This window comes from Perca flavescens, chromosome 1 (assembly GCF_004354835.1).
Source record: "Perca flavescens isolate YP-PL-M2 chromosome 1, PFLA_1.0, whole genome shotgun sequence".
Lineage (NCBI taxonomy): Eukaryota > Metazoa > Chordata > Actinopteri > Perciformes > Percidae > Perca > Perca flavescens.
Window position 1 is genome coordinate 5,518,361 of NC_041331.1, and position 131,640 is coordinate 5,650,000.

Genomic DNA, 131,640 nt, shown 5'->3' on the forward strand with positions numbered 1-131,640 from the left:
TCTGAACAGATAGTTTTAGGGTGACCTTGTAGCCCCTATCTCTAGTTTTCCCATGCCAGTTTGAGATGTAACTGGGGGGTGAAAGTCGTACAGGGAGGAGGAGGCGAAATGGCTCCGAGATGTCTCTTGTGTTTTTCGATTGTCTTCATGTGTGTCAGATTGCATGTAAAAACTGTAGCGTCATAATAAGCCAAGTGCGTGTGTGCTGTCACTCTGAAGATGCATATGAGCCTAGTGTTCTGTTCACTCATTTGAGGGACTGACTCCACATGGGGCTGCTGTGCCTTTTGTGAAATCATGTTGCTCCTATATTTGCAAATATATTTTTAATAAAATACAAAAACCTAAACTTGGTTTAGTTTCAACTGTCTTATTTGTTTCAAACTTTACCCCTGCTGCAAAGGAAACTTCCACTACATCATCATATCATATCAACTGTCAACATAAACACATTGCGATATGTCGCAGCCTTTCGCCGCTCAGAGACACTTAGAGAGATTTCTTTTATCAGCAGAAAACTGCACTTTAAAATGTAACTGTCATTCTGTTTTTAGTGCTGCCTTTTATATTCAATTCAGTGTTCAATTTGATCAATGAAGGAACGTTGGAAAAATTCATCAAGCAATTTGTTTTATTTTAACAGAATTCTGAAAGCAGAAGAAGTGAGTACACGTCAATATCTGTTTCCATGCAATATCGTTATCGCGATTTTCCACGAAGAAATTGTTATTATTATCGCGTTGCATATTTTCCTCATATCGCAGCCTTGATTTGCAAGCATGTTTGACAAAGTGAAACAACAAACTGAAATCAACAAACCGAAGTCAACAAACGACAACAAACTAAAATCACATTGAGTCATCTCTTTTTGTAGTCAAGCATAATGTCGACATGTTTAAAGGTATTGTAGTTTTTTTGTTTTTTTATTAAAAGGAAGAAAAAAGAAGGTCTTTGGGGGAATATTAGAAATGCTCCTTTTCGTCTCAATGTCCCCCTACCTAAACCTGACCCAAAGCTTATCCCTACCATTACTATGGATGGGGGCGCTACGCATTTCAACAGGAGGGAAACACCATTTGATGGGGGAGCAGACTTCGACACAACACCGGTGTTGCACTATAAGGAAAGAGAGACTGAGTAAAGCTGTCTTTAAACCTTGTGTTGTCTTGCCGTCGATCATGCAATGTTTGTTTTTTCTGGGTCTATAATTTAAAACTATTTGGCCGTCTTTTTCGACACTTTTGTCGCTTTGCCTGAAGTTTTTGACACTTTTTTTGACGTTTTTGTGTTTTTTTTTTTTTCTTCAAAATTGTTTTGTCACCTTTTTCGATGTTTTTGTTGATTTGGTTTTTTTCTGCGCTTTTTATTGTTTTTTTTTCCCCAACATTTTTGTCATTTTCTTCAACGTTGTTTCAGTTATTTTTTTTCAAATGCTTTAAAATTGAATTAAACACCCACATTCAATGAAAGTAGTGAACTGATCATTTATTTTACTTGTAAAGGGCGTTGTATGGAACCATCCATGTTATTTATTTTTCTGACAATGAGCTTGAAAGAAACCCAAATTTCGGACTTTTTGAAAACAGGTCAAGTATTACCCGAAGACAACAGGAGGGTTAAATGGGGTTGAATTTGTAGTGTTCACGAGAATAGTTTATATGAATGCCCCCCTCTTGCGGTATTCACGACCTTCAAAGTATAGACATTTTCAGAATTTTTCCCGAGTTGTGACGTGTTTGCTGATGTTTTCAGAAATGGCAGAGCATGACAAATTAATATATTGTGCTTTTAGTTATAGAGTTTTTCTTTGTGATTGAGGAAAATGTTGATGCATCCAACAGCCTCATCTTTTTGCTTGCATTTCCTGCATGCTATACCCACTGGGTCAGATTTCTTTGAAATGAAGTCAGTTACTGAAAGCAAATTAATAACATAATCTATTGGGTTACAAAGAAAATGTAATCTAATCTCAATACTTCTGAATTACTTTTGAATAACATCAAAATAAAACGTTGAAAATATTGCATTTTATAATAAAAAATGGGACAAGTCAAGACCCCCTAAACCGAGACCAAGTCATCACCAAGACCAAAAAAGTATAGAGACCAAGACAGGACCGAGACTTTGGGGGGTTGAGACTGAGTCAAGACCAAAACCAAGGCAGGGCAAGACCGAGTCAAGACCAGACCAGTGCCGGCAGACCGAACATCTTCTTCTGATTCCGAGACTCACTTTCTTGGGAGTGTGCATGTTAAGGGGCCGGGGACAGGGGGCTTAACAGTAACACATTTCAAATTAGAAATGAGTCGTGTTATGAACCTTTTTTCAAAGCAGACATTTTAGACTTGTCATAGTAGGAAAAGCACAGCTGAAATTGATAACCTTAACGATGGCTCAATTCCATCAAGTGTCCCAGTAAGTAAGTGGAATGCAGCCGTCATTAATGGTTTTGAATACACCTGTGCTTTTCCTACTATGACATGTCAACATGTCTGCCGTGAAAAAGGTCTATTGTAAAGTCAAGTCAAGTGGGTTTTATTGTCATTTCAACCATATACACTGTGTATATAGTGAGACGAACCAACATTTCACCAAGATCAAGTGGTGCTACATTTAAAATATATAAAAACAACATTTGAACTGGCTACATTTAGTGCACACACATTAAAGATATATAAAGTGCATTTACTACAACAAAAGACAGGGCATAAGTAGACTTCTATCAGAGCACTGATTGTTCACAGTGAGGTGGATGTAGAATATATAGAATTTTTAGCAGCAGAAAAAAGTGCAGGAGTGCATTTTCAGTTCATTGTGAAAAATGTTAGAAAAAAAACTTGAGGGATGAAAATCTTCCCATATTGGTTGCATTTGAAGCAGGAAGTTCTACATCCAATTACAGTAATGATGTTAACAACGCAGAGGCAATTTAGTGAGATCTCTGCAGTTGTGGTCTTGACCGGTCTTGAAATAAAATCCAGAGTCCTCTTCATCAGAGACCGAGACCGAGGCCGAGTAAAAATGTGGTCGATTCCGAGACCAAGACCTTCATTAATTGGTCTCAAGACCAAGTCTCGAGTACTACAATAGGCCTACTGTTTGACGCAGCCAGAAAAATTTGAGTTCCACAAATATTCTTCTTTTCTCTTTAAAACATCTCAAAACATTTCCAATGCAGATAAAATGCATTTTGCATATTCAGCATTTACATTTGTCAAATCAAACTACCCTTACAAAAACAGTTCTGGCACAGACTGCAGGTGCACTGTATGTTGTCTACAACCGTAGTAAGGGTACTTTGAAGGACTGCAGGGGGTAACGTGACATTTTTTGCTAAATGTTTTTCAGTTACAAGGTTGTAGTTACTTCTACTGTCTTTTAAGTTTTTTTTTCTGCTTTTTTAAAAGTTTTTGTCACTTTTTTTCAAAGTTTGTCGCTTATTTGAATTTCACTTTTGTCGCCCTAGTGTTGCCTTCCTTCTTTCTACTGTGCTTTTTTTTCCTTCGAAGTTTGTATTACTATTTTTGACCTATTCTTGCCTTACTTCCTCCTTTCTACCGTATTTTTCCAAGTTTTTGTCGCCTTTTTTTTCATCAGCATTTAAATGTTTTCCAGGTACAAGGCTGTTTAGTAAATCTGACATCGTTGTATTGTTCCTATATATTGTAATATAGAATTTCTTTTTTTCTACCAAAAATAATTTGTGCTGGTTAGGGGATACATGGCTTTAAAAAAAAAAAACTGTTCAAAGGTGGTACATTATTGAAAAAAGCTTGAGAACCAGACTGGTCTACAACATGCGGGATGCCGTTTCCTTTTTGTAGCTGCTGTCTTTTAATCAAAGAACTTTGGAAGACTTTGATTTTGTAAAGCAAGAGGAGCACTCACTCAAAATGTTTGTCTTCCATTTCAATGTGAATAGAAACTCAGTCATCCATAAATCATCATTAAAAATCTAAACATATTATTTAAATCACCATTAACAAAACTGGTAACCTGTGAGGAGTAACTTCTTTTGATATACAGTAGAACATATTCAGCATTTAGAATTGGTATGAAACAAAGAATTTGTCATATTTAGAAGTCGTAATCAAAAATGTAATCTTGTCATCCTAGAAAATGTACAGTACCTATGATCTAACACATTTTTTCAAAAGTAATCTGGGTTCATTTTTTTTGGTAATCCCGTTATGTAACTATGTTATTATATTACTACCCAACACTTCCCACTCGCTATTTGTTAGCCTCTGTGGCTTCTCCATATGTACTGTTAACGTTAAAGCTACAGTTGGTTACTTCTATAAAAAATAACTTGTTGTCATTATTGCTCAAACTGTCACTGAACCTGGAGTAGGCTTGTGTTGTCTCTTTTTGTTGTCGTTGCCTAGCAGCGGTGTTCTCAGGACTTAAACGTTAAGCATTTACAGGACTTTCCAAGCTGCATGTTTAAAGGAACACGCCACCGTTTGTTGAAATAGGGCTTATCACGGTCTCCCCTGGCTGTAGATAGGTGGGACAACGCATTTTTTGTCTCAGTGCAAGTAATTAGGTTGTTTTTTTGTCTTTTGTTGGCTGACTTTTACTGATAACATGCTAACCGGCAACATAGGATTCCATTCACCAAGCTAAGCTAACTAGCGGCGGCGCTGCCGGTGTTGCACCGGACTAAAACAATGCATGCACAAAAAATGCGTTGGCCCACCTATCTACAGGGGAGACCGTGATAAGCCCTATTTCAGCAAACGGTGGCGTATCCCTTTAAGTCATTGTTGCTAGCATTAGGGTTGCAATATTCTGGGAATATTTAAAGCAACACTAGGGAACTTTTCCCGCTTCGGTCCCCCTACATGTTTGAAAAGGAATCTACAGATCCGCTACCCGATCTGGCAAACTTGCATAGTGCGGTTATAGCGAATGCAGAAGTGCCGTTCACCCTGTTACGAGTTGATGAACCACTGAAACAATTTTGGAAACATTATTTTAAGGTACAAAAAGTTCTCTAGTGTTGCTTTAAGGTAGTAACTTTCCATGTGAAATAACTGGAATAAAATGGAAATCTATGGGTTATTTGCGCAGGTTCCTACTGTATTAACCATGTCATGTGCAGATAGACAGAAAACTTTTACCATATCATAAGCACAAGCAGACATAATCTATTAATTTGCCAAATAAATCCATTCAATTGTCAAATACATACAATGTGAAATTTGCCATGTGGCAAGTTAGCTAGCTAGTAAATTAACTAATGGGGAAAGGTACACTCGAGCTGACAATGTGGGCTGTGTGCAAACTTAGGTTTTAAAGTGAACAACAAATTTAGGAAATACATGTTTTACAATAAAGACTGAATGGAAATAGATGAATTAAAACATCTCATTTATCAGGCTCAAACAAGCTACATCCCACAACATACCTGCCAAGCAAACGCTCCCGGTTCTCTCACGTTTCTCCTGTGTTTTAAGGCTGTCCCCCAGCACTGTCTCGTTTTGTTGTTTCTCCCAGGAAACTTGCCTGGCCCTCAAACTTGAATATGAATAATCGTCAAACATGGATACAGGGTGCGATTTGCCGGGTGGGGTTGCGTGGGATTTCCCTCTTTCTGGTCTACATATCCCTGCCTCTGCTGAATTATTTTTTATCCCCTGTGGAGACAAAATGTACTCCCCCTCGAAGTTATCATCTACTTCACCAATAGACTTTATATACCTAAAATATAAGTATTATTAAACTAAGTAAAGCGCTGTAACGTGAACAGTCTATCGTTCCATAGAACAATAAAATCAGAGTGACATTTGGTATACGCGTTTAGCCGCTACAGAGCTGGTAGCCGGGACGCCGACTACCAGCGGCAGTTGTTTAGCCGCCAATAGGTGACTGTGAACCGGGTACAGGCACCGCCAGATGACGATCCTTTCAGGGGCCGCCTGTAGTAGTGGAGTTTAGCCAGAAAGAGTGAGGGTCATGCGGACCTGACCGTTAAGTTCAGGCGCCAAAACGAGATGATGGTTTGGATCAAAACACTCCAGAGGAACAAATGAGCGCTTCCTGGGTGAAAGTGTTTTTGTTTTCGGGATTTCGCCTCCATCTTGAAAGCACTGTATTTTGTGTTTTATGTTGACACCACGTTGAGTTATTTCATTTTTCTGATTATTTTCCATTGAATGTTGAAGTTCATAAATAAGTGTTTTGACATGGCTGGCCGAGTGGTACTATATCCATGGTATTGGAAGGGGGATTTGATTCTTGCATGTTTTGTTTTGTTCTGCATGATCAAAAAACATCCCCAACCCCTCTGCTTTCTTCACAAATGGCACCCTGCACAGATCTATAAGTTTTGGATGTTTTCCTGACGTCAGCCATGTTGCCAGATCGTCTATGAAACACAATCTACACACACAACCCACACACTAGGTACAGTTTTAACCCAGCTGTCACTGCACAGACTCAAGGGACGTGTGCTCAGCCGCCCTCTGCGCAGCCAGACGGGCCAGCTAACTGATTTAACGTAGCTGTTAGCTCAGTTGCTGTCAAAATGGCAGGGTAGGACGCAGAATTACGAATCCGACTATGGCCACGCCAAGACTCGCCCTACGAAGTAGCTCGATTGGTTGGGGTTAGGCATTTAACCTTGAGTGGTTAAGGTTAGGATAGCCGATTGGTCAGGGGATAGGACCTGTACAAATGGAGTTACGTTACCTTGCATTCTAATGGACGCCTGGCCAATAAATGCTATTGAAGGGCGGGTCTTGGCGTGGCCATAGTGGGATTCGTAATATCGCGGGCAGGACGGCGTCTGCCTAAAAGTTTTTTAATACACCTGCAAATTAAAGCAGAGTCGGACTAAACAGTTTCCATTAATGTTTTACAAGTCACCAGGATAGTGACCGAAATAGCATGAAACAACAAGCCTACAACACAAATAGTGAATCAAAATCAAACATCTAACATTACGCACTTAACGTTAATAATATGCATTTGTTCTGTATCACAGTGTTAAACTGCAGTGTTTCTGTGATAAGGTTATGTTTTGTCATATTTCAAATGAAATAAATAAAAAATTCTGGTCATTTCCTTGTTTATACTCTTCTTTAAAGGTTACATTCAGTAAATGTGATGAGAACCTGGAAAACAGGAGCGTCGCCGCTGGAAGGCCCACCAGCTCAGAGAAAAGGGTTGCGACTATCATATTCTCCCTGAAAAATGAAATCGGTGGTCTTGTCAAAGCACTCAGGCTTTTCCAGGTAGGAGTTTTACAGTATATCCAGTTTTAAAAGCATGCTCTGTCATCTTTAAATTCAAATTGCTGAATCTTTTCTGTTGAAATGTACTGTAAATGTACTGTATGTGTGGTTGTACTGCTGCCTGCCTTGGCCAGGACACTCTTGAAAAAGAGATTTTTAATCTCAATGAGTTTCTTCCTGGTTAAATAAAGGTTAAAAGAAAAAAAAAAAAAGAAAAAAAGAAATGATCATCTCCGGAAGAGTTTGATCCGGATTGGATTTTTCCCACGTTTTGTTCATCTTGTCTGTTATGTATGTATGTATGTGCAGGAAAAACACGTCAACCTTGTTCATATTGAGTCCCGCAAGTCCCAACGAAGGAATTCAGACTTTGAGATCTTTGTGGATTGTGACACTGACCATGAACAGCTCAAGGAGCTGACTCAGCTGCTGAGGAAGCATACTGATATTGTTGAGATTACTCCATGTGAGGACTCCACTTTACCTGATGATGGTAGGCCATATAACTTTTGACTGAACTGATTTACAATAAGAGTATTTATCTATTCATGCCTAAAACGTATATTGCACCAACATTAATAGTGTATAGGGCTGGGCCATACACTGCCATACACTGGGTATAGCCAATTCAATACCTTTTTAGGCACCGCATAGTCTATATCGACGACCTCCCACTTCCGGGATTGCTCCGGTGCTGCCGGAAATTCCGTCGGATGTTCGCCACCTTCCGCTTCCTTTGTGTTGGCATTCTAAATTCTAATTCTAATGGTAATTCTAAGGACTATGGTTAACTGCTCCTCAGATCTCTGCAGGGTAAATCCAGACAGATAGCTAGACTATCTGTCCATTCTCAGTTTTCTCTTGCACGATTAAAGCAACTTTTGAACGTCCACCAAAACAAGTTCCTTCCCGAGGCTATTTTGCAGCGGCACCGTTGCTCCGTTCGGCGCTTCGCTTGGTTTAAAGAAATACCAATAAACCAGAGCACGTTTTTCTCCCATCCCGGAATGCTGTGTGGACTAGCCAGGCCCTCCTCCACAGCGCTGTGGAGAAAGGTCTGGCAATACTTTTGAAGCGCCGACCGAATTGTCTCCTTAGTATCGAGTATTGAAAAAAATGCCTCGTCATTCAATACCCAATTTCAATACCTAAGTAGTAAATCTCATCAGCGTCAGTGAACCAATAAGCATGCAGCATGCTTCTACCAAGATCTAATGTCTGTGATTGTCTGTCTAACATTATATGTCGTAGAGACACGCAGGAAAAAACTCTACGTTACGCACAGACACGGGGCTCACATAGTAAGAGCTGAAAAATAAACAAAAGATTTGTGCCGTAATGTTATTTCTTTCTGTTTTATAAAATTGATTTCCAAAAAAAGTATTGTTTTGGAACCGGTATGGTATCTATGTCACAGTATTGGTATCAGTACCGGTATCATTAATTTTTGAATGATACCCAGCCCTAATAGTGTATAGTTCAAATGTAATTCACAGGGCATGGCTACACACCCGAGCAGAAACAGTTTTCTAATTGAGCTGAAATTGAATTGTTTAGCAGCTCGGCTTCTATGGGACTATAAAGCGTGAGCACCTTATCCCTAGTTTTTGCCTCGCTCCACTGGCTTCCTATCCGCTTCAGGATTGATTTTAAGATTTTATTGATTGTTTTTAAGATTTTAAATGCTTTGTCGCCTTCCTGTTTAGCTGAGCTTTTACACTTGTTCACACTCCTGCCAAAGCATTGATGTTGTCCAATCAGACGCTCCCCCATGTTCCCAGATCCAGGTTAAAAAATAAAGTTTCAGTTTCAATTTTATTTGTAAGGGACAATGTGCAATTAAAACATAAATGTGACCATTTGATGCATTGCACCAGAGTTAGCCTTAGGCTAATTTTCATCTGCAGTCCCAAGGTGGCCGAGGTCTTTTCGGTTGCGGCTCCAAATCTTTAGAATAGTTTACTGATTCAAATATAAGAATCGCTTGGACCGCTGAAACTCTCCAGTCCTTGCTTAACCCTCGTGTTATCCTCGGGTCAAAATTGAACAATGCATTTAAAAAAAAAAAATCTTTATCAGAAAAGTGGGTTTCTTTCAACCAAATTTTCTGAAAAATAATGCAGATTGTTCCACACAATGCTCTTCACAAGTAAAATAAATGATCAGCCCGCTACTTTCTTTAAATTTGGATGTTTTATTAAATTTTATAGTCTTCAAAAACGTGAACAAAAAATGTCTGCAAAAGCTTTAAAAATGTTGGAGGCAAAAAACACAAAAACGTCAAAAGGCTCAGAAAGAAATTGACAAAAAAGGGGGGGGAAAGACGACCAAAACGTTGACTTTTTTTTTGTTGAAATTTTGACCCAGGAAAAACTAAAAGTTGCACAATCGACAGGAAGACAACACAAGGGCTAAGACCCACTTCTATTTGTTGGCTTTCAATTCCTGTTGAGTTTTGACACCTTGACCTTTTCTACTGTTGATTATTTGATATATTTGTTTGTGTATTTTATCCTCTTTTTTTTGTTAAGCATTTTCATGTTTTTTAAATGTGCTATATAATTAAATTTGAACTTGAACTGAATTGTATTTCAGATATGGCCGGTGTACCCTGGTTCCCAAAGAAGATCTCTGATTTGGATCTGTCTGCCAACAGGGTTCTGATGTACGGCTCTGCATTAGATGCCGATCATCCGGTATGTACAGTATGTTACAGAGTACCTCTGATACTTTCTTTACTTTTATAATAAGGAAATTGTGAAAACGTAAACTGAGATTGTGAGTGTGTTTTTGCAGGGATTTCAAGACAACATTTACCGTAAAAGAAGAAAATATTTTGCTGATTTGGCTATGAGCTACAAAATGTAAGTTCCATTGTTTCTCGGACTGCAAATGCAAATGATTTAATTTCTGCTTTGATGCATGAAATTGGTTTTGGTGACATTTCCATAATGTAAGGATAAACCCCTTTTGATGTGCAATCTCATCTTGGGGTCATGGACAATAACAATCAATAAAGGCAACATATAAAATATCAAAACACACTTAAGCAAACAGGTTCCCCTACAACCCCAAACCACGTACATCTCTATTATATATGCATCATCTACACAAAACAAAATGAATTAGGAACTGCCAGTGAAAAAAAAATATTTTAATAGTATTGGGAAATGGAACCTATAAGCTATTAAAAGGAAGAGAGAAAAATCAGGATAACAAAGCATAAAGATCCTATTTTGAAATATTTGGGTAAACAAGCAAATAAGTATTGAAGTAACAGTTTTGTGTGATTTTTGAAAGTTATTCCCATTTGAAGCGACTTTTCATTTAAAGGCTTGTCCTTAGAAATCATACTCAACAAAGAAAGGATGTTGAGTGTGTATGGAATGAAATTAAGTTTTAAATATAAAGAATAGTTGCATAAATGTATTTCAAAACAAAAAGTAACCCATGAAAATGTCTCAGAGTAACATTAAAGTCTAGTCTGGATCAACGAAAGTAGGCCTACATTTCCAGGATAATGCCGGCCATCCGGCGCCTGCCATCCGGCGCCTGCCATCCGGCGCCTGCCATCCGGTGCCGGATTTAAAGAAATACAAACAAAGCAGAACATTAATTTTTTTTAATAACAATGTTTTTATTCATTTTCATTCAAATACAATTTGAATGAAATTCATATCGGTCAAATGGCCTCCAGATTTTCTCATTCACCCCCAATTTGCCTCACAATACAATATATATGTCAGTCTCTCCATGGACATACATTGCGCCATATTCTCGATCCAAGCACCAATTGGGCGCCTCCATTTTCTTCCAAATGAGAGCTATAGTCCTTTTTGCCTGCTGATAGCAAAATCCATAAGTTTATATTCTCGGGGTTTCAGATTTAGATTTTTTGGATACAGGTGCAACAAAATCATCTTAGAGTCAAGTGGAATGTTCACAGATAAGATGAACATAGTTTTATTATCACCTCCCTCATTGTGTCAAGGTCCGGTATATCACTGTTGTATTTATTAAATTTATCAGGAGTTGTGCATCAGCCAATTATTTTGGAGTAGCTTTAAATTAGATTGCTGTTTTTAAAGCCGAACATTATTAGCCCCTATATCAGAATGTTACCTCATGTAGCCAAACCATGATACTCCAGTGCTGTGGAGATCTGGCAATGCGTGACTTACAGTAAGGGCTAAAGAGTGCTGGACCTAAGTTAAAAGGTTACCCTGGCTATGGCCCTGATTGTAAACTACATTTAAAGGATGAAGATGTGTTTTAGAGATGCTTACCTATATTACTGTAATCGACGATTTGAGACAATGCGTTTTTTGACAATGCGTGTGTTCAGGGGAAAGGCAGCTCGCAGATAGTGAGAAGATGTTTGCTATATGTGACAAAAAATGTTGTAGCCTAAAAAATGCGTGACATCGCTTAGAGCACCTTTTAATCTAACCCGCTTCAACTAAAGAAACACTTTGTTGACAGTTATGAAGTTAAGAGTTAAACCAAAGTAATGCTTGTTGGAATACACCAATACCGTACTACAAAATGACACCGTATTTATTCATTCGCGACATTGCTACATTGTTTCCCCTATGTTTTTATTTGATCTCTCAAAGTTGTATAACATATTGTTATCTTGACGTCAATGAGCTAACTAACTCTTTGTCTGTCAGTGGCGATCCTATTCTCCGTATCGACTTCACAACCGAGGAGGTGCGTACCTGGGGCGTGGTGTTCAGGGAGCTCAACAAGCTGTACCCCAGCCACGCCTGCAGGGAGTATCTGAACAACCTCCCTCTGCTGACCAAACACTGTAACTACAGCCAGGACAACATCCCCCAGCTGGAGGACGTCTCACACTTCCTCAAGGGTAAAGCATGATTTATGCTCCTGAGTTAAATTGACGCAGTGGCTACGTACGTAGGTACATGGAGATACCGACCCTACGCCGTAGCCTGACGTGCACCTGTCGAAAAATGTAACTAAACGTCGCGGCGACGCACGCCGCTCGGCCGTGGCTTGGTAGCGTTGCATTTCCCCCGACTCATTTCCTGGTTCTCCTTCTCCATAAACAACAAGAAATCAAGGAGAGGGTTAACTTTCCCTGCTACAGATTTCCCACCGTGGTGAGAAAGAACAGGGGAGACACTTTGTTTCTCTCACTATGAGACTCTAGAGGTGGTACTCGCTCCGGAGCTAATCGCCGTCACTCTCTCACTCGCTCACTCGCTCACAAACACACTCCCTACTCGTATGTTGTGTTCCGGGCAACCCGTAACTCGTGTTTTCACAACCTTCTACTCGTACCAGATCATTGTACTCCCATTTACAGTTTTTGACGTCAGACAAACATAAACAACAATGGCGACCCCTGTTGATGCTGTACAGATGCCAGTGATTAACGGTGAGAAATAGAAACAAATAGACAATAAATAGGCAACGGAAAGTAATTCCCCACATTGTAATCAAAACAATACACATACGATTGTGTACTACTACAGGTTATGTTTATTAAATGAAGCCCAAAAAATTTTGCCGACTAGAAATCTCTAGTGTCAGCTAGCGCTAGCTAACGTCAACGTTAGGTAGCCGCTAGTTAACGTTAACATTAGGTAGCTTAACCTGAACCCTGCCAACGGCACAATGTTTAGCTAGCCAATCACCGAATCACCCATCCTCAGCCAGTTGTTATTTTGCTGGGAAATTGCATGAAGTTGGGGCTTTTTCTTGTGAATGTTTTTTTAATTTGAGGCGTTCAAGGCGCTCTGACAAAAAAAGAAAATGCTGCTTAGCAAAATGCTTCACTACTCACATCAAAAATAATTTTAAAAAAGCTGCCCCAGTCTGATCGGGGCCTAAAGTTACCTTTTGTGACAAAAACGGGAAACAACAAAGTCAAAGAAGTATCAAAAGGCCTGTGTGTGTGTGTGTGTGTGTGTGTGTGTGTGTGTGTGTGTGTGTGTGTGTGTGTGTGTGTGTGTGTGTGTGTGTGTGTGTGTGCGTGTGTGTGCGCAGAGCACTCAGGCTTCATCATTCGGCCAGTAGCAGGGTACCTTTCCCCTAGAGACTTTCTAGCGGGTCTGGCCTTCAGAGTATTCCACTGCACTCAGTATGTCCGCCACAGCTCCGAGCCTTTGTATACACCTGAACCGTGAGTACACACACACACACACAGACTTTCACTTAATACTACCATTTTTTTTTATTTTCAGTTTTTCAGTGAAGCAATATACCTGCGTTTTCCTTCTGAAATGTGTGTTTGATGCAGAGACACATGCCATGAGCTGCTGGGACACGTTCCTCTGCTTGCTGAGCCCAGCTTCGCCCAGTTCTCTCAAGAAATTGGTTTAGCATCGCTGGGAGCTTCAGATGATGCTGTACAGAAACTGGCCACAGTGAGAAAAACACACACACACACACACACACACACACACACACGCTCAAAACCAAAGAGAAGACCAAAACTTAAAAGGGTGAATATTTTTATTGGCACCGTTATTTTTGTGGAACTTCTGTGTTCAGATTTGGTGTTGTAACAATTAGACACAGTGTAGTGTTAAAAAGAACAACATACATTTTATTGAGACCAGTTCATGTTCATATTGACTGCTTGTGTGTCTCCTAGGTGTCTTTTTAGCCCCACATCCCTTCTTTGTAATCCTAAATTAACATTAACATTACAAGCAAAAAAAAGATATTCTGCTAAATTTCGCAGATTTTCATTCTGGGTCAGCGCTGAAACCTAAAAAGGAATCTGCAGATTCCTTTTGGGTCTGCTTAAAAGATACAGATTTGTTTGTCAAAGTTCACCAAAGTTGACCTTCAGGTGAAAAATGAATGTTGATTTACTTTGACCACTCTAGTGAATCCACTGATTACTTCGGTCCAGTGAAATGTTGCCATTTAAAATGTTGATGTGACCAGGCCTGAAAGGTATAATATGCAGTCTTTTCCACAAAAGAAACATTGTATAGACTACTGTATAATATAAAAGTAATGCCTCTCAATTGTCACTTATGACCACTGGAAGTGTGTGGTGGGCTGCACAGCGTGCAGCCCACTCTCATTTCCAACCGCCGCAGCTAACCCAGTACTACACACACTCTATGTTTTCAATAAGTATATTTGTAGAATTCGTTTAGATAGAAATCACTTATTTTGCTTTACCTGGACTTTAAGGTTTTGAGTGTGCATTGTCAGTGTGGGAGCTATTCCTTGTTTTGTTATATTTAATAGTTACATATTTATTTATTTAACTTATGTTTTGCCTGAATCATACAGCTACATAAGCTTGTTGATATCATTAGTATTTTATTTTGGTTATTTTAAGTATCTGTTAGTGCTTTTGTTTTGAAAGTACCAAGCAGCCTTAGCCACAGGTGAAGTCTACATGTATAGGTGTTCCACTTCAAGGTGCCCTGAAGTTGATTTTTGTTAATGGACTTTGTGGAAGATTTGGATTGCTAACGAGGAAAAGACAACTATTGGAGTATCATGGAGAGTCAGCGGCCTACGGACAACGCTTAAAGCCACGCAGCAGCATTGGTATGTGAAAAGATTAACCCAGGATGCTGTATTGGAAAAGGGCTTTACTATTGGAGTACTTGAGTCACTGTTTCACTGCATATTGATGAACACTGGGACTTTAAAGAAAGGAAAGTTGTACTTTGGATGATGCACACAGCCAGATTGCGCAATACCGCAACGGAGCCGCATGCATTCATAAAATCTCCGACGTGGAGGCATGTCATGAAATGAAAAATGTTTCCCTCTATTATCTGAAATACTGCAAATGAAGTGTGGACATTAAACGAGTCTTAAAGGTCCAAGTTAAGGAGATAATGTCCGACACTGCATCAAAGATCGTGAGTGAAACAGCGTCTGCATGCTCTGAAAAGCGGATTGTCAAGCTCACAGTGAAAGGCTTGGCATTTTATGTGAAAACGTGTAAAGAAAAGAGGTCTTTAAAATGCAAACAAGCCAAGAGGTACATGAAACAAGTGCATGATTTGATGGAATCCCCTGACAATGTGAAATGTGTGCAATCTCAGCTGGTTAAATTCATCAAATGTCACTAGGAAGCTAATGACACGCATGAATCCATCTTAAATCTGAATTTACCAGAGGATGAAGTTGAAAGACAAAAGAAATATTTTCATGAAAAAAGAACCATGTTTTATGACTTCACTGAAGAGGTGAAGAGTTGGTGTGCTGATGCTGGCCACCCAGATGTGGAATTAAAGGACAATGATGTTGAACCTCCTGATAACCAAAGTGTTGCTTCTGATGATATTAAACCTGAGGACAGTCCGACTGTGCTTCAACCATTTCATGTGTGACAGAGATTCATTCCAGGCCACTCTCGGTTATCCAGATTATCGTCCACCTCATCTGCAAGAATGCGCAGTGGCTGCATTAAACAAGAAACATTCATTGGAAGCCAAAGAGGAAGAACTGGCTCTGGAAACAAAACTGGCTGCAGCCAATGCAAAACTTCATGTGCTGGAAATGAACTCAAAGTCTGGTTCTAAAGTGTCTGACGGAATCAACTCGTATTTTGAAAAGAGCAGTGCCCAAAGAACAAGTGGATTAAATCCTGATGCTGATTATTTTGTACCAGAAAGGGTTGATAAAAGTAATGTCAAAAGCCAATCTCACCCTGGGACACAAACAGTGACTGTGAGGCCTAAACAAGCTGCAGTAACACAAACTGACATGAGACCAGTTACAAGAAATACCCAAGCACAAATGACGCAAGTGGTTTATGATGCTCAACATACAGAACATGGACCTGATGTGAACCAAGCAAGCAATAATAACCGACAGAATGACATCACTGCACTTTTGGTTCAGCAAAATTTGGCAACTTGCCTGCCAGGCAGAAATATTCCTATGTTTGATGGTGACCCTCTTGAGTTTCAATCCTTTATTTGAGCTTTTGAAAATGGTGTGGAAGGAAAAGTCAGCAACTTTAGTGACTGTTTGCACTACCTGGAGCAGTACACTAGGGGTCAGCCAAGAGACCTCGTAAAGAGTTGTCAGCATTTACCCTCTGGTCAGGGATACCAAAGAGCTAAATCCCTTCTTGCTGAACATTTTGGGAATGAACACAAAGTTGCTTGTGCTTACATGGACAAAATCCTTCAATGGTCCCCCATTAAAGCAGAGGATGTTAATGCACTGCAGTCGTTTTCTCGTTTTCTTTGAGGTTGCTTCAACTTGACACAGCAAATCAGCTACATGAACAAGTTGAACATGCCATCTAACCTCAGAAACACTGTAATGGAATTTCCTTATTAGTTAAAGGTCCAATGTGTAGGAATTTCACCCGTCTAGCGTTGAGGTCGTATATTGCAATCAACTCTCTCGCACCACACAGTTCAAATTATTACAGCTACGGTAGCCTTCACGCTTCAAAAAGCCGGTCTCTTGTGCTTTTCAATCTCCTTTTTCTGTTTCTGGGCGAAGAAGAAGAAGACTCCTGTTCCTTTGATTGATTTTGAATACGTGCATGAGGCGGAGTGACAATCGGGAGAGTCAGGAATTTTCCCGCTGGGCCGGTAGTGTTTCGAGGCTGCTCCGGCTGCTGCCGCTCCGGCTGCTGCCCATTGGTCAAGTTAACCTTTACGGTGGGCCAGGGGGCGTAGCACAAAATTCTGGGCCCTATAGAAAGGCATTTTATATGGGCCCCTCCCCACATCCAAAGCTACTCATTCTAGCATATTTTTGGGCCCTCCTCACATAAGGGCCCTGGTACTCAGTCCCCTTTTTCCCCCCTTTTGTTTTTTTTAATTAGAATATGCTTGAAAATAGACATTACCATGAATCCAACATATTATTAGCAAAGATAAATCGGCCTGTTCCTAAAAAAACAAAAAAACAAAAATTTAATTTACACAATATTGATGATTCCCTCTAGTTAAAGTTAAGGATGCACTGTGCCTTTCACATGTATGTTTCACATTAAAACGTGATGTATAAATATAAATACTGATCCATCCATTTTCATCTATCCAGCCCAGTTTAATATGCAACTAAATCTTTATACAACATAAGTAGGAGGGGGTCCCTGCTCTGTCTCTCTTTCACTTATGGGGCCTAGAAAATGTTGAAGACCCCTGGTTTAGTTACTTACATTCTAAGACTGTGTATGACTAGGATGATGTCAAAATGACAACCTGTTTTTGTTCTAGTGTTATTTCTTCACGGTGGAGTTTGGTCTGTGTAAGCAGGATGGCAGGCTCAGGGCCTATGGAGCTGGACTCCTCTCCTCCATCAGTGAACTCCAGGTAACACGTCACCTGTTGTCTAACTTTAAACAGGTTTGTCTGCTGCACTTTCTCTATACTGTGAATTTCCATATGAGTAACTGCTTAGTAGTCAAAGAAAGTTTGCTGAAGATGTGGCCTTTTGGATCATAACTTCTGGACCGAGAAACCTTTTCTTTTCATATTATAGTTCCTTTGTTACCACAACGCCATTGATTGTAAATATAGCAACAGTATTTGAACATTTGATTTATTTTTTCCTAATGATAATAATTTAAATGAATGAACTAATACTGACCTAACCAATCAAATCCATATTACATCAGCTAATCTAAAGCAATAGGTGTTCAGAGGAAACGCTTAGCGAGCTTTTACTACCAGCCAAGTGAATTTTGAGTGGAAAGTGTAAGGAATTATGTCTAAAATAAGGCCCTAAGGCCTGTCAAATCTGACTCCCAATTTATTAATTCCCGCGTCTTCTTTCATCGGACTTAAGTTTGCCAGAACACAAGGATTAATCTGAGACGAAGAGTTCAGTTAAGCAAGTTTACTGAAAGTCCAGCATTTAGGTTTACAAAACACAATTGTGGTTTCACAAAATGACAAAGTTTCAAAGTCTCTATCAAATGATGAACCCCGTCTAGCCCAAAATCCATCTCTTATCCTCTTGGCTGGAAGGCGTTCCTCTCCTCACTCCGGGCAGATGTTTCCAGCTCTTTAGACACACACCCTCCGCATGCTCAATAGCTCATACATGCTTAAAAGGAAGAAAAACCTGACATCCTTGGATTCATACATGTAAACAAAATGATATGGTACACACAGAGGCACACATACCTTATAGCCACAAGCACCCACAGTTCTGTTTTACTAACAGTGTGGCCAATGATCTAACCATTCCTTATAAGGCCTGTCTATTGCAACTTATTCTGAGCTGCAGGATGAGAACACACACACACACAAAAGTCTTCCCCAAGTCTATACATGGTGCAAGGAATACATCTTTAGTACTGAAATAAGTTGGACGGAGCCCCAAGTAGATGCTAGTTTCAAATCTTGCTAGCTTAACAACATTACCAACCCTGCCTTTTAAGAAGGGCATTGGAAGGTTGGCAGAGGCGGAGGCACAAAAACAGAGATGGCCCAGGTTGCAGTCCAGATGTATTTATTTACAGAATGGTAACACCGAGCTCGTGCAACCATAGTTTCAAGTGCAACCCCGCGGCCCCAAGAAAATAAAATTAATTTAAAAAAAAAACACATTTACAAATTGAAAAATATGGAATAACTAAATGAAAAACTGTGAACAAAAATAAACCCCATACACAGGCTTGATTTAATTATAAAGTGGCTATGCAGCATTATCTCAGTAAATGTCTACAATATGTCTCTCTCTTCTATTAGCATGCTTTGTCTGGCAAGGCCAATATCCTTCCGTTTGACCCCGTGGTGACCTGTAACCAGGAGTGCAAAATAACTACGTTCCAAGACGTTTACTTTGTTTCCGAGAGCTTTGAGGAAGCCAAGAACAAAATGAGGTCAGTAGAAATAAGTGCATTGCCCAAAAAGAAAAGTGAACCATTTCTTTACCAACAGCAAAAAGTTTTTTTAGTCTCCATGTTGTGACAGTTAACATACCCAAGCATCAAGGAGGTAACTCACAGTGTGATTTTATGTTCATGTATTTAGTTCAATTAAAATTCAGTGTATTTCAAAGTCCTCCCTTTGTTGGGGATTTACACTGTAGCGAAGGATCCTGGAATTTCTCTTGTCATTTTGAGATAATATTTTTGAATTGTTTTGAAATGACTACACACAAAACGCTGGTTGGATGATTTTCTAGCTACAATGCTACAGCGATGTAGAAGGTTGAACTAGGCTGTGGCTATAACTGACTTTGCTGTGTCTGCAGGGAGTTTGCAAAGACCATTTGGCGTCCATTCACGGTACGCTACGACCCATACACCCAGAGCGTGGACGTCCTGAAGGACACCAACAGCATCAATGACATGGTGAAAGACATCCGGCATGAGCTGGACATTGTAGAAGACGCCCTGAACCGACTCAACAAAGACCTGAGAGTCTGAGGGTCAGAAGAGGCTAGCTGGGGTTGAAAGGTTTGGGTGGGGACCAGTGGGTTGGGCTGGGTATACATAACTAGGTGGGAGATTAGATGGGGATGGGGGGTTGGTGAGAATGGGTTTCACGAAACTAGGATACTGACCTTAATCCAAGTAAATAGTTGGACTAAGCTGTAGTGATTTGATTATCTTTAGTAAAGTTATAATCATACAGCTCTCAGTGCCTCCTTCATGGGACAGGCCTGTAAGCTGCAGAGAGCACTTGGCCTCAAGTTAGGCTTACGCTCTGTCTCAAATCGCGTTTTTCTGTACTTACACTTGCTATTTTGAGTACATAGTGTGTTTACGCTGACGAAGTATGGCCAAATGCAGCGCACTATAAGTAACCGATTGCGGCACTCGAAACGGTGAAAACATTCAGTGTGGAACGCTGGACACTAGGGCTGCTGGAACGAATACCGAAATTTAAATATAATTCGAATAGTAAAAAAAACCGATACTATTCGAATGCTGAAATTACTATTTGAATGTGACTTTTTTTTTATAAATATGTCCGCTAACTTTAGCTAATCTCCCTCTTCTCACCTTGGCCTACCCGCATGTGTCACTCATGTCACGTCTTATGAAAAATAACTTAGCGGAAGTGAGAAACACAATGCATTGTGAGGTCTAAGCTAAGTACAACATTGCAGAGCTAACTTTACGTACCGAGTAACATTAGTACAGGGGGAGTGACAGGCTGCGGCTGGAAATCGTAACGAAGGACGGGAAATAGTTTTAACATGACTTTAAAATCGACTTCCACCGGCCAAAGTGCTTATGTTAACATTAGTTAGCTCGTTCTTGTTTTCTAACTGCGTCGCGAGGTTTAGTAAGGTTAGCTTAGCTGGGAGCTTCATGAGAAAGCTAAAGTTTATGTTAGCTGTCCTACAGCTGTCAACTTCATAGATTACCGTCTAATAGCTGTATTCTCAGTAATGTGACAATCTGCAAGAAACAGGTTGCTTATAAATAAATAAAACTACTAAAATAGTAGTGACAGCACCGTTTGGCTTGGTTATTAATGCAGTTAGCATCGTTTGTTACTTACTTGTTTATGACAAATCGTTTCAGCTGTGCGTTCTAACATGATGTCATTGTGCAAACCACCGTTAGCTTTAACAACAGAGCCGCTTCACTACACTTGTTAGATAATGTTTCATTACAGAGTTCTCTGTTGATTTGTGTTTGTCGCTGGAAAATGAATGTAAACAAAGTTGCGTGCAGGTCCCCTCAAGGCCAGGCTAATGTTAGAAATCCCTCTAGTGGACAGAACGTGTAACAACAACCACATGCTTGTAGTGGCATTGACAATGCATAAGCCTGAGTAGTGTATTACATATTACTTAACAGGCTGCAATTTAGCATTAAATATTTGAATATTATTAGAATATAAAAAAATATCAAATGGAATTGATTGTATTAAATGTATTATAGAGGAAGATTGACAGCTCTACTGGACGCTACTCTCGATCACCGGTCTATGTAGCAACAGCTACGGGATCACCAATGTATTTTCAATCTGTGACAGGCGAGGAAGGTGCAGCGGTTGTGATTTGAAATGGAGAAAACCGAACTTTACAAAGTTTTATCATTGATTTTTATTTTATTTTTTATTGCAACGTCATCATTTTACAACTCAAATCTATACACAATACAGGTTGCAAAAAAACATTTTGATTCATCCTATCCCTCTACCCTTATCCCTTACACTACCCCCATCCCTCCCTCCACCTTCTTCCTTATGCCCCCAGCTCCCCTCCTTCCTTCCACCAACCACCATAATAATAATATCCACTCAAGGATATCATTCGTATCTAGTTAGAAGATCTTTTAACTTAGATATCAAATCTGTCAACATTGAAATCGTATTTGGTTGTGCATCATTGACTTGTGCTGAAGATAGTTCCAGGTAAGAAATGTCCAAACAACTCCAAGTCAGTGAGTACTTGAAATATCATATGAGGAGGTTTCCAACGTTGGAATATAATCTTCTTGGCTGCAGTCAAGCCTGTTAGCCAGAGTTTGTGAGTTTTTTATACAAATGTAATTTATACATTGTTGTGTGCCAATGAGGCAGTAATGCTCCACCTGGCTGCAAATTACCATTAAAAAAGAATGTGGAGAATAATTTCCAGTAAGTAATAACGGCCGTGTTGAGACACCACTACCCTGTCAAATGTTACTCACTACAAGTCAGTACATAGTAATCACAGTGTACTGCATGTAAATGTACTCACGGAAGTATCCAAATTGAGACACACTTTGGTGTGGCAGGAAGGTTGGGACGTTATTTGGGTGGAGCTGTGTGCTAAAACCTTGATAAAGTCACCAATCTCCACGTGTTTATGGAATAATGACTGGGAAACTTTTGTGAAAGCTCCAATATAACTGAAAACCTAAAAAAAAAAAAAAAAAAAAATTCGACAAAGTCCATCATTTAAGGGAATTACGGCAGGTCAATCCATAGTGTAAGTGTAACAAGTAATGTGAGTGCATAATTCTGTGATTGATTTCTATGGTCAAATATGACCATAACAATGCAGGAAATGTGGAGTGATAATGTCTTGCCTAAATGGGTAACTACAGTAGTTACTGTTTTAATTTATGTGATAGAATTTGAATAAATGTATAATAAAGTTAAAAATAATACATTTTTAAAATATAAATATAACATCAAAATCCTAACTTTGTTGCCACAATGTAAAGGTTAATGTCTAATGCTAAGCCAATTGACACTGTAAAGATGGATCCTGGTATTAAATGTTTCTGCTGACCGCTGCTGATTTGTTTGTCTTCTCTCTATTAATGGAGCACTATGGGGTGTTGCTGACCGCAATGGATTACAATGCCTTTGTTAAATATAATATAGATATGGACTAGGCTTTATGTAGTGGATACCAATCCAATAAAAAATAGAAGAAAAGAAAGTTGTGCTGGGAAGCAACCCACGCGTTGCGGCACAAATAGTCTGCTGTGTACCCTGAAGAAGGCCATTTGTGCCGCTATGTGTGGGTTGCTGCCCAGTTCTATTTTTAATGTGCTAAGATTCCAATATGAAATAAATTTAAATTTTTTGCAAGAAGAGCGCCTTGGACCAATAAAAACAGAGCTGCAAGTGGCCTCTGTGAAAAAGGCTGCCTTTGTCCCTTTCTCCCAAGGCCCTACGCCCTAAATTAAGTGTTTTGTGTCTGCTTGATTCTTAATTTCAGTGTCATGTTTTAGTTTATTTGATAAATTATCATTGGATGTGTATATAATTACATAGGCCTGTCCATATATAGTATACAGTATACACAGGTCTGGGTCCACATAGCATTTGGGGATTGGGAGGAAAACGTGCGAGAGAAAACTCAGATTGAACAGATAGTCTAGCTGTCTTGATTTACCCTGCAGAGATCTGAGGAGCATTTAACAATAGTCTTTAAAATTCCAACACAAAGAAAGCGGAAGGAATCGGAAAATACATGCATCCGGCGGAATTTCCTGTGGCACCGGAGCAAACCCCAATAGTACAAATATGACACTGAAAATCATCAGTGTCATATTTCAACAAGTCAACTCACATCAACAAGTCACGAGGGAGGTTGTGGTTGAGAAGAGAAACACACATTACCTTTGCATTACCTGCAGGAATATCAATATATATATATATAATAATATCCGTATATCAATTTGGCTTCACAATACATTTTGGCCCGCCTAGTTGTGCGCCAAACCAAAAACACAGGAAAGTGTTTTTTAAACTGCAATTACCTGACATTCAGAGCAGAATATGGCAGATTTGCCGACTCTGAGAATCAGAAATTACCGCAGAAGAAGAGTATTCATATTCAGGCTGTTAAACAGGTTGTTGTTAAAAAAATGTGTAATTGTTTTTCTTGATTTGCTAAATTTTATGATGGCTAAGGAACTCTTTTTATGACTTTTTGTAGGGCTTCATATCAACAAAAATGCGTCAAAAAGCGTACGAAAATGTCAGAAAAAGTGAAGTACAAAAAATGTGACAAATCACAGTGACAGTCTGAGAAAGCCACAAAAACATTGGAACAAAGACAAAACAACAATGAGGGAAAAAGCTACCAAAATGTTAAATAAAAGTGACATGCAGTAACAAAAGCACTTCAATAAACTCTACATGTGTGGCCCTTGGTGTGATTCTCTTTTTCCCTGGTCTAGAGACACAACAGGAAGTTGGGGGAGAGCAATCGAAAGATGTCGACTGTGGTTTCTTTCAGGCCCCTCTTGTCATTTCTCACTTTGTACATCCTCGATTCCTTTCTTCACCTCCTCTCCTCCTCTCCTCGCGTCTTAGTCTCTCCCACTTGACATGTTGAGCGGAGGAGGCGAGGAAGTGACACAAGGAGAGAGGCAACAAGCATTTAACAAAATGAGACATCCGTGCTTCGCAGCGTCACTTAATCATCGATTAAATATGACGTGTCGCACAGCTGCCATGGTTTGTATATTCCCGGCTCTTCCACACGTCATGCCGAAAAGACTTCTGAAAAGGATACACCGGTGTAGCCTCGTTCACAGCTACTTTGGCGAGCCTCCTCATCTCCTTGAGATGCATTTTAGGAATTGAGACATCCTTCAAGATGGCGCGCTTAGAACGATTTCCAGGTAACAGGCAGAAGGACGGAGGAGATAAGGAAATGAGGAGGCACAAATGAGAGGAAAGAGAAGAACCCTTGGGTTCTGAAGTTACTGGTCCAAATACATATAGTCCAGTCCCAAAACTTTAATGTCAAACAAGCAGCTTGACAGGGTGTACAGAAAAACACATTTGTTATAAAATATTACAAATATAATATACATATTTGTGAATGTGTGTCTATGTGTGTGGTTTCTGAAAAGGGAGACACAAAACATAATAAAAAAATAAAAAAGGGTCAATGTAAAGGAATAACTTGGTTGACTGGATTGATTTACTGCTATACGTGGCGCTGCCACCAGGTGAAGCCATCGGACCACAATGAAGCCAGCTACCCACCCTAAATGATCCCACTTCAGTACAGCTGACAGCTAAGAGCAAAGCAACCACTCATTTATCAAAGTAGGCAGCAATTGACAAAGTTATGTGCTCACAAATACATGCCAATGACTGTAAATACAACAACTATTAAATTATAGGCACTGCTTGTACTCAAAACTTACAAACCAGGGTATATACAGACATCCTGGAGGTAAATTGAATACCTTTTAATACCTTCTCAATATTTTTTAAAACCAACACACCAGATTGAGTTGCAGGTTTATACGGCAACACGTTTCTAACCATTAAACGGAGTTTGAGATGTATAAAACTACATTATCTTGGCCAATAGAACAACGCAGATAGGGAAAGTCAACAGAATAGATTGAGACTCACTGATTTTGGAAACATCTTGCATTTATTCCACCTTTAGAATAAAATTTATACATGAAATAAAATGATAAAGGTACCTAACCCCAACCAATTGGGCTTCTTCGTAGGGCGGGACTTGGCGTGGCCATAGTGGGATTCGTAAATTTACTTGCGGTGATGGATATAATATCACACAAACTTTACAAGATCAACTTAAATAGACATAATAAAACAAATGAACAACTCATAGTTTGCAAAAACAAATTCTAAAAATTAATACCTCATAAAATGGCGATTAATACCTTTTAATGGCCTTCATTTTTACTAATTTGATTTACTAACTTTTAATACTTTTTAAAACCCCGCGGACACCCAGACAAACTGAATGTGAATGCAACATGCTTTCAAATGGACAATGATGGTATAAAGGCCCATTAGGTCTTAGCAAACTATAGACCTATATCTAACCTTCCCTTTCTCTCCAAGATCCTTGAGAAGGTAGTTGCTAATCAGTTATGTGATTTTCTCCATAGCAAAAGTTTATTTGAAGACTTTCAATCAGGATTTAGAAAGCATCATAGCACAGAGACAGCACTGGTGAAAATTACTAACGACGTTCTAACTGCTGCAGACAAAGGACTTGTCTCCATACTTATTTTACTAGATCTTAGTGCTGCATTTGACACTATTGACCATACAATCCTGTTACAGAGATTGGAACACTTAGTCGGAATTAAAGGAATCGCACTAAGCTGGTTTAAGTCTTATTTCTCTGATCAATCTCAATTTGTTAATGTTAACGATAAATCCTCTAAGTATGCAAAAGTTAACCATGGTGTTCCAAAAGGCTCAGTGCTGGGACCAATTCTATTCTCCTTATATATGCTTCCTCTTGGTAATATTATTAGGAAACACTCAATTAACTATCACTGCTATGCGGACAACACCCAATTATACTTATCAATCAAACCAGACGAAACCAGTCAGTTAGCTAAACTTCAAGCATGTATTAAAGATATAAAATCCTCGATGACCTATAATTTTCTGCTGTTAAACTCTAACAAAACTAAAGTAATTGTGCTGGGCCCTAAACACCTCCAAACTTCATTATCTAAAGATTTAGCTACTCTGGATGGTATTGCCCTGGCCTCCTGCACTACTGTCAGAAATCTAGGAGTTATTTTTGATCAGGATGTATCCTTTAACGGCCACCTAAAACAAACCTCAAGAACAGCCTTTTTTCATCTTCGTAACATTGCAAAAATTTGGAATATCCTGTCTCAAAACGATGCTGAAAAACTAGTCCATGCGTTCGTAAATTCCAGGCTGGACTATTGTAATTCCCTACTGTCAGGTTGCTCAAATAAGTCCCTTAAGACTCTCCAGCTGATCCTGAATGCTGCAGCACGTGTTCTGACAAGAACTAAGAAAATAGATCATATATCTCCTGTATTAGCTTCTCTGCATTGGCTTCCTGTAAAATTCAGGATTGACTTTAAAATCCTTCTCCTGACCTACAAAGCCCTAAATGGTCAAGCACCATCCTATCTAGAACAGCTCTTAGTACCTTATTGTCCCACTAGAGCACTGCGCTCCCAGAATGCAGAGTTACTGGTGGTACCTAGAGTCTCTAAAAGTAGAATGGGAGCAAAAGCCTTCAGCTACCAGGCTCCTTTCCTGTGGAAGCAGCTCCCAGTCTGGGTTCGGGGGGCAGACACCGTCACCACATTTAAGAGTAAACTGAAAACTCTCCTCTTTGATAAAGCTTATAGTTAGGGGTGTCAGACACCACCTAACAAGAGTCTGGGTCTGCCGAGGTTTCTTCCTAAAAGGGAGTTTTTCCTCGGCACTGGCGCAATAGCCACTGCTAATGCTTGCTCTTGAGGGAATTTTTTGTAATTGTTGGGGCTTTGGAAATTATAGAGTGTGGTCTAGACCTACTCTATCTGTAAAGTGTCTCGAGATAACTCTGTTATGATTTGATACTATAAATAAAATTGAATTGAATTGAATTAAATGTGATGAAGATTGAGCACAGGCTTTGCACATGGTGGAAACCAACACCGCAGCTACTCAGTTGCTAAGTGGTGCTAATTGGAATGGCCTGCAGTAGCATGCAACATAAACATGAATCAAAGCAAGACTTATCTTTAAAAGGGATGAATATACACACAACTATATTAACATGTTACTTAAAGTACTTAAAGTTCAATGGATGCACACAACATCCACTACTGTAACACTACTAGAACTCTAGAAAAAAAACCTCTCCTGAACAGCTTCTTCATGAACTACACTAACACTAGAGAGATGGAACATACCATTGTGGGGGGGCGGAATAGTCCAAACTGTGCTGGCCTTCTCAACAGAGGTCCTGTTCTGAGCTTGTGTCTAGAAAAGATACAGCTACGGCCTGAAGTTATGCAAATTTATACAAAATCTATATAGTTTCATATTATAATTTTAATGTGGTTTTTCCTCGGGAGAGTTTGATCCAAAACACAATCTTTTTCTTTAACTTAACTATTGGTGCCTAAACTTAACGGTTCCCGTCTAGCTACAACCCTGTTCTGACCTGGTTTTAACATCTGTCCTGAGTGATCTGATCACAAGTGGAAGTACAGATGTTTACATCTGGCCTTAGAATGTCTCTCCACATGTGTCTAAAGTGACCACTTGTGATTGGATCTCACTTTCCTGCTCTTTATACAACTAAACACATCCATCATTTCTGTTTGTATGTACGAAAAATAGACATTTGAATGAAAACTCTTTTTTACATTGTGTATGTTGGGCGTGTGCACATACATTCCTGTTGTTACTCTCACATAAATCATACATTATTACAGAAATGTGCGATGAATAATGAAAACACGCTCCCTACAGTCTGTGTGTGCGTGTGACTTCGGGACTGTCTAGATTTAGCTGATGCGTTCATCCAAAAGCGACTTCCAATAAGTACATTCTACCATGAAGGTACAAAATCAGAACAGCAAGAATCACATTGAAGTACATTAACATCAAACTACAAAGTGGCACATTTAAGTGTGTTTTTTCTAAAAATAGATAGTGTGGAGAAAAAAAAGTTCTCTTATAGGTCCAATTTAGTGGCTGGTTCAGATTAGTTTAATTCACTGTGTAGCGGAGACAGAAGTTCACAAGAAGCTGTACAATTCTCTCTAACCAGAATGAGTTCTGGCCAGGGTTTTTATAGGAAACAACCGCCTCTGCTGGTCGCTGGCAGCCGAGATCATTTGGGAGTTGAGACCACTCTTATTACTTTCCAACAGTTTAAATCTACCATCATGGAAAATGCACGGTTTCATCTCACAATCATAACTCTTGAGAAGGCTGATTAAGTGTTCATGCAATTGAGATTATAACTTCATGACTGGTATAAAAATGTTTTGCCTTGTAGGTTGATCATTTGTATAAATATGCATTCATATTCTTACAATCATTTAGAACTATTTCCTTATTATGTGCTGTCTGTTAGAATGGCCACGGAGCGGTTGGACATTCACAGCAGGAGACTTGAGGCAGAAGTACGGAGCAGACCAAACAGGTGTTTATTTCACCAACAATTAACACAAAATGGAAGACATGAGCGCCACAAAACAAACTGAGGACCACAGGCAGCAGGTGGTCCTGACAGCCGCAGCTGTCAGATGGGAACTGGCAGCCTTTTATAGCCTGCCACTGACATTACCTCGACCCTACCACAGCACAAGGGAAATCTGAAAATGACTTAACCTAAACAATTATACAAACTACAACAAACACATAAAATACATGTCTACTTCCCTACGGTTATTAATCTCAATTTACTTTGCATTGGGTTACCTTGTATAATCAAACATAGTTAGGCTGAACAACTAATCAAAGTTCGTAGGCCTACCAAGGCGTACGAAATCCGAAACTAAAAATAGAGTGGAATCTGAATCCTAAAGTAGTATAGAAAGTAACACTAGTTTAAAAAGGGAAAGTAAAATACCCTTGAGCCAGCAGAGGTTTGTTCCCAGCCAGAATCGCCCATGTGGGTACCATATGTTAGTTTTGGGCTGCTCTCTGGGCCATTTTGCCCTGATATCCCACATATTGAATCCTACTCAACATTTTTGAGCTTGTATCATTATAATGAGGAGGAAATAAATTCCATGTAGAAATCTATTTGCAACCCAAATTCTAAAATAAGTAAAGATAAACCAGCTGTGAATTTGGTGACCAGCATAAGTGGCTTTACAATAAACTGAGCCCTTGTTCAACGGTAAACCAATGCAATAAGACACACACACAACCATTATATTTACTGCAGCGCGGTGGGAACAGGCTTCTATACAAATCAGACAGACAGAAGTCTTTTTCAAGTGGGAGATTCTAAATTTTGAGAGAAAAAACATTTAACAAACAGAAGCAAAACAGACCCCTCCCAAAATGTCGAAGCGTGGTAAATCAATGTTTTATTTTGAAGGCGTTGAACGGAAGTCTACTGTGTTGGCACTGGATTATGTGTGTGTGTGTGTGTGTGTGTGTGTGTGTGTGTGTGTGTGTGTGTGTGTGTGTGTGTGTGTGTGTGCGTGTGTGTGTATGTTGGGGGGGTCCTACAGACCGTGAGGGAGGGAGGAGTTGGGTGTTGCCTCTGTCTCCAAACTGAACTAGTCAGGATTCCCAGTCGAGACTTATACCCGCCGCGACACCTGGCCTGCTGCCGCCGTCCTGTGAACTCTGCACCGAATACATTTGACTAACCTTAAACGACCACAATGGGAGTCGAAGGCTGCACCAAATGCATCAAGTACATGCTTTTCTTCTTCAACTTCATCTTCTGGGTAAGCAAGCCATGGTAATTTCTTTCCTTTTTTTTATTTATTTTAATTGTTTTTACACCATGTGTGTTCACTTCGGTGCGCAACGCCGCCTCCTCTCGCTGGTTAGCGGTGTCGGTTTGTTTAGGCTAGCCCGTTATGAGTGAACGATGGCTGGATAAACCAACAGCACACATTACATCTCACGCTTGTGGTACCTTTACCGTTATACCTCATGAATAACCGCGCGACAGCTATTTCACCACTAGGGGAGATGATGGTAACCACAAAAAATAGCTAGAAAGGCATGTGTGGTAAATGTACTTAGCATATTACACGCCCGCGAGGTGGTGAATATCATAGAAAAATGTGCAGCTAACATGCCCAGGTAGAGTGCCCCTAGCTAGGTTTTAAGTCGGCAGAAAAATGAAACGGAGAAAATAGGGTTTTCGTATCCCCCAAATATCAACTTCGCTCGATAATTTTAATTTGTTGTGACACGAAACATACAGGTTCAACCGTTTTCAATCACATTTAGGTCACTGACAGAGAAAATACCATAGGCAAAATCTGTAACGTCATTTTGGAGCTCTAAGTTTAGCCTACGGTGAAGGCGTAGATGTTGGGCGGCAGCGGAGACTGCCTCGCTTGGGTTTGGAGAATGGCTTTGTTTGGATTACATCCTCCACCTAATTTGTGTGTGTGTGTGTGTGTGTGTGTGTGCGTGCGGAGGGGGAGACTCATGGTGGTTTCCATTTGGTGAGTCAAGGCCTTGTGTTGGGTGATGGATCATGGAAACATTTGTGGGTGTTTAGTTTTCACTCTGTGTAAGAGCTGCTGCAGAGTTTGTTCTCAAAACAGTTCCTTCGCTCGATCCCCATTTTCTTTGGCACTTTTTTTTTCTTTCTTTAAAATTCAGCAGCCTGAATCAAAAAGCTGCACTTTGTTTGCCTATAATTTGTAAAGGGTGTTAAAACAGTGCAGGGGGGGCTTCATTGGTGGGGGCGTGGTGTTGTTGCTGAGACACTGAAATATGATCAAGGAATTCCAGTTGGAGTAATTCAGTTAAAGGCTGAACAGTTTACTCTGCCAAAGGATTTTACGGCAACTATTTTATTTTGCACTTACTGGCAATTGATAAGACGTCAACAGACGCTTGACTAAAAGCCAAAAAATGTAAGAGTGGCGCTAGTTGAAAAGTCAGAGGATCACCAAAAACCAGTATGATTCATCCTCTGGGGACCATGAATGTCAGAACCAAATTCAAGTACAATTCAAAGTGCTTTACATGAAACATTAAAGAGCAATTAAAAACGGTCATGATGAAAATAAAACAGACTAAAAAATAATATAGAAATACAATAATAAAAATATATATATATTTTACTGTCATGACAGCGATGGGGCTGTCAGTTTACCTTCTTCTACCTTCTCTTTTGTTGCATCTTCAAAAGTGACACTGAATTTGAAACAGCACATTGTAATTTCTGCATCTATTATCAAAGTATTTATTAGTAATACAGTGGAAATTAGTAGAAATGTGAATATTTGGTGAGCATGTTGATTTATGGTGTGTGCCCCTAAATTTTCTGGTTGTGCCCCTAAAATTTTCCGTTGGGGGCCGCTGTGCTCCTAGTGAAAAAAGTTAGTTTTGATCCCTGAAAGCAATTCATTAATTTCATTTTTTGTTCTTTTTTTTTTTTGAGTCCGTGCAGACATTCCACAACAAAAGCAAACCATGTCCATATTTTTCACCAAGATGATGATAATGAATAATGAAAAGACAAAGAATTTCATAGAGGAAAAGAGATGGTAATCAGTATTTTACACAACCCCTAGAAATAGAGGGTTAATAGAAGTTCATTGTAAGAGCCAACTGTAATGTCTTTGTTGATCGATTGTGTTCATTTTAAACGTGCTCTCTTCATATTAACTTTTAAATTAAAGCAGGCGTGTTGCCCACTCATCTGTCAACTTGGGTACAGATCATGCTTCCTGTTACAGCCTCTTTGCAGAGAAAATCTAGACACAACACAGGATGTTAGTAGTGTAAGTGCAGTAAACTCCACAGGCTGACATGTTGCAGACAGGTCCCCCAGTTTAGAAGTAGCTTGATCAGCAAATAAGCATGTCTGTGTGGAGAGTTTTAAAGGGTTGCAGTCAACATTTGTTCCATGTAACCATTTTTGCTTGATTATACAGCAGTAACGATTACCGGTAATCCATTAGCAAAATTGTTGCAGATTATTGTTCTGAAGATTGACTAATCAATCGTAAAATTGTGTCAGCTTTCATGTGTTTCTCAGCGGTATCAAATTGGCATCTGAGTTCAGCTAAATATATGGAAAAATGTAGCCTAAGATGTGATGCGTTTTAAGCCTGTAGCTGGAACAATATGGAGCACTTTATGTTGTCATGTTGATGTTGGTGGACTCACCTCGCCTGCAGTTTTAGCCCAGCAAACCCAACAACAGGAAATGTTGAGAAATAACTCAATGACAGTCCACCTTTGCCATTATCAATACTGGATGTCAACTACAGTGCTGGTGTTGAAAGGCTAGCAACAGGCTCTTTATTTCCCACTGCTGCGCTTTTCCTCAGTCTAACTATTCAGGGACCAGAGAGTTAATAATTAAGCCACAGTGCTAACACTATCTAACAGATAACAGGCAGAAAGTCACAGCAGCAACTTCAACGCCCCATCTGTGTCTACACGAGATGCGTTTAGGTACGGTGTCCACTGTCCACGCAGGAAGAAAATTGCCCGTTCAAAGACACACTTTTCTTTTGATTCATTTTTTTTTTTTACTTATTTCTTTCATTTTCCATCATGAAAGCGTGTCAGAACTAGGGCCGCACGATATATCGTATTTCTGTCGTCATCGCGGTATCAACTGTTGCAATAAAAACATCGCAAAAGGCTGCGACACATCGCAAAAGACACAAAATATCAGCAGATGACTGCAATTTCAAATTTAACGGATGTAACAGTCATTCTTTTTTATAGGGATCATGGGTGCCTTTTATATTTAATTGAATGTTCAATTTGTTCAAAGAAAGAATGTTGGAAATGATTTCATTTGTTTTAAATTCAACAAGCACTTTGTTGTATTTTAGCAGAATACTGAAAGCTGCAGAAGGCAGAACTGAGAACACTTCAATATCTGTTTATTTATCGCAAGTAATATTGTTATTGTGATATTTATCAACCTCAACACATATTTTCCTCATATGGTGCAGCCCTAGTCAGAACCTGTGTGTCACTTGCCAATGGTGATTGTTAGAGATACAAGCTCTTACCACCTATTTATGTTATGGTGTTATAACCCCTTCAGACGAGACCTTGTGTAAAACCGATATGCTAGTTTGGGTTAATAAAATTAGTGTCCTTATGCCTAATTTATGCTTCTGCCGGGAAAGCTTCTGCAGAGCCCCAAAGATGGTTTGCGAAGCTGTCAGAGAGCCACTTAAACGCACCTCAACAATGTGAACGGTATCACGCACCGTAGCTGCCGCAGCAGTTTGATCAGACATCAGAGCTGGGAGGTGGGATTTCCGGACGGTTCTGGTCCCAACCGGGGGTTGATGCATAGACTGTAAGTGAAGCCAAAACAACTGGATCGCCCCCTGGTGGCTGGCTGCACGATAGGTCATAAATCCCGCTCCCTCCGTGTTAGTGCATGGGACAAAGGCCAAAACTAAAGAATCACATGCATTTTTCCCTAATGATGGCTTCGGTCATTTAAGGTAGTTCTTATTACACTGTTGTTTCTTCAAGTGTTCATTTTTCTTATACGTTTGGTTTTTATTAGTTATCCAGTGTTTCCTCTATGTTGATTTGACCGTGGCGGCCCCTAGCCTCTTGAGACCGTCCTGATCTGACGAGCTCCAGTTTTCCACTCGCAGATCAGTCTGGCATCTTGAGGCAGAGAAAATTTGGAGCCGTTAGCCAAACTACCGGGCCAATCAGCGTTGATTTTGAGGTGGGTTAGGTGGTGATAGACCGATGGTTTATCCAATCAGCTAACCAGTATTATCAGCCAGCGGTAGCCCTAATTCTGTTAGCAGCTCGCTAATGCTTTTTTTCTCTTGGATCCTTCTTTTGGAATATGGTCCGGGAACCTGAAATGGGGCCTTTTATTCCTAAATTCTCGTTACACAAACGGCAAATATCCTTTACCGACATGTTGCTTGCATGCTGAGTTTACGAGCTATGCTTTGCCTGCAGCAGCAGGGGCGGGCTTGTGGTTGTATTTTCATACGCTTCGTGGATCTGATTGGTTGATTTGGCCCGTCTATCACCAACATAGGTGATGGTTCATCCAATCAAATAACCAGTATTCCGCCCCTTCCCAAAAGTTCTCCAACGGAAAGTTCCCAGATGGATATGCCGAGCAAATGCGAAGCAATCCATCTGGCGGAGTCAGGTTAGGCAGCCCCCCCCCAAGGCAACATTTCTGCCCCCCATGGTATTAGAAATAGGGCTGCATTGTTTGAGTGTAGGGCTGGGCGATATGGACCAAAAGTCATATCCCGATATATTTTGGCTGAATATCGATATACGATATATATCCCGATATTTTTTTCCGCAAAGTGAGAGCAAATGTTCAGTCAAAGCCAAAATCAAATATGACATGTCACAAGTAGTTTCATAGAGACAGTTGCAAAATCAAATAAATAATAAACCGGTTTCTTCACCTGGTTCATGATTAAATGCTCAGCTGTTCAAATAACAATAAAATGTAAACCTAAATACTGTATAACAGGAGTACCTTTTTTGAAATCAAAGCTCCATATTTGTGATTCGTTCCAAAGGTCAATTAAGCTTTTGATATTAATATAATCTACTTTGTTCAAAATGTAATGCCTCATGCCTGTAAGCCTAGGTTTATAGTCCCATTCTTCCACTTGATACTGCTTCCACTTAAGTAAACTAAAAGATGAACTATCGACTACAAAACAAAGAAACTAATTAATGTGTTAATACAAAGAATATTTATTATGATCGGTTCACAGATCTGAGTTCAAACGGAAACTTCACCCTTCTGAACTAAGAGTTTCTGCTTCAAGGTGAAGTTTAAAACAGACTGAAATGTCCAGGCTCATTCCTCCACTATTTATTTCTGTATGTATTTATCGTTACATGTCATTTTAACGGGCACTGAGCTCCAGATCCTGCAGCCGCAGACGGTCTCTGCTGCCCCGCTGTAGCTTCTCTCCGTCCGCCTGCCGCCGGCAAACTTATTGGAACTTTCCGCCGATATCGACATACAGGTCGTCCTGGACTACGTGTAAGATCCTACCGATCACCACTCTGTCTTTGGCTGGTCCGATCTGGATCAGCGGGGACCGGCGCAGCAGCGAGGCAAAGCTGTGTTTTTCCCGGGGGAAGAGACGCTGCGGCCGGCCACGGAGCTCTCCGCCTCCCGCTGCCGCCGGAGCTCAGGTTGCTGGTCGAAGGCGGCATACATAATCATAAAACACATTGTCACCTGTTAAATGTTATTCATTGTTTGTTCTTTTCATTTCCTCTATCGAACATAAGCGTTGATCTGAATGCTTCGGACCCCTGTTCCAAGATGGCGGCGGTTTTGACGTATGTTTAGAACCTCAAGGCGACATCTGTGTATATATCTATGGGAGCAAGGATCACATTTGAACTATATCGATATATGCGATATGGTCTAATTCCATATCTCATTTAAAAATATATCGATATATTTTTAATATCGATATATCGCCCAGCCCTATTTGAGTGCATGTCGGTTTGTATTTTAGGGGCATAATTTACATGCTGAAGTAGTTACACTGCATTAAGAGAATGTAATTAATAGTGGGTTTATTGATTAGCCTATATGTAAAGATCAAAGTTGGCCTATATAGTAACTCAAAAAATACAGTTCAATTACAAGTGAAAATATGACTAATTGTGTGTGTGAATAGAGGGGAGTAGAGTGTCAGTTCCGTTTCATGGGTGGAGGGTGGGGCGGGGGGGTGTTCGGACCTGCCCTCACTACTAAAAAAAATCCTAAAGGAAACACTGGTTATCTAATGCCATAAATAAACGGGCTGAAACATCATGACTGACAGCTGTGATTGACTCACGATTGGTCTGGTGGTTGTAGGGGTGGGACTTTGATAGGAAATTGGGACGCACCGTCAATCTTATATATATATAAATATATATATATATATATTTTTTTTTACAGTTCATGGTCCCAACTTAGGCTTTGTTTGCTACCTTCCTAGTTAGACTTTTTTTGTTTAGTGTTGTTAGCCTTTGCCCGCCCCAAAGTGAAATCAAACTCCATGTACTTTTCATATCACACTGAATGAATTCAGTTGTCTATAGTAAGTAATCTGTTTCTGTGGCTGCATGGAGAAGACGTGGCTTTCTCATGTTGTGTCTCGGCCACCCCCCCACAGGCCGCAGCCCGGTCGCTGATGGCGCAAAGAGGTTTACTGACAGGAACCATCCTTCCGCCCCCCCCTCTTGCCACCACCTCCTGTCAGTGTGAGCAATGAGGGATGATTAGGGGCCCCTGGTCGATTAAATAGTCCTAAATAGTAGTACTGTATCAGCTGATACCCAATCTTAACACACTTGGATCCGGGTTAGGGGCCATAAAAACTTGATCGGGACATCTCTAGGAAATACAGTGTTGTGCTTAAAAAACATTTTCATTTGGACTCTATTGATATAAATCGCTTTCTGGCCCTTTTTAACTTATATTTTTGGAAACTTCTGCTGCCGATCGATGAAGTTGTACTCCTACTCAACTGCAATGATGAAAAACCGAAAACAGGAGAGAATACAATTTCCTGACTCGGTGTGCAAAATAGCCATTGTCCAGAAGTGTTGGTAACACTCCTGAAAAAGTGACTCTTAATGTGATCGTACATGCATTACAGCATCTCTTTGGCTCCTTCTTTCTTTTTAACACATATTCCACTTTAACCCTTTTAGCTTTATTGGCTGCTCTAAAGAGCCCCGTGAAAGGATCTTTTAGAGCGGACGAGTCCAGTCGATGGGAAGAAACACTTTGACTGCAATTGTGCGGTCGTTGAGCAGCCAGCCGCGGAGGCTGCCTCTTTAAAAAAAAGGAGACCTCCTGTTTCCATAAATCACACTGGACACTGAGAGGGTTAAGAGGCTACATGGGTGGGGGTGAGGGGGAGGGAAGCCTCTGTGTGGTGGTATAAGAGGCTTCTGGGAACTGCAGACAACACCCCAACCCCCCACTCCCCGTCCTCCAGCATGCCCAGCATTCTACAACCCCTGTACTCTGGGCAACAGGCAGAAATAGACACTGGGGGGCACTTCAGCTGTGCTGATCTCACTTTAGATGTTATTTGAAGCAATTTCTGAGTTTCCCTTAAGTGTTGAGAGTCATTAGGGAAGCAGTTAACAGCGACAGTGACTTTTTCCTGTGTTGCAACACATTCAGACTTGCTTAATATTAGTCTTAGGTATTTTGCTCATAATGAGCCTGATGCGCCTCCACTGTCAGTCACCAGCAGCTATACCCTGTATGGTGACAGCAGCAGGCTGCAGGAAACATCATGATGCTGGCACATGTGTTTAAACAGTTTTCTTGGTGTGGAACGTGTGACAACAAATGCAGTAGCAACAGGTGGTTTCATAATGTCTTTGGCAACTGGGGCCAAAACTAATATCAGCCAAATGGGGCAGGTAGCCTATTTTATGTGTTATTCTACTATTGTAAGCCTGTGATACCTACCTAAGACAAGTTCTAGTGTATGTCATAATTGTAGCATGTCCTTTTGCCTCTCATTTTAGACTTTCTGATAAAAGGCCTCTTTAAATGACTCCAAATTTTGCAGCACAATTAATTGTCTCAGAAATAATTGCGGTTAACAATATAATTGTCTCTTTCAGTTCAATTAAAAAATATCTATTTGTGTATTTATTTTTTCAAATTAAAGTTTTGAATCAATCCCAGGATACATCTTTTGGTTCTATCACTGTTATGTGACCCAGATAATGTAAAAACACAAGTAAACCACGCCTCTTCATTATCATAAAACATAGTATTTTTTTTCTTAAATGAACATAAAATTGATAATTACCATCAACGGTCATACCCCTTAGGACCTTAGCTAATGTTGGCAATAAATTGCGGTTAAACAAAGAAACGGCAATACTTAAAAAATATTGCGGTTAGACAATTATGCAATAATTGTTACTGGCCCTAGCTATAGTTGGAAAAGCTCACTAAGAACATTAATAATAGGTAATAATAAAAGGTCTAGAAAGCCATGCCAATGAACCAACACGCACTATACCATGGTTCTGTTATCCACACGCCTAAATTAGGGCTACAACTAACAATAATTTTCATTGTTAGTAATCTGTTGTATATTTTCCTCAATTAATTGATTTGTGAATGAATGAAATGTTTTTTTATTTAAATGATCAGTGTTTCCCAAAACCCAAGATGACGTCCTCAAATGTCTTGTTTTGTCCACAACACAAAGATATTCAGTTTACTGTCACAGAGGAGAGACACTAGAAATATTGACATTTAGGAAGCTGGAATCAGAAAAATCTTCAATTAAAAAATTACAAATTACATGACAGTAAGGCTGAATCTCATTTCTCTGTCTTACCCCTTCCCCTTACTCCTACCCCTTCGTCTTACCCCTAGCCCTTATCCCTCGAAACCAAGTGGTAAGGGGCAGGGGTGAAAACATACCCCTATGAAATGAGACACCACTTGGTTACGGTTACATCATCATACATACTTAGGTCTGTTTGCAATAAATATTTTTATACACACTGCATGGTGTGTTGTATATCTGTTTCAGCTATCACTGTTTTGAATATCATTGATGTTCAGAAACACTTTCTTTGTTAACAAAAATCTCTTTATTTACCCAAAAAATAAACATAACAGGCAAAAACATTATATAAAAATATATATTACAGAACTATTATCAACTATTAGAACCATAACTTACATGTCACACACATAAAAAAAGGTACTCAAATGTACACAACTAAAAAAAGACACACAAGACCACAAACAAACTAAAAACAGCTATTCTGAAATTCCAGACCACAGTCTGATGCCTGTTGGCCGCCAGTAACCTTTCCCTCCAACCCCAGTGCTTTCATTAGTGTCCTGTATCATAACCAACAACAATGTACAGGTGCATGAACAGGAATGAATTACACATGATTACAATAATATAGTACCAATACAATAATGAATGGCAGAAACTTCTGCTCGTTTTCAACCCAAAAGTGGATCAGTTGCCGGGTTTCCTCCGGCGTCTCTGTGTGCAATACAGGATGATATGCAAAGCACGTATCAATGTCTCCAAAGCAAGAAGCATTATTCATTGATATCAAAGGAAATTCGCTGCTAATGGAGTTTAGTTAAAACTGTAGACATGCATGGAGGGGCCTAGATGACTAACCGTTAGCATGCTAGCCCTAGCATGCTAGCTCGTTCGCAATGGCAAAACACTGCTACAACACACAAAAATTCACCCTTAATCTACAAAATAAATTGTATAGAACTACTTACATGCAGGTATTCCACACAAAGTTGGAAGTGTGCCCTCGTTTAGAAGAAGTCTCCCGGCTAATCCTGCCTTGTACAGGCCGAAGTTGGAGAAATAGCTAGCTTGCTCACGTAGTCCTTACCTAGCTACTGTGCATGTACGACTGACAAAAAAAAGATGTTACAGAAGTTGAGAGGTCTCACTCTGTAGCTAAAAGAGAGAACTGACACAGGGTGAAAAGAGGAGCTGCAGCAATGTGCAGTACAACAAAAATATGGTGTTTTTTGAAAATTAAACCATGTAAACCTATTCTGATAGAATCACAAATTACAATTATGAACCTGAAAATGAGCATAATATGGCCACTTTAAGGGGTATCTAGCCCTTCCCCTTAGCCCTACCCCTCGATCAAATGGAGAATTGGGATAGCCCTTACTCTTAGTGAACGCGCAAAAAACTAAGGGGAAGGGGTAAGACAGAGAAATGAGATCCAGCCTAAGCATGATTGGTTTGCGTATAGTAAAGGCGATGAGTCTGTTACCTTATTTGACAGAAATCTATGAATGCGTCTGCTATTTCTGACAATTTGATAAACACAAATGTATATTTTGCTTGAGTAAATGAAACCCCAATAAACAAAACTGCTTAAAACAACAGTATTAATATTCAAATACCACTGTTAAATTCACCGGGAGAGTCCGGTACAGGCTGACTCTGGACAGTACAACTGAGATTAGCGCTCATATTTAAGTTTATGTTCTGCTTGTTCAACAGTTTGGTAAATTGTTATTAAACACATTGGAGAGGATTTGAATGGCTAATATTCTCTTTATTCTCATTATTTTGGCGCTGGTGATTTTCCTTTGGGGCTGGCTAAAACCTCTTTGGGGTGCACCAAAAATTCCTCTATGCAGGAAAAACCCTGATAATGTTCAAAATATTTTATTTATTTTTTTAAATACATTGCGTCTGTGATCGCTAGGAGCCAAAATCGAGACCACGATCAAAATTCGATACAGCCCTAAGTTCCAGTGGTTCTCTAACATCGGTCTGAACCAAATCTGTGGTTGATCCTTTGGAAAAGCTGCCAGTCCCCAGTGTTTCCTCTAGAATTTTTTTCAGCAGCGGGTGCGTGGGGGGGTGGTTTCGAACGTCAAAAAGTACGGGCTTATCTGCTAATGTTAGTTACCGACCGTTACCTTGAAACCATGCAGCAAATAGATGGTACCTCAAAGACTGCCTCATGGATTTGTGATTAACTAGTTTATTACTTTCTCTCAGAAAACCAGCGGCCGGTAGAGTATTATGAGTCACACCTCTTTGCGTGTCCTTTAGGCTGTAGCTGACCTGGGGCCAGGACTGTCCCGGACCTCAGATACCAGTAGTCGTAGCTGGGCTGCTCCAGCCTCGGTCACATCTCAGGCTCACAAATCATGGATTTTAACTATGTTCTGTCTGTGTTCTCCCATCTGACTCATCATTTATATAAATACTGTAAATGAAAGCCTTTGAGAAATCACTTTAAATCTGGTTGAACCTTGTTGCAGTCCAGTGACGAGTCAGTGGTAATTCACTGGTTGGGAGGCGGGGAGTTTACTTAAAGTTAGTGAGTCATTCTGTGTGTGTGTTGAATTTCTGCACTCTTGCCAGTTATGCTGTTGATCTGGTTGCTAGGCAGCCGCTGGCCTTAGCTCTGGAATGGACCTCAATAAGAGAGGAGGAGGATGGGGAGGGAGGGCCTGTTTTGGCTCACATCTATTCACAGAAACTTGTTTTCGCTAGATTACTTTAGATATTCTCTTTGGCCATATTCACTATTTTGGATGTACGGAAGTATGAGATTTATAAAATAGCCGAACCCCCATGTGGCGTCTGTTGTGTCCGCCAGTGTTTTTTTTTTTTACTGCTGCTGTGTGAGGTATATGCTAACTCTGGTAACATTTAGGATTTCTTTGTCCCAGACGGAACAAAAGGAGACCAGGAAGCCTTATGTCAATGTAAACCGCCCAGAACAATACATCAACAAAGATAAACATTGCAGTATGTGCAGGGTTTCCCCAAGGAAATTGGTGAGAAGAGGAAGTATGAAAACAAATTGAACAAAGGGTCTCCCAGACGTTTGCTGCTGTGTTTGCCTGGTTGCCTCAAATATAGACTCAAAATGTCACTACTGCTACAACCCTTTAGTAACTTTAAAGGCGTATTTCTACATTTTGGGAAATACACTTCATACCTTTTCGGGGGTGGAGGAATGATGTGTCACCTTTTTCAGCCCTTCTGAGTTTGCAGGTATGACACTTGACTCTTGTGTCTGTATGCTAAATATGAAGCTATATATATATATATATATATATATATATATATATATATATATATATAGCTGTTTTTGCAAATGAACCCTTCAATTTAGGGCTGGAGATATTCTTGACCAAAGACCTCGATATCGATATTGCGGCGATATTCTAGTGTTGACAATATTTTAATAAAATATCTTCACACTTAAGTAATCATCAGTAATGTGGACATAATGTCTAAGTGGGAAAAAGGCAAATAATAGAACAGCTAGAACAGCCTGGTGAGTACAGAAAAATACATCACTTTACTGTAATGCAGCCTTTAAAACCAGGAAAAGACAACACTTATGTTGTATCACAATATTACAATATCCAAAATCTAAGACGATATCTAGTCTCATAACACAATATCGATATAATATCGATATATTATGATATATTGCCCAGCCCTGCTTCAATTTATGTGTATATACACTGAAACATCCGAGCAGTGTTGCCAACTCTGTTGTCTGGATCAACGGAAGTTCATTTCCAGGATAAGCCAGACAAGCTTTGCCCCTTCACAACAAGAACAACCTTTGAGCTAGCAAGCTAACGTTACACGCTAAAAATGGCAAGTTTTGATGAATATATCAATCACGCAATAAGGCAGGCCTGCTTGGTTCTTTTGGGGAATGATTGTAAAGATTTTCAAAGAATATGTTTAAACCATTTACTCTCTGAACGTTCACACCGGATTACTATGAACAAAGTTAGTTACACACGGCCATAAACTGGTAAGAGCAAATGAGGTTCAACAATGTATCTTTAAATAGCTCACGTTACTGTATTGTGTGAACAGTTATCTTCATTTAATATTGTATGCAGTGGTTTGCAAATGTTCCACCAAAACAAGTTTCTTCCTGAGACTATTTTGCAGAGCCACTGTTGCTGCGTCCGGAGTTTAAAGAAATGCAAACAACCCAGAGCATTTGTTTTGTCCTCTCCCAGAATGCATCTGTGTTACTCCACAGTGCTGTGGAATAAGGTCTGGCAATGCCAGACTACCAAGTTGGCCACTTTTTTGCAGCTTAGCGACGTTATTTCTAAACGCTGCCGTTTAGACCACCAGGGAAAAGGCGAAAAACATATATTGTAATTCATTCCCTTGCATGCTGCTCAGAGTAGAGAGTAGCCTCTGAGTAGTCGCAGTCCACGTCTCTTCTGCTTCTTGCGCTTGTGCTCAGTACTTTAGTTGTCAACATTGTTTACAAGAGCACAGAGTTCTTCTGAAAGTGCACCAGACTGATGCCTTTTAACTGAAAATGTACAACATTTTCTTCCGAGCATGTTCCTGCTCGAGGGTCCGAGGTCCAGCCACCACAGTCTCATAAAATCCTGTGGGAAATACTGCTGACACATCCTAAGTTGATTGCAACTGAATAATCCATTATCATTGTTTACCATTGTCGTTTACTCAGCTGGGTCCTACGTCTTTTAATGTTCAATGATCAGCTGAACAAAAGCCTTGCTCATTAACTGTGTGATGTTTTTTTTCCACTAAATGTCTGCTAATCTTTTATAAAGTTTTGGGAAATAAAGGTATTCAATTATTTCCAGAGACTGAGATTAAGAGTAAGATTGATACTTAATCAGGCTAGCTGTTCACCCCAGTTTCCAGTGTTTGTGCTAAAATAGCTTAGGCAGCTGCTAACAGTGCCTTCATGTTAAGCATACAGACATGACCATTAAGGCTAAGGTCTTTGCAATAACTTGTAGCAGCTAGTCCGGCGTCTCTAGTGTAAGAAGATAAAATGAAAACATAAAACAATGGAGTTTACATTGTCCCGCAGGGACAGTGTTGTGATGACACGCAGCATAAAACTGTGATCTCCTAAGTGTGGATCTGGCTCAGGACCTTTTTCCTGTTGCTTGCGAAAATGAGAAAAACATACAAAAAAAGGATTTAAAAAAACAACAACGTAGCCAGTGCAATGTAGTGTAATGTACTAAACTAAGGTTGCTCAATTATGGAAAAAATCATAATAATTTATTAACTTAAAAAACAGTGAAACCACCTTTAACTGTGACACTTCCCTTGATACTTTTCCCCCTTTTCGATCATAACACAAGACAAATTAAGAGTAATGTGCAAAATAATTGTTTTTCTGAATTAAATTGTGTTTGTGATTGATCAGGGCAGAAATCGCGATTTTTTTTTCAATTCCATCAATTCAGTTGCCGGGTTTCCTCCGGCGTCTCTGTGTGCAATACAGGACGATATATGCAAAGCACGTATCAATGTCTCCAAAGCAAGAAGCATTATTCATTGATATCAAAGGAAATTCGCTGCTACAATCATTCATACATCACATCATACAATCATTCCCCAAAAGAATCCATCAATTCCATTAATTGATAGATAGATAGAAAGATAGATAGATAGATAGATAGATCTAGTCTTCATTGTCCAATGGGGAATCTAGTTTTCACAGTCACAAATATACATACACATACAGTAAACATAGACACCTTCACCCCAAACAGCCTATAATGCACAGTTCCCTCCAGTCCGTTCCACTGGCACCCCTGGTGGGCAGCATATACAGCATATAGGTAACACAGCCCTATACTGAACTGAAGGAACTGCATGTGTTGTGTTGCAGCTTGCAGGAGGTGTTATCCTGGGCGTGGCCCTGTGGTTGAGACACGACCCCAAGACCAGCAACCTGCTGGAGCTGGAATTGGATGGAGCCCATGCCCCCAGCACCTTCTACATCAGTACGTATCTCATCTCTACCATCTCTACTCTCTGTTTCTGTCCCCCGGCTTCACACTGTGACTTTGTCTTGTGAAAGATCTCTTGCTCAATCCTGTGGACACAGTTCAGAAAAAAACGCCTCTGTTGCCACACTCAACCTAGTTCACAGCTGAATCACGCTCAGAAAATGTCCTAGTTTCTGGCGTTGCTGCTCATTTGCATTATTTCCACACCATGGCACTGCCATTTGTCCACTAACAACTCAAATGGAAAGGCTCTCCTATGTTATTTAGTCTTTTAATTATTCTCATTAGACTCGTTTTGCTTTATGGATTAAAAGGAAAGCCCTAAATTTGGTTTTAGTCTGTTATAAAAAAAGAAGAAGAGAAAAGCTGCATGGAAATTTCCGTCTGGAAATGAAAACTCATATTGTACAAACAACATATTCTATTTCATTCTATTTTACTGATAAACATACACACTAAAACATGTGGGGCTATGTTTAAAATGGCACAAATTTACCGTCCATATTAGGTAGTTCAGACCACAGCATGTGACGTTGGCCTACATTTCAAAATGCAAGTTTACATTTAATATATTCTGGCACGTTATTTGATCACCATGAATGTCAAAGCCAAATAAACTTAGGGATGTTAATGAATCCATTTGAACTGTTAACTGACAATAAGATTAACAGTTAAAAACAATACTTTTAAAACAAAACTAACAAAAGTTATTAAAAATTTTTTTTGCATGATTAAAGAAAAATAGGCAATACAATCTATTTCTTAACTGAACTGTAGTTAAGTTCCTAGCAGTGATGGAGTACACGTGTCCTGGACTCATACTCGTGACTTGACTTGGACACGAGGACTGATGACTTGTACTTGGACTCGGACTCGAGGATATATAAAATCGGACTTGAGCATTCATGAAAAAGGACTCAGACGTTGGATGAAGTTTCTGACTAAATAATAGGTTATAAATAAAAAATAAAATTTGATATACAGTGCTGTTCATGAGTATAGGAATCCCTGCTAAAGTTGACTAAAAAGAGGAATAAAAAAAATGTATCTTAATGCCTTAATTGAAAAAAATTAGGACAAATCCAACCTTTGAGAACACCAATTTTCTTTGTGAATGAATAATGTATTGTAAATAAATAAATGTTCTTCCTTAAAATACAGGGGGCATAAATATAGACACCCCTATATTAAATTCCCATAGAGGCAGGCAGATATTTATTTTTAAAGTTATTTCATGGATCCAGGATACTATGCATCCTGATAAAGTTCCCTTGGCCTTTGGAATTAAAATAGCCCCACATCATCACATATCCTTCACCATACCTGGAGATTGGCATGGGGTACTTTCCACAATATAATCTCTCAGTGCAAATCAAACCAGTTATTAGGCTAACTGATAATAAAACCATAATGACCAAGATGATTTTTTTAATTCCTCTTTTTAGTCAACTTTAGCAGGGGTTCCTATACTAATGAGTAAGATGTTACACTTTTTCTGTTTCGGGCTCCAAGACCGCTCGGGAGACGTTCCATCCAGGGCTGATGTTCTTTTGGGGCTAACCCCCTTTACTTCACCAACAGTATTTACCAAAAGATGAAGCCACCATGCCTTGAGAAGCTTCTTGTTTATTGTTAACTGTTGACTCACTTTACATCGTCTTTGGGATTTCGCTCGTTTTTTCCTCTCAGCCACACATGCGCTTCTCAGTCGGACAGCGCTACCGCTCGCTCTCCGTGCTCACTGATGACACTCACTTAACGCTGCATTCTCCCTCTTACTTCCACTACTCTCGTAACAAAAGGGATTTATATTGATATATGCTACTGTAGTGCATGATTCGCGGGCTCCCTACTAGATGTTCACATTTGGAAAATGCAGAGAGATGCGCCCCGGATCGTGAAGTTCGCCTACACAGATTTTACATCCAATGCTGGAAAGAGCACCGCTAAATGTTGTTAAGAAGAAATAAGTCAGTAAATGAACTCCCTTTGCAATCGTGACAGTGGTGTCATTTTTGTTTAATGTAGACCCTCTTTTATTAGTATATCAGCTCTTTAAAGAGTGGAGAAATGTACGCAGTCTTGGAATTCAGCACAGACTCAACCTTGATGACTCGACTTGGACTCGAACACTGGGGACTCGAGACTCAACTCGGACTCAAACTCAGGTAATGGGGACTCGACTACAACACTGGTTGCTAGTGCTAACTTTGCACAAGCAAGTCGCGTTTTAAGCTGCGCCATTCTTCTGCTGATGGCTCTCTGCTGGACGCCGCTCACAACAGAGAGCTACGCGACACGTGGCTCTGTATCGATGAGGACTGGCCGGTTAAATCGGCCGTGCTACACACACACACACACACACACACACACACACACACACACACACACACACACACACACACACACACACACACACAGAGTATGCCAGGCAGACACACAGCCTTACAACCTCGCAGGGTGATGCGGTGGAGACAGGCTCGGAACTGCACACCACGCATCGCTGTGGACTTGTGTCGGTCACGCAGGCGTCAAAATTCCAGGACTGGACGTGCCCCGGTAGCTCAGTTGGTAGAGCACGCGCCAATATGTAGAGGTTTATTCCTCGATGCAGAGGCCCAGGGTTCTAATCTGATTCAATTCCTCCCTCTCTCTCCCCTTTCATATCTAAGCTGTCCTAAGAATTAAAAGCAGAAACAATTATCTTGAAAAAAACAAAACAATGGCTGCATGTGTCCACGACAACGCACAGAACATCGTTGCTGCGCGACCGGTACAAGTCCTCAGCTAACCACAGAATGTAGAGTGTATCGGTTAATGATCGGTTAACCACTTGCTTCCGTATCATGAAACCAGTGTTGGCTGCCTTGCTGCCTTTCTAATGTTATCAAATACATTATCAGTCACATCCATTTCTATGATGTGCTGCAATGACTAACAGTAAGTAGTATATGTGATAGGTCCACATTAACTATTAATGGCCAGAATAAGTGGACGATTAAGATGAATGCTATAGTCGATATTAATAAGTTGAAGATAATAGGTGGCTTTTATAAAACCTTTTTGTAAATCATGACCATACACATCAACTACACACGACAGTAAGCATGATTGGTCCGTGTACAGTTAAGGCAGTGAGCCTGTGTTACCTTATTTGATAGAAATCTATACATGTTCCTGTTATTTCTGTCAATTTGATAAACAAAAGCGCATACTATGCTTGAGTAAATAAAACCCCAATTAACAATGGGTTATTAAAAAAATAATATTAATATTTAAATAAATCACCAGGAGAGTCTGAGTCTGAAGATAAAACTGAGATTAGCTCTTACATTCTGTGTATATGTTCTGAGGATTTTAAATGCTATTTTTATTCTCAATTCTCGTCATTTTGGTGCTGGTGGTTTTCCTTTGGGGCTGGATAAAACCTCTTTGGGGGGGTCGCCAAAAAGTCCTCTATGCAGGAAAACCCCTGCATGATAGTAAAGAATTGTGACCACTAATTTTCCCATTTCTTCCCAACAGAGCAGATGAAATGTACGCAGACTTTTCTGCTCTGTCCAGCTAAAACAGATTTTTGAAATGGAAATCTGGGCTTTACTGTGCATCTGGTGGTGATGGTCCATAGCTGTATAAAATTGGATTTTTTTTTTTTTAAATAAGCATAACAAGTGGTGAATGGGAAGAAAATATTAACTTTCAGCAATGTTTTAGTCTTGTTGCATTGCACGTTTCACCTTTAATAGTCCTTCACAAAGGTCGAAAAGTCACTTTCAACTCAACAGCACTTATTAGTATTCTCGGTTTTCCCCTGGGACCAATCGGAGCTGCGCAGGCCTAAAACCCAGCATCTGAACCAGGAGATAAAGTTATGAAATGAGGGTAGAAGAAGAACAAACAACTTGCAATATTCCAGCCTCTGTACCTTTTTTTTTTTAAATGTTTTTCTTTGAGCCATGTTTGGTGGAAAGTGGGCAGCAACGATGGACCAGGCACTGAAATAACTGCTAGTTTCTAGAGAGCTTTGTTTGCCATTAATATTATGATCGCTTGTTCTGATCCACAAAGTTCAGGATCACCAATTAAATCCATTTTTGTAATGATATTGATCCTTCTGAACTGAACAGTAGGGTTGCAACTAACAATTTTCTGTGATTATCAAATTATCTAGCAAATGCTTTGTGATTATTCAAGTTATTGCTTAGTCTACAACATGTCAGAAAACAGGGAAAAGGACAGAATATGTCTTCAAATTGCTTGGTTTAGGCGACCAACAGTTCAAAGCCCAAAGACGGTTTTCTGTGATATAAAACAGAGGAAAGCAGCAAATCCTTAGATTAGAATCCTTCGATTAATCCACTTATTGTGTCAGAGTCCAGTCAAACATAGCATTGTTTCACACACTCCCACATACAGTACAGTTCAGTGCAGCACGGGGCGTGTATGGCTGGCCCTCAGTTACCTTGGCGTGAGATTAGTAAAGCGGTGTGAACTGTGGTAACGATGGAGCGAGGCCCCACCGCCTCGCCCAGATCACCATCGACTTGTGACCAGGACTAACAGACGACACACCGCTTGTCATATGACTCTGTTAAAAGACACACACACACACACACACACACACACACACACACACACACACACACACACACACACACACACACACACACACACACACACACACACACACACACACACAGCATCAACAACCTGAGTCATCTGCCTCGTGGGGAACAAGAGGGAGAAGAGAGATGAAAGGGAAGATGATAGCAACATGCAGAATTACAAAAATAAATGTGAGGGTCTCCTATCTTCTAGGATTGGGGCATTGAGAACCGTTTCCTACTTGGAAACGCTTAAAACATTGCGATTCCATTGGAATTGTTTGGAAAATTTCGTTTTGAATCCGACCGTTGGTTCCAAATTTAACACGCGCGAGTTTGGGTGTCCGTGGTGGCCGCCGTTCTTCCAGGCGCTTGTTGTGTTGCTGCCATGGAGCAACACAAAAAGCGGCACTCTAAAGTGTGGCTTTTTATTTTACGTTGAAAAAGCTAGGGCTGTGCTCGATTGAAGAAATTCTTAGTCGACTAACACTCATTTAGTTGTATCGACTCATCGATTAGTTGATTTAATCAACGGAGTTTCTCCGCAAAGAGTCATGCAAAACATCACTTTAATTCTTGTGTTTACCAGAGATGTGCTCGTACGTTTCTTGGAAATAAATCATTCAGCATGAAAAAATCATAAAACATGACTAATCGACTAAAGAAATCTAAGTTGACTAAGACCAAAACGATCGATTAGTCGACTAATCGACTAAGAGGGAGCAGCCCTACAAAAAGCCCAGTAAAACTGTAAATCACCATTGACTCAAAATCACATGTTCCTCTACCTGTGCAAATAAGCACGCGACCCGTTTCAACTCCACCCCTCAAAAAAATCGATTAAGAAACTGAATTGGAAGGAAGAATCGGAATTGGAAGCTGGTGATTGTTCAAATCAACCGTACCAATCTCCATCAAAAATACAGCTACAGAAAAACATGGAGGGTGGGCTTTCTCCGTTTCTCTGAGGCAGCATAGCTGTGGTCGTTGAGTGAAAAACGGCTCACCAGTCAGAGAGGAACTACTTAGGGACTTTCTCTTGAACAGCCTCAATGATTGCATCCTTCCCATTACATAAAGCCTCCCTCTCATTCCCGAGGAGGGGAGAAAAAGCCTCATCGGTATAGGAAAAAATTCCTCACTGGCCCTCCCTTCTCCTCCTCTTCCTCACCGGCCCCACCCTCTTCCTCCCTCCCTCCTCTATGAAAGTTTTCCTCTCCTTCACTCCGCCTGGTTTCTTTTTCCACTGTCGCTCCCCCCTTACTTTGCCCATCTGGTTGTGGTTAGTGTTTTGAGTCGCGCTGTCTCATTTCTCCTTATTTTTCCTTTAGTGCTTCCCTCCCTCTATCTCTGTCTGCCTTTTTTTTCCCCCTCCCCCTTCCCCTCCCCTCCTGTTTTCATCCCCTGCTGCCAGGAACGTTTCAATATGCAGTCTACATCTGCTCTCCTTTCTCTCACCCCTACCCGCTCACAGACACAGTAACCCAACGGCAGGCCGCCTCTTTCCTTTCTACAGAGTGAAACGTACACTGAGTTTCTCAGTTAATAGACAGATCTGTCTCTAAACTAACTGAACCTATAAACCGCTCTATAGCAGCATCTATAGCTGAATAATCAGTTGAATGTGAAGTAAGTGCTTTGAAAAAAATGCAATGTTCCTCAAAGTTGATGTCTCATTTCCTGTTAAGCCATTTTGTTTTCCAGTTACATCAGTTTTCTCAGCAGCAAATTAGTTGAAGGGTCAGTTCCTTCCAGGTTACGTAAATAGTAAAGCTTCTCTGGAACATGTCATGAGCATGGTAGTTGGAACTAAGAGGATAACAATCTTGATCGTGGTTAGAAATGCTTCAGTTTGGTGGCCAGGTTGGCTCAGTGTGTAGAGCAGGCGCACATGTACTGAGAGGTTCATGCCTCAATGCAGAGGTCCAGGATTCAAATCTGACCTGTGATGATTTCCTGCATGTCTTCCCCCTCTCTCTCCCCTTTCTCACCTAGCTGTCCTGTCAAAATTAAAGCCGGAAAAGCCCCCAAAAAAGAAATGCTTCTGTTTTTATCAGAGAACAGGCCTATGATCTATATCTCAGTTACGTGTCTGAAAAAACGATACCAAGCCTCAATCATCATGTAACTTTTTTTAAAACTCAACCTTGTGTTGACTTTGGGTCACATTGACCCGTTTTTCAATTTTTGTTTTATATCCGAAAATATGGGACGTAGAAATAAGCGCTGAAAATGTGTAGAAGACAAATTTAACAATTTAAAACGTTGGAAAAAGCAAAAAAAAACTGTGAAGAAAATTTTTTTTTGGTGTGTATCTTGCAGGGAAACTACAGCTTATTACATGTTGAAGTTTATTTTCATAAATTCTGATGATATTTTACTCACCAAAGTAATTGCTTGGATCTTTGAAGGCATTAATATGGCTGAAAAAAAAGAGTCCAACGGTGCAAGAAACAAGATCAGTCAAATATTTATTTTGAAGAGGAAACAAAGACATTTGGTAAAACTGTCTGCCGTAAACATCCATCACAGTTTACTGGGGCTGTCGCTTTGGATTCAAAATAATTGCTCTGTAATCATGTATTCAAATTGAAATGTCTCAGTGTATAACAATGGTGCACCAGGCTGTGCCTTGTTCTCCACTGTTCTTAAAATGCCCAAACATTTTTTTAAGTTAACTCCACCGAAAATGGAGTGATGATACACCTCCCTTACAGTCTGGCAGCAGTGATGCTGAAAATGGCACGTTTTGCTTTAACATTTTGATATTTTGGATGAGGCTATGTGGGTTGCTTTCTAATTCGATTCAATTTGATTTCCCATTTGATTCGATTCATTATCGATTCAATCAGGGATATTTCAGTTACTATACCAATTTTGCTTGGATATGAAAGAAATTCTCAGAGAACTAATGCTTTAAATTGTAAAAGGAACCCTCTAACAAAAAGCAAAATGAAAGCAACTAAATGGGTGTGATCCGTCACGTTTTCAGACGAGACCACATTCTGCGAGGTCATTTACACAGCCATGTTACTGTTACTGTTTAGGCAGAGAGTGGGTAATCCCAGCAGAACCATCTGGCAGCCATTTTCACAGCGTTATCTTTCACATACAGTAGATGAGCAGGGCTAGTGGAGCTTTAGGAAGTTATTACTTAAACCACTTGACTCACTTTCCCTTTCGGCAGCGAACCACATGGTCACTGACTTGTTAAGACATGTGCTGTCCCTGGGACACCTCAGGTGATTCCCAGAAGAGTGAATATGAAACCAACATGACACACCATAGTATTTGACGCATGGCATAGGGATTTTCACAGCTGTGTTCCACATATTAATATGCTGTTCTTCACGCAAACCGGACTATAGCTTCCCAACATTAAACCACAGATTCACATTTCTAGAGCTACAGCTACAGTTATAACTATCTATTTGAAAAAGGAGAGGGACCAGTCTTGTCATAATGTAAAGTGTTGATGGATATAAAAATTAACCACAGATTTAGAAAACTAAATGGAAGAAAAATACAATCGTGTCTATGGATGATATTATTTGTTTTTAAAGCTGCGTTTTATAGTTTTGCTTTTCAAGTCAGACAGCTGCTCGATTGTGATTCAAGATAGAGCAGTACATAGCAGATTATCAAACAACATCATTTCCCCACAGACATGATGTTGTTTGATAGGCCCAGAAAGTAACGTTTTGCAGTTGCTAACTATGCTGTCAGCTAGTTGGTGCCAGGCAGCGATATTTTTTTGGCCACGCCAAGACCTGCCCTTCAATAGCTACTATTGGCTAGGCGTCCATGTTTACGCAAGGTAACGTAACCTGATTTGTTCAGGTCCTATCCCCTGACCAATCGTCTGTCCTAACCTTAACCAGGTGGGTCTTGGCGTGGCCATAGTGGGATTCGTAATTTTTCTGCCAGGCAGGTAGCGTACAGTGAGTTTCTAAAAATTATTTTTTTACTTGTAATCAGACAAACAAAACCTCGTGGAGTGGAGTTTGTGGCCAAGTGCCTCACCAAGAGGCTAGAGGCTCTGTAGAGTGGCAACCATGCTTCACATTACACATGGATCCATTGGTAATACCAAACAAAAAATATGAACTGCTTTTGGGAGCGGGAACAAAGAAAACCAGTCATCATAATACAGCATAACACTTTTTTTTAACTAATAAGTAATGTGAACAACCATTACAGTAAATTAAAAAGGTTATTAATCGGTTTAACAAAAATCATCCAATTTCACACATAATTCTTCCAAAGCTATGGGGACTGATGCGCCGCTTTGAACTGACTTTTTTTTTTTTAAAACGTCCATTGAATCTGTTATCAAACTCCTGGAGGACTGAAAGAGCCGTGGCCGCTGTCAACAAGTCCCAGTCGTCCGCCAGCCAATGCATGATGTTGATTGATTGAACTGATTGATTCTACAAAGGAAGGCTTAGTATCAAATATAGTGTTAACACAAAAAAAAAACTTGAACGCCCGATTTACAGCTTCTACATGTTCTACTGAATGAAACCAAGTCATTCTGTGTAGCGTTCCTTTTTCCACTGCACTCAACCTGAAGTCAGAATATCTGATGTCCTTACATGGCCGGCCCTAAACTACCAAAATATAACAAGGATCCGGAAGCAGCAAAAAGGAAAGGCTTTCATTGTATAATAAACAATAGTCGGATGACGTCAGCGAATCAACTAAACAATCTCTATCCAACATGAAATATTTGGAGGTGCGTTGTTGTACTGACTTCATCGTCACGGGGAAACTCCACCTGGACTATTTGTTGTTTGCAGCAGCGAGCGGATAATTAAACACACTAGGCTGAGTTTCAGGAACATGGATACTTGATCTGGCTTATTTTAAAAGACAAAAAGGTTTTTATTTATATATATAAATACAATTCTATTATAATAATACTAAAAATACTCCATTGATTTTTGATTTGATTTTAAGTTATGTCCTGCGTATTATTTAGTAGTTTCATAATTCATATAACGTGACCACGTGTTACTCTGTTCAGCCGTCCGAGAGGCACTTTAGTTGAATTATACTGACACCTTGAGGAGCAATACAAATTCAAATCTAATACCAGAGTGTTGAAATGTAAAGTTGGCAGACCATTTTGTATTGCTGCGTATTATTACTTGTTAGCACATCGTGTGGTCTTTTTTATTTATTTTTTTCGTAGCCTTGAAATCTGAGATGATCTTGACACACGTCAGGGCAAAAGCTGCAACGCTGCGAGTCACGTCATCCATCAGCTGCACGGGGGGAAAGATGCAGAAGGCCGGCTGAATGGAAGCAGGTAGAGAGCATAATGGAAGAGGATCCACGAGAAAATGAAATCAAGTCAGACAGGAAAAGACATTTAAGTAAATGGAATTATTGAGAGCATAATTTGGAATGAGCAAATGCATTAAATAGAAAGGAGAGATGGGGCGTTGGCAAGAGAGGGAGGGATGGAGAGGGCAAACGGCACGGAGGGAGGGAGGGAGGGAGGGAAGGAGGGAGGGACTGTGTCACACTGGAGAGCCACAATAAAAGAGATGGAGGGCGCACTTGGTCCGTCTCCAAGATATCGATTTATAAATTAGCCGTAGTGTGTGTGTGAGTGTGTGCGTGTGTGAGCGGCTCTGTGGGTAGAGAAGAGAGGTGGGGGATGGGGGGGTACGGGACCAGTTAGTGGTCCACAATCGAATTATGTCTGAGCTGACAAGCAGGAGTAATGATGCTGGGGCTGAACACAGAGAGCTGCACTCCCAGCCTGATAGCAGCACAATAGACCCAATACGCCCCAAGGTGCTCACTGACATCAATATGTGAAAAAATCGACTTGGATTTATGGAGCCCCAAAGTGCTCGATATGAATTAAATTAAAGACCTCGTATTTAATTACTGTAAAATATATGATTGAAATCTCAGCTATTCGTTATGAAATGTCATAAGAGAGACTTGATTTAAGAGTGAATGAACATGGTGCATAATAGGTTGATGTGTTAGTCTTTGGCGATTAGACTCCATTGCAATGTTAAACTATTAAGGGGTATAGAGGCCGTGGATATATATATATATATATATATTTTTTTTTTTTTTGGTGGATTAAAGCAATGTTTTCTCACAGGCTTCATAATGCCATTAATACTGAACACATTCAGAAAGAATACATATTTGTACAAAATTTGTTTTATATTGAAAATCACAGAGCGGCTCTAGTATAACCATGAATTCCTCCTCTCCAGTCTAAGCTTTGACCCTGCCTGGCTTACCACATATCAGACCTTTGACCTGAACCTTTAATAGCCTTGCACTTTTTCTCAGCTGTTCTTCTAAAAGGCCACTGTGAGTCGGAGAAATTACTTCCGCTCCCCCCACCCTCCACAAAGTCAAATGTTAACCTGCAAGCATCCGACAGCCTAACACAGGAAACACATGGAGGTCTCTACAGCTGCTGCCAGATAAGTGCAGAGAGAGGGAAAAAAAAAAGTGCAGCACCTGTTTAATGTCCTGGAGGAAAAGATAATGTTTTGAATTATGAAGCAGACAAGAACCAACTTCCTGTGAACATAACTGGGACATGACTCACTTTATTCTACTGGCACGAAAACAAGATTGTGCCACCTGCTGTCCGTCATATGGTATTGCATGCAGGCAGGTATTAAAATGGGGCTAAGGATAAGCTTCGAAACCACAGCTTTTAGTGGTTTCCATTCTTGTAACAGCTGTTTACATGTACTTGTTTGTCTCTAAGAAGCAGAATGACTTTAAAAAGAAGAAGCTTTATTTATTTGGCACATACAACCGCACAGTACAATGTAGTGAACTTCAATAGAGCTGCAAAGCTCTGCTGCTGGAGCAGTTCATAGCAACTCTAAAGCTCTTTAGATTTCCTTGGATAAAATTAAGTCGCATAACTTTGAATAAAGTAATCGATTAGTTGTCAACTATCAAATGAATCGGCAACTATTTTGATAATTGGTTTGAGTCATTTTGTATTAAAGAAAAAGTAAAACATCTCTGATTCCAGCCCTAGACTGTAAAGTAGTGGACAGAGCATGTGTGACGTCACCCATTGGTTTGTGGAGATCTGCTGTGAGTCATCCCGGTTGCTGATGTGACGATTTTAGACGAGAGGGAGGAGCTGCTTACACTCTACGTTACGTTACACACTTTCACTGGCAATCACATCATAGCCACGCCCTAAAACACCCAATTCTTTATGGCCGATTTTAAAATCTACGAGACCATAAGTCAGATAGAATTCAGGTTTAAGGCACTTCGTCGAAACGGATGAGTTGCCCATTAATATTAACAGTCAATGATTCCAGCTTGTTAAATGTGAATATGTTCTAGTATCTTCTTTCCTCTGTAACAGTAAACTGGATATCTGTGAGTTGTGAACAAAACAAGAGATTTGAGGACGTCATCTTGGGCTTTGGGAAACACTGATCCACATTTTTCACAGTTTTTTGACATTTTAGAGACAAAAACAACTAATCCATTAGTCCAGAAAATAATCCACAGATTAATCGTCAATAAAAAACAATCGTTGGTTAAAGCCCTAAAATTCAACCTCTGCAATTGACCCATCCCAAGCATTAGGAGCAGTGGACGGCCGCATAGCAGCGTCCGGGGAGCAACCTGTGGTTCAGGATCTCGCCCAGGGACACCTTGACATGCAGCCAGAGGAGCTGCTGAACCAACAGCCAGTCATGTGTTTGAAGGAAGACCCTCTCCTCTACCAAAGCTATCAAGTGTTGCCATGGATATTAATCAGTCAATCTACGCTGTCCTTCTGTCCAGGTGTCCACATCCTGATCGCTGTCGGCGCGGTGATGATGGTGGTCGGTTTCCTTGGTTGCTATGGTGCCATCCAAGAGTCCCAGTGTCTACTGGGAACTGTGAGTAGAGCTGCAACAATTCCAAATTTTGCTTTACGATTAATTGTGCCAGAAATAATTGCGATTAGCAATGTTATTTTTTCTTTCAGTCAAATTAAAAATCATGTATTACTTTTTGAAACAAATTAAAGTTTTGAATGAATCCCAGGATAAATCTTTGGGTTATATCACTGTCATGTGACCCAGATAATGTAATAACACAAGTACACAGCCTATGATGTAAACCACGCCTCTTTATTATGTAAAAACTTTTTGAACTGTAACCCCCCTTGTCATTTTTGTTGCTAGGAATGTGTGTAGGGTAAAGTGCCAACATCTAACAAGTAACACTGAACTTTTGTTGGTTTACAAGAAAACTTTACGGGGCCCCTTTAACTTTATAGAACCCTATTTTCTCTCATTAAAACGTAAAGCCTTGGTAAGCTGGACCAGTGTTCTGATGTTTCCATTCTGTCCTGCAGTTCTTTGCCTGCCTGGTCATCCTGTTCGCCTGTGAAGTTGCAGCTGGAATCTGGGGCTTCATGCACAAAGACACAGTAAGACTGCAAACCTACCCTTCAAATTATCAATATATCAAGATGTATGCAACATTAAGTCCAAAAGTCAGTAAACACCTCTACAGGGTATTTGCAGGTCCTTTAAGGAAACATATTACTATTATTACATTATTTTATGAAACAAATGCCTCAAAAAGTCAGGACCTATGTTTGTTCAATGTGTTTTCAGATATTCTGGTTTATTTTGATTGATCAGTCAGCTCCCCGAGGTCCAAAAAGTGCCTCGGAACACACCGAAGCGACGTTGACTGGAGCGTACGTTCTGCGTGTGCGCGAGACGTAATAGAAAAAGACTGACCAGCTGACCAATATTGGCCCCTTTTTACGAAATACGATCTCGTATTTTACGAAAATAGTTCACTGAAACGTGTTTCTGAAAACATTTTAAGCATGAAATCGGCCATGCAGTTAGTGAATCGGTCTTCATTTCAGATCGACAAAGGTCAGTTTAAAAGAATTTCGTCAGATTTTGAGAGGCGTTCGTCACTCATCCCGCTCGCCATTTCCAGGGTTAGTACTCCACCAATCAGATTGGTCATTGAGTTTGACTGCCCGCCCTCCGACCCAGCAAGTCAGGTCAGCCAAAATGAAGGCCGACGGCTCCACCTGCGGACGACGGCACGGAACACACTAAACATACTCGAGTCACCGACCTCCTACAGACTTAGTATAAGCCTGAGTGACTGTGCTGTTTTGTTGAAATGCCTTGTTGGCAGAAAGTGCAATGGAAACTGTGGAAAATGTGGATTTACCTGCTACCTTAATATGCATGGCTACTCTAGCCTCAGTTTTTGCCTCTCGTGTATTACCATTACAGAGCCAAGCATCTGTCTAAAAAAATAATAATAACCAGCAATCTTTGAAAAAGAGGTTATTTAACAACACTTACTGCTGTTCTAAATGTAATTCAGTCTGCTTTTTTTTCAGTTTCCCACATTGCGATTGCATTTCCTAATCCAAACAAAGATGGTAGCCGAGAATTACATATGTCTGTGCTCAATTTGTATGTCTTAAAACAAGATTAAAACTAAATCAGTTATGCTTGTGTATATTGATGTAATTGATGCATTATTTTATATTTTCAGACAAGACAAAGTGTTTCTATTTTGCTTGTGTTGTACAAAGAGTAAGAGTGATCTCCAGCTACTAGGGTGGGACAGACAACTTGGGAAACCGGTTTTAAAAACCAGGTTATAGGTACAAATCTTTTCTATAGTACAAAATAAAGAATACCTTTTCATTCAGAGGTTAGAAGAGTATTTAAGGATTCTGGAAAGAGCTTGAGAACAGAGGTAAGTGTTGTTAAATGACCCTCTGGGTTTTTTCAAAGATGACTGGTTATTTCTTTTTTGAAAAAAACAATGCTGAGCTCTGTGATTGTAATGTAATAGGAAGACACGATAGCCACTAACTGGGGCTAGTGCTAGATTAACAATGAATAGGGAAGTGTGTCAATATGACAAAAATGTTAAATACGTCTTAAATCAACTTTTATGTAGCACTGCACAGATCTTTAAAGTAATGAATTGGACTTGAAATGCTACACTGCTGATAAAGTATTTACCATGATCTAAGCGCACGGCGTGAAGCGCCTGGCACAGGTGCGTTTAGGGCGTGTCCAAATCCACTTTTGCTAGTTTGACGGCGGAAAAAAGGGTCCGTGCGCCGGCCGCATGGTTCAAAAGGGTTGTACTTAGTGTCTTCATTAATTCGTAGGTGTATTTTGGGCGTAACATGCAATAAACCAATCAGAGTGTCATCTCTCATTCCCTTCAAATGCCAGGCATGTTTGTACTTTGGCGCATTGCTATTATGATGGCAGATTTGCACCGTAATATATTTATTTGTAATCTTTTTCATGTTTGTGTGCTGTTGCGAGCCTAGGCGCATTTTACTAATGCGCTGTTAAAATAACAATGAAATGCTGCGCTTGACAACTGCGTCGGTCTTAAACTAGCGAAGACACTTGCGTCGGGCTTCGCGCTGCACCGGGTTACAAGATAGGACCCTTAGTGTTGAGTTTGAGGCTGAGCCCACAGTAAGCTCTCTGTTCCTGTTTCAGGTGTCGAAGGAGATGATCAACTTCTACGACTCTGTGTACGAAAAGGCCATGGCACAAAGCCTCACTGAAAACGACAAGAAGACGGCTGCCGCCTCCGTGCTCAAGGTCTTCCATGAGACGGTATGAACAAACACTGTCAAACGAATCATTGTCAGTTCTATTGAAAGTATTCATGCATGGGTTGACCTCTAGCTCACCCAGTAAGAGTGTGCGCCCCATGTAGGCTGAGTCCTCTGCAGCGGCCCGGGTTAGAATCCGACCTGCAGCCCTTTGCTGCGTGTCATCCCCCATCTCTTTCCCACCTTTCCTGTCTATCCACTGTCACAAAAGAAGAATCTTCAGAGAAAAATAAAAATAAAGCATTCATGCATTCATTTGTTTATGTTTATATAGTATAATAATTGTAATATAACATGATAAGATGCACTTGGACCTATCAAAGGACAGGTTTCAAGACTTAGGGTTAAGGTTTTAGCGTTTCATCTAAACCCAGTATTGAATTATTTTATTTTAATCCTCTCAAACCTCTTGGTGGACCTATTTATGCTTACCAATCAACTTTGGAAAGTTACTAAAAGTAGAAATAACTAAAATTTTAAAGATGCAGTTGAAACCTGTAGGTTTATAAGCCCGAAACCGTTTTGAGCGGCAGCCGTATTACTGTACACACTGTACCACGACCTGAAAATGAGATGGAACTGAATTCATCCGGAATTACATTTTATAAGTAACAGCAGAAGATGTCAACTGTTGATTAAACACATATCTAATTATTGAAGTAACAGCATCCTTCTGACTTTAGCACACATTTTCATAAAGCTCCAAATACTGAAGGTCCTTATTCAGTATTATATCCAGGATATTCTGTTTGTTTCACTCTGAGCTTTGCTAATAAGAGCATGCGAACCCATACCGGGCCGCCCAATATGGGCGCTGTTCCAAAATACAGTTATCAGCTTTGGAGAAAAAAAAGTCTACAGTATATTGTGCTTTAGTCTGCTGTCTGGATCCTCAGAGAGAAAGGGTCTCTGGGAATTTAAAATGGGAAATACTTCCGCAAACCAGCGTATCAACTTCCACCATCATTGTGATCAAAATTGCAGAATGCAAGTTAATAAAAGGAAACCTGACGATGTGAAGTGTAGCAGTTTATAGATGTTCACGTGCATGATCAGGTAGAAGGCACGAGTGTGTGAGGGTTGGAAATCTGTTCACATTGAATGAATGAATGCTGTATATCCTAACATGTAACATGTAGATTTTAGCAGCTTACAAAACACTCTTTAAATTAAGAGGTATAAAAAAACACAGTATAGAAAAAATATAGTATAAGAATAACAATAAACTTTTAGCTAAATATTTTTACAAAAAAATAAACAAACAGTAAACAATAATAAACTACAGATAAATAAAGATATATATATGTGTATATATATATATATATATATATATATATATATATATATATATATATATATATATGTGTGTGTGTGTGTGTGTATGGTATTGTGTTATTATACAGTTAATAAATAAATGACATTTAGCATAAATTAGCAGTTAAGAGCAGTTAAAGTGTCCTGATATGTATGTGAGTAGATTATTAATGTATTGCACAGTGAAGGAGTGAGTGGCTACCACTCCTTCCCTTCCTTCCTGTTCTGTTCATTCTGTCCTCTTTACCCTATTTCCTCCTCCCCCCGAGTGAGGAGTTGTAGAGTATGATGGCATGAGGGACAAAGGAGTTCTTGAGTCTGTTGGTCCTACACTTGGGAAGGAACTTAACATGTTCAAAACATTATCTAACAAGTGAATTGAAGCGGCTCTGTTGTAAAGGCTAACGGTGCTCAGTTAGTACAACAACATCATGTTAGAAAGCACAGCCAAAATGATTTGTCATAAACTAAGTAACAAAAGTGTTAGCCACGATGCTAACGGCATTGATAACTAAACCAGACAGTGCTGTCACTACTATTTTAGTGATTTATATTGCTGCGATATTGTAGGGTTGACATTTGGTGCTTTTACAAAATGTTTTTACATTTAGATTTTTGATATATAATCATCAGTAACGTGGATTTAATGACTACGTGGGTAAAGGCAAATAATAGAACAGCTAGAACAGTCTGGTAAGTTCAGAAAATAACATCATTTTAATCTAATGCAGCTTGTAAAACCAGGAAAGACAACACTTTTGTCATATTACGATATCACAATCTCCAAAATCTATATCTCGATATATATATACACTACCAGTCAAAAGTTTGGGGTCACTTAGAAATTTCCATTCCAGACAGAATACCAGCAGAGATCAGTTGCATTGTTTTTTTTAACCAGGGCAGCAGTTTTCAGATTACATTATGTGCTTACATAATTGCAAAATGGTTCTTGACTGTTGTAGACAGAAGTGGCTGAAGAAATGCTTGAAATTCATGCTTTTTGGTCTAAACGTCATACCCAAATTAAAAGTGGTACAGCTCCCATATACTTTGACACTTAGGGGTGTGCCTGATATCATTGGAAAGGAAACACTCAAGTTGTGTCAGGGTGATTCTAGGCCTTACTGACACAGAGTTACAGAGGCTAGAATGGAGATTTTTTATTTCTGTCCAAGTTATAAATCTGTAAAATTATTAAAATACACTGCTGTAAACACATCTGACAGGTGACAGACAACACAGCATTAGCCACGTCTCAGCTTACTACAGAAAAAAATTCAGAAGCTAAAAGACTCAAAAATGGATTTTATATGAATTCTTTTCTACAAATATGTCTGTGCGTTTTTTATTTCTATTTGAAAAGTGCAAATAAAAAAGCCAAAAAACTACAAAATACAACACTTCTCAAATACACAAACAAACCCACATCAATCACCTTTCCAATGATATCAGGCACACCCCTGAGTGTCAAAGTATATGGGAGCTGTATCACTTTTAATTTGGGTATGACGTTTAGACCAAAAAGCATGAATTTCAAGTGTTTCTTCAGCCACTTCTTTCTACAACAGTCGAGAACCCTTTTGCAATTATGTAAGCAAATAATGTAATCTGAAAACTGCTGCCCTGGTTAAAAAAAAACAATGCAACTGATCTCAGCAGGTATTGTGTCTGGAATGGAGTGGAATGGAAATTTCTAAGTGACCCCAAACTTTTGACCGGTAGTGTATATATATATATATATATATATATATATATATATATATAATCTATATATTGATATATTGCCCAGCCCTAGTTTGATCGGAACCGTCTCCGAGCGGCCTACAGCTGGAGAGATAGTCTCTTCACTCAGAGAACCATGGTTACAACGTAACCGAGCGATTAGCTAACGTTAGCTAACATATTTATATATATATATATATATATATATATATAAAAAATTATTATATTATATTATAATAGTCATTTAAGCATTCGAATAGTATTGATTTTTTTACTATTCAAATTAATTTCGGCTTTCGGAATTCGTTCCAACAGCCCTAATATGTATATATGCAAACACCGCAAAAAAGAAAACACATATTTACACCATAGAAATTAATAATGTAAATAATCAAATAAATAAATCTGTGAGAAACACTCCTCCTTCCTCCCTGTACCTTGTGAAAACCATAGTGTTGTACTGCTTTTTAAACGGATTACTACTGACTATATTGAACTGCTAGAGCTGCTCGCTGCCAGACGAGCACACTAGGAAGCCAACGACAGAAGGAGTACCGTGGGGAGGAGCGGGATGATCACTGTGTTGTCTTTGTGTTTCAGCTGGACTGCTGCGGTAAAGGCCAGGGCACGTCCTTTTTCACACAGTTCACAGACAAACTTGGCCTGACTGATATCTGCCCCAGCGCTGTAACTACAGTTGTAAGTGCCGTCCATCTCAACAGTTCTATTGCCACTCTGATGCCTCAACAGCTTGTGTTCACATTGCATCTAGATGAAAGCAGCACACGGGCAATTTGAGTAGGTTACATTTCAGATACAACATTAAAGGTAAAACTGACCACGTTAACATTTATCATTATACAGAAGGTTGTACAATACAATGTCCTCACAAAGTTGTGTTTCTCAACCTTTCTGCTTGGAGTCGGTTGATACGTATGACGTATTTTTAGGGCTGTCAAAGTTAATGTAGTCTGGCATTAGCAGACTTTCCTCCACAGCGCTGCAGAGGAGGGTCTGGCTAGTCCACACAGCATTCCGGGATGGGAGAAACACGTGCTCTGGTTTATTGGAATTTCTTTAAAGTGCTCATATTATACTTTTTTGCTTTTTCCCTTTCCTTTTTCCGTTTTATATATATTTTTTGTGCACGTTATAGGTTTACAAAGTGAAAAAGCCCAAAGTCCACCCCAAAGAGACTTACCATCTTCCAGAGAAAACAAACAGCTCAATTGTAGTCCAGCCTTTACTTCCGCAACGAACATGCGTTACTTTGTAACACACATTATAATGCTCACCTAGCTGCTAGCGTGGCACTTCCCCCATGCTCTGCAAAGAACATAGCTAGCAGTACTTACTATGGATGTGAGACTCCCAACAAAGATTGTACAGAAGTGGGATGCCTCACTCTGTAGCTAAAACAGAGAGCTCAACACACAGGGTGAAAAGAGGAGCTGCAGCAATGTGCAGTACAACAAATATATGGTGTTTTCTGAAAATTAAACCACATAAACCTATTGTGGTACAACCTCTGAATACAATTATGAACCTGAAAATGAGCATAATATGAGCACTTTAAGCACTTCTATCAATATCTTTTTTTAAGTACATTTAGAACAGATTAAATCTTTTTTATAAATTTGCGATTAGTTGCAGTTAAATATTTAAACCGATTGACAGCCCTAATTTTAATAGAAAATAAACTATATTTGAAAAACAGCAATTTGTGTATGATGTATTCTTCTGGCTCCAGCTCCATACTCACAGCACAGATATGAGACTGGTGTCAATCTTCTCATCCAACTCTTGACAAGAAAGTGAAAAAAGCCCATAATGTCAAATTATTTCTTTAATGCGATCAGTTACACCTGGTTGACCGGTCAAAATTATCTGCTGTGACAAAGGTGTGTGGGAGCAGCGGCCTAAAAAGGTTGAGAAACCCTGATGTAAAGCAGTAAGTCAGCCTTTTAAGTGCAAAGTTTTAGTGGAACGATGTGCAGGGAACGTTCTCTGTATTCAGGACCTGTGCTGCACGGGGGCCCTCACTGGATTTCTTGGCAGCATGCTGACATTACTAAAATGACCTGAGTCCAATCCAAGCCTGGCAGGTTGCCACGATTGTCTTTTCTTCGGTTTTCCGGAAATGATGATTCCCAGTGTGTGTCGCCAATGTCTTTAAAAGAAGCACTGGCCTTTACTCTCAATGAAGTCAGGGGATGGAAACGTGGATTGATTTAAAAAAAAATAATTGACTATGGGTGTAATCGTTATGCAAAGGGAAATGTAGGCTACTGTGAACGAATTTGTAATAAAGTAATTGGTATGATAATAATAGTTGTTACATTGTTTAAATATAGAAGAGTTGTGTGTGTGTGTGTGTGTGTGTGTGTGTGGGTGTGTGTGTGTGCAAATATTAAAGAGTCTCCAGCATGTGTGTATGTGTGTGTGTGTGTGTCTGTAGGCTGTACATGGGCAAGCGAAATGCTAATGCAAGCATGCTCACAGTGATGTTGAGCAGGTACTGCTTCTCATATGTTGATGTAGCATATTAATGTGGTAACATTTGCGAGAGAAATATTCTATATATATATATATATATATATATATATATATATATATATACACAGTACAGGCCAAAAGTTTGGACACACCTTCTCATTCAATGCGTTTCCTTTTTATTTTCATGACTATTTACATTGTAGATTCTCACTGAAGGCATCAAAACTATGAATGAACACATATGGAATTATGTACTTAACAAAAAAGTGACATGACATTCTTCAAAGTAGCCACCCTTTGCTTTTTTTATTAATAAGGGAAATAATTCCACTAATTAACCCTGACAAGGCACACCTGTGAAGTGAAAACTACCTCATGAAGCTCATTGAGAGAACACCAAGGGTTTGCCGAGTTATCAAAAAAAGCAAAGGGTGGCTACTTTGAAGAATCTAAAATATAAGACATGTTTTCAGTTATTTCACACTTTTTTGTTAACTACATAATTCCATATGTGTTCATTCATAGTTTTGATGCCTTCAGTGAGAATCTACAATGTAAATAGTCATGAAAATAAAAAGGAAACGCATTGAATGAGAAGGTGTGTCCAAACTTTTGGCCTGTACTGTATGTATGTATATATATATATATATATATATATATCAATGGGATTCTACTCATCCTCTGCATGTTAGAATTGAAATCTCATTCATGATTTCAAAAGTCTAATAAAATTAATCCAACGTAAAGAGCGGTAAACGTCGGGGCGCCCCCGTACCTCAACGGATAGGGTGAGTGCCATTAAGGCTGAGTCCTTACCGCAGTGGACAGGGTTTGAGTCCTGCCCTTGGCCCTTTGCTGCAGGTCTTCCCCCCCTCTCTCCTAATTCCTCTCTGTTTCTGTTTTTAAAAAACAAAAATGAAAAATGCCTTAAAATATCTTTAAAGAGCAGTAAAAGTCCTTAAACAGTTAATTTATCTTCAAACAAACAAGTACAACATGTGGTTTGGAGATCTGGTTAGTGTTAAAGTGCCCATATTATGCTCATTTTCAGGTTCATAATTGTATTTTGAGGTTTTACCAGAATATTAGCCTGGATGCCAGCCAAACTAAGCCCCGCCCACAAAATTCGAGGTCGGGAAGTTCGGTCTGGAGTCGCTCCGTTGAGAAGCAATTATTGCCCAAACAGGATCTGTTCGGACCAATCAGATTGTCGGACAGATGATCAACAGTAACAGAATCAATCACGTCACCAAAGAATGCTCGGGTTGAATTTGTTGAGATGTGTAGATTCCACCATCGCGTCTGATACAGAAGATATCAACAGCGCATTCATTTTAAAATCCTCAGCGGAAGAGCCTCAACAATTGCCCGAAAGCACAGTAGCGTTATATGGTGGAGCGAGATAGAGAGAGACTGAAGAGAGAGAGCGTTATATGGTGGAGAGACATAGAGAGAGACTGAAGAGAGGGACCGCCGCGCTAGAACAAAGCCGTGAATCAGAGAAATAAAACGTGTTTTCGCCGATCCATCTCTAGAAATGCAACTGTAGCGAGCATGTCACTACCGCTAACGTTATCCACATTTATATTTACAAGAAACAAATGATATATCCAGCTTCAAAAAAGTCTAAAAGTCGGAAGTTAGAACGAATGCATTGTGCAAAGAGTGGTTGCTATGGAGACCATACACAGTGTTGAGTTCCGTTGCTCTCATTGGTTGGAGGTCTATCCAATGAATGCAGAGGCATTATTTTTCCTGGTTGGGTTGGAACACGCCCCATAATCACAGCCCAATGGAGCGGTTTCAAACTCACATTCTGACTAGAATCTGAGTATGACCACGTCAGGCTACCAGAATATGTTTACATGGTTTAATTTTCAAAAAACACCATATTTTAGTTTTACTGCACATTGCTGCAGCTCCTCTTTTCACCCTGTGTGTTCAGGTCTCTGTTTTAGCTACAGAGTGAGACTCTCCCTTCTATACCATCTTTGGTGGGAGTCGCACATGCGCGGTAGCTAGGTAAGGATCACATCAGCTAGCTGTTTCTCCAACTTTGTCCTGTACAAGGCAGGATTAGCCGGGAAACTTCTTCTTCTTCTTCTAAACAAGGCCACACTTCCAACTTTGCGTGGAATACCTGCAGAACAGGGACATCATTTTGTAGATTAGGGTGAACTAGTGTGTGTTGTAGCAGTGTTTTGCCATTGATAACGAGCTAGCCACCTCATTTCGGCTAGTGACATAGAAAGCCCTGCAGATTTTGAACAGCTCACCCGGAGACTGAAGGCAGGTTACATTCAGAAACCCGTATCTCGCTCAAAACAGCATGGATGTTTGTTTTTTTCAAGTTTGTATGCGTGTGAAAGCACCAGAGACAAAAAAATAACACCCCAAAAAAAAATTCATAATATGGGCACTTTAAGAAAAGCCCCACAGTCAGTTATGGTCTGCATCAGAGGATTTAAATAATGAATGAAGGTATCGACGCTGTGTCTGCTGTATGTAATACGCCTCAGCCAAGGAGTTGTTTTGAGTAGGTAGAGGTAACAACGGGGAGTGATGTGTGATATTGACTTGTCTTAACATATTGTTCTTTTGTTGACAGTCTGTTAGTGAGATTGATCCTCTGGTTAGTTTGAGTGGGGTGGGTGCGCTTGTGGCTTGTCAAGGCGCCTCACTGATGGACCATTAAGTGCGGGAAGAAAGATGCACTCTAATCCTAATGATGTGTGGGCTCTATGGTGTAGTGTGATACCCTTGGGAGGAAGGAGTCTTCTTCTGTCGGTTTGAGAGGCATAACAAGACGCATTGCAAAGAGGTCTGAGCTCCACTGGAAGGAACACAATTTTCAGACCTTTTTGAAAACCTCCCTCTCACTGCTGATTTGGTATCACCTGTGACTAGGGTTGGAAAATTCCTGGAATTTTCAAAGTTGGAAACTTTCCATGGGAATTAACGGGAATATATGGGAATTAACGGGAATAAATGGGAATAAACTGGATATTTTTAACTTTGCTTGTTATAATACTAGTTAGTGTATAACAGGGAATTTAAATGTAGTTGGAAAAAATCAACATATTGCAGCATAATCTTGGTTAAAACAACCTGATTTAATGCAACTTCAGTTGAATGTCCTCCCTATATTCGCCAATGACATGCACGCAGTAATCAGCATAGGCTACTACATACTTGCCAACGTTTAGTTTTTAAAATACAGGAGTAGGAGTAGTAAATCAAAGGCAGCATGCTAGCTCATATGTTAAGCTAAAGGTCAATGGTTTGGTCTACTACATAGCATACTGCAGGGCTATTGAGGCCACACCCACTGCAGAGATCATTTCTAGAATCCAACATTCTACAGCAGATTGAACACAACTTTGTATAAGATGGAGTTTGTATGAATTACCCAACATTTCCAGTTAATTCTCGTAAATTCCTATTAATTCCCATGAAAGTTTCCAAATTGGAATGTTTCCAAAATTCCCCAGCTTAACTTTCCATGGAAAGTTTCCGTAAAATTTACCGGAAAATGTTCGCCCCTTTGCAACCCTACCTGTGACACAGCAAATAAACAAGAGACACGCCCACCAAACGAAAGAAAACACATCGCAAAGACGTCGCACACCGCTTCACACCGTTCCGAAGAAACGTGTCGTTCAACCAGGAAACCGTAGCAAAACGCTGCACACTGTTTTGAGATTGAACGTTCCCCAGGTCTCTGGTGCTATAGTAACGTTCCGCTGCTCTTCTAATGTCCCCCACTTATCACACACACTTTGCAGAATCCATGCAAAGTGGAATGCCGTACAAACATTTAAAAACAGGAGAACGTTTTTTTGTTATTGTTGCGGGCAAAAATCCTTGATTATGCTGCATGTTTTCTTAAAAAATGCGATGGAATATGCGGGATATTTATGCCATTTTATGCAATGAAATTGCAGGAACTTGCAAAAACTGCGGCTTGATGAAAAAGAGAGAAAAAAGTGATTCCCCCAACACCTGCTTTTTGATGATGTTCACGTAATTACGTCACTTCATAACGTTCCCATGGCAACAGGGGAAAATGGCTGCTCTTGTGTGAAGTAAACGCAACATTTTTCAACTTTCTGCTAAGATATATGTAACTTTTTTGCAACGAAAATGCGGGGATTATGAAATCATGCAAGCCCCGCATATTTTGCGCATACTTTGGCTGATGCATTGAATTATGCGATCGCATAATCGCATTTTTCTGGAGGTACTGATGATTGTAAACTGCATATGTCCCGAGTGAGATTGGAAAGCTTGACAGGCGTAGCAACAGTAGCTACGGGGGGCGGGGCTTAGTGATTGGCCAATTGCCCACATAACCAATTTTGGTATCAACTCCTCCTTACTTGGCCCAAACTCTGAATCCAGCCCTGAATGAATAAGCAGAACAACTGGTCACTACTACAGCAGCTGTACAGTGGAATACTACTTAAATACTAATAACCCAAAGTAAAATGTGCCCGATATGAATATGTTCTGATGTGTTTCCTTTGCAGGATTGCCACAAGAGGATCAATGATCTGTTCACAGATAAGATCTACCAGATTGGTATCGCCGCTCTGGTGGTTGCAGTTATTATGGTGAGAACATCAGACACATCAAACCTTTCGATAGCATGGTGGTCCGAACCTTTTCTCAATTATTTTTTTTTTGGGGATCATTTTGCCAATTTTAGTACTTTTTTACTAACTATGGCTGCTTGTGTTTGGACGACATTTAAAGGTGCCCTGCCACACGTATGTCATTACTTTGTGGTAATGTCTGAAGTTCTACCATGGACTCTAACATTTTTTGTGGAAAAAATGCCTTGGTTGCCTTGTTTCAAGCCATTCTAGCGTGGCATAGAAAGCCTGCAGGAAGACTCAGCTCGATTTGTGCCAGTTCTCATTAATATTCAACAAGCTAAGCCGCTTGACTCCGATTGGCTAACAACTAGCCAATGAGATAGCTGTGTCTCATGTGACCTTATTTGTACACGCTGTGACTATACAAATCACAACGTGTAAATAGGAAAATTTTGGCGTTATTTTGTCACTTATTGGGCGCAGTAGGCTAGTTGGAGCCGGTTACCTCCAGGATCTGTGCTAAGCTAGGCTAGCAGTGGGAGTGTCAGACAGAGTTACGACACGCACAGAGATGAGAAGGGTATGTATGGACTTATCTAACACTGGGGATACGGCAAATAAGCTAAAGTCCCAATAAGTCGGCGTGTTCCTTTAAATGCATTCTGTGAAGAGCAAAATCTCCCGAAACTTCTTCACGTATGCGAAATTAGTTTTTTAACATTAATCACAACCTGTGTTTGTGTTCTTCCTCCCAGATCTTCGAGATGATCTTCAGCATGGTGTTGTGCTGCGGGATCCGCAACAGCCCGGTGTACTAAAGCCACGCTCGCCAAATGAAGGAAGGACGACGTCTCCGTCTCTTTCTTTTTTTTCTCCTTTTTCTTTTATAAGCAGGAACACGTCACATATATTGCTTGCTGGATTTAGTCAGCTCTTTGAGAAGACAAACGTAAAAACCATCCTCCATTGAGCATTTGTTTTTCTTTTTTTTCTTTTTTTTTTTATATTACAACTGTCAATTTTTTCGTTTCGTTAGTCACAGATGCTGTTATGCATATTTGACCAGTGCTATCCTAACCTGATATGTAGATATTATATCACACGGTCACACATGAATGCCATTCACCAGTTGGTGCACTAATCCTTTAGTGATGCATTAGTTGTTTTACTGCTCCCTTTGCCTATGAACATGTATTGTTTTTTTTGTTTTTTTTCACTGTTTGATGTATAAACTGTATATAAATATATATATTAACAGTGCTTTATGACTGGCTAAGCATGGAAATTGTATTACAGTAGGTCTTTCTCCTGTATTCTTCCTGCACTCTCTGCTTGTTTGTCTTTGCTCTAGACTGAACCAGATGATGGCGTCCCCTGCCCCACAGACCATTTTCTCGGGTTTTCACCCACACTGCTGTGGGACGTCTGTCGAACAAAAGGAATCTCAGTTAATCTCGGAAGCTGGAACCAAAGTCAAAGTGACCCGATGTCCGTCACGTAGGACCCCACAGAGTTATTTTGTTGGTTTGTCTTTGGCTGTTTGTCGTTCATCGTGTCTCCAACGCTGTCTTGAGCGCTCAGTTGTATAAAACCTATGAGGAAGGTGTTTCCCCGCAGTAGTGTTCTTTAAGATTTCCTTGGACAAAAATGAAGTTGCATAACGTTGAATTAAGGACAGCCACGACGATTAATCGATTAGTTGTCAACTGTCAAATTAATCCCCAACTCTTTTGATAATCGATTCATTGTTTTGAGTCATTCTTTCATGAAAAAAAAAAGTCAAAGTTCTCTGATCGCAGCGTCTAAAAAGTGAATATGTTCTAGTTTTCTCCTCTCCTCTGTGACAGTAAACTGAACATCTTTGAGTTGTGGACAAAACGAGAGATTTGAGGACGTCATCTTGGGCTTAAGGAAACAACATTTTTCACCATTTTAAAAGACCAAACAACTAATCGAGAAAATAATCGACAGCTGCAGCCCTAGAAATAAGCAATGGTCTTATAAACCATACTTTATATTCATCTAAAAACACACAAATGTCTCCTATTTGGCTATTTTGGCCTAGATCCACCACCTACATCTCGTATTTTGTCAAAATCTTTTCAACTGGGTGGTTAAAATGCAAAAAAAGGCAGCACTATTCATTCTGAATATTGAGCAAAATCTTTTTGTATGATATGATTTTCTCCAGACAACAACAGGAGAAGCAGGAGCAGACACTTTACCAGGCTTTTTGCTGGGCTGAGAAATCATTATTAATTATTTCAGCGCCGTTATACACGAAATATTTCCGGAAACCCATTTTGGTGTAATCTGTATGCGAGTTAAAAAATAACAAAACATTAAGATAGATCTAAAAGAGAAAAACTTTTAACGGTTTTATACAACTGTGCACTTATTTGTGGAGGCGACTTGCTTAACACTATGACCATCTCTCCCATCGGAGGGATCAAATTGAAATATGAGCCATAGAGCAAGTTGGCTGATCTCGGTCTGACTGAAACTCCTGTTGCATCCGTAGTATTGATGGTGTGCTTGTTAACCGTCAACTGTTAACTTCCCCGGTCACTCAGCTCTGCAGGCTCGTAGAGGAAACCTCTGGTGCGAGTCCAGCCTGTGGCCGTTGTAGCAGCAGGAAGGGCCTTGCTTTGGCGTTCTGAATCTCAATCTGGCGTTGCCTTGTCTGGTTGAGTCTAGCCCTGCCTTATCTGACCTGATTGTGTCACTAATGTACACCCCCCCCCTCCTCTGGCTTCACAGCCCACTAACCTCTTCTGGTTGACACCGTTGCTGTAGTAACTGTCCCTGATGCGGGGCTGAGTCAGCCAGTGGTTTGCACCAAGCTGTTTGCCCTCCTGCTTACGTTACTATGCTGTTGGTTTGGCCCTGTATGCACCACCAAAAACCGTTTGAGCTCGTGTATTTGTGAGCACATACAGAACAAGGGCGGACACAATATCATGAACACCAGTGCAGTATAATCGTGATGTTCGGAGGCCCATTCCTGCCGAGAATATAAATACCTGAAAAAACTAGCAATGGTTAAAGAAGATTGAAGAGATGTGGCGTCTCGTTTAGGGCTGGGTTCAAATAATCGATATTCCAATTTAAAAAAAACTTAGTTTGAGTTATCTGATATTGACCATTAAAATGCCGAAATCAATCTTTTAATATATGCCTTTTCACCATGGATGTATAACCCACCACCAACGTTTTTGGGGGACAATTCTTAACGTATTAGCGTTATAAAAAAAAATATTTGAGGGTTGCTTCTTGCTTGTACAATTTTCAGCATCTGATAATCTCTTTTATATCAAAGCTAAATTGGTATTGTAACTGGAATTTCCCTAACAGTTATTGAAATTAAATTGAATCAGAAATGTAATCGAATCCGGGACCTTGTGAGTCGGAATTGAATCCATTCGGTAAGTCCTTGGCGATGCCAGGCAACCAGCAGAGGCTCCTGGAAGTCCAAACTCCCGGAGAAGAAATAGTTCCAGCACGTAGTTCCCCTTAAAACCACAACTGGTGGTGTCTTGTAATTAAAACCTAACCCAAGTCGTATTCGATTCCCATATTATCACATTTGTCAGTCTCACAAATCCACGTCGTAGCAGACTGCATTGGGTTTTTTACTGGTGGTCGTGAGTTTGTGTCTGCGTCCTTTAAGTGTGGTTTTTTGGACTGTCTGGTTGATTGCAGTGGTAATATTTGTATTGGTATTGGTATAGTGCAGCGCAGTCACATTAACAGCTACCGTGTTGACCGAAAATCAGTCTTAAACTGCCTGCTCAGGTTCAGCCGATCAGAACGCTCCCTCCTGGCAGCTGAGCACGGAGGCTTGGGAAATATTTTTTTTTAAAGTATGTTGTTACTAGACCTTGCTGCCGCTGATACTAACACACAACTGTTTCACGCATTATAAACACTCAAATTAAATAATATCATCTTGAGTCCCCTTTCATGTTATCACCGCTTTTGTCAACCAACTAAAAACCTTAGCCTGTTAATGTCTACTTAAACCGAGAAAAAAAACAGTAAAAGTGTCTTGTAATATTTACAGCTCTGACGTACTAACGAAAATCATGAAGGCTGTAGATAGACAATGTATGCCTTTTTTTCTCTCTCCTTGTATTGTGATATCTGTGTTTGGTACGTCGTCAATGGAGTCTGGACAGAAAGGGGGGGGGGATTTTGTGGCAGTGGAGACTGAGGAGTCAAACCTTCAACTCGTCAGTCCAGTGTTCCCCAGATGGTGAGAGAACTAGCTGTGTTCCTCCGACAAGAACCCACTGTCCACGTCTTTCATTTGGGAAGTGACCCTCAGGACCCACTACCACTTCCATCTCGACCCCCTCTCTGCTCTTCTAGACTTTTTGGTTTGCCCAAATATAAAGGGATTAAATGTATTTTACAAATAAACAACAGGTCAGGTGCTCTTGTCTTTCTTTGGGAATCCTGATGTGAAATGTGGGAACCACTAACTCACATGACAAGGATGACGAATGAAGGGAAACCTACAGGAAGGCTTCTAAATCCTTTTTTTTTTTTTTTTTTAAGATTCTTTTTATTTACTTTTTTTTACATCAGAAAAAAATATTTTAAAAAATCAACACCCAAATTACAAACGAAACAAACAAGCATACTCACATGAACGCATACACACACACACACACACACACACACACGCAGTTGACTTGGTTTTTTTAAGGGAGCTTTTCTTGAATCTTAAAGAGACTACAAGATTAGAAAAATGTAAGTCAAAATAGCTTAATAATAAGGTTTTGTTAGTGTGTTAAAAGGCATGTAGCAGTTTGGGGTGGACTCTTAAAAAAAAAGCTCATTCTGGGGCCGAAAGCTTAGGAGTCATACACTGATTTAAACTTAAGGCTTATATAATGGTGTATTTTTCCTTTAGGAAAATATTTGAAATGTCAGACTATCTAGCTAATATATTTTTATTATCTTATGCAAAAAAAACAACCCTGCTTTGTGTTTCACTTGTCTCGACTATTTCAATGCTCTTAATTAAATGCTATTTTAATCAAATTAATTGTAATATTTGCTGTAAAGTGGGGGTCTTCAATAACTTTGAAGCCAAGGACCCCATAACTGAGAGAGAGACAGACCAGGGACCCCCTACTACATATATTCTAATAAATGAAGTTGCACATTAAACTGGGCCTACAATAATGTGTAGGGCAGCCTAAAGCCTTTATACACACCTTTTTTTTGTTGCATAGAATACTAAGCTATTAAAACAATTGTTGGCATGACTTTATAAATCATATTTTAATGTTAAAACATACATGTGGCACAGTGAATCCTTAGAATAACTGTATCTGTGGATGGCTCTCTTAGTGACTACCTTACCTACAGGCCAGTAAGCCAATCATTAGTGTTTTTCTTTTTTTTCACAAATAGGCTGGTTTATATTTGCGAATAATATGTTGGATTCTTATCAAGACTTTAATTTTAGAAAAACACATATAAATTAGGAAATATAGTATATAATATAGTCAGGAAGGTTAATTCAGGGTTTAGTTTGCGATGGGTCTCATATTTGCTGCCCTGCTTCGCTTTTACCCTTTTGGTTTAATTTTCTCGTTCAGCCATACTAGTGTAATAATTCCCATAAGTTAGACAAAGTGTGTCCATAACATTCTTTTTTTTATTTTGAAAGAAAAAAACAGAACATGGCACATGTCAGGGTCAGATAAGTGCACACCTTTCTTATGCTGCTGTAACAAAAACTAAACACAAGGGGGAGAAGTTGACAGTAACAGAAAATGCTTAGTGAGCAAATTAAACTCAATCTACTCTAATACAGGTTACTGCTGGCCAGTCACAACTACAGTACATGTTGAGGGGGCCACCACTCTTTTACAAACTCCTCCAAGGAGCCTTGTAATACATTGGATAACCTTTCTAAGTAAAAATTGATAGGCATGTGTTATACCACATTGATATAGACCTTTTCAATGGACTTCCTTTACTAGGCAACAGCCTGGCCCCTTGTTAACTTCCTGTCATGTTATTTCATTCACATGCCATGCAACAGGAAATCAACTTGGGGCCATTTAGAATGTGTATGTATACAACTGTGGGCCCCTCATCCACACCATAGACATATATACACATATATACAGTTATGTCTATGATCCACACCCACTCCAGCACCATAGACCTATGCCACAGACCTTTGGCAGGCAGCGCTGCCTGGAAGACGACGTTGGGGGCTTAAAACACCAAACACCAGTCAGAACCATAAACTGTATATTATTAGTTCATTAATATTAACAGTCTATGGTCATATGATCATCTTCCTGAAAACAACAAAATGAAATATACCTGTTAGTGTCATCAAACATGTTGATAAGGCAAATGTTAACCGATGTCATGTTGTGAATGTGAAATATTAACTTTAGCCACATAACATTAGCAGTACTTTGTTTGCATCATTTTGCTACAGTAGCCTTGGATTGGTTTCTTGTGAGCACGAGATACTTTTGCATGCGTGCCACAAAGTATATTGTGCGCACAAGAAGAAAATAAAATGTCATGTCACGTCCCCTCAGGGGCTCTGTACCTTTTCACATCAGTTTCAACAGTTAATATTAGATAGCAAATTTTAGTTTATTTAACCGATTTTGTGCAATGGGTGATTTTAGACCCTTTTTAGGGGGGCTCAAGCCACGCCACTGAGATCACAACCAGCACAATGTTTCAATTTGAGAGGAACACAGGAGTAGGTTAAACTTGTGTTACACGTGCAACCCACATCATGCTCATGTTGAACAGGGCTGCAACTGACGATTAATTTCATTGTCTATTAATTTGTTGATCATTTTCTCGACTAATGGATTAGTTGTTTGATCTCTAAAATGTCAGAAAACGGTGTGGATCGGTGTTTCCCAAAGCCCAAGATGACGTCCTCAAATGTCTTTTTGTCCACAACTCAGAGATATTCAGTTTACTGTCACAGAGGAGAGAAGACACTGGAACATATTCACATTTAGGAAGCTGCAATCAGAGAAGTTTTTATTTTTTTCATAAGAGAATGACTCAAACCGATTAATCGATTCTCAAAATTCTTTAAATTAATAGCCGATTAATTTAAAAGTTGACAACTCATCAGTCTTTGTAACTCTAATTTTGAATACATCTTTTGTCCAACAGGTGAGTTTGTTGATTTTTAAATCCAGATCCTGTAGAGTTGAAATTATGATGCAGGATGCAATTTATAAAAAATAAAGATTTTCATTTATTCATTCACACATCATCGTCGTCCATCCCATGGGCCCACCACCTGTGGGAGGAACCGTTGGGGTCGGGTGCGATGCCACATGGGTGGCAGTGAAGGTCAGGGGCCTCGACAGACCAGACCCGGGTGGCAGACGCTGGCTCTGGGGACGTGGAACGTCACCTCTCTGTGGGGGAAGGAGCTGGAACTGGTGCGGGAGGTGGAGCGCTACCGGTTAGATCTGGTGGGGCTTACCTCTACGCACAGTCTTGGCTCTGGAACCATACTCCTGGATAGGGGTTGGACTCTTTTCTTCTCCGGAGTTGCCCAGGGTGTGAGGCGCCGGGCGGGTGTGGGGATACTCACAAGCCCCGGCTGGCGCCGCCACGTTGGAGTTTACCCGGTGGACGAGAGGGTCGCCTCCCCCACGCCTGCGGGTTGTGGGGGAAAACTCTGACTGTTGTTTGTGCATATGCACCAAACAGGAGTTCGGAGTATTCGGCCTTCTTGGAGACCGTGACTGGAGTCCTGCATGGGGCTCCAGTGGGGACTCCATTGTTCTGCTGGGGGACTTCAACGCACACGTGGGCAATGATGGAGACACCTGAGAGGCGTGATAGGGAGGAACGGCCTCCCTGATCTAAATCAGAGTGGTTGTTTGTTGTTGGACTTCTGTGCTAGTCATGGATTGTCTATAACGAACACCATGTTCGAACATAGGGATGCTCATAAGTGTACCTGGTACCAGAGCACCCTAGGCCAAGGTCAATGATCGATTTCATAATCGTTTCATCTGATCTGAGGCCGTATGTTTTGGACACTCGGGTGAAGAGAGGGGCAGAGCTGTCAACCGATCACCATCTGGTGATGAGTTGGGTCAGAGGGTGGGGGAAGACTCTGGACAGACCTGGTAAGCCCAAACGTGTAGTGCGGGTAAATTGGGAACGTCTGGAGGAGGCCCCTGTTCAACAGACTTTCAACTCACACCTCCGGCGGAGCTTTTCGTGCATCCCTGTGGAGGCTGGGGGCATTGAACCCGAGTGGACAATGTTCAAAGTTTCCATTGCTGAAGCTGCGGCGAGGAGCTGTGGTCTTAGGGTCTTAGGTGCCTCAAGGGGCGGTAACCCACGAACACCGTGGTGGACACCGGTGGTCAGGGAAGCTGTCCGACTGAAGAAGGAGTCTAGTCTAGTCAAACAACTACACAGTGGCAAAGCCCCGGGGATTGATGAGATCCGTCCAGAAATGCTCAAGGCTCTGGGTGTGGAGGGGCTGTCCTGGTTGACAACGCCTCTTCAACTTGCGTGGAAGTCTGGGGACGGTGCCAAAGGAGTGGCAGACTGGGGTGGTGGTTCCCTTTTAAAAAAGGGGGACCAGAGGGTGTGTGCCAATTATAGGGGTATCACACTTCTCAGCCTCCCTGGTAAAGTCTACTCCAAGGTGCTGGAAAGGAGGGTTCGGCCGATAGTCGAACCTCGGGTTGAGGAGGAACAATGCGGATTCCGTCCTGGTCGTGGAACAACGGACCAGCTCTTCACTCGCAAGGATCCTGGAGGGAGCCTGGGAGTATGCCCAACCGGTCTACATGTGTTTTGTGGATTTGGAGAAGGCGTATGACCCGGGTCCCCGGGAGATACTGTGGGAGGTGCTGCGGGAGTATGGGGTGAGGGGGTCTCTTCTCAGAGCCATCCAATCTCTGTATGACCAAAGTGAGAGCTGTGTCCGGGTTCTCGGTAGTAAGTCGGACTCGTTTCAGGTGAGGGTTGGCCTCCGCCAGGGCTGCGCTTTGTCACCAATCCTGTTTGTAATATTTATGGACAGGATATCGAGGCGTAGTCGGGGTGGGGAGGGGTTGCAGTTTGGTGGGCTGGGGATCTCATCGCTGCTCTTTGCAGATGATGTGGTCCTGATGGCCTCATCGGCCTGCGACCTTCAGCACTCACTGGATCGGTTCGCAACCGAGTGTGAAGCGGTTGGGATGAGGATCAGCACCTCTAAATCTGAGGCCATGGTTCTCAACAGGAAACCGATGGAATGCCTTCTCCGGGTAGGGAATGAGTCCTTACCCCAAGTGAAGGAGTTCAAGTACCTTGGGGTTGTGTTCGCGAGTGAGGGGACAACGGAGCGGGAGATTGGTCGGAGAATCGGCGCAGCGGGTGCGGTATTGCATTCAATCTATCGCACCGTTGTGACGAAAAGAGAGCTTAGCCAGAAGGCAAAGCTCTCGATCTACCGGTCAGTTTTCGTTCCTACCCTCACCTATGGTCATGAAGGCTGGGTCATGACCGAAAGAACGAGATCCAGGGTACAAGCGGCCGAAATGGGTTTCCTCAGGAGGGTGGCTGGCGTCTCCCTTAGAGATAGGGTGAGAAGCTCAGTCATCCGTGAGGAGCTCGGAGTAGAGCCGCTGCTCCTTTGCGTCGAAAGGAGCCAGTTGAGGTGGTTCGGGCATCTGGTAAGGATGCCCCCTGGGCGCCTCCCTAGGGAGGTGTTCCAGGCACGTCCAGCTGGGAGGAGGCCTCGGGGAAGACCCAGGACTAGGTGGAGGGATTATATCTCCAACCTGGCCTGGGAACGCCTTGGGATCCCCCAGTCGGAGCTGGTTAATGTTGCTCGGGAAAGGGAAGTTTGGGGTCCCCTGCTGGAGCTGCTCCCCCCGCGACCTGACACTGGATAAGCGGACGAAGATGGATGGATGGACATCATCGTCGTATCAGTGAAAACACAATTTCAGAAGGTACAACGATCATATGTAGGCCGCGTGAAATGGGGAACCCCAAATAAGCTATAAAAAGCTTTTTGGAGGGGGTTTCAATAGACTTCTGCAACGTCGGCAGCATGCTACATTAAAAGCTATACTAATCAATGTTCTTATGTTTAGGTGCTCATATTATGCTTTTTGGCTTTTTCCCTTTTATTGTGTTATATAGCTTTTTTGTGCACATTATAGGTTTACAAAGTGAAAAAGCCCAAAGTTCACCCCAAAGGGACTTACCATCCAACAGAAAACACTCTTCACAAACAGCTCTATTGTAGTCCAGCCTTTACTTCAGAGCCAAACGTGGTCACTTTGTAACACACTTTATAATGCTCACCTAGCTGCTGGCATGGCACGCCCTCATACTCTGCTTCTGACTGGCTAGTAGTCCTTAACTAGCTACTGCGCATGTGCGACTCCCAACATAGATGGAACAGAAGTGCGATGCCTCACTTTGTAGCTAAAACAGAGAGCTCAAAACACAGGGTGAAAAGAGGAGCTGCAGCAATGTGCAGTACAACAGAAATATGGTGTTTTTTTAAAATTAAACCATGTAAACCTATTCTGATATAACCTCTAAATACAATTATGAACCTGAAAATGAGCATAATATGAGCACTTTAACAATGGATCAAAGGACTGTGTAAAGAAGTGGCTCGTAGTGACAAACCCACAGAGGTTTATCACCTGAGTTTACGGTTTTATTCACCCACCGCTCTCTTGGTTGGTGTAATTTGTATTGCTGGCATTAATATTAATACCAACCATACATTTTGTAATAAACTGGTTTCAGTAGACCTGTGTAAGCCATGTATCACACTGTTCCTCCCCCACTCATGCTGCTACTTTAGCACATAACCATTGCTCATTGCCAGTTTGGTGATTAATAGCTGACAGTATTAGTCCTGGATGCTCTGAATTCCAACACCCACTCTCTATCCAAAGGAAAACTATTTCAGCCCCTTCAGCAGTCACAACAACAAAAACAATATTTAAGACTACTGGGATTCTCTTTCAAAAATACCTCTCAAAGACTTGGGGATTTACGCAAAAATATCAACGTCAAGCGCTTTCACGTGTTAAAAAACAGCAATATTATTATGTATTGCTGTTCATTTTAACAAGACGATGGATAGCAGGTGTCACGCGGTACAGAGAATTGTGGACCCAAATGCAGAGGGAACGTTGAGCTTGAGGATTTAATAAACAATAATAAAGTTCATACCAACAAAGGGTGTCCTGAATGCGGCAGTCAAAACTAATTCTAGAATGTAGATAAAGCAAAATAACAGGATATCGAAACTGGAACAAAGAGACAACAGGGTCAACTCCTCACACACCGGGCAATGAGACGACAAGGAACAGGTGACACTAGGGCTGGGGAACAGGTGAAACACATCAGGGCTGGGCAGAACTATCAAAAAAGGAGGGAAAACACAAGGCAGGAAGTACAAGACAAGACAAGACAAGACAGAAAACCAGACTACCAAAATAAAACAGGAAACAGAAACATACACAACCATAGCAGCAGGGGCTTTCTGATTTAAAGGACTCAGCATTAATATCCCTTCGTATCAATACCATAACTCATAACTGTATAAAAAAAAATATGAATGAAATATCCTTTTAATTTGTCGGACCTGGGCATTGTTTCTATCATATAGACCATGACCATAAAAAAGCCACTACATTTCATTCAAATGAGCTATAATCAGGATACAATACAATAATAAAAGTCGAATTTGCCATTTCATTTTCATGTTTAAGTTGCACATTGTTTGCCAATTTAAAAAACAAAAAAATTAAAAGTCCATTTCACCTTAAAATGTTCTTATCAGTATGGCAGTGTTATTTTTTGGAATACACTGAAAAGTTTTTGTTTATATTAGTTTTCATTAATTTTGTCAGAAATCATGCACACACAAACAAAGAATTGGAATTCTGTTTAATTGAATGATTTCATTTCAGCCACAAACTTCCAGAGTAGAGGACGTAGAGCAATGCACGTAAGGAAAATGATGAGCTACTACTCCAACATTTCTTGGACACACAACAAGTAAACAACATGAGAGCACGGCATGTGTTAAAGCTGTAATTTGAGGGATACTGATAATTAAAACACTCTCTGACTAGCCTGTAATTAAAAGTAAAAGTAAAAATGGAAAAAGCAGGGCAAATTCAGCTGGAATGAATTTACTCTTAATGTAATCTCTGCATGTTTGTGTGGCTTCTTTGTTAGTTAATTAAATGAGAAGAAAATGCTGGTTAGCATTCCTGGGTTTGTGAAAGTCAAATTAAGAGGTCAGGACCTCTGTGTGTAAGTGAGTATGTGTTTATTCGCTAAGAATGCAGCACTCCCCATTACACCCACACCCAAACTGAGAGCCGGTGGTTTCTGTAGGTTCGTGTGAAAGCCTCCGCGTCTCAGTACTAGCAGGATTGTTTCTGAGACAGGCTGCAGTTATCCTCCCTGAGCCTCTCTGGCCTTGACTTATTACTGCTTCTCAGACTCAGACTAATCTTCCCAGACCTCCCCCAAGATTTCTCATGTTGGTTGTAGGTGATGAGGTTACTTCCACATTCCTGGGCCCTTAAACAACCCCCCATCAATGGGGAAACTGAGCTTATTTCACAATACTATCATCATTGCTCTCATTTATTCACATTTGAAATGTTGGCAAAAGGATAATGAAGTGGAGATGGAGCCAGAAGGGAAAAACAACCGTAACGTCACTCAATAGTAGCATTTGTGTAACCGTTACAACGAAACATGAGCGTGTATTCACATTGTGCTTTACCGGGCTTTGAGATGATGTCCTGTTGAGGTTGTTTATCATCGTCACTTCAGCTGAGCATGTCAGCTAAACGTGCTAACCCTCTCACCCTGACCCCACCCTGTCCCTCCACTTACATCATTCATGAGTTTGGATAAGGCTGATTATTTTCAAGAGCTTACGTAATCGGAGGGGGGGTATTTTATCAGAATACAGCATAGAAAATCTGCTTAGAAATATAAGAAATATTGAATAGGACAGGACAACAAAATGTAATTTAGCTAAATAAAACACACCACATTCATCATTAGTTTCACTTGTTTTTATTTTCAACAAAGAGTGTATGCAAATACAATGCACATTTTCTATAGTCTCTTAAGGCAAAAATTTGGATAGTCATCATGGAAACATTAATTGGTCATGTGACAAGGGCTGGGAAGACTTTTTTTTTTCACAGACCCGTACAAAATTAAAGTGAAATACACTTACGATAAACTTGCCTCAAACTTCAACAGAGAAGAACCTTGCTGTACACAGTTTTCAGATAATAGGAAACAGAACAGAAATAAAGTGCAATACATTGATTTCTTACAGCAACAAGTGCTCTAAAGGGAGTTCAATATTTCTACTTCTAAACTGGCCTCAAAATGTTAACAAAGTACACAGTTGGAAAAGCAGCGATTGGCAGAACAGGCAGCAAAGTGACAGTACTCTGATCCAATTGAAATCAAATTTGACAGATTAACAGCACTGAATTGGGGGTGGGGGGGTGGGGGCAATCATGTTTCAGGGGCTAGACCCGCCCCTGCATCTTGGGCTTTGGGAAACACTGATCCACATTTTTCACCGTTTTCTGACAATTTTATAGACCAAACAACTAATCAATTAATTGAGAAAATAATCCACTCATTAATCGACAAAGAAAAATGATCGTTGGTTGCAGCCCTACAGGAGTGCCATGGAACGTACTCCGCAGACTCTTGACTCTATACCTTCATCATCCCGTCAAAGACTCACTTGTTAACACTCTGTGTAACCTACATGTAAACATTTTGCATCCACACAGGTTGTTCATAAGTATTTCTGCACGGTCACACACTGAAACACCTACTAAATGTCGTCTGACTAAATCAACATTTAACACAAGTCAACGACAGTGCCATGCCATGGTCTGCCGCAGTGTATTTGTTGATCATACCACTGGGAGTCACCAAAGTCATACATAGGCTACATCTTACATAATGGCTTTAAGTAGCTCAGCTGCCAGCCTCGGCCTGACATCACAGCCTCGTGAACATGTCAGTGATCACAGATCATAAAAAGTCCCCACACAGGTGAAGAGAAAACACCTGCATTTCATCACTCCTACCTGTCGGCTATCCACCATGCACTTCTGCAACAGCCTTTGTCACTGTGACAGGATGTGGCAGATAATGAGCCATACAGCGCATAGTAAGTTACTTCACCAGTAACTTCGATACTTTACATGAGGTGTTAGCTTACAGTACGACTTTCCATACAGACAAACAAACCATGGGTATACGTGCAGTTTAGTGTCCCAAATTCCCCGTAACGTAACCCCATTTGTTCAGGTCCCATCCCCTGACCAATCGGCTATCCTAACCTTAACCACTGGAGGTCAAATGCCTAACCCCAACCAATCGAGGTGCTTCGTAGGGCGGGTCTTGGCGTGGCCATAGTGGAATTTGGGACACTAAACTGCACGTAAACCCAAACCATAAATATGATAAAACAAATCCCCAAAAAAATCATAATTGCCTACAGTGGTTCCCAAACTTTTTCATGTCAAGGACCCCTAAACTGACACAAATTAGAACCCATGTCCAAAATAGTCAATTCAAGTGACAATAGGCTAAGTATTCCCCATTTTGCTGGGGACCCCCCTGAAGGACCCCTGGGGGTCCCTGGACCCCGCTTTGGGAACCACTGATGTAAGCTACAACATTCACATTTTAATAATGATTCCATCAATTCAAACATCTTCATATAGCTTTATATTGTGACTCACATCCTGACATAATCAGTTGAATAATGCTGCAGTCACCGAAGCACTATATTGTGTTGCAAGTTTGGATATCTTGGCGAATAAACAAATCAAATACGTCATGTGATACTAACTCCACGCACAGCATCAACATTTTTGCAACTTTCCAGATTGTATAACAATTTCATCAGTATGTTGGGGCTAATTGAAACGTAATCCGGGCGCCGTTACGTTTCCTTCAACACATCTCTGCTGTTGCAAAATGAGTTGTATGTAAACGTCATTTCTCGGAGTCATGGTTGTCCTGACAATCACTAGGTGGATTTGGGTTGCCCCCCCCCAACTCTGAAGGTCCCGCCTACCTACAGTCAGTCGGGCTGCTGACCGGTCTCCATTTCGCAGCGGACACTCTCAGACAACGCAGAGCCGCTCTCCGGACGAGCCGCGCCCGCTGTAGGACCCTCCTGTTCCCCGCAACTTTTCTCTCTCTCTTTGTGCCTGGGTCAGGCTCTTTATCCCCGCTGTAAGTATGAGTGTAGCGGTGGCAGAGGGCTGCTTTCTGTCCGCTCTGCAGCCCAACTCGTCCTGCACCGCCTATGGGCTTCCCTCGGACGGTATGTCTCCGGCCAGGAGGGTCCGAGAGCAGGTCCGGATGCGACTGGCTGAGAAGAAGTCCTCCTCCCTGCCCAGGCTGGACGACTCTCTGTTTGGATCAACAGGTGAGCCACATCACTTTAAAGGCAGTGCTGGCCTAAAGGTTAGAGAGCTTGGGACCGGGAGGTCGCCGGTTCAATCCCCAGACCGGGCCAGATAAAATCTGGGTGGTGGTGGGGGGGAGTGAAAAGAGCATGTCCCCCCCCTCATTACCTCAACTGAGGTCCCCTAGAGCAAGACTCTTAACGTAACTGTGTGAATGTGACAGGTCGTCGTTTCAATCAATCAATCTTGGATAAATAATGGCTTCTAATTAGAACCAGCTGCTTAACGTTAGACGCTGTTGAAGGTTGAAGCACTACTGCTGCTGCCAGATCATTAAATACACATTATGCAATAACATGGACAGGGTTACCAGTGCTGATAAGGAATTAAAAAGGCAAAGTTAACTGTGGTTGAGGTGGTGTAAAGTTTATATTTATTCATAAGGTTATGAACAGGGTTAAAGATGCGTCAGTGAAGGATGCATGTGCAATATCTGGAAGGGCATTGATGCAATATTTTTTATTTGATAGTGAATGTGTGGGTCTAATATAATACAACATTTGTGCAATGCATAAGTTATTGATTGCTGCTTGATTTAATGGGAAATGTGCAATCTGGCTAGAATATATGTGCAATATCAGGGGGAGGATGTGCAGTAGGTTCTCTTTTTTGTGTGTGTGTGTGTGTGTGTGTGTATTATTGAATGTTAAGTTGATAACATTTGTATTAGACAATTGTTTGTTTATTAGTGTGTTTATGTGCAATGTCTTATCTTATTATTTAGCTACAGCACTTAGGCAGTGGAACAAGTTGTAAATGCAAGAGTATTATCATTAAATAAAGTTGTTGTGGTGCAGGTTTTAGCAAAAAGTTGCCTATTTAAAATCCTGCAGCTACAGAGCAACATTAGTAGCTTATTAGGAATCTCTGGCCACCTGATGGATGTCTAAAAGTCCAAAATTCAGTCTTCTTGGCTCTGTTTTAGTCTCTACCAACTCCAGAGGGAGACACCTGATGCTTTAGCTGCTAAATGTTGTTCACAAACTTCTTACAAACTGTGTCTGTTTGGCGATCGGTGCTGGGCAGGTGGTGGTCACTGGGTTTATCAGAGCGTTTTGTGCTGGAAACAGCTGCCTGCTGCTGAAAAGAGTGAAGTCTGTAGAACTAAAACAATGAGCTGAAGGAGTAATGCTTAAATGTTTGATGTAGCTGAGGGTCGCTGCAGTTTTTGGGAGACAATTGTCGGTGGGTTTGACTTTACACCTAGTCACATGATCTGTTGTTAATATAAAATATTGATAAGTGCAGCTTGTTTTCCAATGAGAAACAATACTTGTACCTCAAAACCAAGATACAGACAAGTCAAAATGTCCGACCAACTGCACAAAAGTCCCAACAAAAAACCTTGATATTTAAGCGGCTGAAACCAGTGAATTGTTTAGAACTCGTACAGATTGAAATGTGGGTTTGGGGAACCATTGTTGGCTCTATAACACTCTGTTTTATGACAACATATTTCTTTCTTTCTTGCTTACCTGACACCTGAGTATGGTAATCTTATCATCCTTGATATGATTGTTTAATATTCCGTAGTTCTGGTTTTCAACTTAGGAGCATACATGATAATGTCTGTAACAGGTAAATACTTGAATTATAGTTTGTGTGCTGCCTGTATTCTACAGGGACTTTAAAGTATATGTGTGCTGAGTTCTGTGGTGTTACTACAATGTTTTTTTTTTTTTAACCATGAAAATACAATTTCACATTCTTACCCTGTTTGTGATGTGGGCTCATATACGATGCTATACAGTTGCATTATGGGATTATATTATGGGAAATGCTTCTGTTGCTTTAATTTTTGACCATTCTTTTTGACCATCTCCTGAATATTCTAAGACCTATTTGGATAGAAATTTTACATTCATTATTTTGTTTGTAGGGCACACAGCGCCAAAGAAAGTTGCATACCAAATTAATGTCATGTTCCAAACTGTCCTGAATGAATACATGCACTGTTACAACACTATTATTCATACAGTCAAGTAGTGATTTGGCCAATGATCAGCCTGGCCGATTATCTGGGCCGATATTTGGCATTTAGCAGATTATCGGTATCTGTGTTTTATTTGACCGATAATAAAAAGTATGCTTCTTTGGCTCCGCTACAGCTCTGTTAGCAGGCTGCAACACCTAGCTATTTTTGTTTTATTTTTTTGACTGTGTATGAAGTTTAAAGTTTCAGTTTTATTAAATACTTGCTTAAAGCATTTAAACAAACTTTTGTGTTGGAGTTTGTAACATTCCAAATTGTTAATTTTGACAAAATATTTTCTTTTTTGCTGTACAATAAATGCATATCGGTTCCAAATATCGGTTTCATTAACTACTAATAATCGGTATCGGTATTGGCCTTGAAAAACCAGTACTGGTCGATCCCTACTGTCAAGTGCCATCCCATGATGATGTGGAATTTGGAATTTCAAATTCCTTATTACTTTTTGGCTTTAGAAAATGTGTTAAAACATGCTCATAAGGATGGAGGAGGATTAATGTCACAGAACTTTAAAGTCCACTCAGTTTATTCCTGGATGATTACTATTATGTCAATTTCCATCACAAAGCTATTCATTCTAACCATTTCACGTTTTTTGAATGGAGATGACACATTTATAAATGTATTAAATGTGTATCACATACAACTTTACCCAAAAGTGAAGTAAATGAGGTCAGAATAGTTGTTTATTCTTGTTTATTGTTGGCCCACTACACAGGTTTGTATTTGTCCACTATAGGAACCACACGGTGTGCTACTTCCTGCTCATTTCCTGTTTTTTTCCTCCCATGGAAACTTTAATTATGATATCACAGGTTCCAGTCAGGGTGGTTTTGAGTTATGACTGTTCACATCTTGAACAACAACTGTTTTTGTTATTAGTTAGGAAGTGTGAAGCAAAAGTGATAGAGGGATAGTATGTTGTTTTTTTTTAAGTGTGGTTGTTTGAGGTACGTATCCATAGCATATACTACAGTAGATGTCGGGCGGCACACGGTAGCCAAACGTATTGTAGCCACGTAAAAAATATCTGTTTAAGTGTGCGCTAAATAATATTTTCAGCGCTTTACCTTGCCATCAGACAGCGCTTTCCAACGGGGAACTGAAGCTGTTAGCTCTGGTCTCTTCAAAGGGAGGAGGGTCTGTCTAGTCCACACAGCATTCCGTGATGGGAGAAAAATGTGCTCGGGTTTATTGGCATTTCGTTAAACCAATCACAATCGTCATGGGCGGTGCTAGCGTCGTACAGAGCAACGGTGCCTCTGCAAAATAGCCTCAGGAAGGAACTTGTTTTGGTGGAACGTGTACGTTCAATAGCTGTTTTAATCGTGCAACAGAAAAAAGATTGGACAGATAGTCTAGCTAGCTGTCTGGATTTACCCTGCAGAGATCTCAGGAGCAGTTAACCATAGTATATGTATAGTGGCGTGCTAACCGCCATCTACTATAGCTAACACACTGACTATGAAGAAGTACCTCATACAACCACACTTTTCACTTTAAGTACACAGATCCTCCTTATGGTCTCTGCTTTGACATATGAAGGTTTATAGTGGCCAGTCAGCCTGGGAAGTTCAGATGATCCACATCTGTTTCATCGCAGGCCAAATGGTGACCTGGCATTAGTCTTTTCAAATGGAAAGTACGGGAAATCCCTCCCTCCCTCCTCAGACTGTTCCTTCTCCTGTCTGATAAGACTGCAGCGCCTCAGTTTGACCCAACAGAGGGTCAGGATGTTATTTGAAAGCTGCATGTTAGCTTGTGTGAGATCGTCATTCATTAGTAAAAATGACTAACTGCATATCTCCAAGCCAACACGGATTACTTTTCATTAGAAATTTCCATTACACATGAACAGTTTTAGGTGGAAAACCAGAAAAATGACACACCTTTACAATTTGATGTAATTTGCCAAGTGATAATCCGACTGAGCAAATACCTGGTCCTGATTGGTGCATCTGAACAGGGAGCGGTGGATTTTTGCAAATCGCACTACAGGCTGTAGGTGGTACCAGAGGAGCCCGATGTTTTTTTTTTTAAATTACCTGCTTTATGTAGTTCTACTCGAACATAGAGTCAGTTTCAGCAAATATGACAGAAAGTTAGTTTTATAATTCTTACCTACTGCACCTTTAACGTAAATAACAGCAGCAACTGATATATTTTTTTGCCATGCATTAATCTAGAATTATATTTATTTCTAAATTACTCAGTTTAGGTGAAGCTATGCCCTACTTGCCCCCAAATGACCGGTCGCCTCATCACACACAGCCCAAAGATGTTAAAAACAGTACCAGTGTGTTTGCAAGATTGAGCTCCTTAACTACTTAAATACTGTATGTCTCTGTATGTATGTTAAGATTTTGGATGTCTTTTTACTTCAGTATAGACAGCCAATGGTTACCGTTTATGTCTGGAATTAATTAGAAAGGCATTACCTCGCAACAATAAGCACATTTTTGACAGAAGTTATTGCAGAATTGATTCAGTGTGATTGATGACACGCTTCAATTTTCTGCTCAAGAGTCTGCTAAAACATTTACACAAAGTACAAATGTGAAAGAAGACCAATACATGTTTAGAATTGTAGAAAACATATTTTACTTTTAAAAGACAAATTTAATTTAAATTTTTTTTTTGTTAGACAGCAGTACACATCTTAGATGTATTGGTTTTGACTTGTGTACTTATTTTGTCAAAATTATAATTACCAAAAAGAAGAAATTTTTCAGCATGTGACAGAGGCCCTCATGGGTGTCACAACCAAAGCACAGCATTGTGCTATTTCATGACTTCGTTTAGTATTGTTATAGTTTAAATTTCCCTACACAAAAAGTCAGGAGCGTTCAAATTTTAGTTCTACTTTAAAACACAACAGCATGTGATGTAAAGTATGTGTGATTTTGTGGCACATAAGCTAATACATACAAAATCACAGATTTAAAGTTAGGGTAAAAAAATTTAGTTTATGGTGAAATGGCTCCAATTGTCATGCAGCCTGAATAAGTCATATTTTCTCATGAGATCTAAGTCGGTGCATTACCCGTTGTGACCTACGTTTGGAATTTACTTTGTGTGACATTTGAAGTTGAATGGAACTGAATGAGGCAAAGAGGTTTGGCAAAATTGGATGAAGTTCACACATGGTGGTCTCAATTCAACATAGTCTGGATGCAGTCCCAACCACAATGAGCGTGAAAACAAAGGAAACAGATGGAGAGGATGAGGGGAGCAAAATAATGCAAACTTGCATGGAATTGAGATGCTTGTGTGGAGCGATGAAGAGGAGTGTGAATGACCAGGGGTGTCAACTCCAGTATTTAAATTGTAATGTAAAAAACATGTTGAAAGAGAAATGTAAGTGAGCTGATGTCTGGTTCAACTCCTAAGCTCAGTGACCACCTTCTGTGTGGAACATTCCTTTCCAATCTCCTCTTTACAGCGTGTTATCAGAGACTATTTTAGACTGGTCTCTACATCGGCCAGTGGGGTCAGGCAGGCTGTCATTGTCTGATTTCCTTCACTGGGCCATACAACTCGAGGGCTAAACATCAGGGCAAATTGGATATACTTAGATCTGATGACATTTGGCAGTTGAGAAATTTTCCCTCAGTTATAGCACTTCTCTGGCCTTTCGGATTCGTCCTGAGACCTAAAATAAAGCATTCTGGATATCCTAGCAGAAACTCAAAGCATTGTGTTTTAACCTGGATTTTCCATGTCCAAATGAAAGTAAAAAAACATCTAGGAGTTTTTTATTTCACTACCTGAGGTAGTAAAAACAACCAAGTTTGAAGGGTTGTGAAAACATCCTTATTCACAACTTTTGTTGGAAAAAAAACAGATGAGTTAGATTTGCAGTTAAGTGAGATAAGAAGGAAAGGGCATAAAGACTGTAACCATCCTAACCACCAAGGCCAGGGTCAAACTTTCAATCCAACGCAATGACAGGAGTCAATTTTATAGACAATCCTTTCCAATTATTTTACTATATGTGAACTTGGATGAGAGGAGATGGGAGTAGACCCTGACGTACAGAATACCACTGCAACGCTTGTGCTGTAGCATAAAGATGGTGATATTCATCATTCATTACATACATTATGTCTGATATTTCAACAACTCTTGGTCGGGTTGGCACTAAATTGGCAAACCTTACCATTTGTCTAGTGCCAAAGCCAGATCAAAATATCCCCCCTGAAAAGTCCAAGACATGCTGACTTGAAAACCATTGACCAGATTGCCACGTCATTTACTGTACATGAATGTCCGCCACAGGATGAACCATTTCCATTTTGGCTTTCTTCAACACTCAGGTCAGAATGTTAAAGCAACAGCTCAACCTTTTTGGGAAATATTTTTATTCACTTGCTTACCGCGAGTTAGAGGAGAAGGTTTATACCACTCGTGGCTATAACCTAGCTTCAGCCAGTAGTCGGTTTGGCCACAAAGGTTTCCCGTTGCATGTCTGTTTATTTTGGTCATATAACCTTCTTTTAGTGCAACCCTTTAGGACATCTTAGCCCCATGGATAGTCAATATGTTGTTTGTTTCATCCCACACTTTGGCATTGTGGGGAGTAAATTATGTTGCAGATGATTGTAAGACTCTATTGTGTATGGAGTTTAGACTTGTGTTGATGACCAAAGTGTTGGAGAACAAGTTGTTTTTTGGATATCATGGGACAAGGACTGGAGCTGTAGTAGAAGATGAGTTTGTGACAGAGATGGATTGAGAAAACATGGTGTTGAAAAAGGGTTGGCTGGCTCGGTATCATGACCCAATAATGGCTCATGGTGAATATGAGGAGCTGCACACATTCCATACGCAAAATAAATACATAAATCACTCTGAGGCTTCTTGTTTTGCAGAGCCAAAGAGAAAGCTGTCTCATCTGGGCTTAATCACAGTCATAAACGTTTGAGAGAAGAGTTGATTGAAAACATACTTAGATAAGAAACAGTCCAACATTCTGGATTTCTTGTGGCATGTGAGTGTTTTTGTTCAGACACAGTAACTAAGTATTAGCCTACTTCTAACCATTTGACTGTGTGTCTTAGTTGTATGTCTGTCACTATTTGAAAGTTGAGACACAGACCTTCAGTAAAGCACTAAAAGACATATCTAGGGTAGACTGGATACGACACCAGACACCCTGATAGACAAGTCTGGATATAGGGGAGTTAGAGCAGAGACACCCCCACTCTCCTGGATCACTGCCAAGATAGATAACTAGTTCAGAAACATACACAGTAACGCTCGTGTTACAGTATGCTTGATCAGAATTAGTTTGTATGACATGTTGTCTGACGACCTCTGAAATCATAGTTTTTTTCCCAACAGCCACATGTGAAGGCAGGGTAAAAAGTTGACCGCCATGAAGACAGAGGAGATGCGATACCGTTTAAATATGGGGAAAACAGGTCACGTTTTCCGACAGTCTCTTGAAAGCAATTACAGTGTTGCACTTGGTTGTTCACATGCAAAGTAGCAGAAATAGTTGTGTTAAGAATGACAAAAACAGAGTTAAAGTACTCCTTTCTCACCCCCGCACAGCTGGTTGTGAATGTGGGAAACTCGATTTTTGCAGATAGCCTCTCTAATCCGATGTCGGAAAGCTGTGGTTGTTCGAGGCTCTCCGACCATGTGTCAGAAGCTGTTCTGATGGAGTATAATGGCAGTTTAAGTAGTCAGCTTTGGCATTTCAAAATCCCTTATCACAAACACCACCACTGACAGTGTGGACAATAGAGTTAGACAAACAATGACTGGAGCCCTGTTAGTGATGTTACCACTGACTCCCAACAACAGAGTTTATAGTTTGGTCAACTAATCGCTCTTCCAGTCAGCCATCATTGTAGTTTGCCCCGGGGGGGGCTGCTTTGTTCCATTCACTGGTACCGATGATTAAGCGGTTAGGTAAGCCACTGGTGAAGGCTGATGTATTCTGTTTCTGTAACCTAATGCTAAAGGCTATAAAAGAGAACTGTTCCACTAGGAACCATTGTTCCCCTCTTTGAATTCACATCCAGAACATTTTAAGAATTTTTTTATGAGATTTAACCTTAAATTCGTCAACATAGAAGTGGGAGTCACCTGGATAATTTAAAGCTTTACTGCGTAACCTTTTAATACCATGATCCTGTAGTGCCCATGAGCCATTGCTATTGCTGTAAAAGACACCAGCCAGAGGTATGAATCAGAGCTGCAGTTAAAGGTATAATATGCATGGATGTATAATAAGAACTGCATACAGCATTTGAGGCAGAGTCCAGTTAATTCCTATGAGAGTTGCTCAGTGGCGCATGAAACCATCATGGAGCCAAACCTGTGTATAAAATTACCCCAATGATCGCTGCTGGTCCCGTAGGCCCATAGAGCAAGCGCACTAGAGACCTCCCCCGGCCGAGCCGGCTACTTCCGGGTTAATGCTCCACTAACTTGAATGGGGATTAAATAATTTAATTGTGTGTTTTTTCCAGACTTTCCTAATGTTTTTGGACCGACTGTATTAAATTCTGATAGTGAAACGGGTCACACAGAGCAGTGAATCAGAGGAATTAAACTGTATTTTCTGATTATTTCACAGTTGTTTTTTTCACTCCCGCGGGTAGGTGCCACAGTGATGGATTATGAGTGAATGCAGAGCTTCAGTCTGTGTGTGTGTCAGTTAAACTTGTGTCAGCGTTTGTACGATATGCTGAAGGGTGTGACAAAGCAGAGGTACCTGGAAATGAGACTGGGCTGCAATCTTGGCTTTGCCGTCTTGTTGACTATCCCTTCACGGAGAAAACAGCTGATTGTGCATTGTGAGTTCTGTCTGTCTGTCTTTTTATTTTTCATTTATATTTTTATCGACAAAAGGGGGGCCCTGCAGAAAAGGTTTGAGAACCACTGAAAACAAGGTAAAAACATTGGAGCACTCCTTTATATATTGGTGCATAGAATGATTACAGCCGATAAGAGCCCTTATAATTAAAAGCTGTAGTCGTCTTGTGGTGGTTGCGTTGCTGTGTAATAATAGATCCAGATCACATGTGCCGTGCGTGTTCTCCCTATTGTGGTGGTCGTCTATGAGCATACCTTCCCCCACCCCCACCTCTGACCTGGTGATGCTTACGCTCAGGCATGCAGGCCAGGTCCCCTCCCAGCAGCATCTCCTCCCTCCTCCCTCCTTCCTTCCGTCCTGCTGGACTGGATGCCGTGTTTTGTTCTTTTCCTAGCATTTTACTCCCGGCTAGGCTCCCCCTTTCCTCTCTCTGTTCAGCTCATAGCTGCTCACTTGTGTAATGTTTTACAGAATAACGACTCCTGGGTGTTCATTCATACGTGGTTAGTTAGTGTCTTCATGTCTATGTTCATTATTTCCATCTGTGAGTTGAATCCATCTGTTTTACAATAGTTCTGCCCAATATGTACAAAGAGCGGTGTGGAAAAGAAATGCAGAAAGGTGCAATGGTATCATAGTGCAAGAGAATGTCAGTACAAGTTCCTTGCCAGTGCAAATTCTATATCTATTCAAGTACAACAGGCTACACAATTTATCAAAAATAGAATAATCATTACTAACTAAACATAGACACTAGTAAAAGACTTGAAGATAAAGTTGAAGTTAAAGTTGAAGTTGAAAACTGTCCATACAGACAAAAAGACAGCGTGGTGTACTGACCATACAGGCAAGCAGGGACCCGCCATTGACATAATGCATTTCCTAGCCCTTTACCCCTAACCCTTACCCTAACCTTAACCATCACAACTAAGTGCCTAACCTTAACCCTTACCCTCCCACTAACCATAACCTAATTCTACCCTTAATCCTAAAACCAAGTCTTAACCCTCAAACAGCCCTTTCAACTTGTGGGGTCCAGCATTTTGGCCCCACAAAGCTGTCAGGACCCCACAAGTATACTGGACTCCTGGAATGGTTTTTGAACCCCACGAATATAGTTAAACAAGCCCAAACACACACACACACACACACACACACACACACACACACACACACACACACACACACACACACACTAACAACTTAAATACTTATCTTCTCTTTGGCACCCACTATTGCACCACACTTACACACTTACCCTCTGCCCATCTAAAGTCTTGGTAATGCATTTGTTGTCTTACTGTATGCATTTATGGATGTTTTGATGTATGTATACCTACGTATACCACCACGAGTGCTGTTCATAACACAAGGTGGCATTCTGAATATGAATATTAAATCTGTTTTGACACAGTGGCATAATGATCCAAAACAGTAACATTTGCTCTTTCCTCTCTTTGTCTAGACTACAGCTTTCCTGAGGCAAAGAGCTTTTCCCACAGCCACGGTTTCAGTTCCAGATCCATGATACACACACCCAGCCGCGTCATGGCTGTGAGTACCGCCTGCCAGTACAGCATTACACTGCCATACATGCAAGAAAACATGGACAAGAGCTGCCCAGTACAGATCAGTGCAAAAAGACTGTAGGTTTGGGATCCGTTTAGTGTAGCTTAGATCAAAGCCTGGTAACACAGTGACTTAAACCATGTACATTTACAGTGTCCGGTATGGTTAGTTCTTCTGACATTACTACAAGAATTGGTAGTGTGTTTTGGTATTTTAAACAGTGTGAATAGGATTCACTGTACTCTCCATGCAGCCAGAAACATATCAGTTTGACTGAAGATCTTCTTTGTGGAGTTTACTCTTGCAGTCCACAGATACAGTACACAAACAATCTGGATTGGAGATTGCACTCACAAAGTTAAATTGCTGACACAGAGAGAAAGAGGGAGAGTTTGTGTGTGTAATGCCTAGTTTCCTGTGTTATGAGGGGATTATTAGCAGCATTCCTTTTGTACTCCCTTTCAGTTTTACCTCCAAATAAAGTGGTTGAGATGATCTGGATAGACTGTTGGCTTGTTTACCACTGACACTTCATTTCCTGCGTCTTTCTTGTCCAGATTTCTGTGTTCAAAACCCAGCCAAAACTATGATAATAACAACATAAGTTGTAATAAATTAGAATTGTACTTCAGCTATAGCAATCTAAAACATTATCAATCAATCAATCATTCATTCAGTCTGAGTTTATTTGCAGAGCTCTTTTTAAACATTCAAAGTGCTCAACGGAGACCACACAAAGCGATGTGACTTTATAATTAATAAAACAATCAATAACAGCATAGGCTTCTCTAAAAATAAAAACATGAGCTGATAGCTTATCCTCAGCTCGTGTTAGGCGTGATAGCCCATCATATCAACACCAGAGGCGGGATCAGAAAGATAAAAACTTCAACTTGGTATATTCCAGTTTAGACCAAGAAGTAAAAACAATCTTTTTTTCTCTTAAAGAGTTGCACAGTGTTCATCACTGTTCATTCCTTGATTGAAACCTTGTGAGTCAAGCCTACACACACACACACACACACACACACACACACACACACACACACACACACACACACACACACACACACACACACACACACACAAACACACTAATGTGTATGCATAGTGTTACCTCGCTGGTCTAATTGCTGACCAAATTCAGAACAATGTGAAGGCAGAAGAAAAATATAAACAGGACGCATGTCTGTTTCTTTTAACTGGCCCGTCTAACAATGCACAGGCAGCGGTGAGCTTCCTGCAGCTTACCGTACAGTAGCCTGGCTTTACTGTAATATAGGAAGACCTGTTGAATGTGGAACCTCTCACACCAGCTTTCTGCTGCCCTGGACGGTTTCACCAGACTCAAACACTGTTTATGTAAAACGGTGAAAAAAGAAGATACTCATGGTACTTTTCTTTTCGACCTTACACCAAACAACTTTTCAGGCTATTCCACTGTCACAGAGAAATTTCCAATTTCAATCCACTGAGTCTTGCTAGAGTTGGGGCGCGCTCCCGTTGTGTAAGGTGGTCATAAAACTAAGTCCAAGCTGTCTTAAGTCAGTATTTTTCCTGTCTTGATGTTCCGACAAAATCAAACATGTTGAAATTATTTTCAGAGTCTTCTAGTGTATGGCATTACCTGTTCTGTAAGAGCTTCTCTATAACTACTTTTCGCAGTACTGAGGAATTTGTAGGAACATTGGCCTTTTTCATTTTTCGAAATTCAGAAATAATGGTGTGTATCTTGGTCTGCTGCTGTGTGTCTGTTAACCTTTCAATTCTCCCCACACCTCCCGCCCTGCAGATGCCCACAGCACCCCTTCGCTCCCCCGGTTTCTCCTCTCGCTCCGCTGTGGAAAGCAGCTCCAAGGTGAGCCATAAAGCCTCCAGCACGGCCCAGAGCAGCTTCCGCTCCTTCCAGTCACAGAGCAGAAGCAGACGCTCCAAGTCACTGTGCCAAGCAGACCAGGAGGCCCTTCCTCTCACCGTGCTGCCTCCTCCAGAGAACGGCTCCTACATGATCACGGTGCCTCCCTCTGGCACCCTAAGGCGCAGCCTCAGTGGGACACTGGCCCAGGACAGAGGCTGCTGGCAGGCCGAGGAGCTGCCGTGTCAGTACACCTACAAAGGCCCGTCCCACCGCACCATCAGCAGAATCACCAACCGACAGCAGCAGCAGCAGCAGCAGAGCTCTGCCTTTGGCCAGGAGGGCTGGGTGGGGACTTGCAGGGGCGTCCCCATGGCAGGGGACGGCTGGGGGACACAGTGGCAGCAGCATGTGTCCAGGGCCAACCATGCCATGGGGACGGGCCAGTACCAAGCCCCGCTCCACCGGGCCGCCTCGCTCCGCAGTGTGAGGAGTGTCGGGAAAGGTGTGGATATCTTGGATGGAGCGTCGATACACAGCAACGACCCACTGGAAGAGTGAGACATATTATTCATTCATTAACCTGGCTAAAATATCTGGGCCGGTTATTATTATTTTCATTGTCGAATATTGTCATTTGTTTTCTGGATTAATGGATTAGTTGCTTGATCTATACAATTTTAGAAAATTGTAAAAAAAAATGACTAAAACCGATGAATCAATTAATTTAATAGACATCATTATTACTGCGCTACTCAAAGTAAGACAGACATTTTGAGAAACTTTGTTCATTTTTTCTGATTTTGTTTTACGGACAAAATGATAGGTACAAATAATCAAACTGAGACATCAGTGATGCAACTGATCATTAGTTGCTGTGTATTACAGCCTCACCATACACTGCTTGTCATAGCCACTGGTAATATACAGCTTAGTACATCTGTGTGTGTGTGTGTGTGTGTGTGTGTGTGTGTGTGTGTGTGTGTGTGTGTGTGTGTGTGTGTGTGTCTGTGTGTGTGTGTGTGTGTGTGTGTGTGTGTGTGTGTGTGTGTGTGTGTAGTATGCAGAGTCTGGACATGGCTACAGCTGTCAGATATCTGTCTGAGTCCGATGATGCCTTGCAAGTTCTGGGAGCTGCATACATACAACACCAGTGTTACCATAGCAATGATGCCAAAAACCAGGTAACACGCTTTATTGTGTTTGGTCATATTTCTCTTATTTGCTGTATTTATCTATTTGTGTTTGGTTGTATTATTTCATTTAGTCTGCCATGTGTCCATCACCAGCCATTCTTATCCATATGTTTGCATCTACGCTATATGGTGATCCTCTCTCTCTCTCTCTCTCTCTCTCTCTCTAACTCTCTCTAACTCTCTCTCTCTCTCTCTCAGGTCCATGCTCTGCATGGCGTCCCAGCTCTTGTTCAGCTTTTCTCCAGTGACAGCCTAGAAGTGCAGCGCTTTGCCACCGGCGCCACGCGGAACCTCATCTATGAGAATGCTCAGAACAAGGCGGCACTCATCGACGCCGGCGGAGTGATGCGTCTGGTCAGCATCCTGAGCAAACCCGACGAGGAGCTTCGAAAGACCATCACAGGTAGTAATGGTCCTTGCTTTCAGATGGCTTTGAACCCTGCTTATGAGCTTAAGCTATTTACTAGGGCTGTCAATCGATTAAAATCTTTAATTGGATTAATTGCATGATTGTCCACAGTTAACACAGTTACACAGCAATTTTTTTTTTAAATCTCTTCTAAATGTACATTTAAAGGGATATATTCAAGGTTCAAGTGGTATTTGAGACTCAACATACTCCACTGGTAACTCCATTCACATTGACAGAATCACAGAATGCGCGTGCGTCAAAAAATGAGTGGCGTTTAAAGGAATTAGCGTTAACTCGTTATTTTCGCATTCATTTTGACAGCCCTAATATTTACCTGTAATTCAATCCCACCATCCAGGTGTTGTTACTGACTGATCTGCTTTGAATTACTCAGTTATTCAGGCTACAGGTTAAAAACTTGTTTGTTGTGGCTGCAGGTGTCCTGTGGAATCTGTCCTCCAGAGACAACCTGAAGGAGAAGCTGTCCAAAGAAGCTTTATCAGAGCTGACAGAGAACATACTCATCCCTCTGTGCAGCAGCATGCCACTCAGCCCGTCTGAGAAAGACATCTTCTACAACACCAGCGGCTGCCTCAGGTGACTACACAAGTGCCTGCTCAACCTATCACCCTGTGCCCAACACATGTTAAAGTTCTATGGGTTAGACACTGTAATCATACCAAAAGTTTTAATTTTTCACAATCGCTAGTTAGCAGTATACACAAAGTACAACTGAGGCTCATGGGAAAGTCACGTTTTGCAGTTATTTGGTCATTAGTCTGAGACATTGGAAGTCCATCACCTGCCGCTCTCTGTGTGTTGCCGTTCTCCAACTCCGTTCTCTTTGGTAAACAAAAACCAGAACCTTCGAGCTAGCAAACTACACACTGAAAATGTCACGTTTTAAAGAAAATGTGGATCGTGTAACAAGGCAGGATCTGCTTTATTCTTTCGGGAAATGATTGTAAAGATTTACAAAAAACATGATTTTACTCTCTAACTGGTTTGGGGACTGATTGGTGGGATAGCTGAAGAAGTACACAATGGCGATACACTGGTAAGAGCAAATGAGGTTTAAAATGCTCATATTATGCTTTTCGGCTTTTCCTCTTTCCGTTATTGTGTTATATATATCTTTTTGTGCACGTTATAGGTTTACAAAGTGAAAAAGCCCAAAGTCCACCCCAAAGGGACTTACCATCTCCAACAGAAAACACTGTTCACCAACTGCTCCAAACAGCTCTATTGTAGTCCAGCCTTTACTTCAGAGACAAACGTGGGTCACTTTGTAACACACGTTATAATGCTCACCTAGCTGCTAGCATGGCAACGCAATTTTCTGTTCCCGTTAACGGCTCGTGTGGTGCCCGGTATCTACCGGACAAAATAGCAACGCTGATTTTGGTGCCTCATTACGGTCCCACTTGAATGTCTGCGTTGCGCTCTGATGCTCCGAAACCCACGTTAGAGATAATATAAACATCGCTGCATGTCACGCTAGTAAACACTAATAACACGTTATACAGCAGATAATGTTAGCCTACCATTAGCTACAGTAGTAACTGGATTAAACACGGCTAAAATGCTGACAGCTAAACGGTGCGGTGCAGGGAACAACTCTGATTGGCTCATGGAGGCACGTGATCAGATAGTGGTTTACGGAGTGCTAGATTGGCACTCTTTGATACAGAGCGTTCTACGAAGAGAATGATGCATTTTAAGTATCGCTCGATCACGCAAATTTGATCGTGGGAAGCCAAAATCGTGATCGTGATTAAAACTTAAAACTGCTACCATGGATCAAAAGTAACAATCATACTCCAAAACCAATGTTTGAATGTTCCTCCACGTTGTTTTCCTCAACTTGGTCGGCTGAATGGCACTAAATACTACATTATTCATTAACCCTACCTGCGGTTGCTATGGAGATACCAGGCAGAAGCATACATTTTAAAGTTAAGGACGGGCAGCATTTTATTGCTTCGATTGGAAACAGCATTACGCTGTCTTTACAGAATGCAGATTTTATTCACTTTAACAGCTTCTGTCAAGATCATATAAACATAATTTTTCATTTCCATAACATGGAACTGAAGTTACACTAGGTTACACCTTGTAAAGCATGTCTCTGAGAAGTTTATTGACAGATATAATTACATGTGAGTGCAGTAAGATCCAAAAAACCACTCATCCTTTCAACTAAAGTTTGTGCTATAATCGCTCAAAGATGCATTCAATGAAGACAGCTTTACTGCAGTAAGGTTTCAATAGCCTAGCCTGGGGTTAAACGTCTCTATCTGTGTGTTTGACTGCATAGGAACTTGAGCTCAGTGAATGAGAGGACGAGACAGAAGATGAGAGACACGCGAGGCCTGGTGGACTCTCTGGTGTCCTACATTCAACAAGCGGACAGGGCAGATGACAAGGTAACTCTGACATGCACTGTAATAGCCTGTGACATTTTGATACACTGTAAATGACAATGTCTGATTTGAAAATCACTATGGTCAGGCCTGGCAGGCCCTTTAAAACATCAGTAGCTATGAGAACCACCAACCACCAAAGCTGGAGATAAAAAGACCAAAAGGCCAAGATTACACAAAATGAAAGACTCCACAACTTCTTATGACATTTAATAACATATTCACGTTAAAGGAAAAGGCCTGTCTATATTTTTCTTTTTGTCAACAAATCCCATGACCCAAGACCCAAACCAACACTTGTGTTGTTAGTCATGCTCTCAGTACTTTGAAACTTCCCTTCCTTGTCCATGGGACTCAGTCCCAAGCCCATTGGTTTCTGCTACGGATGTCCCGATCACGTTTTTTAGGCCCAGATCCTGACCAATATTCCTTTTAATATTAGCAACCTGCTAGTCCAATCAGATACTTCCCTAAATGTTGATTACATATGCATCTGACACATGGAAATAACAGCTGTAGGCTACCTAATCTGACACACCATGTTTTTTACGAGCCACTTGATCCAAATACTGATGGTCCTGGTTTAAAACTATTAAGTTGTTAAACTTAAATTATGGATTGCGTCAATTTACTGTCATGGCGATCCACTCGAGAGAAGATGCATCACTCTGTTTGAGTTGCGGAAACTACAAAAACACTGGTTTGTGAACCTGGGAAAGCGATGGTCATCAACACCTAAAAACAAGAAGCTGCTATCATAATGTTTTGGACACTGCTCTATGTCATAAAAAAGAAAGAGCAGCGGTGAAAGATTAATTAGCGTCCGAGTATAGGTATTTTGCCAACCTCTGTGTAGTCTGAAAAATGCCCGGATTGCCCTTATGCCAATCCTTTGGATTGGCTCAGGACATCTGTAGTTCCTAATGAAGATGTGAATCTTTAAAATCTCAGTATTTTTTTCAATACAGCTGGACAATGTCACGTTTAGCAAATGTTACTCAAACAGGAAGAAATAGTTCATTTGTTTTTAGAGGCGGATTAATCCACATTCAGTGCTCTAATGAGTATGTGGAGCAGCAGGACGGTGTGGGATTGAGTCAAAATAAACTACAGTGTGTGTTCATGGTAATGAAGGAACATGTCAGTCAGTGCAACAGTGTGGCTCACTGACGTGTTTCAATAGTTTTTGAGGAACAATGGAGCTCTATGGCACAGAGGGGTAACATATACCAGGCTTTGACTACTTAGCAAGATCAATTTTATTGTTGGCTCGGGTCTTTTCTAGCCTGGGAAAACCCTGACGAACTTCCGGCAAATTTGAGATTTGCTCTGCAAGTCCATCTGGCCGAGATCCCATTCAAGCCCATTTCCAATTTTTCCGAATCGAGGCACCAATCGCAACCGTAGAGGCGGGCTTTACACGATGACGATAGCGCAGCGATGGCGAGCAGCTTTGTGTTTACATTCAACATGACGGCCACCGAAGTGCAGCAACCCGTTGATGCCGCTGTCGCTGCTACGTCACCCGGATCGTTCTTCTGATTGGTTGAAGGACTATCCGATTTGCGCCCAGAGGCGTTTGAGCGGCGTCCGTTGGTGACGCCTCTTTGGAAATGAGCTGTGAATGAACCTTCCCCAGACCCACTCTCAGTTACAGCTGAGAAGGGTCTGGTGTCAACCAGGCTAGGTCTTTTCATGAGATTTGTTGTAAATAGAAGAAAAACTTTAGAACATCACCAGCCGGGCGACTGGGTAGCTCACCTGTTAGAGCAGGCGCCCATATATAGAGGTTTACGACGGAGGTTCGACTCTGCCCTGTGGCCCTTTGCTGCATGTTATTCCCCCCCCTCTCTCTCTCTCTCTCTCTCTCTCCCCTTTTAGCTGTCCTATATAAATAAAGGCCTAAAATGCCACCATATCACCAGCCATATCCTTTAAAGCACTGCGTTAGAAGCGTGTTGCATTATTCGTTGGTGTTTCTTCAGCCTGGCAGTTCCTCTGGAATTGCACTAAGGGACTAAGGAGTGTTAACTTGTTATCCAATTCAGTACTTTATCTCTCAGTTCTTCATTGTGAGGTACAGGGACCTGCGTTACTAGTCATACTTGGATAAATCTTTAACTGACTGGCAGATGATTGATAAAGGCTCTGCTTCCATTAGACAACAACATGAACCCTTCCTTCCTGCGTCTGATTTGACCAACATGCTGTGGGAGATGTCATCGGTTTCAAAACTGAAAAAAATAAAAACACAAGGTGGCAGCTCTGGAAAGTTGTATTTGATCTAAACTCTCCAGCTAAATCTGATTCAAAATAATATTGAGTAGAGGAAAAAGGTCATGCTGAATTGTGTTTTACAAAGTATTTAAGGTTTATGGGTTGAGTTAGGACTCATTGTTGACAGCATTAAGACCATTCTCTATAATTTGCTGGCAGGAACACATTCAATTCCTCTATTCCGCAGATACTCTCCATTTGTCCAAGACAAATTTCCTTCAGGCCAATAAAAATCTGTCTTATCTTATCAATTCTCAGCTCATGTTCAGTACTAAACTGAGCTAAATCCAGCCACCAGTTTCTCAATTATGTGAGCATTAAAAACGGTCTCATTCAATTTAGTTTTCTCTTCTTCTAGATGATTATTTACTAAAAGTATTTAGATGGTTATCTGAAGTACTCAATAAAAAGATACAACCAGATCCACTTTTAGCAATCTCTGCCTATTCTGTCAAAACAAGGATTTTTTTTGGGGGGATTTTGTATAATCTTCATGTTTTTGAAAATACTGTAGTTACATGAGATGCTTTTCAGCCATGTAAGTGGTGTAGCTCTATGGATGGACTGCAATGTCTGCAGTTCACCACTTTGGTCCAGAGCAGCGTTTTATTACTGGAGACCAGTGTAGGTCTGAAGACCACTTTCTGAAGGTCTCGTCTCGGAATCGACCGCATTTTTATTCGGTTTTGTCTCGGATAAAGAGGACTCTGGATTTTATTTCAAGACCGGTCAAGACCACAGCTGCAAGGCTATCACTAAATTGCCTGTGCATTACTGTTATTGGATGTCAAGCTTTCTGCTCCAAATGCAACCATTAGCTTGACTAATTTCTTATTTGAAATGTGTTCCTGTTAATCACCAAGAAAGTGAATGTGGGAAACAGGAGAAAAAGCTCTGGCTGTCTGGCACTGGCCTAGTCTTGGTCTCGATACTCTCTGGTGTTGGTGATGACTTGGTCTCGGTTTAGGTGGTCTTGACTAGAACACTGGTACAGAGTGAAATATCTCAACAACTTGGATTTATTGCCATGACATTTTGTACAGACATTCATGGTGTCCAGAGAATGAATCCTACTCCTCTGACTTTTCATCTAGCGCCATCATCAGGCCAAAGTTTACATTTAACTAGTGAACTATATCAACATCTGAAAAGTGCTCACAATGCTGTGTTGGTTCCAGTTTGACAAACCAATAGTGAAAGCGGGAAGTTGTTTCTATGCCTCAGTAACCTGTTAAACATTAGAGGACATCAGGCATTCAACTCAGATTTCATATGATCAGAGTACGAACTTATCAGCTTATTCCACCAGTTGTGCAGTTTACATGTTTCAGCATCCACTCATGCTAGTTATTTATTTATTACTGCTTTCAATACAAATGGTCCACTCTCACCCTCCTCTTGTCAAACCCCCATTAATTTGGTCTCCTGTCACTGTCTTTCTTAACGTTTAGGGTTTGGAGAATTCATTGTGTGTGATGAGGAATCTGTCCTACCAGCTGTACACAGAGCTTCCTCCCTCGGTTCGACACCGTCTGGAGGGCCCGACGAGAGCCTCCGCCTCCAGGGACAGTGAGGCCATCGGCTGCTTTACTCTGTATAACAAAAAGCACACTGAGGTACAATTCATCACACATCGTGAAATGACATGCCGGAAACACGACTCTGAGCTAATGCTTAAGTTGCTCTGCGTCTGCAGGATGTGTCAATAGACAACTGTTTGCTAGCATGTTGTGCATACTGTAACAACTTTAAATGGTGATATTATGTCAATGTGTGTTTACAGCTCGTTCCGTTTCCCTTAGTGGCTGAAGAAATCAATTAATACTGCTTTAGTCTTTGGTCCTAAAATATGAAGTCAATGACAATTAATGTAACTACAACTTTTAATAGGAATCATCAGTATGGTTATATTCAGTGATATCAAAGGTCCCATGGCATGAAAACTTCACTTTATGAGGTTTTTTAACATTAATATGCGTTGCCCCAGCTTGCCTATGGTCCCCCAGTGGCTAGAAATGGCGATACGTGTAAACCGAGCCCTGGGTATCCTGCTCTGCCTTTGAGAAAATGAAAGCTCAGATGGGCCGATCTGGAATCTTGCTCCTTATGAGGTCATAAGGAGCAAGGTTACCTCCCCTTTCTTTGCTTTACCCGTCCAGAGAATTTGGCCCACCCATGAGAGAGAGAAATCATGTCTTTCAAACGAGTAAAGTGGCAGTTGATCAAGGCCACACCCCCACCCTCCACCTTGCCTCCCCCTCTTTCCTCCTCAATAGTTACAAACACAGAAATGGCACATCCTAAGGAAAGCTCATTGTGGGACTGGCTCTAGTGGCTGTAATTCTACACCAAGGCTGAACTTCGGGAAAGAGACTTCAGATACAGTATTAGGGGACCACTAAGGTCTTTATAAAAGAGACTTCAGATACAGTATTAGGGGACCACTAAGGTCTATATAAAAGAGACTTCAGATACAGTATTAGGGGACCACTAAGGTCTATATAAAAGCATCCAAAGAGCACCATGTCATGGGACCTTTAAAGCAGAGTTACATGCAGGCATATCCGACATGTGATTTTACCATGTGTTTTGCTTTGCTTTTTTTCCTTCATTTTATGTATTTATGTATTTTATTTTTAATTACATTACATATCTTTTAAAGTTATCATACGTTTGTCCCAAATGCATGTCCGCTTTTTAGATCCAAAGTTTATATAATCACAAACATGTTGGATATGATGTCAACCTGCTAGCTTGTCTGCCACAGCCACCACACCCATCACAGCCATGCTCTCATTCACTCTGCGCACTGTCACTGCAATTCCTGCTGCTTGCCAAAAGGCTGTCTGCTGGTGATTGCTCAATGCTTTTCACATAGACTGTAAAAATAATGGACGTAGCAGCAGTGACGTCACCCATTGGTTTGTGGACTGCCGTTTAGAAGCCTCAAGTTCGGCGATACGGATGTCACCATCTTGTTTTTCTTAAACCAGATGTGACGATTTTTACGGAGAGGGTGGAGCTGGAAAAGGATGACGCAGCCAAGCCGTTGTTGTTTATGGTTGCAATGACGCTGTGCTAAGCTAAACGCTATAGAGGGAAAGTTGCCGATTTTCAACCCTTCGGGAGCGAGTCCGGTGGATAATTATTTGTGTGTTTACTAGTAAGAACTAGGCTCATTTTCTCATAGATTTCTATAGAAACAGACTTCTTTTTGCAACCAGTGGAGTCGCCCCCTGCCAGATATGAGACAGAATGCGAGTTTAAGGCACTTCCGCATTGACTTCACTTCTCTGACCCGGAAGCTTCGTCCATTATTTTTACAGACTATGGCTTTTATCCACATATTATATACATCTATACATCATACATCTTAATGAAGGCTTTTTCAGTAATTGATATTGAAAACATGAAGAGAAAATGCATTATGACTGCATGACATGACATGACATGACATGACATGACAAATGTTTTCTACCCATCTCATTCTCTTTTGGAGTCTTACAGACAACATCAACGCTATCCAACCATTTCTTTTTAATCTTTTTCTGGTCTCAATAACATAGTCATTGTTTTCAGGTCTGGGAAGCTGGGGTGCTGTTTGTCAGATGCAGTATCATAATCAGAGTTTGTAATGTGCTTGAGGCAATTCTGTACAAGTAATTTTAAAGATGTTTCACTTATCAAGCCTCAAAAAGTCAAGCATTAGGTCAGGGTTCTCTCCGGTATCTCGGAAATTGCCAGATAATAAGTGGCTGAGTAGTTAGAAACCTGAGAAGTGGCCTCAGGTCCACAGGGAGGATCCGTTTCCAATAGAAACCACACACAACCAGTAGATCACATTACTCATTTTAATAGCAGTGGAGGCTAAAGGAATACACATCAGGCCCACTGTTACATGCATGTTCTCATAGTCACCCCAAGAGTGAGGATAAAGGAACCCGTTTAACTATATATGACCTACTTTTGCTTAGAGCAGAGCATTAGCCAGGTTATATGGAGGCTGAACTGGGAGGATTTTTGTCCTGCTTTAGCAGGGCCTGAGGATAGTGATCTGTCCCTCTGTCCGTTCATGTGGTTAACACTTTAGTCCAGAGACAGATGTCTTTACAACTCCAGGCCAGAGTGCGACATTCAGGGTCTCTAAAGGATACTCAGTTGTTCTGGTTGGAATCTTTTTCCTTGACTTGCCTTTGGTCCATGACAAAATATCTTAAAAACCAATGGCCAAACTGACTGTGTGCTAACCCCCTCCTCCGAACAGTGATTGTCCAATAATAGCTTAGCAATGGCAACTGGCACTGCCAGCCTGTCAAGCTTTGTATTTGCCCACTAAAGCAATGCGCATCTGCATTTGAAGAGTTTTGAGAGTGATTTTTGGAAGAGAAAGACCTTCTGCCCCTTGAACCTGAACAAGCTGCTGCAAGGGAGAAGGTTGGGGTGGATGCATGGGTCCTAAAACACAGGGCTTTCAAGCAGGGGAGGTCATGTCCAGGAAGAAGTTAAAGGAAAAACACAAGACTTTTACCCAGGAAACGGGTGTTTTAACCCAAACCACAATCTTTTTTATAATCTGAACTAGTTGTTTTGGTGCCTAAACTTAACTGTTGTCACCGCATGACAGTCACCTTTGTTAGGCTAAACCTAACTGCAACGGCCGCTGAAACGATAGCAACAGGTTCTCTGTACCCGGCTCACAGTCACCTTTTCTCAGCTAAATTTAACTGGAAAGACCGCTAACCTTAAATGTCATGTGACCAGTCGTCATGTGCCGTAATTTCGTAGGATATCATACAAATTGTTGTGCATAGATTTTGGTTACGATATCACACATTTGGCACTTTTGCACTTTATGATTTGTGTCCTATTTTGAAGAAGAGGAATACATACTTTACGAATGTCCTGTCCGTCTGTAATGTGTTTTGTTGCTGTTGTGTCTTGACCAGGTGTCTCTTGAGAATGGGACTGTGTCTAAATGAGATTACCTGTATGGTTATAAAAAAGAAACGATGTAAGCTAAGCAGCCAAACAGGGTTATGTTTGTCTTTTTTGCCGTATCACACTTATAATACTAGGACTAACTAGCTTTACACTGCAAAACAAGAACAATACTGCTTTTTTACCCATGTCTTCTACATGAGTCAGCAACTGGTGAGGATACTGACTTTTTGCCTGGAACATGTTAGCTTTAGCATCTGCCTTTTAGCACAGTATAATGTATGTAGGCATAATGTGCGTGTTTAAGGCCCCTTTTGTAAGATTCTCATTTTAAAATGAGTCAGTTGAAAACATGAAATAAGTCAGCCGGAGACTAATGGAGTTAACGTTAGCTTAATTAGTTACAACTAGCGACACCTGATAAGAGCTAATACAAGAGAAAAAACGATTTGAGTAAAATGTAATAAAATAAACTTACAGTTGTGTAGCTACAATAGAACATATTGTAAGTAAATTAACAATAAATAGACATTTTCTTTCTCTTTTATCTCCACGGCAGCGTAACCAGAATCTGTCCATATTGTCTGAGGTGTCCCGACAACCTAAGGCCTCTGAGTGGCTGTGGCACCCTAATGTGGTGGCGCTCTACAAGCTCGTTCTGCAGAACAGCGACAGCAGCTCCACCAGCCGCGAGGCTGCCATAGGTGCCCTGCAAAATATCACTGCAGGGGAGGCCAGGGTAGGATTTCACAGAAATATTAACTATGCATTCCAAAATGAACTGTCTTATTTTTTGTGTGTGGCCAACAATGCACACAATCAGAACAGAAGTCAGTACAGGCTCATGGGATCTTTGCCCCTCTCTGCCAGTGGTCATCGGTACTGAGTGGTGTGGTCGTGGAGCAGGAGAGGATGCTGCCCATCCTGCTGGATCTGTTAGACACCAACAGTGACATGGAGCTGAGGTCTCTGACTGGCCTGCTGAGAAATCTGGCCAGACACTCCACCAACAAAGACCACATGGGTAAGATGCAAACTAAGATTGCTGAAGGCGCTTCAGTTCTCTTTGGCTCACATTGCCAGAAAAATCTCCACAGAGGAGTAAGTTCTGGCTGCAACACAGATACATTCTGGGATAGGAGAAAGAAACGCTCTGGGTTGTTTGATTTTTTTTAAACTAATCACAATCATCTTAGGTAAGTCTAAGTTTGGACGCAGAAACAGTCCAAACAAAATAGTCTTGAACAGGAACTTGTTTTGGTGGAACGGCATATAAAATCTTAAATGAAGTTAACTGTTGACACAATACAGTAACGTGAGCTATTTAAATTAGCTGGATACATGGTTAAACCTCATTTGCTCTTATCAGTGTATCGCTGTGTGTAGGCTACTTTGTCCAAAGCAATCCGCACCAATTGGTCCCAAAATCTTCACAATCATTCCCCGAAAGAACAAAGCAGGCCTGCCTTGTTGCACAATCCACATTTTTTTTCCCAGTTTACAGTTTTTAGCATGTAGCTTGCTAGCTCGAAGGGATTTTGAGAAGGGCAACACACAGAGAGGCTTTATCCTGGAAATGTACTTCCATTGATCCAGACTAGAAGGGCACTGACAATAGTTCATAATTACACTTCAGTAATTACACTTCAGTTCCAACAGCTACCGAGGCAGTTAATCAGCCAGGAGGCTGACGTTGCTTACTCCCATGAGCACTCTGTATGTTCCACCATGACTCCGTATGTTACTCTATGTCGTGATTAGAAAATGGAGCCCTGTACTGCTGCGGTCACAGAACTAAACACTTCTGTGAGTTTTCAGTCTGGTCTGAACCCCCTACTTTGTATAATGTGGAACCAACACAGCACTAAGTGTGTTTGTAGGTGTTGAAATAACATGAATGATAAGTACCGCCTAGTGGAAATCAGTGCTAAGGTTAGCAAGGCTAACTAGCTTCCACTTCCCTTGTGGAATACAAACGTACAAAGTTTTCGATACTCAATACTATGGAGGCAATTTTTCAGGGTCTTAAAGTGTGCGGTGTGTTGGTACCCAGCCCTTTTTAGAGGATTTATATAAAAACAGTTCTGTAACACAACCCCCCCTTGCGCTTTGTCCTTGCAGCTAAGAGCATGGTGAACATTCTGGTGACCAAGCTGCCCAGTGATGGCCTGCAGAAAACACCATCCAGCGAGGTGGTGGTCAACATCTGTGGAGCCCTCAATCACCTGGTCACCGGCAGTTCCTTGGCAGCCCGTGACATCTCATATTTCAACGGCTTGCCCAAACTGTTGGGCATCAAGACATCCCATGATAACAGGTTGGTCTGACTTTTACTGGAATCATCAAATATCAGTGTGGTACAGGGAGAACACAGAGCTGCTGCTTCAGAAAGCAGAATGAGTAAAAGTTATTAACTCAACATACATTTTGAATCTATGAAAACCTTGTTATCTTGTATTTGTGATCTTTATAATTGGTTAACATTTTTTAGGTACAACAATCTGTCAGTTTGGAAGTTGTTATCTCTGCTTGCTGTCAATGACTTTACATATTCTGGAACTGTTACTGCTCTCCCCCGCTGGCCATGCAAAAATATAACCCTCTGGTAATTTGCAGGTCATTTTAGAGTGTTTATCTCTGGGTTTCTCCCATCTGCTTTTGCTGTGGTATTTCCTCCTTGTCTCTAACCGTCTGTCACTGTGTGTTGGTTTAGCTCTGGGAGTCTAAAAGCCGCCAGAGCAGCCTCCACTGTCCTCTGCAACATGTTCCATTACAACAAACTGCACAAGGACTACAAACTGGTGAGAGGCAAAGCTGCTGATGCAGCTATTTTGTTTTCTATTAATGAATAATGAGTCATAAAGTTATGATACTCTCCATAGCTTCCCAGAGCCCACTGTGAGGTCTTGTTTTAGTTTTCATTCATTCATTTAGGATACACTTCTAATTGAACTCTAGTCTTATCTAAATAACTGTGATACACTTACAGCATACATACAGTACTGAGGTATGCATGTCGGGGGACACCTGGGGTGGGTTTGGGATTAACAATGGATTGCAACAATAAAATGATGAGATATACTTTTTTGGGTTCAGCATCACTGCATCATAGAGCATTCATCTCCAGACATACTTTGCTGCTACTTTAGAATCATCATGTCATCATCTGGGCGCCTGGGTACCTCACCCGGTAGAGCGAGCGCCCATATACAGAGGTTTACTCCTCGACGTGGCAACTCCAGCCTGCGGCCCTTTGCTGCATGTCATTACCCCTCTCTCTCTCCCCTTTCATGTCTTTAGCTGTCCTATAAATAAATGCCCTAAAATGCCCAAAAAAGAATCATCCTCAGTGGTTCCCAAACTTTTTTACGTGAAGGACTCCTAAACTGATAACAATTAGACCACGGACCCCCATTTGTTAAGATATTGGGCCATGGTCACCTATCTGATAGGAGTTTTGCTTTTAAATGTTTTATTACAGAAAGTATATGAAACCCATGACTAAAAAAGGTCATACATTGTGTCATTGTGTTACTTATTGATTGAATTCTAGTGAAAATCAATGATACCCATTTTTGCTGGGGACCCCCTGGAACCCAATCAAGGACCCCACTTTGGGAACCACTTGTAAAAAAAAAAAAAGCCAATTATCATACATTCAACCGTAAAAGCCAATAATACCAATTAAACCAATAAAACCTTTTTGTTCTCTTTTGGTCTCCACCAACTCCCAAGGGAAATATCTGGCTCTTCTTTAGCTGCTAAATGCTCCACTATGTTTACTGGCTAGATAGTTGCTAAATTGTTTCTGCTGCTTGGTACTGGTCAGGTGTACAGTTGATTTATCAGATCTTTCTTTTCAAAAAAACAACCTGCAAGTTATGTACGTCTGGAAACGAGGTTAATGTGACGGAGTTTGAGGGCCAAAAAATATAGCCTACTAATTAAACTAAAAGATGCTAAACGCTCTGTGGAGCTGGAACGTTTGGTAATAATTGTCTTGTCCTTCTTGGACACCAAGCCTTGAAAAGGGATCAACTAAAGTTGAAATCATGGCTCCTGACAACCAACAGAATTTAAAGGTCCCATGGCATGAAAATTTCACTTTATGAGATTTTTTAACATTAATATGCGTTGCCCCAGCCTGCCTATGGTCCCCCAGTGGCTAGAAATGGCGATAGGTGTAAACCGAGCCCTGGGTATCTTGAAAATGAAAAGCTCAGATGGGCTGATCTGGAATCTTCTCTTTATGAGGTCATAAGGAGCAAGGTTACCTCCCCTTTCTCTGTTTTGCCCTCACAGAGAATTTGGCCCACCCATGAGAGAGAGACATCATGGTTTTCAAACGAGCAAAGTGGCAGTTGGTCAAGGCCACACCCCCACCCTCCACCTTGCCCCCCCCCCCCCTCTCTTCTCCTCAATAGCTTCAGACACAGAAATGGCACATAGTATGGAAAGCTCATTATGGGACTGACACTAGTGGCTGTAATTCTGCACCAAGGCTGAATTTCAGGAAAGAGACTTCAGATACAGTATTATGCAAGCAGAAGATGGACACATTTTAACTTGCCATTATAAATTGAGAGGTCATTTTGTATTTGAAGATAGATAACGTACAGATCCATGTGACCTCACATTGCCGTAAACGTTTGTGTGCTGGAAGTGTTTTATCTCTTGTTGACAGCAGAGCAACCACAGGAACGAAGCACCCCCAGAGTTAACTCGGTTGCACCATTGTTTGTTTTAAGAGTTTCTGTTTGGCAGCAGCAGCAGCGAGGGCTGTTATTTCTCTTAGTGCTTCTAATCTTCGCACCAGTGATCTGACCGTGGTGAGCAAAGACCACATTCTGAAGTACATCCATCATAAGACAGATGGATGGAAGTTATATAAAAAACATTTATTAAAAGGATATGACGAGGAAGAGAGATGATGGTGAAGGTGGGTTAGTGTACGGATTGTAATGGGGTGGTGGATTATGGAAATGGGTTGTTGACTTACTTAAAATGTAAAAATATATGATATATAAAGGAATGAGTTAAATTTGAATGAGGGGTGGGAAACATCACAAGCTTTGGCTTGATTCCTGCTCCTTTTCGGACAGTTTTAAAAAATATTAATTGTAATAGTATTTTTAATATTATTTGTAACACTGTATAGATATTGTTCTTGTTGCTACGCACTTTTGTATTTTTATTTTTTATTTTATACAGGCTATATATACATATTTTATTTTATATATGTATATATTTTATCTTTGTTCAAAAAGAACATTAAATGCTTTTGGCTTTGGCGCTGAGAGTCGGAGGCAGCTAGAACATCGCTAATTGCTTTCAGTGATCTCGACAGTACTGTCACTATCCTGTGACCTGACCGCCACCTCATAGAGTGGGATCTGGGTAAACTACAGTTGAGGCTCAGAAACCAGATTACAAAAGTCTTCATTAAAATAGTTGACCCCCAGTGTTGAAAAACACTGCTTTCAGGACATTCAACCATTATTCCCCTGGTTAGTGTTCCTGTTTATGCGTGGTTGTTGGTGTTTGGCATTTGCTATGTTTGGCTCAAGTCTCATACGATCATGTATCTGTTTTCCTTCTGGCCGTGTCCTTTGCCTGAGCCCTGGGCTGGGATGTGTGGCAGAATTTTTTTTATCAAGAGCTCTTTTGTTGTATCAGTTGATCAAAATAATGTCAGAAATTAAAGCACATAGTAATGTTGTGGTTTGTTGTAGGGGTGTGTGGCTCACACCCTTTTCCAGGAAATGCCTCTATTTGTTAGTATTTGAGAGCGTAAAACCTTCAACTATGGTGATAGGTCAGGGGATAAAGTTTGTGTGTATCTTTTGTCTTTGTTGGCATGTTTTCGGATTAGTTTAACAGGAAACACCAGTTTGTTTCACATCAAACTTGAAGTAGCCTAGCCCCGTTTAGGAAAGTGCCGGTATTTGAGACCGTCTTTAAAGGTATGATATGGAGAATTATCCTAAAAAAACAATGTATGGACTAAAACAAAAGTAATCCCTCTCAGTGTTTAGCGGTCTGTATCTGCAGAGAGCATGCCCTCTGCCTGTATGTTCTCTTTTCTTATTATTTTTCCGAGCGCAGGACGTTTATGGGTGTCAACAAAGAGTCTTTGGGCCAATCCCAATAGACCCCTTGCCCTATTCTTCTGATTTGCGTGGAAGGGGTGTCCTGATTCTTGTTGGGCTAGAGAGCTAGGGCAAAGTGTTAGGGCTACCGTATATGGCACTCCTAACTCAGGTTTCTCAGAGGCACACTTAAAAGTGAGTGTTATGACAAAGAAAAGAAACCCACAAATGTAATTATTTTCTTCATTAATAAAGATGTATACGTTACAATAACCATCATATCATGTCGTTTTGATTAATTATAAACATTTTCAGAGACTGGCAGGGACAGACAGGCGGCTGTCAGTCATGTAATAGGCAGAGATTTTGAGCCAGGCTAAAAGCTGTTACTTTATTAAGTTTAATATATTTTCAGGTGAGGAAGTTACCATTTAGATTCCCAATATGTGGTCAGTTTATTCGAAATAATGCCTGACTGGAAATGTGTCTAGAATCTATTAAATTGATTTCATCACAAATATTGTAGAGCATACATAATTGTCTTGGATGATAGCTGTTGTGTAGAATTGTTCATTGAAATCCCTTATCAACCCCCACAGCTTTACTGTGCTCTGTTTGCAGTGGGACAGTAAACCCTACTGTATCTAATGGTCTTTTGAAAGTGTCATGGATAAATTTAAGTCACATAGTTAGTTGCAGTGCTAATATAAGGTATTTTAGGCTGCTGCGTGTGTGAATGAAGACCTCAGTCTGAAGTCAAAGTGGAGAGCAGAATGTGTGGGTGTTGGCTGACATTGTGCTCTAAACTGTCTCCACCAGATGGTTTTTCAGTCTGTACACATCTGTTTTTTATCTTACTTGACCTCTGCTCTTCTCTTCCCATTGGTTCTCCTCTTCACTCCTTTGCTTTGTTCTGAAAGCCTGTTGTTAGCCTATGGTCATGCCTTATCTGAGGATACATGGCTCTGCAAATGAAAATATTTCCCCAACATTTAGCTACAAATCTGACTGCAGATGCAGACTGAGATGCAGGAGTTTCTTTCCTTATCAAGAGATAAAAAAAAAAAAAAACTGATTTATTGGGCACTTTGGGGCAGCAAAACAAGCTGAACACGTAACGCTGACACATTAACACCTTGTAACGTTAACATGACATATATATACAGTATGTGTTAGCAAACAATGGCTTATTTACACATCCAGCAGATAGATAATCCCTTCATATGTTTGTGTAACCTGAGGAATGTATGTCCAATATTCTCTCTCATTTAGCTTTGTTTTAGTCTACACCCACCCCTGAGAAAAATGTCTGGCTCTTTAATGGCTTATTGGGTTATCACCACCAACGTAACTTATTCCAGTCTCAATATGAAAATATTGATTAAAGTACCTTTAAAGTTGCTACCTGCTTGCAGCTCAAACTGTGATGGAAAAAGAACATGTCAGAGTTTATTCTATCAGCTGTTCAGTTAATGAAGAACAAAAACCCTAGGCAATTATTGAAATTGGGAATGAACTCAAAAATCTGACAATATGTTAAAATACAACTTAGAACAAGTGGGTTTTCCCCAGTTTATGAAGTTGATAAAGATCCAAAGTGAGTGGCTAACAGGATTACAGCAGCCTGGGCACGAACAAGACAAGCAGCTCCTTTGATAGAAGGATGTTTCACCAATCTGCTGTGGTATGCCACACTGATTATATTAGATAACACAATCTCTAATACTTGCTGTTAGGGGTTTGCAATTGCAAGTGGAAATAACACTAAATTCTACTCTACTAAAACTACATTTACATAAATTTAGAGATGTAGCAATTCCTTTAGTTTTGTATAACACAGTGGCAGCACTTCCTCACTACATTCTTGTGAGGATCCCTGCTTTATCTCCTGAATACTCTACCTTTGTCTATCCCTGCTGGTGCCTGGCCCAGGTTTTATTGAGTTTTAGTTTCTGAGCGACCGCGGCGCTCTCAGCAGAAATGCAGAGAATTTGGCTGAGATATTTGGGGTTTGTCTCTTTTGTTTCTTCTGGAATGAATAAAAGTAGAGTTTGGATATGTGGACTTGGCAGTCCCTGAACGCTGTTATGTTCCTCCTGTATAACACACACACACACACACACACACAGCCCCCGCTGACAAACAAAAGCCATGTGTTTATCTGACTGCCTGGTGGCCATGGTGAAGTTATTACATTTGATAGATATCCTGTTGTGTGTCTGTCCTCAACCCAATCTCATGCAGTTCATACAAAACTTGCTGCAAACATGCTGTGCTGTCTTCACAAGTCACAGTACAAACAAAATGGTCCAAAGCAAAATATCTGGAAAACTACGGGACAGACTGCCATGAAATTTGCTGCTTTTTTTTACCCATGAGCTTTTCCCCGGAGACACACTCCAGACAAAATTAATGTGAACAAAATATTTCCTCATATAAAAGAAAGACCAACATAGAATTTCCTGCGCTACCCAGAGAGGAAGGACATAATGATCGAGTGGGGCCGTTGTGGGCTGTTGCACTAGGCATTTAGTAGTCGCGCATTGCCAGACCTTCCTCCACAGTGCTGCGGTGGAGGGTTTGGCTAGTCCACACAGCATTCTGGGATGGGAGAATAACATGCTCAGGTTTATTGGCATTTCTTTAAACCAATCACAGTCATCTTGGGCGGCGTTAAGCCCCGGACACGATGACGGTGCCTCTGCAAAATAACCTCGGGAAGGAACTTGTTTTGGTGGAGCGTGTACGTTTAAATGTTGTTTTAGTCGTGCAACAGAAAACTCAGATTGGACAGATAGTCTAGCTAGCTGTCTGGATTTACCCTGCAGAGATCTGAAGAGCAGTTAACCATAGTCCTCATAAGTTTAGAATGCCAACTCAAAGAAAGAGGAAGGTAACGGACATCCGGCCGATTGAGAGAGACATCTGGCACCTGAACAATCCCAGTGTGTGGAACGTCGTCGATATAGACTAGGCATCACAATAATAATAATAATAATAATAATAAATATGGATCAGATGACTATGTCTCAGTCTCCACAGCGCTGTGGAATAAAGTCTGGCCATGGTCACATGTTTATAACGGCCACTGTGCAGCAGTAAATAGAACAGTCATAATTGGGAGTCATTGGAAATCAACCTATTCTCTCGTTTATATATTAGGATCTGTTAGTCTAAAAGTTTAGCAATGTATGGTGGGGTTTGGCTATTTAATGCCTTAGCCTATAGTTGATTAAAATAAATTTAAAATGGATTCTAAAACAAACTGGAAGCCAGTGTAATGAAACAATGTGTCAGCAGAGTTTTGAACAATCTGTAGGTGAATAAAGACTCAAATATGCAGGTAACTATCTTAGTGCAGACTGAGCGTGCAGCCAATGGTTGCCCAATCATTAGGCTACATCATTTTCGGGAAGACTGCTTTTCACAATGTTTATCGGTATTTGTATTGTGTCTAATGTTTTTCAGAAAGGATTTGCCAGACGAGACTTCACAGATGCCGCCATCTAGGCTGCAGCACATTACGTGATTCACCCTGAGCTTTCGACCTCAGGATCAAGGTTGCTGGGAGGAAAAAGACGAGGAACGACAGTTGGATTCACTGAGCAGATTATCTTACTGTGACGGACTTACAGGAAGAGAAAAATGGACTGGAGCCAATGGACTTAAAGCGTGTCCTCTTTCAGGTGGCTGGCTGTGTGTTTAACTTGGCTTAGCTTAAACTAGATAGCCTGTGATGATGGGAATTTAACGGTTTCAACACACACAGTGGACTTCACCCCCAAATATACCATATGCTCTTTGACTGATATACTGATATGTTGTTTTGACACTGATTCCAATTTATTTTAAACTAATGTTCTTTATAGCTGATATATGATGCCCACATTAGAGAGAGAGAGAGAGAGAGAGAGAGAGAGAGAGAGAGAGAGAGAGAGAGGCTTAAAGACATAGCAATGTCGGTCAGTCAGTCCACCCTTAGGTCCAGACTAGGGTGACCAGACTTCCCTGTTTCCCGGGGACAGTCCCCGGTTTTGGTGGCGTGTCCCCAGTTGGAGTTCTTTCCTTGGAAACATCCCCGTTTTTAACTACTGTGTGTTATAAACAGGCCGAAAAGTGAAATGATATCTTATGTGGCAAGACTGGGCAGCAGATCCTACCGGTTGACATCTTAATCGCGCTGTGCTTGTTTTTTAAAACAGTTACCATGGTCAAAATACATGAAACCAGAATTGTCCCCCTATTTATTTTATAGATAATAACATTGGATATTTCAATTATACTGTATATTGACCATACTAGGAAAGGCCCCCCATTTTCATTTCAGAAATCTGGTCACCTTAGTCCAGACTGGAGAGTCTCGACAACTGTTGGATGGATTGCCAGTTTCCCGGCCTGAATCATTATCCCAGGCTTTAGTGATGATCAGGGTAAAATATGAATGTGTCTAATACTTTGGTTTATGATCAAATACCTGCAAAACTAATGACATTCCCATCAGCCTCAGCTGCACTTTGTGTTAAGTGCTAATTAGCAAATCTTAGTATACTAACATGCTAAGCTAAGATGATGAGCATGCTAAACCTTTTCTGCTAAATATCAGCATGTTTGCATGCTAATGTAAGCATTTAGCTCAAAGCACCAATGCTAATACACACCAACGGCTTCACAGAGTAGCTAGCGTGGCTGTTTGTAGTCTTTTTAACAAACAAATGTCAGACGTATTTTTCTCTCAGATGTTAACCATCAGAGTTGGGCGGTAGCCATTTTCGTTAACAGTCAACCCATTCTCACTCCAAACTCGTAAAATAAGGACGTTTGGACAGTGGCTGTCAGTGGTTGTCAGTAGCTGTCAGCGTCTGACGCGACGAAAAAGGCATCTTTCAGCGTGTTTGTATAACGCACCGGGGAGAGCAGCAGTTAGATGGGGTTTAGCGAGTAGTATGTAAGGATGAAATTCTGCATAAGGAGGTCGATTGGGGTGGTGGATGGGTCAAACACGGGACTTTCACCCAGAAGACCGGGGTTTGCGTCCCGCTTGTCACGTTTCCTAAAGTGGCTTTTTTCTTTAACTGACCCGTTGTTCCCGCATCACGGAACCGTATGCCCACCCACGACCCTTTCCTAAACCCAGCCGACCCGTTGTTCCCGCGTGTCACGGAACCGTAAGCCCAACCATGACCTTTTCCTTAACATAACTGCGTCAAAAGGGATGGCAATAGTCCCGACCAAGCGCTTTTACTTAAAGCTCAAAAGGGACGGCAATAGTCCCGACCAAGCGCGCTTACTTAAAGCGCTAAAGGACTTTTAGCGTCAATAAGAACGACAAAGGCACCTGACCAAGCGTCCATATTTTACGAGATGGGTGTGAGAACCTGTTGCAACAGTCCAAAAAGCGAACAAATTAGCAGTTAGAGGAGTTTATCAAGCAGCTCCAGATTTCATTTAAGTTTAGATATCAGCCATTCATATCTTGTTCATTTGAGATTTTGCATTCGTTTGATTTGTTTTACTTTTGTATCTGTCCTGAGAATGAAAATGCTCTTAGAAATGAATGCATTTAATTATCATTTCATAAAAGAATAAATGAGAAGACAGCATGAGAGGCCACCATGGCAGTCTAAGAAAGGACTACTCTTCACCAAACATCAAATTATTGGCCAAACAACTGTTTGCAATTAACCTGTCTTCACAATACAGTGTGTTGTGCTCATAATGAAGTAAATTGTCCCCTTTAAAAAAATATACTGTATGTGCTGAGGAATATCATCAAAGATTGGAGAAAATAGTGTGTTATTTAAGAAAAAAAAATGGATACTCTTACTCTGCCCTATATAATCTATCTAGTCAAACAAAATTTACTTTACAGTAAAAGGATACCCTGAGCCTCACAATAGTGTCTGCTGAGAGGCCAGCAGGAGCCAAGGAGGGGGATTTCTCTTGAAGGCCGTGTGGGGGAGAGTGTAACCTTCGGACCTGGAGTTTATCACATGGAGGAAACTGAGGCAGACCAGCAGCAGATGGAGGAAGGGAGGGGCTCAGACAGAATAAAAAGGCTTGGTTCTGCAGTGGGAACAACTGGAGAGAGGGGCTTCAACAAAAAGACCACCCATCCCCTGAAACAGGGAAGCAGTGCATATAAGAGTTCTATAAAGTGAAATGATCTGCATTTTTGTGCAGCTGAATTTGTACATCCATTCTCTCCCCCTCAGATTGCAGGACATTGAGCATGTTAAGCTGCACAGAGCAGATGTGAACAATAAGTTAGATCAGGGAGAACTGCATCGTTATGGAGTATGTAATTGTTTTAAATGTGTTCCCTGTTCTTCCTTATACTCCATTTTTGATCATGTTTATTAATGATCATAATAAATATTAGCATTATTAATATTTGGCTGATTAAGCTCATTTTCTGCAACTTTGTTCATATGGCAGCAGACTGGGACATTTTTTAACAGTGGTGGAGACAAACAAGTACAAGTACCTCAAAACTATATTTACTGTAAGTGTTTCCATTTTATGCTGTTTTATACTTCTAACCCACTTCAAGGCAAATCATTGTACCTTTTACCCATAGACTGTAAAAATAATAGACAGCGCTTCATATGAAAAGTGTGAAAGAAAGCAGCAGAATGACAAAAAAGCTACAACTACCCACAATAAAGTGCAAAGTGACTAGGCATGTTGGATATATGAGCAACATCTCTGACATCCCGGCACAAATTGTCCACATCAGCGGCATTAAAATGTTTTGACAAGGAGTCCCCAATCTTACGATATTTTAAGTTGGTAGGGCTGATTTTGTTATTGATTTAATGTGACTACAGAAATTCAGGTCAGAATTAGGATAACACCGAGATTTCAAGTTTGATCTGTGTTCTTCAAGGACAGATTATTAAGGTAAGCACAGACTTTGAGTCTTTCTTCATTTGCCCCAAAAACAATGACTTTGGTTTGCATGATGGATAGATGCTGCTCAGATGGATCTTCTCTGCCCTCCTGTGGCAGAAAATATCACAGCATATACACCTAAGAGCTTCAATTCAGTGTTGGTAGCATAACATTTTTTAGGCCAAGGACCCGTTAACTGAAAGAGAGATGGAGCAGGGACACCCTACTTGTATAAAGATTTAATTGGATATTGAACTGGGCTGGATAGATGAAAATGGATGGATCAGTATTTGTATACATCATGTTTTAATGTGAAACATACATGTGAAAGGCACAGTGCATCCTTAAGCTTAACTAAAGCGAATCATCAATATTGTGTAACTTAAATGATTTTCTTTTTTTTATTTTACAATTAGTTTTTTCATCTTTGCTAATAGTATGTTGGATTCCTGTAATGTCTATTTTCAGGCATTTTCTAATTTTAAAAACAACAAGAAAAACGTTCAAAGAAATATCAAACAATAATTTGGTGGCCCCCCCTGCAGCAATTCTGAGGACCCCCTAGGGGTCCCGGACCCCTTGTTGAAGATCTCTGGCATAGACTGCTCTTTTTTAACAGTCTATGGATGGTAGGAGCATGTAGACACCTCGGGTTAAAGCATCTCGCCGGTTTCTCAAACATTGTACATATGTTTTTCTATCTTTGAAACTACATGCAAAGTAGTTTCATCAACATCTTTATAACACAGAGGACATTGAGATACACTGGAGCTGGGGATGGTAAAAGTAGCAAAAGAATCAACAATCCCCTCTCTACGAGATAAACCTTTTTTTCAGATAAAATACTTTCTAGCGATTCTGTGCGTTTTTCTTTGTCGTTGGTCGTACTTTACTGTTAAACATTGCACATAAACACACAATAAACATACAGTAAACATGCATAAAACATCATACATTATGTTATCCAATGCGTTCAATGAACATCTGATAAACCTCACACAAGACCCCCCTATACCTTCCCTCACACTCACAGAAGAAGAGAACCCACAACATATCCTCCCCCGTCATATTGCACTTAATTCTGCCCAGATTGCACATTTCCCATAGCTTAGAAATCTAGACGCACCCTAGTGGCAGCAAATTTATTTGGCAGCCAGGGGGGGTCTAGGCACTCTCCGTTGACTTACGAGCTGGAAAAACCAAACTCTGGTCAGGCCAATCACATCGTGTATAGAGTCGGTAGGTGGGCTTAGGGCTGCTACTGCTGGGAACAGCAGACTTCTGGAAGACTTGGAGTTCAGCTTTTCTTTGAGAAAAGAACAAAGAACGGCACTGAAGTCATTCTTAAAAAAGGAAGATGTGTTCGGAGTTTTGCCGACCGGATACAGCAAAAGTTGAATCTATCAGCTAGCTTCGCTACCTTCTTCGTTGCTCTGCCTGGTTGTAGTGCTATTCTATTGCGTACAGAGGGAATTTGAAAGACAACCGTTTATCCCGCCCCTCGGATTGAGCTCCGTCAATGGTGAGTTCTCAGACCCTACATCTGGATGTGGGTCTGGCTTGTCAGGCTACATTTCCCATGAACTCATGCTGTGGTCAATAACTTTAATATATTGCACAATGCCCACATGCCCACATGCCCAACAGCACAATACCATATGAAATAAAAAATATTGAACCAGTACCCTATCAGATATTGCACATCCTACAACCATAATGGTAAGTACCACAAACATTTCCTATGCTCCCTCAACACATTCAAGTCCCCCCCACCCAATACACACATTATTTATTTATTTATTATTTTATATGATAATATAATTTCTGATAATTTACAACTGTTCAGCTTGCACTTTGGTAACCTGTACCTTCTGCCTGATGGCATCATCTCATACTCAATATTCAAGATGTGATTTGGGTCGTGGCAGTGGTGTAGTCTAATGTATTGTCATGGTTTATACTGTACTGTGTATATGTATGGGCCAGAATGGGACTTTGGGGGGTGTGGTTTGGGTGTCCTTTCCTGCATTTTGATACACTTTTATGCACTAATTCACAGCTGAAATACTTTTATTTAGCCTATGCAAAGAAAAAAACAAACACATGACAATTCAAAATATGTCAAAAATATGATGGAAAGTATGTTGTTGTATGTCATTGCGCATTTTTAAGTGGGTATATGGAAATCCTGGAGTTTTCATAGTGAGTATACGGCATATACCTGCGTATAACGTAGCCTACACCACTGGGTTGTGGGTGATTTAGTGTATATTACGATGCTAAAATTACAGTTTAGTTACATGGAGTCTGAGTCTGAAATACAAGCTGCACAATTGCCCTACATTGTTACATTGTAGTATTTCTTACTTTGAACTTTAAACTCTAACGTTCTCTGGCTCGCACATAGATTCATGATAACTGAATGGAATGCTGCAGTTATGCTTGCATTATGGGCCCATTTGTTGCATTTTACACATTTTACCCAGGTCTCTTTTGGACGACGGTTTGAAAATGGCTCCACACAGACGAGGCAGAAGCACTTTTCATCATCTGATGATGACTCTCTTTTTTCTTCTTTTAGCTGCCTTGTTCTTCGTAGGTCCAGATTTTGAATTGAAATGAAATCCATCTAGCATCTACCCTGATGGCTCATGCCTCCCGCCACCGTGGTGAAGTTAGTTTGATGTTGGATATTCAACTGATATTCCGATATTCATTTTGGGTTCATCAGCAGTTCCTGCTGTACATTCACTCAGTCTTGGCAGAAAACAACAGCACACCCATTTGCTCCTAACTGCTTGGTTTTTACCTAGGGGCCGTCAATAAATTACGTTCTGAACTTCATTTATTTCCGCTTGTATATCAGATGTTCTAAACACCCAGGCCAATGCAGAGCTGTTCTATAATGTGGTACTAATAAGACACACCTCACTATAAATTAATATTTTGCACCTACTATTTTATTTACTTTTTTTTTTTTCATTTCCTATGGAAAATGGCATTTTGCTCAATAGCTTCCAAGTTATGGGACCCAAACACCCCAGAACAATGCATAGCTGTTCTGCAATGGGGTACTAATAAGACATACCTCACTATAAATTAATATTTTGCACTATTTTTATTTACATTTTTTTAAGAATCCCATTCATTTCCTATGGAAAACGGCGTTTTGCTCAATAGCGTGTGTCCATGTTATGGGACTCAAACACCACAGATCAATGCAGAACCTTTCTGGTATATGGGTAATTTTAAACTATTGGACATCAGCGCACATTTTTTGTAGATGTAAACATCTACTGTTAAGGACACATAAGGTAGGCCTAATCTAAAGCATTCCAATTAGAAATGTATCGAGCTGGTCATCATTAAAGGAGAATTCCGGCCAATTTTTTACATTAATCTTGATCGCTATAGCTATGCGAGTACTTAGTTATTACTGTGCAAGCCACAGATATCATTTATCCCTTTTCCATGTAGATACATAGTCACTGATATGGTCATAACCACTACAATGCTAAATTACCTATTTTTGAGGGGGAAATAAACTAAAATTTTTCGCCATGAAGGCATGTTTTGTCCTCTGGAGGACATCCACCAGACCACCGGGTGATCGGGGGATTTTTGTCGGCTGCGGGAGTTATCACGGACCGCAGATAGCAGCTAACAGCTAGCAGCTAGCAGCTAACAGGCCAAGTTACCCACCGGCAGGATCAAGACAGGGTAGGTGAATTTAAACAATGTCTGAGTTTAAAACGCATCTTGTTGTTACGTTAGGGCCCTGTTCATGAGGCAAAGATATATTAATTGCATTTTGTGTCTGTTAAGAGGCACAAAAGCACTCTAAAACTTGCCCCAACAACTTCCGTTTTCCATAGGAAATGAATGGGATTTTTTTTTTTATTTAAATAAAATGGGAGGTGTAAAATATTAATTTATAGTGAGGTGTGTCTTATTAGTACCACATACCATACCACACTCCCTTCCTCTTCACCCTCTTCACCTTGGACTTCAACTATTGCACTGAGTCTTGCCACCTTCAGAAGTTTTCTGATGACTCAGCAATAGTTGGCTGCATAGAAAAGGGTGATGAGAATGAATATAGGACTGTTGTGGACAACTTTGTCACTTGGAGTGAGCTGAACCATCTGCAGCTCAACGTGACAAAAACTAAGGAGCTCGTAGTGGATCTGAGGAGGGCGAAATCATCTGAGACCCCTGTTTCCATCCAGGGGGTCCCTGTGGACACTGTTGAGGAGTACAAGTATCTGGGGATGTACTTCAATAATAAGCTGGACTGGACTAGAAACGCCGAGGCTGTCTACAAAAAGGGCCAAAGTCGACTCTTTTTCCTCAGGAGGCTGAGGTCCTTTAACATCTGTCGGACGATGCTGAGGATGTTCTATCAGTCTGTTGTGGCCAGTGCTATCTTCTTTGCTGTCACATGCTGGGGCAGTGGGATGAAGGTCGCAGACACCAACAGACTAAACAAACTGATCAGGAGGGCTGGTGATGTCGTGGGGGAGGAACTGGACACACTGACAATCGTGGCTGAGAGGAGGATGCTGTCCAGGCTTCAGTCCATCTTGGATAATGTCTCACACCCTCTCTACGACACACTGGCCCAGCAGAGGAGCACCTTCAGCAGAAGACTCCTCTTACCCAGATGCACCACAGAGCGCCACAGGAAATCGTTCCTGCCTGTGGTCATTAAACTTTACAATGCCTCCCTCGGAGAGTCGAGCACTCCTTCTCTGTAATCTCTCAAACATATATCATTTCTCTTTTTTATTGCACTTTTTGCACATTAACACTGTACATTTGATCTTTTATATATTATGATTGTGTATTTATTTTTAATATTATATATGTTATAGTCTGGATAATATATTTTGTTTGTATATGTTGTTTGTATATCTGGAGTTGTAACAAAAATAATTTCCCCCTGGGATTATTAAAGTATTTCTGATTCCGATTCTGATTCTGATAGCAGAACATGTCTGCATTTGTCTGGGGTGTTTGGGTCCCATAACTTGGACGCTATTGAGCAAAAAGCTTTTTTCCATAGGAAATGAATGGGAATTTAAAAAAAAAAAAAAAAAAAGTAAATAAAATAGTAGGTGCAAAATATTAATTTATAGTTAGGTGTATCTTATTAGTACCACATTGTAGAACAGCTCTGCATTGGCCTGGGGTGTTTAGAACATCTGATATACAAGCGGAAATAAATGAAGTTCAGAACATCCCTATGTAAAAACCAAGCAGTTAGGAGTAAATGGGTGTCCTATATTTTTCTGCCAAGACTGAGTGAAAGCACAGCAGGCACTGCTGATGAACCCAAAATGAATTTCCGAATATCTGTCGAATATCCAACATCAAACTAACTTCACCACGGTCCGCAACCCCACTGCGGGCTTCTGTGTGTGGCACTTCCTTGTTCTGAAGTGTAGACGAAAACTTTTCAACCTACGGGCACGTCCGGACTTTTGTGACTTGTATTTCTTCAAACGAGCTGACTTTTATGTTAAATGTTCGAACCAAAGTTCTAGCTAGCCAACTAATCATTCCTCGCTCCGAGCTGACTGAAGTTAGAAGTTATTATGGCTGACAACAGAGAAGAGGAGAGAGAGGACGGAGAGGAGCCTCAGGGCGCCGTGGGTGGGGAAGGTATGTAACGTTAAAGCTGGCAGGTGTGAACAAGCTAACGTATAACGTTAGCGGCCTTTCTCTTAAAAAACTTATTTCGTTGAATCCCCCTGAATATTAGTATGGTAGGTACCAGGGTCGTCACAGTTTCTTATAAAGAACGTAAGAACCGGTGTGTGTCGAAGTCTTTTACCCCGTCGATATGCTGTTTCCCTCTATCTTGACCTAAGCATAACCCCAACCCGTCGTTTATTGTGGTGAACGTGACTCCAACCTCGCTCAAACCCCAACCAGTTATTGTCTGTGCTACGACTTACCATAACCTCATCTAAGCCCTGGTCGGCAGGGTGGCGCTTTGGAAACACCACTCTTCGGGAGGAAACCCCTAGCTAGTTATCTAAATGGGGAACGCAACTATCAGCTTGCTGAGTTGTGTAGGCTACGTTAAGACTACTGGAGATTTAAAATACTTCCTGTGTCCTGTGGTTATTCAAAAAAGTCATTACATATCAACAAGATACTGTAGCTTGCTGGAGGAAGTGTTGAGATGAGTTAATGTGATGTATGCCGATTTAATGTCTGCATTATGAAGAATAATACAGGCCTATATGTCTCCTTTAGCCGGTAACCTAAGTGCAGCTGGTGACAAACAAGGTAATAAACAGTCAGGAGGGGAGTCCGGGCAGTGTGAGTCAGAGTGTAGCTATGCCTGTCCCTGGGGCTGTCCTCTAAAGTTTGAACGGGGCGTCAGACTTTATTTGATGTAGCCTACGGTTACATGAACAAATATGAGAGCCAACAACATTACAAGCTACGTGACTGTCTTAACAACGCATACTACCACTTAATTATGGGGTTAGAGGCTAGACGGGACTGGAGATGGCACTATGACAGAATTCCCGCTGATAGCATTGGAATGGAAGCACTGCTACTTGGGCGGAGTGATTATTACTCCAACTCTGAGCGAACTCTCTGCTCCTCACCAAGGGGCTTCTCAAGTGCTACGTGCAAATCACTCCGCCCAAGTAGCAGAAGTAGCAGTGCTTCGCCTTCTGAGAATATAGTTCCCAGTATGTATACGGTTAGAAGATGGCTGTGTCTCATGTGACCTTGTTATTTGTACACGCTGTGACTATACACATCACAACGTGTAAATAGGAAAATGTTGGCGTTATTTTGTCACTTATTGGGAGCAGTAGGCTAGATGGAGCCAGTTACCTCCAGGATCTGTGCTAAGCTAGGCTAGCTCTGGGTGCGTCAGACAGAGTTACGACTAGCACGGAGATGAGAAGGGTATGTATGGGGGGGACAATAAACATAAAATTAAAGCGCAATTATTGAAGGGGACATACGCATACAAAATTGTACTTGTATAGGATATGTGTAGTTGTGGAACTCCAGTAAGCAGGCTGGCACTCACCCGCCATTAGCATTCCATTGACTGCCATTCATTTTGACATCACTTTGACAGCGAATAACTTTACATCTGAAGCGTTTAAAGACTCTATTTTTCCATTGTTTATTTCTAAAGAAACACGACAATGTATAAAAGGACTTCTGTGTAGTTAACGTATAGGGAGAAACCAAGCAGTGGACCAAACCCCTATGAGGCAAGGGAGGGGGGGAACTCAAAATGTTTCTAAACTTAAAAAAATGTTTTGCCCTGTTTGTATTGTTTTATTACTTACTCCACTATTTGATGTATATATTATGTACAATACACAGTGTGGTTTTAATTATATTTTTACAGGGTGGGGGGGACACAACCCTCAGATGTGGTTAGTCTTGACCCCCCCCCCCCCGCACTTTCGTCTTGTAGCCTACACAAAATAAGACACCAAACATAATCCAACATGAATCAACATATCTTGTTAAAACAATAAACTTTTCACATGATACCATGATAAGTTGGTAAGCGTTTATAAAAAAAAACTATTTTCTTGTTTTGAATTTGAAAGGAATATGACAATTTTTTTTTCCTATTCATTTCAACAAACAGTGAAGTGCGTATGATTGAAATGATGGTGGGTTTTAATCAATCTTGTTGTTTCAGATGTAATTGACGATCCTATCATGGAGCGAGGAGCAGTGATCCTTAGAGGGTAAGTCTCATCTTTACAACTTGAATAAGACTAAACTTAAAGGTCCAATATGTAATATTTGTACTGTAATAAATCCAAAAATTACACCAATGCCTCATCAGATATTAAGGAAACATGTTAAACTGAAATACTAGATTTTCTGACAACAATGCTAATGTCAGTATTTTTTCTTTTTGAAATTTACATTCCGTGACGGAATTTCTGTTTATGTTTTGATCTGTGTGTTGTTATCAACGGCCCAGTTTGACAGGCAGGCCGGGTTGCCAGATATACCTGTAAAAACGTAAACCCAGCGCGCTACAGCTGTAACGGTAGTACAGCCATGAAAGCAGCAAACAAACAAACAGGATCAACGGAGATAGATTTCTACATGACATAAAAAAAAGAAAACAGCATGTTTCTAACAGTTGCGTGACCAGAGACGTAACAACCCCCTGGTAAATATTGGAGATGTATTTGAAAGATGGAGACAGCTTAGAGCCCAAAAGGACGCAGAGTTGGCTTATTTTCTCCTGAACAGGTAAGCATTAGCTTCAGGCTAATTTATCACAGCTACTAGGGATGGGCATTTTTTGTCATTTCAACATTTGTGTACGCACATTGAATTATATAGCTAGAATACCCGAGTTGGTTACTCGCAAAAACAATTGAGACATAGCCAGTAAAGTGATCCCGACTGGTCCTGGCTAACGCCGCCATGCTAACCCTGCTAACGTTACCGGGAGGACCAGGCAAGCAGCCCATGGCTGTTTACAACGTGTAGTTCAGCGGCTGCAGCCGACAACGGTGAGTTATTTTAAGCCACGAGAGGGGGGCTGTAAATCGGAAAGAGAGGACTGTGAGTTTGCAGTGTGTTTAGCGATTGTTGCCATAATTCTAAGCCAATGAAGTGTGTTCCGTCGGCAAGGTAGTGGTATTTTTAGCGTTTCGTATTGTAATTCTAAGCCGAGGAAGTGTGCCTGACTGGCGTGTGGAGAGGACAGTGAGGTTGTTGTGTTTTTAGCGGTTCATACTGTAATTTTAAGCCAGAAAAGTGTGTCTGTCAGTTGGTTACAGAGCTCCGCGTGAGCACGGGCTTTTATGACTGTCAATATAGCCAGCATCTAACGTTAGCTACTCGGCTGTGCTGTGGAGTAATGTCTGGCTATGTGAGACTAGCATCTAACGTTAGCTACTTCGCTGTGCTGTGGAGTAATGTCTGGCTATGTGAGAAAAGCGTCTAGCAACATTGTTGTGAATGCTGCGGTCTCAGCCTGGCAACCTCCGTGAACTTCGAGTCTGGGCAGGAGGGGGCGGGGGAGACGACTCTCCAGTATTTTGAATTGGTAGTGCAGTAACTATTTTAACCGCTAGCTGCCAGTATTACATACAATATTACATATTGCACCTTTAATTTATACGGCACTTTAAAAGAAAAGTTAAGTTAGTGCTTTGCATGGTTGTACCAGAAATAAACATGAAATACAATGAATAACAATAATCCTTCCCGAGATCAGGTTGAGAGAGAGAAAAAAGATTTTTGGAGATTTGGAGACTATTCTTCTTTATATTCTGTTGATAAAAACATAATTGAACAGATTTTATATATTTATCCCTATATTTTAACTTGCACTATTTTATGTCTCATGTCTTAGATTCTCATGTAGATGATTTTCTGTATTTTCTTTTTTTTTAAGATAATGTTTTTGGGCATTTTTGGCCTTTATTTTGACAGGACAGCTGAAGACATGGGGGGGGGGATGACATGAAGCAAAGGGCCGCAGTTCAGAGGCGAACCCGGGCCCGCTGCGTCAATGAGAAAATCTCTCTCTCTATATATATATATATATATATATATATATATATATATATATATGGGCATCCCCGCTCTACCAAGCGCCCGTGATTTTCTGTTCTGTACAACTTTAATTTGCATTAAAGTGCTGCTTCTGTATTTCTTGTGCATAAATAACTTGAAACTAGATTTTGAATCAAATCATGACCCCAAGAATCAGAATTGAATTGTGAGATACCAAAAGATTCACACCCCCACTAAATTATAACCCATTGAACGCTCCACCTACATAAACACTTTCCCGCAATCAACGGTGGCGTCAGTACCTCGACCAAAAATTCTAAGGTTCGGCAGAA

General features: G+C 40.7%; 4 protein-coding genes across 4 annotated transcripts in view; all 4 read left to right on the plus strand.

Annotated features, from left to right (window-relative positions):
- The window catches only part of LOC114557592 (tryptophan 5-hydroxylase 1), a 20,964-nt gene extending 1,333 nt beyond the window's left edge, over positions 1–19,631 (plus strand). The window contains exons 3-12 of the mRNA XM_028581144.1: positions 7,095–7,241; positions 7,551–7,734; positions 9,837–9,937; positions 10,038–10,105; positions 11,915–12,111; positions 13,257–13,392; positions 13,510–13,636; positions 17,435–17,530; positions 18,914–19,047; positions 19,422–19,631. Of these exons, the coding sequence (XP_028436945.1) occupies positions 7,095–7,241; positions 7,551–7,734; positions 9,837–9,937; positions 10,038–10,105; positions 11,915–12,111; positions 13,257–13,392; positions 13,510–13,636; positions 17,435–17,530; positions 18,914–19,047; positions 19,422–19,596 (1,365 nt within the window). The 3' untranslated portion in view covers positions 19,597–19,631. The remainder of the gene's footprint in view (positions 1–7,094; positions 7,242–7,550; positions 7,735–9,836; positions 9,938–10,037; positions 10,106–11,914; positions 12,112–13,256; positions 13,393–13,509; positions 13,637–17,434; positions 17,531–18,913; positions 19,048–19,421) is intronic.
- Positions 19,632–29,597: 9,966 nt separating this feature from the next.
- Positions 29,598–71,605, plus strand: LOC114554714 (CD81 antigen). The gene is made up of 8 exons (XM_028576711.1): positions 29,598–29,808; positions 44,255–44,369; positions 56,786–56,883; positions 57,345–57,419; positions 59,503–59,622; positions 63,261–63,359; positions 69,686–69,769; positions 70,510–71,605. Exons 1-8 carry the CDS (start codon positions 29,743–29,745, stop codon positions 70,570–70,572), a joined length of 720 nt encoding a protein of 239 aa, XP_028432512.1. The 5' UTR covers positions 29,598–29,742; the 3' UTR covers positions 70,573–71,605.
- A 13,190-nt stretch (positions 71,606–84,795) lies between these two features.
- On the plus strand, positions 84,796–121,264 carry LOC114554821 (plakophilin-3). The gene is made up of 13 exons (XM_028576871.1): positions 84,796–85,253; positions 95,581–95,669; positions 97,477–98,096; positions 98,600–98,723; positions 98,934–99,138; positions 99,585–99,744; positions 101,465–101,573; positions 105,299–105,463; positions 109,345–109,524; positions 109,656–109,809; positions 110,907–111,102; positions 111,499–111,586; positions 118,343–121,264. Exons 1-13 carry the CDS (start codon positions 85,064–85,066, stop codon positions 118,382–118,384), a joined length of 2,322 nt encoding a protein of 773 aa, XP_028432672.1. The 5' UTR covers positions 84,796–85,063; the 3' UTR covers positions 118,385–121,264.
- Positions 121,265–127,138: 5,874 nt separating this feature from the next.
- Positions 127,139–131,640, plus strand: part of zgc:153993 (apoptosis regulator BAX) — a 14,971-nt gene continuing 10,469 nt past the window's right edge. The window contains exons 1-2 of the mRNA XM_028585418.1: positions 127,139–127,429; positions 129,462–129,510. Of these exons, the coding sequence (XP_028441219.1) occupies positions 127,363–127,429; positions 129,462–129,510 (116 nt within the window). The 5' untranslated portion in view covers positions 127,139–127,362. The remainder of the gene's footprint in view (positions 127,430–129,461; positions 129,511–131,640) is intronic.

Bases quoted from the DNA above. Each gene is read 5' to 3' on its own strand.
- LOC114554714 (XM_028576711.1), top strand. From the start codon at position 29,743: ATGGGAGTCGAAGGCTGCACCAAATGCATCAAGTACATGCTTTTCTTC. The intron at 56,884-57,344 runs GTGAGTAGAGCT...TCTGTCCTGCAG, and splicing joins CCCAGTGTCTACTGGGAACT to TTCTTTGCCTGCCTGGTCAT. The intron at 69,770-70,509 runs GTGAGAACATCA...TCTTCCTCCCAG, and splicing joins TGGTGGTTGCAGTTATTATG to ATCTTCGAGATGATCTTCAG.
- LOC114554821 (XM_028576871.1), top strand. From the start codon at position 85,064: ATGAGTGTAGCGGTGGCAGAGGGCTGCTTTCTGTCCGCTCTGCAGCCC. The intron at 105,464-109,344 runs GTACAATTCATC...TCTCCACGGCAG, and splicing joins ATAACAAAAAGCACACTGAG to CGTAACCAGAATCTGTCCAT. The intron at 109,525-109,655 runs GTAGGATTTCAC...CCTCTCTGCCAG, and splicing joins TCACTGCAGGGGAGGCCAGG to TGGTCATCGGTACTGAGTGG.